Consider the following 142,910-nt stretch of genomic DNA (forward strand, 5'->3'; position numbering starts at 1 on the left):
GTTACTGCGGCACGCGGCACGATGCAAGGGAGAAGATGACGAACAGTATAACAATCCAAATTTTTTAAAATTGAATAATGAGTTGTTTATGATTTATTATTTTATTTAAAAAATTTATTTTTCTAAAAGTAATTAAATTAAATTTTATGATATTTTAAATTTAAAATTTATTATTATTATTATTATTATTATTATTATTATTATTATTATTATTATTTTGTTTAAAAGAAAAAGAAAAAAAGAAGAAGTAGCCGAAAGCCTTAAGGAAGTAAAGATAATGAAAACCAAAGGTTGCTTGCATGTAAACATATGTATAAGCATGACACATGTTATTCTATTTAATAATCATCATCATTTTAACTTCATTTGCTTCTTTATCACCGATCCAATATGAAAGAATAAGAGAAAGGGATTGACCGAGAGAGAAAGGGAGAGAACCGAAGCTCTTTGATTTCTTTGGCTTTGATTTCTTTAAATTCGTAATTCCAATAAAAAGTCTAATTTAATAAAATTGTTTGTATCTTCTTCTTCTATACGTTGGCGTTATTTTTGTTTAGTAGAAGTTGAGAATGACGTAACTCTTCTTTCTTTTGAGTTCGGCCAATTGGAGTTCTAGGAGGCACAGACGACTTCTGACGTTTTCTTCTTCAGCAGTTCGGTCAAAAAGTTTTTCCAAAATTTTTGTTGATTCTGATTTCGTACAAAGGTAGGGGATTTCATGTTAAAATTAACTGTTTTAATTTATGAATGCCATGGAAGTCTAGTGGATATTTACAAATAATTTATGATTGTTTGGAATGACTGAATGATAATTTTGAATTGTATTTGTGACTGAATGTGATGAATATGTATTTGATTTCTTGATTGTTTAGAAATGCTGAGAATTCTGATTGTTGAGTTGGAAAGTCAATTTGATTTGTTGGTATTGAATTGATATTTGAAAATGATTTCTGATTTTGGAAACGTTTGAAAAGAAGTTGAGAATGGTTTGATTGGGACCCGAAAAGGGTGGCAAAGTTCGAGTTTTAGAGGAGATGTTGTCGAAATTTTATTATGAAACTTAAGAATTTGTTTGAAATATTTAGAAAAAGATTGGACTTGAGAAATTGTATTATTTGGCTTTTGATTTATTAAGAAAATATTTACGTTTGGGTTTGATTTATTAAGAAAGACTTTATGTTTTGAGTTTGATTGTTGTCCTCTCTAAAGTCTCGAGATCCTGCGGTGAGAGTTATTTAATAAATGATTCTTTTAAAGAGGTTTAAATCTGAAATTGTTTTGAAGTTGGGTTGGAAAATCATGGTTAAGAAAGAACTGGTTTTTGTATGAAAGAAGAACTTGTTGTAAGTAAAGTGATTTCGGAGGTTTGGAAAGGTTATAAAGAGAGGTGTTAGTTTTAAATAAAAATAACTTGAATCCGGTTTATTAAGTAAAGGGACCTCTGCCATAGAAGAGTAGAGAGCAGTAACTGAAAAGATATTGAGTGTTGTTGGGCCTTAGTGCCAAGTGTTTAGTGAGGATGGCGATACATAACGCTCACTTGACACAATAGAGACGGCTCAGTGAGGACGGCAATACGTAACGCTCACTGGAGGCCGTGGGCTTTATGTGTGAATGATTGTGCAGGGATGCCCGTGTGTATGGAATGACTTTCAGGAGAAAGTGGCACATGCTTCAGCTGGAAAATCAGCGCCTGTAAGTACTTGCAGAGGTCATGTTTGGCATACTTCAACTGGAGAATCAGCGCCTGTAAGAAGTAGAAACTTGCAGAGGTTATGCCGCTACAATGCCTTATCTGACTTGTGAGTCGGATTGCGTCGGGTGCAGGTCGAAACCGATAAATGAGCTCATTACCTGCGATAGGACTAGACATGCATCATCATTATTTGCATATTTGCATTTGATTGTGTTTGCTTATCTTGTCTCTCTGTGATTGTGCTGTTTGTCTTATTGCTATTTGTTTGTGTTGATCTGTTTCCTGTGCTATTAGTTTATGTATTGAGGTGACTGAGAACTAAGGTTGTGATTGAGATTTGTCTTAAGTTCAGAAATTTAAAGAAGGTAATTAATTATATAAAGTAATAGTAAAAATTATTTTCAAAAGGTTTGATAAAAATATAGTTTTACTGAGTAAAGTGAATTATTTGCATTTTATCTCATTACTCTTACGGTATTCCCATTCCCTATTGAGAACGCGTGGTTTGTTCTCACCCCAAAATCTTCCACCCTTTCAGTGACACAGGTTCGAAGACTCAGTTTGAAGTTGCGGGCGATTATTAGTCTTATTTGAGTTAAGTTTATGTGTTGAGTCACTTTCCTAGAATTCCCTCGACTTTGTTAGTTAAGATTTTATTTTATACAGAGGGGTAGGAGTTGTATCTAAGTTTCATTTGAATTCTTTTGTATGATATTTATTATTCTTACTAACTATGTGACTAGTATTGCTTGGAGATCTTTGATATATGATTTTAATTAATAGAAACAAAACTTTTTGGCTTTTTTTTTTTAAATTGAAACGCGAAATCGAACTAAAAGCTCAGTATTAAATATTAAATACGAAAAATAGGTCAGTAATGCCTCACTTTTGGTACGATCATGACGTGCTGAAAGTTAGGGTGTTACAAATGGTGGCTACGCTTACATGGTCGATGGTTGCTGTAGCACACGGGGGAGGAAGCTGCGATGGCGCGTCGGAGGTGGGGGCGGCACAAGTAGGAATCCGTGTGGCGCAATGGAGGATGCTGGGGGCTGTGATGGTGCGACGGCGGTGGGGGTGGCACAAGGGGAAATCCGTGCGACGTGACAGAGGATGCTAGGCGATGGCTAGTGAGAAATGGAAAGTGCGGCTAGGGAGAGAAAGAAAAGTTTTTCTGAGTAAAATTAGAGTTAGTTGGGGTAGTACTTTTTTAAATAGGTTTTTTATATTTTAAAATTAATTTTACCTTCCTTTTTTAATCCGTTGTTCGTATTGTTTACTATATGCATTGTTCTCCTATCGTTTCTCATTAATTTAACACTTTTCAATTAACGCTATAGTGATGATTGTATATAACCAATTTGGTTAAATAGTCAATTTGCTCGTCCATTTGAATAAGTATCGAGAAGTACCAAAAGTTAAAGGTACGTTTGGTTTGCGTTTTCATTTTCTATTTTTATTTTCAGTGTTCTCTATTTTTTGAATTTTGTGAAGGAAAAATTAAAAACAGGAGGTGAAAACAAAAAACAAAATTTTATTGTTTTCATTTTTTTCTTTATAAAATCCAAAAAATAGAAACACCGAAATAAAAACAGAAAATAAAAACGCAAATCAATAAAACACCCTAATTAATATATAAAAAAAATAATAATAATCAACAATATATTTAGATATCTAAACCTTAGAGTATGTTATTTAGTCAAATTTTAAAAAATAAATATAATTAATACATTAAAAATATATTAATTAAATTTTTTTTTTCATTTCAATGTTTTGACAATATTACATAATACGTTTATTATTAATAATACTAGTGTCTTATCAAGCATTTCGTATTTTTTAATTTGTAGCTTATTATTAATTTGTAGCATTTCGTATTTTTAGTAAAATTATGTGGGAGAAACAAAAAAAAAACTTGTGAAAAAACCAAAAATTCAAATCAAATAAGCACCATCTCTTTATAATATAGATAGATAATATCTCTTTTTCAATTAAACAAATATTCAAATAATTTTTTAATATTTAATTACAAAATTAACACTCTATAATATTTATAATAGAAGCTTTTTCAACGAAAACAATTATTATATGTAATATAAAAAATAAATTAAATAAAACAATAAAAAGTAAATAAATTATATATATTATAAAAAAACTATAAAAAATTACTAAATACTAATAATTTTAATTATATTTGAGAAACTATACTTAGTTTTAGATAATTAGCTATTTGTATTATTGTTTGTTTTAAATTTATATAATACAATATTTTTTATCATTGTATTAATATCTAATAACATAATTTTTTTGCACATAATTTTCTTTTAAAATGTGGGGCAAAAAATTATTATAATGGGTCAATTGTCGGACTTAAATTCTGTTCTATATATACAGTAATTTATTAATTTTCTTAAATTGAGTTTAGATCATAACTTTATTTTTGATTTGGCAACTACTTGTAAGATACCATGAAAAAAATTAATAATAGTATATATATGGGCTGATTTTTTTTAATATGATTTAGTGTTTTGAGTAATGCTTCATTATGATCATTTGGGAGAAATTACACTGTTATGACGGCGTTATTTTAAGAAATTAGGGGGGAAGAAATCGGTGGAACCGATTTCAAGGAGAGAGAAGAGGGAACACAAATCGGTCCCACCGATTTGTGGAAGAGAGATGAAGAACACAAATCGGTCCCACCGATTTGTGTAAGATGGAGATACCAAATCGGACCCACCGATTTGTAGGAGTCCTATTTTATAACATAGTAATCGGTCCCACCGATTTCGGGCATGAAAAATGTTTTTTTTAATACGACAGTGCACCAATCGGAGCGAGCGATTTGTGCGGAACGCGGTCGGTGGGTCCGATTTGCCGTAACTGCTTAAATAAAATGAAGAAAACATCACAGAAGCTTCATTTCTTCGTCTCTGGTCTCCGTCTAAGCTGATGTTCTTCCTCCTCTCCTTTTATTCTTCTCCGTCATTCTTTCCGTCATTCTTATAGAAAAAATTTAAATGAGTGTGAAAATAGGCAAGTATGTATACTGATATTGATGATAGAGTTGTGTTGAAGATTTATTGTTATGGGCAGATTTTGTTGCAAACATATGAAGGAGTTCAATTTGTGTGTGAAAATCCAGTAGATGTTGTTATTCTGTTCACGTTGTCGTTTGAGGAATTGAAAGGTGTGATTTGTGAGAAGATAGATTCTCAAAGATCTAGGAGAGTATCATGTATTTTGTACAGGTATCCTTTATCTGTGTTTGGTGGGTTCGTTCAATTTCAGACCAAGTACGTGACGGATGAAGCGAGTATGCATGAAATGTTTTCAATGTATATGGAAAATCGCCACCGAATGTCTTATATCGAGTTGTATGTTGAGTTTGAGCAATCTAAAGCGGACCGTAACATTGTGTTGGAAGATTATAATAGTGAAAGCGAGGATGAATTTGAAAGTAACTATGAGATCGTTGGTCCAGGTGAACACGAAGATGAAGCTGGCGGCGACATGAATGCAGATGTGGCGGTAGTTGCAGATGCACTAGCAAACCCGCATCCGTTTCAGGAGCCTTCTTTCATGCGGTCGTTGGATTTGGAGGCTATGCACGCACCGGAGTTTCCGCAATATATGAATCCAGGTGCGTAAAGCTAGATAGTTGTATGAAACTCTTAAGTAGCAGATCATTATGTCAGATAAGTAATATATGTGATATGTGGATAGTCATTTGTGAGCATAGCATTTGGTTTTTTTATTAATTAATAGTTCTTTGTTATGAGTTATATTTAGATGTTCTTTACGTAGATAGAATAGCGACAAAGAAGACTATTATGATCTTACATGGTAAAGTGTGTTTATTAATTGAGTTGTAATAAATGATTTATTGCTAAGTACACAATAAATCCTATTATTTTTGATGTATGCAGTGCTTCCTGTTGTGGCGGATGGTGAGTTCACAGTGGGGATGGAATTCAGTTCAAGGGAGGCAGTAATCAAGGCAATGAAAGATTATACCATCCGGAAAGGTGTAGACTATCGGGTATATGAGTCGGAACCGACGACATTCTATGCCAAATGTACAGAATATGGTAATGGTTGTGACTGGTTGATCAGGGTTACCAAAATGCAGAAGAAGTACTATTGGGAGATAAGGAGGTACAACGGAAGTCACACGTGTACAAGGTCTACTATTTCTCAAGACCATTCGAAGCTGGAGTCGAAGACAGTTGCAGAAGCAATTAAGCCATTGGTAGAGGCTGACCCGTCTATAAAGGTAAAATCAGTAATTGCTGAAGTCCAGTCAAAGTTTAACTACACCATCAGTTATCGCAAGGCTTGGTTAGCAAAGCAACAGGCGGTGGAATCAATTTTCGGAGGTTGGGAGGCATCGTATGAAGCTTTGCCCATATGGTTTGAGGCCATGTGTCACAAGGAGCCATCAGCAGTGGTTCACTTCGAAACAATGCCTGCTTACCAGGGGGATGATTTGGTTCCTGATATACGTGTACTGCATAGAATCTTCTGGAGTTATTACCCTTGTATAAGGGCCTTCAGACACTGCAAGCCAGTGGTGCAGGTGGACGGGACTCATTTGTATGGAAAATACAAGGGTTGTTTATTGGTTGCAGTCTCACAAGATGGTAATAACAACATCGTGCCTATTGCATTCGCCATAGTGGAGGGAGAGACTTCTGACGCATGGTACTTTTTCCTGAGTAACTTGCATCAACATGTGGTGACACGTGATGGTGTGGGACTCATCTCTGATCGACACGATTCTATTAGGTCAGCTATTGAGAGAAGTAATGGGGCTTGGTCTCCTCCTAGAGCATTCCATATGTTTTGTATCCGACATATTGAATCCAACTTCTTGACACCTTACTTGCAGAAGCTCATAGTCAATATTGGTAAGTTTAAATACAATGAACTTTGAATTTATTGTCAGTACGATCAAATAGAATGGTGTTCATTGTTGACTGAATATTTTTCATAGGATACTAGAGAACAATCAGGGAGTACCAGATGCACTATGAACGATTAAAGGAACGGGGTGAGGCTTACACCAACTGGCTTAATTGGATCCCACGTGAGCAGTATGCTTTGGCATTTGATGGTGGATACCGATGGGGTCATATGACCACCAATCTTGTGGAGTAAATCAACTCCGTCTTAAAGGGTGCACGCAATCTCCCGGTGACTGCGCTTGTTAAGGCTACATTTTACAGACTGAATGAGTTGTTCACTAGGAAAAGAGCTGAAGCTGAAGCCCGAATAAATGCTGGACTTGTGTTCTCTGAGATGGTGACCACCAAGGTGCATGCAAATCAACGGGCATCGGGTAACATATAGGTTAGTTGTTTTGATAGAGAAAATGAAGTATTTGAGGTACGGGAGATGCCAAGTGGGGTTGAGTATGCAGTTGACCTACGCCAGCGTCGTTGCGACTGTGGTGAATTTCAGGTTGACCGAATTCCGTGTCGACATGTGTTTGCTTGTTGTGCAAATCAGTGGTTGGACTAGAAAGTGTACGTTCATGATGTATACAAGATGGACCAAGTTCGAAGAGTATACAGGGCTAGGTTTAGACCACTGAAAAATCCTGCAACGTGGCCTGCTTATCATGGACCTCGATTTGTTGGAAATCCGTTCCTCAGACGTGTGGCCAAAGGTCGTCCGAAGATGACCCACTTCTTGAATGAGATGGACACTCGTATGTTGCGTCGCCCTAGGCGATGCAAGCAATGCGGTGCCGATGGCCATAGTCGTAGTAAATGTCGCCAAAGTGCTGGACCAAGTGCAGGTCCAGCCGAAGAGTAGTAGTTACCTTCTTTTACATTTCATCTGAATGAAGTTTGCTCTGGATACTCAAAATGTGGACCACCCAAATACTGTTGCTGTACCGGGACTGACGCTGAAAAATAATCAGACGGATGCGTCTCAGGAACATATGGTACAAAGTACTCAACCCCCCTGGTGTGGCGGTATTACTGGCGGTGGTGGTGGAGGTACCGGATCCGGTTCCAGTTCCGGCGCTGGTGGTGCTGGAGGACCTTCTGGATTCTATTCGAATACAAGGTTCGACAATTGCAAGTGGTCACCAAATGCAGCTCGGTACCAATGCATGTAAATTTCTAATGGATAATGTAAATGCACTAAGTCATCAGAGAGTGTGTGACTATACCGATTGGTCCACTTCATCACCCAAGAAGAGTGGGTATTGGCCCAATCTTGATTCTTAGGCCCAGTAAGAACTTCGCCGTGTGATGCACCTAGATTCTCTGGTTGATTAGGAACACCCTGTGTCAATCCAAATTGTCTCCTTACTCTATCAGATGCATGCCACTCGATGCATTCAAAAGATATAAGTGGCACTATGTCACTCCAGATAACCGAATTATGATGGATGTCTAAAGGAATCATGTCTGGGTCGATGTTTCCAATGCCATATGCCTGCCAAACAAACTAGACACATCGAACCAGTCAGATGATTACACAACAATTAATTTACTATACAAGTTACATACGGTACTTGTATTTTACAACATACCCGTCCTTCTTGTAGATCATCCAACAATCTCCTGTAGTGCGCAAGAGAATTATATCAGTAGGCATAGTTTTCACGGTCCCAGCTACGCCACCTGCCATCGGACAATTCATTAGTTAACTAATCTTGTAAAAAAACATAAAACAATTTCTATCATACATTTCAATGCATACTTTAATCAAACTTACCTGTTTGCAATTGGAAACACTCGGGGATTGCCGGGAATAGGCGCTAGAAATGGTAGCCGGATCCAAGCCCAAGTGAGCAAGAGTACCAACGGACCATCCATCTTCTTGCAGTCGACACGAGTTGCCCTACACAATGATCTATACAAGTGTGCCAGGCATGCCGAACCCCAACTAAACTGTATGATCTGATGAAAGTTACGGAGCAAAGGTAAAAATTTCCAATGAACAGCTGAACTCGCCTTATCTCCAAACATAACTGTCCCAAATAACAACATTATGTGACACTTTACATACATCTGAATATGCTCAACATTATTCAACACTATACGATCTCTCAAACCCCTAAACCATGTTAATTTTATAAAGCTCCCTCTACATTCCGTCTTCCTCGGTGCAACTCCAAATTGGTGCAAGCACTCGGCTTCCAATGCCTCAAAACAACTCATGGTCGGTTCTGTTACCGGAAGACCATTTGTCGGCAGACCGAGAATCATCGCCACATCCTCCAAGGTCACGGCACACTCACCAACTGGAAAGTGAAACGTGTGAGTTTCAGGCCGCCATCTCTCAATCAGAGCATTAATCATTGCTGACTGACATGGAATAAATCCAATTTGTGAAACATAATAAAATCATGTCTCGCGTAAGTGTGTGACTCAACAATTTGGTTGTATGAATCCTGCGGCTTTAAATGTTCACACAGTAACATCCTTGAACCCTACAATATCACATTTCCACTATAAGTCCCAGTATAATATAACTATATTCTCAAAAACACAATTATCGTTACATGACCATTATAACTAATTTCAGCATAATTGCATTCCAAGCATACGCAATAAATCCGTTATACAAAAATCTTTCAATCATATTCATTACCTTAAAACAGCATACTAATTTATTATTGTTATTATTACTCATAAAATAGCATACTAATTTTTTTTTTTTTTTTATTATTATTATTATTATTATTATTATTATTATTATTATTATTATTATTATTATTATTATTATTATTATTCATAACACAACATTACAATTTTCTAATCTAAGTTTAGTTACTACTAAGTTATTCTCTAAATTTTAATGAATTAAAATTCATTTATTATTGATCATAAATAAAATAATTTATTAAATTTTAATTATTAATCATAATAAATTATTAAACTCAATTACTACTACTAATAATAACTACAATCTACTTTAGGGGAGCATGTACAGGATCTGATTTCATTAGTTCATTAACTAAAAAAAATTATTTACAGCTTACCATACCATACCATACCATACATACATACATATATACATACATACATGATTAATTTCGACTTTAATTTCTATTTCTAACCACCTAATCATACATGCATACATACATACATACATACATGATTAATTTCAATTTTAATTTCTATTTCTAACCACCTAATAATAAAATCATACATACATATATGATTTAATTAATCTCTACTTAATGCTATTACAATATATATTTCTAATTAAATTTAATATTTATCACTATTATTATTATTAAATCAGATTATTAAAAAATAAAAACTTACATAATTTGGATCTCCAAGATAATTAACAATGTGAAGCTCTGGTTGATTTACTTCTTTAATTTTTTGTCTTCTTGGCATTTTCTTTGAATTCTTTGAGGTGGGGTTGAGGGTGTTGAAGAGAGGGAGACGAAAGTGAAAGAGAGTGAAAGAGAGTGAAAGGGATACGGTTGAGGGTGCTGAAGAGAGGAAAACTAAAGTCAAAGAGAGTGAAAGGGATAGGATGAGGGGGTTCTTTTGTGGCAAGGGGGTCACGGGCAACCGAGGGAATTGTATGCGTCACGCGTGGCCAAGGAACACAAATCGGTGCCATCGATTTGTGCACCCTTCGCGACCTGAAATCGGTGCCTCCGATTTCCTTGCAACCAATCGGTGCCACCGATTTCTGCTACCCAACCGTCACAAATCCGTTAAACACCAATAATCACCATATCGCTGCATAACTCCATCAACGACGTCATATCTAAATTAAAAAACTCTATATGAGTATATCCATCTCATTAAATATATATATATATATATATAAACTTCTATCCTTATTTCAATCATTTGTATGCATGGAAGTTTTTTAATTTATTCACAAATTCATAATTAACCAATTACATTATTGTGCTGGCATTATATATATATATATATATATATATATATATATATATATATATATATATAAATAAAAGAGTATAATAATAAATGGATATAGATATTTAAAGGTCATAGAAAAAGACCGTATTCATCACGTAAGACATGAATTTCGTTATGAGAAAGTAGAAGGAGCCAATGAAATATGTGTATAATGTATATAATGGAAGTTTAGAGAAATATTAGAGATATAAGTATTAATGTTATTTTTTTTCATCAGCTAAAGTTGTTGGAATGAGTGGTGTTATGACATGATATCAAAGTAAAAGTTTATTTTTTAACTCATATAGCTCATTGTACATATTGTACAAATATTCTATTGGCTCCCTAACAGAATTCGTTAGTTATTTGACTTGAATATTTTGTATGTTTCTACAAATTTTTATCTTAGTTAATATCAACATTGATCCAAAAGTATATTATGCAGCAAATACATAAGCAGCAAAACTTCTTCCTGTTTTAATTTTTGAATGATTAACAAAAGGTAAACTACTACGTCCTTTATTAAACATTGAATATTTTTTAACATGAGAATGAGCATGCATTTCGAGTATTAGAAAAAAATATAAAAATATTATTTGTATACTAAAATTAACCACTAAAATCAGTCATCAATGTATTTGTATATAAATATATATGTGATTTAATTTATTTTAATGTGTATTTATATTTGAAAATGTATTTTATACTTATAACTTAATAATTGATTTTTTTTACGACTACTTTAATAACTGATTTTAGTATAAATATAACATAATTAAAAAAAAAATCATAGTCAAATGAGTAATTCGAAGACAAGAAATAAAATAATAATAAACAGTAATAACAACAATGTGATGTCCGGTTTTTAATTCTCCGGTGATTCATTTAATTGTGTTAATTAAAGCCGTGTGTGATGGTGGCATTGAAAAAGCAATGGCACTACAGGGATGGCAAAAAATTTTTTATCTGCAGATATTCGTAAGATTATTCTCGGCGAAAAAGTTAATAGGAATTTGTAAAATTTTTATGGAGATGGACCTGTCTCCACGAATAAATAAAAATGGAGACAAAAATTGAGGTACTCATTTTATGAAAATTTGTGAAATTCTCACAAAAAAAATTATTTAAATATTTTTTATATAAGTTATGTAAATAATTTTAATTTATTTTATTTTAATTTATATGTTAAAAATTTTATATATATGTAATTATGTTAAATTTGTGTTTAAATTATATTTAATTGAATATAAAATTTTATTCCGATTGTATTGTTTTTTTTTAAAATTTAAAATTTAATAATATTTAATTATCGATAGATATTTACGAATATCTGCCCTTTTCATAAAAAAATATAAATAGAGATTTATGACAAAAATGAGAGGAGAACGGAACGGGGGATCGGAAAGGTCTCCGCTCTCTGAAGACCCATTCCAACTTTAAGTCTTTAACCAAATAAGAAAAGTTAGTTGTAAAAATTATAAAACAAGAAAAAGTGAAGTGTTGCTGGACATGGGACTCATGATTATATTAATATATTAATACAAGCTTATTATATTAATACTCTTAACAAGTATTTTTACAAGAAAAATATTATGGAACTAATAATATTTTTTATATTTTAACTAATAACTAACTACCATTCTATTTTTTTACTAGAAGAGTTTATCTTTAAGTATTTTCTTTCTTAAATCTCTTATTATTATTATTATTATTATTATTATTATTATTATTATTATTGATATATGACCAGTAAATATTATAATTTTTAATCAGTATTTAATCAGCAATAATTTATACTTATATTTATAAAAATTTATACTTAAAAATATATAATTTATATTTATATTTATCAAAATTTATACATATAAATTAATAAAATATATTTATTCAAATTAATTTAATATTTATATTGATAAAAAATAACAAAAAATATTAAAAATGACTAATTTTTAAACATTTTTTTAATTATTACTTAAAAAAAAAATACAAAAAGAAGTTAGCAAAAGTTGGTTGCATTTTTCTCCAACTTCCACGAATTGCCACTTGGTACAAGTTTGTTGGTCTAGAATCACATTCAACCTGACAATTATTATAATTTAAAAGATAAAAATTCAGATGCAGATAATTTTATACAAAGTTAATAACTAAAAGTCATTAGATGATAATTTAATTAAATTTATCAAATTATTTAATTATTATCAACTATCAACTTCACATAAAGTTAACTGTACTTAAATTTTTACCAATTTAAAAACCTGTAAAAACAATAAATATTTTAATTGCGCGCATGTATTGTTTAATCTTTATCGCCCACTCCCAGTCTCACTCAAACTCCATACAAAAATATTCCATTTCCCTTAAAAGCATATATCATGTGTGTTTCGCCATTCTCTAACTCATAAAAAGCTTAAAACCAGGAGGAACAAACCATAAACAATTAACGATAATATATTGAATCATGAAACTTTAAAGATTTAAATCTGTTGGGAGAAGCCAAAGTGAAAGCTAAGAGCTAAGATGAGACAAGTGAAGAGGGTATGTATTGTAATATATAGTGCTCAGTGTGGGGAATGAGTGTACCACAATGTGTGTTTTGCTCCTAATTAATTAATTATTATTATTCTAACATATATGTCAAACTTTTTTACAGTGATGAAAAGCGTTACTTATTGTGAGGTCTTGTTTATTCATCGTAAGAGAAAAAAGGTTCCAAAGCGAATATACGTTTTGCAGATTGCTACCTTTTTTGCCGTGCTTCACTGCTTTTCTTGCACTATGTATTATAAATTTTCCCAATTATTCAAATATTATAGGGTTGCTTACCTTAAGGATTTGTCATAATTAACTTTAATTTTACTCCTAAGTAATTTTTTCTCCCCCTCTCTCTTTTATTTTCATCTCGTTATTACATTATTATTTTTAGAGAAAATATAGGGAGCCAATGGAATATTTGTACAATGTGTACAATGGAGGTTTAGAGGTATTCGATTCAGTATTAGAGATATAATTATTAGTGTTATCTTTTCTCATCAACTGAAGTTTTTGGGATGAGTGGTATCATGATATGGTATTAGAGCTTTAGATTCGAAAGGTTAGGAGTTCGATTTTTGATAAACCCCAAAATCAACTTAAACTTTTAGGATGAGATGTTTATTATCCCTAGTATTCGGATGATTATTCTGAATAGTCCGAGTCATGTTCATTTTTTAATTCATATAACTCATTGTACATATTGTACAAATATTTTATTAGTTCCTAGCAGAAGTCTTATTTTTATAATTATTTGCTACCTTCAAATTAAATGATGTTTAGGCTATGTCCCAGGCCAGCATCAAACTGATTATGATGATAAAATCTTACCCCAAAGAAAACAACATGAAAAAAAGAGATGACAATGCTGTGGTAGAAGAAAAGGAAAAAAGGGAAAACAATACATAGTATGGAGACCTTATCCTATGGAAGTGGCGTCATGTGACACGTGTCGAGGGAGGGTTTGTTTCCCAAAACAGAGTACATATATAAATAGACCCTTAACTAATAAATAAATAAATAAATTATAAAATATATAAAATTTCAATTTTAATACATTTATTATAATAACTTTAATGCGAAACCCATGTGAGTAGACAGAATTAAATAGTAAATACTATTAAAAGACAAAAAACACTATTCAATAATGAACTAAAAAATTTTAATTCATTGAAAAAATTAAAGGTTAAAATTAGTGATTTTTATTGTTTAATAAAGAAAATTGAAAAAGCAAAGGAGTGAGTCGGAATAATATATGTAGACTGAGAAAGGCAACAACAAAAAAGAGAGAGAGAGAGAGAGGATTGAGGAGTTTTTAGGGATTCAAGTTGGTTGCATTGAACTGAAGTCGCTTCAAAAGGAGAGCTTCCTTCTTCACCTCACACCCTCTATTGTATGTAGCAGCCTTCACACTCAAAAAGTTCTTGAACCTAATACCCACTTTAGTTTGCAGTTTCCACTCCTCTTACCTTCCATATATTAATATTATTATTCTCTTTTTTAATATCAAATTTTGTTATTATTATTTGAATAACGTGGAAACCAATTAATAAGTAATTTGATTTCTACACGAATCTCAATTGTCTCTATTTAGTTTCCAAATTTTACAAATGAAGTGTTGACATGGACAATGACATACTACGCTAGAATCAATAAAATGATACAGTTTTACTTTTTGACGTTTAAATAACCATAAAACGCCGTTGTATTACTTGGTTTGAGAGGAAAAATTTTAATAAACACCACCTATGACGTTTTTAGGTTACGTGAGTGCTAAAACTAAAATAACATCGTTTTACAAAGTACAACGTAGCATCTGATTGTTCACGTTACCGTTTTGGTCTGTGCGTCGAAAATTATTTTAAAAACTAACATGAGTTATATTCGCAAAATTTAAGATTAGATAAAAATTATTAAAATTTTAAAAACCAAATTAAAACTTAAGTATAAATTTTGAGATCAAATTGAATATTATTTCCAAAACTCTTTCTAAGTATCCTTTATATAATAATGTAACCTATTACATTATCCTTAGGTTGTTTGAAAAAATATCCGAAGGGTTTGTTTAATTTAATTTATTCTTTTTCTAGTTTCCAAGTAGCAGGTTGCTTTAATTTCTGAATGAAATAAATAGTAAACTAGTAGTTGCAAAAATTGGAATGGCCACTCTCACTGCATCAAAGTGGAAACCAAATTAAAGGCACCACCACAATAGAGTTAATTAGTGGTGGTTGTCATGCCAACAACATTACTTTATTTACTATATAGTATATGGTATATACAACTATGCCTTTGTGAATTTGGACACACAATCACTATTTTTAACTCATTGTTGTTCAAGGAACAAAATAAAATTTTCAAATTCAATTTCATAGTGCCTGTGCTTGGTTACGTTCACCACAAGTGTGCATTATTCCATACAATTAAGTGATTAAAATTAAGGGTCAAATCAATGAACTGGCTTGCATCACTTTGGGATTGGTTTACATGTATGAATGTGAAGTGGACATTGATCCAAACCCAAACAAACAAATCATTATTTTGAGCTTCCCATGAATCTTTATTATTAGGCTTTGATGTGTATAGAAGAAAAAAGAGACCCACCATGGAGGATAAGGCTTGGTTTAATATTCTATCCGTCTGTTTCATGTAAATGCACTACAAAATGAAAATGTGGGAAACAATTATAAAAGGAAGGAAAAAAAAAAAGGTACGAGGAAGAAAAGTTGCATTGGAAGTGTTAATTTGGAATGTTAATTGATGATTAAGGAATTAGAATATAATAGTAGTATAAAGCTTATGGTTTTGTGTGCCAATTAAATATTCGACTATTAATAATGGATTATGTATTTCTTACCTTTTCTATTTTTAGTGGCGGTTTTTCTTTTTTGGGGTACTAATGTCTTATTACTTTTCTAATTAGGAGAATCAAAATCCTGGCTTTTTTTGGTTAACAATTAGAACACATATTAAGACTGTTAGTATAAATTTGTAAATACTTTAATTTAATAAATATATAACAACTGTATTTGAAAATTTAAACTTTTTATTTCTATAAATTATTTTTCATTAATAATTTTAACATGTTTTTTAAGTTAAACTTTTTTTAGGAAAATAATTAAAATTCTTAGCTTATTAATTAATATTAATAATTAGTAAGTTCGTTGCTTAATTACAGAGATCCATTTTAAAGCACGAATAAACGTCTATAAAAGCATTTAATCTTTTATATTAATGTTGTCCCATACACGAATTTAAACAGCATTTATATCTGATGAGAGAACACGACAACTTGTTGACATGCTCTACATAGTACCACACAGTAATTAACTTTGACATAAAATACCCAACATGCCTGCATTCCATTAATAAAATATGTATCTAAAGTATATGTTAAAGTTATTATTATTATTAGAAAATTTTCATCTTTAAATAAATATACGAAAAATATTAAAAAAATTATATAATAATAAAGATAAACCCTTTTGTCTGTGATTGAACCTACTACTTTTTTTGAAAGGCACTAACATACGTGAAATTATTGGGTGCTAAGTGCTAACAGCTACAAAAGCAATTTAATAAATGATTACAACAAGAGGATAATAGAAAAACAAAAAAAATTTCCCTAATAAAAAAAAAATCATCAAAAAAAGAAAAAGAGAAAGAGAATTAATTAAAGTTGTGAGTATAGGCAGTAAAATTCGAAAGCATGAGTTGTTAAAAATGTGTCGGAAGAGTAGATTTAATTTAAGAGGAGGGGGCAAGTTCCTCCAATGAATGAGCTGGATCCACTCTCTCAGGAATGACACATAACTTGGAATATCGTTATTATTTATTTTTCATAATTCATTCATAATTAATACTAAATGTAAGATTAATAAAAATAATAAATGCGTTATTTTTAAATTAAAATTTCATAAATGGAAGATGTGAAAAATAAGAAGAAACCAGAAAAGAAACAGTAGGAGGATTTTAGAAGGACATAACATAAGGTGGAGTTTAAGGCACAAAACATGTTTATATAAATAATTTTGTGTCCGAAAATTCCATTTCCCCTTTTTGTTTTTTAATTTCTTCTTCTCCGATTCCTGCGTTCTCCTTTCATTTCAGTTGCTTCTCGTTGAATAATTGAACTCGGCTCCCAACTACTACTTCTTTGTTTGTTTCAATTTCAATTATGTGAAACCTCAGAAAACAGAAACCGCTGTTCTGTTTTTGTTTCATGTTTTTGTCTGAGTTTGTTGTGTCGCTGTGGCTGTTTGGATCTCTGAACTCAACTTAACCATGAATCTCAGCAACGGGAGGGGATCCATGTCGACGGTTACTTCAGGTGCTGCTGTGAAATCCGCCGACGCCGTCTCCGACCAGTTTCCGGCGGGTCTGCGGGTCCTTGTTGTGGACGATGATCCCACGTGTCTCATGATTCTCGAGAAGATGCTCCGAACTTGTCTTTACGAAGGTACTACAACTCAATCACCTCTCTCTCTCTCTCTCTGGCTCTCTTCAATTTCGATTTTCCGATTTGTAGGTTCAATTCCTTGAACCAAAAACTAAGTAAAGAAACAGAAAAGATTGTCCCTTTTTTCCCCCAACTATATTACATGCATGTAGATAGTTATTTGGTGATCGCAAAATTTGTTATTGCAATCCTTTTATGAATTGTTCTTGGATTCTTGTATGTATACTTCTCTTCAAGTTTGGTTCCCTTTTACTTCATGTGGTGCTTCTCTAGTTCTCTTGCTCTTCGATTCTTGTGCTTCTCTTGTTCTTGAATTCTAAATTTTGAGGAATTTTGTTGTATCCATTTCAGTTACCAAATGCAATACAGCAGAGAAAGCACTTACACTTCTGCGAAAGAATAAAAATGGGTTTGACATTGTTATCAGTGATGTGCATATGCCAGACATGGATGGATTTAAACTGTTAGAACACATTGGCTTGGAAATGGACCTCCCTGTTATCAGTAAGTGTTCTTATTCATCAGCTTAGATCCGTATGTGCACTGCATTGATGTGTTTGAGACTGACATGGTTTTGTGCTATGGTTGTTACTTGTTACAGTGATGTCTGCAGATGATGGTAAAAACGTTGTTATGAAGGGTGTAACACACGGTGCCTGCGATTACTTAATTAAACCGGTTCGCATAGAGGCTTTGAAGAACATATGGCAGCATGTCGTTCGCAAGAGAAAGAATGAATGGAGAGATACTGAGCAGTCGGGTAGTGCCGAAGAAGGAGATCGACAGCAGAAGGCATCGGATGACGCGGATTACTCGTCGTCGGCAAATGAAAGCAACTGGAGAAACTCGAAGAAGAGGAGGGATGAGGAAGAGGAAGCAGAGGAAAGAGATGACACTTCAACTTTAAAGAAGCCAAGAGTTGTTTGGTCTGTTGAGCTGCATCAACAGTTTGTAGCTGCTGTAGATCAACTGGGAATTGATAGTATGTGAAAAAATTTTCCCTTTTCCCTTTCCATGCAACCTATGCCTAATTCAGCATAACAATGCATAACAGCACTTTGGATGCATCATCCAAAGGGTATGCATGTATTTGTTTAATTGCATACATGAGCTGTGAAATCCTCAAAACAACAATTTCACTGTGTCGATAACACATACAGGCTGCAGATTGTTGCTCATAAAAATCACTTAATCTAGTTGTATCTCACTAAATTGGTAGTTTGTCTCTAAGGAGAGTAGATCAGATAGATGGTTGACTAATAATTAGAAAAATAATAAGCGAAACAATTAAGAAATATTTAGTCTTTAATAGTTTCTCATTAGATATAGTTTATGATAGGACACCATAGCATTGACTAAGCTATATAGTTGCCAACCACACTTAATAGGATAAAGTTTGGCTGTTGTATCTTAGTTGGGAAGAATTATAGTGTTCTCGAACCTTAGCTGATTAATTAGACGTTTCTTAATATATACGACCTCCTCTTATATTTTCAAATTTGATGTTTATACAGAGGCTGTACCCAAAAAGATTCTTGAATTGATGAATGTTCCTGGACTCACCAGAGAAAATGTAGCCAGCCACCTTCAGGTATTATATTGTCATGCAATGTGTACTTTGGGATGAATAGATTCAAGAGTAAAATTTCGTATCCCTACTTCTCCCAGTTGTTGTGGTCACCTTTGCTATTAGATGATTACCTGAAGGAGCTAACACATTTTTCCCTTGTTCATTGCAGAAATACCGTTTGTACCTCCGAAGGTTGAGTGGGGTTTCTCAGCATCAGAATAACATGAACAGTTCCTTCATGAATCCTCAAGATGCAACATTTGGGACAATTTCTTCGATTAATGGAATTGATCTTCAAACTCTTGCAGCTGCTGGCCAACTTCCAGCACAAAGTCTAGCCACACTTCAAGCAGCTGGACTTGGTAGGTCAACTCCGAAAGCGGGTTTACCCATGCCCATCATGGATCAAAGAAACCTTTTTAGTTTTGAAAACCCAAGGTTAAGATTCAGTGAAGGGCAACAACAACAACAACATTTGAGTAACAGTAAACCAGTGAACTTACTTCACGGAATCCCTACAAATATGGAACCAAAGCAGCTTGCCAGTTTGCACCAATCATCCCAACCCCTTGGCAACATGACCGTCCGAGTCAATGCTTCTACACAGAGCAATCCCTTGTTAATGCAGATGGCACAATCCCAACCCAGAGGACACATGCTAAGCGAAAATACTGGTCCTCACCTTCCCAGACTCCCATCATCTTTGGGGCAGCCTAGTGCATCAAATGGAACTTCTAATGCTCTTATGGGCAGGAATGGGATTGCGGGTAGTACTAGAGCACCTGGCTACAATCCTATTTCACAAAGCTCTTCAATGATGAATTTTCCCATCAATCAAACCACTGAAATGCCCATCAGCAGTTTCCCTCTTGGAAGCACTCCTGGTATATCCAGTATCACAACAAAAGGCTCGTTTCAAGAAGAAGTTACTTCTGGAATTAAACGGGCAGGCGGGTTTGTTCCAAATTATGACATTTTTAGTGAACTGAAAAAGCCACTTGATTGGGAGGTATCGAATCCAAGCCTTACGTATAATGCTGCCTCTCAGCATGCAAATCCTTTACATGGTAACATTGATGTCTCGCCTTCAGTTTTAGTGCAGCAGAGCTTTTCTTCTAACCAACAGACGGGACAAAGCAGAGATGCCAATACCATGATTGTAAAGCCTATATTCTCTGCGAGCGAAAGCATGGAGCAAGGCACTCTCCAAAATCAACACCTCAATACACTCGTCACTGACAACTCAATAAGGGTTAAGACCGAAAGAATCCCTGATGCAAGCTCCCAAACTAACTTCTATCCTGAGCATTATGGGCAGGAGGATCTCATGAGTGCACTTCTCAAACAGGTTGGTCCTTTGATCTTTTCCGTGTTCGCTAATTCACTAAATTCTTGTATGCCTGTTTATAGCTTTTCACTTTATACAAATCACATCTGTATGGTTCTGGCAGCAAGAAGGCATTGGACCTGCTGAGAATGATTTCGACTTCGACGGGTATTCCCTGGATAACGTTCCGGTCTAGAACAGACCTTGTATAGTTCCTTCCACTTGCAGTTGCCAGTGTAAATAGTTGCTGTTACATATGCTTTATCATTCTGCAATCAGCTAGTTTGGAACTGAGTGTAAATTGTTCAACAAACAGATATTCAGACTTCTGGAAATAGTGAACGACAGTGGTTTAGTCTCGACACGAAATCTGTTAAAGACGCGATAAAGATGCCTCAACTGCATATATGCAAAGGGCATGGACAATTTTTGACTGCTTTGAATAACAAAATTCCTAGTAAGCTTCTAACTTTAGGGTGTTGATGAAGGTATGTTGGGTTAGGGAGGATTGCAGAAGCAAGGTTTTGATACATCTGCAGACTCGTAGGAGCATTTCTAACACTAATAACAATTGTGAACATTATTTTTCTTTTGTTCCTTTTTCATTTTCTCTTCTAGTGTATGTTGGTCAAAGTAAGCAAATGACTTACCTTAGGCATGTAAATATTTCCATTTGGTTGCTCAAGACATTGGGTCTTGCTATTCTTTTCTGGTTGTTCTTGTACTTAGATACTTTTGTTTGTGCTTTTATATTTGTCATATTATGTTTTGCATTCCCTGTGGCCTGTACAATAACAATAGTAACTTGATTAATAGGCAGTGATTAACTAACTGATCAGTGATTATGGGGTTCTCTGGTGCCATTTCTTTGGGCGGTTTCATTTGTTATTCTGCAAGAAGCCAAAACATTTTTGTTACTATAAAGCACAGTTGTTTAAGAGCTGGTTATCAACATATGCATACTTAACGGTGCTCAGAGAAGAGATTTGCTAGGATTAGATACTCAATAATAAAGCTTTGCTATCTTTATAGAGGTTAATATGGTAATTCAAATATAGTTCTAATATATCGTTTTTAATGTATAATTTAATTTTACTTGTAAGTCAGATTATAGGTTTAACCACATTCAAGTTTGGTCAAGCTAATTAACTCTTGACCTCGCCAATTTTTTTAGGGTCATGTGTATATTTTTATTCTGCACGGATAAATATACTTTGGTAATTGTTTCATTCATATTCTTTCGAAATTAGAGATTCTTTATTATTGTGTAATTTTTGTTGTGCATATTTTTAACACAAAAATTATTCATAAACTAAGTACATCACTAAAAATGATACATAAACTAATTACATAGATTTTAAAATAAAATATACAAAAAAAATTATTTCATGTATTAAATATGTATATAATTAAATTTATTCTCTAATTTTCGAAGAGCATCAAAGTAATTGTCAATTGACCTCCATTTGGATTTTGGGTCTAGAGACTAGGCACACTAATAAGCGATTCCAATCAATGATTCAATGTCATATATGATTAGGAAAAACGAATGCAATATATATGAAGATGATCTTAGAATAAAAAAAACAAAAGAAATATATTTCTGTCATCTAATACAATAAATCTACATTTTCTATACCATAACATTCTCTAAAGAATCATACCAATTGAACAAGGATTGGCAACGCACAGCATCCAAATCAATCATACAGCTTGAATGTTACAACAGAACTAACGTCTCTCACTGAATCTCTGTGATGATATCAACATATGAATGTAATACTGCCTCAGAAACCGACGCAAGCAAGATTCACAATCAAAACATGACCACTGCTACCGCATCAAGATAACCAGCAACAGAGACAGAACGATAGAAGTTTTCCAGGACAAGACCTCCCTGAATCCACTACTCGTTGGATACACCGAAGGAAGTGAACATTCCTCGCCATTGAAGAACACTTTAGTGGGAAACCCATCTCTATGAGCAACATCAATTCCTGGGGTAGTTTTCTTGGTGAATGAGATTACTGATTGTTGTTTACCAGGCACCCTAGGATCGTTAAGAGGGTTGGCACCATCTGCTTCCGCGACAAGGTAGTTCAGTCCTGGCAAACCTTGCATCAATATGGTATTATTGTTTACACCGTCTAGGGCGGTTGCATTGAATGAATACATTTTCTCAAAACCTGCAGCTGCTTTATCCATTTGCACTGCAGCAAACCAATCTGCGAAATTAGTGTCACCCCAGTTGAAAAGAGTGACTCTTGCACTCCACCCTTTAGTGTAGTCTGTGTATACATGCCAGTTAATGCTTACACCACAGTTGTCACTACATGGCATTGGTTTCGGAACCGGTAGATGCTTCAGATCAGCCCAAGCAACAGCTTTCGCAGTTCGGTTATCAAAAGGAACAAGAAGTGCCTCTGGTGGAAGGAACATAGCCTGTGCAGTAGTACTACATGTTCTTGCAGTGTTACTGGGGCATCCACAGGCACATGTTTTGCAAGGTATAACCGAATCATTGTAATATGCTGAAAATGAGACACAGCATTTGCTGGTTGCTCCCTTGGGCTTCGTTATGTTGCACACAACCTGCCAACTTGCCATCACTGTCTTGTTCGACGGCAAGCCCGATGGATCCGGATTTTCACTAGGACTCACTCTCACGGGAGGGCCACACTTGTAAGTTGGGTTGAGGGTGCCATTTATCTTCCAGTTCTGTGGCGGGGAAAGCTGAGAGCGATTGAGAGCGGGCGGCATCTTGAAAACCTGCATCTGAAATTTCGAAACGGATTTGCTGGGGTCCATCGAGGGCGGCAATATAGTACCATTCCTGCAGCAAAAAGGGATCTTACCAAGATCCGTATCGTTGAACTTGGTGGGAGGAAGATCAATGATGGTTGGCCTTCTCTCACAATTCAAGACATTGGCAAAGTCAAGCTCCTTGTAGAATGTCCCTTGCTTACCAAAGACACAATCAGAAGCATCCACAACATAAGGATAAGCCCCTTTCATTGAGTATATGAACTCATCATTCATCCAATCCCAGCTCAATTTCCAATTGTCAAGACGACCTAGAGGGTTATGGTTTGCAATGGTAACCTCAGCCCAGTAATTGGAATCATAAGTTCTAATCACATCATACATGATTGATAGATCACCATCTTGACGGGGAAGGAACTCATCATCTATGGTTATGTTCGTTTTGAACTTCGGATCCTTTGTGCAACACACATTACTCACATTCTTCCCTGAAAAAACCAACATTATTTTCTTTTTCAATGTCAACACTAGTCAAACCACATTCCCCTAACTTAAATTCTAAGATCAAACACCTAACCTAAACACAAATCCAAATCCAAATCACAATCTCAGTTTAGAAGAATTAAATCACGCGAAAACGAGAAATGTTACCTTGACCAGTTGGCTTCTTACAGATGAATCCATCGTTGGCGAGATTGATGGAGGAAGGAAGAGGAACAGTGGGCGGCGCCACTCCAAAAACAGTGCCAACGAGATCGATCTGGACCTGCATCTGCGTCAAGTCGCCGGCGGTTTCCACCGCAGTCTTGAGGTCAGTCATAGGATATCCAGCGAAGATGGTGCCGTTACCGACAGCGGCGGGGAGAGTGGTGCCGTCGGCGAGGACGGCGCCGGAGGCAGAGACGAGGAACTCATTGTGCTGGAACTTGACGAAGACCTTCCATGACTTGAGGTCGTCGAGGCCGTTGTTGAGAACAGTGAGCGTGGACTCGAACCGGTACGGTTGCTTGGCCGCATCGGAGACATTGGGCGGGAGGCGCGTCCCGCCGGTGTAGGCGTAGGAGACGAGTATGCCGTTACAGGATGCTGACTGGGCCGTAGAAAACGGCGTCGTTTGAATCAATATGATGGATAGAACGGCGACGCTGCTGATAAAGCAGCTAAGGAAGTAGTGCGATGCCATTGCTTTTTTCCTTACCAATTCGAAATTTGAAACCAGAAAGAGACGCCACTTAAGCTTGCTCTATTTAAATATAAGCAAACGTTTTATTATTATTTTGAGAAAGAGAGAGGGAGGGGAAAAAAGGAACTACTTAATAAACGCGTAGGAGAAAGAGAAAGGAACGGGAAGGGTCCTACAGCTGTGTTATGTGTGTAATGAAATGTACACGGTACATGGACTACACTTGATATCATTGATAATCACAACATGTTATGAATTTCTAATTTTTAATCAAAGTATGCCTTTTGGGTTATTCCATGTTTCATTTTTGTAATTCAAATGACAGGGCGTTGGCGTTGTAATGCCGTGGCTCGCAATTTTTAAAAATCTATTTAACGTTAATATTTAATTAAGCTTATGAGAAAGTAAAATCATTTTTCTTTTAGAAGAAAAACCTTCGTCTAATTTAAAAGAACCTTGTTATGAAAAAAATTTAATGAGTCAAAACAAATTCATGTTTTAATTATTCCTTTAACTTTTGTGCCTCAAACGTTCCATAACATATATATACATAACAGGTCATGGATTCGTTACTCCTACTTGTTTGTAGGAGTATAATTAACAATTATTAAAATAATTATAAAATATATTCCATTTATTTTAAAAAAAATTATTAATTAGATTTTGATTTCTCAAATTTTTTATTTTTAATTTTTTTTTAATTTCAGATTAGAAGCATTCATAGAAGAGAAGCATGTCTACTAGATTTTTCATCTAATTTCAATTACTGTCATTTTCTCATTCTTTTTTTCTTCTGCAAATCTCGTTTGCATATTCTCGCCGCCGCGCAAGACTCTACCTCAACGCTTGGAGGTTAATTAATCATTATGCCTTTTCAATTCATCATTTCGTATGTTTTTTTCTTTGTTCTTTGCACTGTTACTTCTTCAATCTCTTTGACACTCTCTCTGACTTTGACATCCACACACACGCACTTTCTATGTTATAAATGGTTAACACACGTTGTGGTTGTTGTTGGTGGTGGTAATGATGGTGTTTCTCATGTCAACTCTCTCTAATTGCTACTATATTTATTAGTTTTCGGTGTTTTTATTTGCTTATTCATATGGTAGTTGTAACCTCGGCAGAGTAACATGGAACAAAAACCATGTTTCATTCGGCGAGTGTTCAACAAGAACATAGTCTTGTCCATGATTTTGTATCCCATATTGGTCGATTTGCCTTTGATTCCAGGTTCTTTACCTTTGGCTCTGATAATTGCGCTTTAGCTTTATCAAATTACTTGCACTTCAATGTCACAAAGCAAAGTGTGTGTTCTCCTGCTTCTCTTAGCTTGAAACTTGGAGGCAGAGGGGATTCGAATTTGAATTTCAGGAGGTTTTTTAATTATTTCAACACAGCTATTAGGTTCCACACTCAGAAATTGCCAATTGGATTTGATTCTCCCAGCCTTAATTCTGGGGATAATAGTGATGATATTGTTGTACTACTCAGTAGTTAAGAGGAATGTTATTGCCATGAAAACGAAACAAAATTGAGTGTAAAGACCAATCAAATCTGAACTTTGAGCATGAGGAGATCAAATCCTTGTTGAACCATTCCCTTTTCAACGTCAAAACCTCAACTAGCAAAGGTTGAGGTTTGTACTCTTGTTATGGCTTGATGCTAGTTTATGGCGAATCATTTCATGGTTCTTTTGCCTTCAGGTAGTGATTGTCAAGAAGAGTTCACACAACTGGTAAAGACTCGAAATTCATCCCAAAAAGACATCCAGTGGAGTGAGGGACTCATTTGGTAGTGGTAGTGATTGCTAATTCATAGTAGGGTAAATCAAATTGGGGACTTTGCTTTGCATTCTCTTTGGTGTATCATTGAATTGACTCTTAACTGGACCAAAATCCATATCATTGACACCCATTCTTAGGATAATATTTGTTCCATTACACTTTTTTGGTGGATCCAAAATGTTCTAGAAGTTTAATCCTGTTGTCCATTGAATAGAATCATGTAGATTGCATTATCTGGTTTGCATATATTGGGAGCTGCAGCATTCTTTGGCTATAGCTAGTCTGCCGGTTTGTGGCAGCCAAAGCCTCTATTTGCAGTTCTCTACCGTCCAATTCTCTTATGCTACAGTTACATTAGGTTAACCTTTAACCTTTAGTCACCTCCTTTACAATCAACAAACACCGTTTTGCACAATGGATTGCCATCCTTTGTGTTAACACTTTCCTCGTTCCCTTGTGTTTCAGACCTTTTGGCTTAGCCTAGTGTGCTCCGTGCATCATCCGAGATTGTTATAATGTGAAGCATTTGCTTTTTTATTCCATCATAGAAATGAAAAAAAGAAAAATTCGCTATCCTTCATTCGTTAGTGGATTTGTTGTGTTCTTTGTCACATTGATCTATTCAAATATTATGTTTGTTACATGTTAGACTATTGCTATTTACTATTATGAACCAAAGTTTGAAGTCCTGCTTGCTTGCTTCTATCACCTCTGTTTGATTACTGGTGATTGTCTTTAACATATCACCTCTGTTTGATTACTGGTGATTGTCTTTAACCTATGGTTATTTGTATTTTGAATGATGAATATGCCTTACGTTACCACTAATTTTTGAGTACCGAGAATATGTTTAAATTAAAGGTAGTTGCAAGTATCCATCACCTTTGGTGTGGCACATAATATTGTCATTACTGAAAGTCAATATCTTTACGTAATTATGTATGAAATGATGCAAGTCTAATCCAAAATTCACTAATCAGAAAACATGGGTTCCACAAACTTCTTTTTCCTAAGATTATGGTTAGAGTATGATGCGATTTTGTTGCTGAAATCCTATTAGGAAAAGAAATGTTTACTTTTTGATCCCTCTCTCTAGCTTTGATAGAATTATAGCTTAATCTGTTAAAACTTTACAACCTTTGGAGTTTCAGGTGTTTTGGTTTCATTTGAATCATGCTTAACTGTGGCTAGATGTCTTTGTAAATTAACTGATCCAATTCCATGCTTGCTGATTGCAGTAACATTTCCTCTTAAAATTTGTGCTGAGAACTAGTGAGGATTCTCTTGAAGTGCCTTCAAATCCCAAATAAGAGGACTAGTGACAAAGGTCCTATTGAGACGAAGCATCAAGCTGAAAGAAGTAAGATTGTTGTGTCAAATAAGAGTGAGCCAAAACAGAATTTGCAGCGCAGCTCAGAGACTGAGCAGAGAGTAAAAGCCTAGCCCAGCTAATTCTCTTTTTGCCTTTTTTAACTTTTAACCCTGCTCTCTCATTTTCATATTTATCATAGCAAGTCTTTTTGACAAATTATTCAAACCAACAACTACTAACCACTTGAACAAATTATTCAAATACCAATTTGGGATACAGTATTCAGTAAGCAAATAACAAAACATTAAAAAATCACACAATTTGAACAACCCCCCATGGTTTTGATGGATAATAATGAAAATTTGGTGCTGAATTCCATAGAATTGTCACTTCCTATATGTATATCTTATCAAAATTCATGCTGGAGCATTCATTTTATACAATAAGCACCAAAATAAATTAATGGCATAGATCCAATAAATTACTATGGAAAGCCAGATTACAAGCTTACCACCCAAGGCATCCTTCTATGACCACCTAGCACCTTTACGCAACTTCCAGTTTCACAATCAATTATCTTTACTGTATGGTCACCCCTGTACATGGCGAACAAACAAATTCAATCACCACATAAATCTTAAATTCAATTTGGTAAAGCTTTAATTTAAACAGTCTTAATTTTTTTTTAGAGCAGCAATTGATATAAATTTCAACAGAATCATGAAGGTGCAATTGATATATACAAAACAACACTTAAACACCAAACCTCAATTATAAATTAAAATTAGATGCTGAAAAATTATAAAAGCACTTCAAATATTACTACATACACAGCTCCTTTTAAGTGCAGTTCCTAGGCATTAACAACATTACTCATGAGCTTTTCAAAAATTCCCTGTGAATAGAATTTTGTCATTCCCGAATAGATTAAATCCACGGCATAATTAAGTTAGAGTAAAACACCTATTTGATACCTAAAAGATTAAAACCCTTATAAATTAGCTCCAAAAGATATTATATTCTCATATGCTATCTGAATGATCAATATACTAACAACTTATCATGAGGCGACCAATCAATAGTTGCATACATTTAGTTATCACCTACTGCAGCTTTTGCTTGAGCTTTCATTAGCCAAAAGTGACGAGAACTCAAGAAGCACAGAGAGAACTCAAGAAGAAACAATGCAAAATGGATTTCCATTATTAGATCAAAATTCAAAATTACTAATACTAGCTTCTTTATTTGGATTATATCTAAAAATTCAAAACTACTGATTAATAAGGTCAAAGTAACTCAATTATATCTAAAACTCCTGTATCTTAATTCTTAATTGCTTTTAACACAATCAATCAAGTAATAGTACCATATTGGTTATATTAAAACAATGATTATTTTCTTGATGGAATCTAATGGAAAAAGAAGTAATGAGGTAATAATGTGCATGAAGAAAGTAGAGAAGTGAAAGAAATTGATACCCATCCCTGGTGCACAGAGAGCAACGTCATTGTTCTGCTTTATATACCTCTGCATCAGTAAGAAAATTAAAATTCCATGGAACCAAAACCAAAATTAACAATCAAGTAGTGGCACAATCACAAAATTAACAATCGCAGGAAATGGACCAAAATCAAAATTCGATGGAACCAAAACCAAAATCAAGAAGAGAAAAACCCTAAATTCGGTAATTTGATAACAGCACATCACAAGAATTGAACCGAAATAGAACTTCCATAAAATTACTAAAAAGAAATAAGCAATAAAGAGCATCGAGTCAATTATCAAAGCCTCATGAAAGATGAAATGCTAGAAAAAATAATTAAGAGTGAATACAAAAATCGAAATCGAAAACATTATTGAGAGAGGATGTAATTAGAATAATTAGCATATAATAATCATTGAAGTAATTAGAACAAGAAGATGTGAATTTAGTTACAGATCTAAAAGTCAGAAGTTAGAATGCAAATTGAGAAGCAGATCGAGGAGGCGAAAGAACGTTACTGGATACGGAACGTTATTGTGTGTGTTCTAAACAAGGTTCTGAAAGCTAAACATGTACCACCAAGCACCATTAATCAATAATTTTAAGCTCTTTGGGTTCTTCAATTATTTGCTCCAGTAGTACGATTCCACTTGTTGCTGTTTATCTTCCTAATCATAACAGTTTTTACTTCCTGATCAATGGCAGCCTCACTTTGGTTTATTCTCTTCATTTTATTTCATAAGCTCATTGGTCAAAATCTTGAAATACTATCCGATACACAATGGTTAAGGTTTAGGAAATTGAGTACGTATATCAGAATAAACAATATGCTAATATTTATCTTCTATCATTTTATCTCCTATAAAAAGTAAATGAATTGTGTTAACAAAATAATGGATGTCTGACCATGTACAATATTCACAGTCCAGAATATAAATGAAGGTAGATTCTATGGTGCCTTTTATTGTGGTGCCTAAATTGCCTAACTTACTTTTATAAGTAAAAAATAAAATATATAAAGTAAAACTAAAATATTTAAAAGTTTATTAAATATTATTTTTTTACCTTTTTTAGTAAGTTAGGCATCATGATTTAGGCACCATAGCATTCACCATAAATGAATTGCACTTTGAAGTCAAGCTAAATGGTAGATAGGTTTTCTAGGTTCAAATTGTATTTCTCCCTCAGAACCTGCATACTAGTGCCTAGATGAGAAGCAGTTGAGCTGATCATATCCAGCAAGCACCCCAGCTCCTGCGACACCAAGAAGCATATTTGCGGTAACACCTCGGAATAGAGCTAAAAAACCCTCTTGACGAACAATCTCACGAAATGCATGCCTTGCGTTATAATACTTGTTTGGTTGTCCAGATGTTAGCATCATTCTCCGACGCAGTGTGTCAAACGGGTATGCACAAACCCCTGCTGATGTTGTAATGCTCCAACCTAAGAAGAAACTAGCAAAGAAATTTCCCTGTGGAGAAATAAATGAGAAAGGCTCAGATTAGAAAGAAGGATCATCAAAGAACTGAACTAGTGCTAAGTGACTAGTCATCTGAAATACTGTTATCTGACTTGCTAAATGCCCTGAAGATGAATACTCAAACTCAAGGGTTTGATCATCTCATGGAAACCTGCGTAATCAAGGGTCACTTCAACATTGGGCCCACATATTATTGTGAAACTGAAACAGACTAAACAGATTACTTGTCAAGATACCATAAGAATTTTCAGTTAAAGCATCAAGTATCAACTACAACTTTTCCTATTCATTGTGAAACATTGAGCTCTCCTTCAAAAATATAAGTACTTCTTACCTCGAAAGGCCCAACTAAAATGATAGGCTTCACGGTGTCATAGATCCCGAAGTACATCCCTCGGTACATTGTGATTCCCACTATTGACACCCCAAATCCCCTGTATAAGCCAACAACTCCATCACTTAACAAGGTTTTACGGTACACATCAACTAGCCCCTTAAACTGGCGCTGACCGGTAGCACGACACTCCAATGCATCAGTGCCCAATCGTGTTCGTGCATAATCTAAATGATAAAGAAGCAGTGAAGTAGTTGCTCCCGCGGCACTTCCTGAAGCCACATTTCCAGCAAACCACTTAATGTACCCATCTCTCTCTTTGGATTGCCCAAAAATGCTTTTGAAGTAACCTTTGAATGCAAAATTGAAAGCCTATAGACCAATCAACTGTTTGCTCAAACATTATTTCAAACAAACACAGAAAACCATTATTTGAAAGTTGACACACAATCACATTATTGATGGGAATATACAGCAGTAAAAACAAATAGTCTTCCATATGTATTGGCCATTATTTTATTTTAGTGCCAATACCTTGCTGATGCTATTAGACATGCATTGACAATAAAAGCACATAGAAGGCTTCCAGTGTTAATTGCAAACAAACTAGACACATTTCAGAAAAATGAGATTGGCTATTACAACACATATTTGCATCATCCCACCAAAATGCAATAGAATAACATATTTCCTCTTAGAGCAATGATAGAGTTGTCTCTGTGTGATCTAGGTCACGGGTTCAAGCGTGGAAACAGCTACTAATGTAATTATCATGTTAAACTGCGTACATTACACCCTTTGGATGCGGCCCTTCCCCGGACCCTGTGCTAACGCAGGATGCTTGTGCAGACCGAACTCAATACAAGATGGATACAAATGCAGCACATGCCAGATCCATGCTATGTTTTCTATTTCCACTTCCTTATTTTATCTATATTACTAAGAGATACATGGAAAAGCAATAAAAACTGTGGAAGATTACAATGAGCCATGACCTATTTACTTCACAAACTTGAGAAGGGTCTAGAGTTGTCTAATACCAATCAAGATGTCAATGAAGTGAATAACTCACCTGTGTAGGGAAGTATCGGATGACATTGGCCTGGTTACCTCTCCAAAAGGCAATGACACCCTCTTCTGCAAACACCCTCTTAAATCCATCACACACACCCATGTATGGTTTCTTGAGTTGCCCTCTTTTAATCATTTCAGCTTGGTTTTGCAATAGAAGTTTCACTCTCTCGATTGGTGCCGCGGCACTCTTCGATATGATTGCTGCTACCCCTCCCATTACAAAATCCTTTGAGAATCTTTCATATTGTGATGATTTCACCATTTTTCCCCCTCTTCTGTCTGATCTGAAAGGTGTAAAGAAAATAAAAACAGAATAACAAGAAAGATAAAATCTCAAAGCATTAAACTATTACATACATTCCTAGAGCAAAAACAGGATGAATTTCACAAGAGAAGAATGAGCAAGTAGAATGGAAAGCAAAATGGTTGAAAAATTTAGGATTACCAATAACATAGAAGTTGCATTCATCAAGCACACCAAGGTGGAATGAAGCCTTTAATATCTTACACTCAAGATTGTCAAACTCGCGAGTCTAAATAAACTCGTAAAACTGACCTAGACTCGACTCATAGACTTGTAAGAGTTTACCTATTACACTTTTTTTTTAAAATATGTATATATCATATATAATATATATCAAATATACGCATTCAAAATTAACAATTTCAACCTCAAAATACATAATAAATTAAAATAGTACTACAATTATAACAAGTACTTTAGAACCAAGGTTATGAGAACCGGACCAGTCAATGAACCGGTAGAGTGACTGGTTCACTGGTTCAGAGGTTCAACCGGAGTTCAACTGGAGTTCAACCGGTTTAATTAAATATTAAATAAAATTAATAAAAAACCTATATATAAAACTTTAAATATATAAATTCAATAATTTCTAACTTAATAAAATTCATAATTTTACAATTTTACATAATAAATTATTCATAATTTAGTATTAAAGGTCCACAATTTCACAATTTTAAATATTGTTCTTTAAGGAATATATTATTATGATTATGACCATTAGAGAGTAATACATATTCCTATAAAATATCCATTAGTATATAAAAATTTAAGATATAATAAAATTGAAGACGAAAAATTCATTGATAGTATACTGATCGAGTTAAATTGAAAACTAAATGACTTAATTTTCACTAAATTTATTGATGACTTTAAAACAACTAAACGAGACAAAGAATTTCCACTCAAACTGCTAGAAATTGAAGATCTTGGCAACATTGTCAAGTCAAGGCTAATTATTCAACGTCAATTCTCTTAATATACAATTCAATTATCCCTTTTTGGGTTGCTAATATACAATTCAATTGAAAAACACATTGATGAAATCTCTTATTGTGGAAAAAGCATAACTGGAAGAAAATCTACTGCATGAAGGAAGCATGCGTGGGTCATCAACATGATATGGAAGACCACTGCGTGCTCCTAAATCTCGACACTTGGCAGCTGCCTGAAATCGCCATTAGAATGCAACAAGCCTCTTATAACTAACCAAACCCTAACTAGGTTCAACAAAATCAATGCTTTTCAACAACAAAAACTCATAATACAGACAACTCAACCTCCAAATCCAAAAAATCCAGAAACAGAAAAACTAAGTGAAACAATCCAAACTAAATTCAGAATCACATTAAGCAACAACCTAACGCAGAACACAATCCGAACTCAGAATCTAGTAAAAAAAATCAAGTCAGAAGCCAGAATCTTAAAAATCGAAACTGAAGAAGCAGCGGCTTACTAGAGACACGGTGAGGGAGGAACGGCGGTGACAGTGATCTCAGAAGAGGATCAGTTTGCGACGGCGAGGCCCCGAGCAGAGATTCCAGGCGAGGCTCCGGGCAGAGATTCAGAGAGGAGAGGACGCACTTGAAGAGGATTGAGTAACCGTTCGCGTGATGTAGAGGAGAAGAGGATCGAGGACGACGATGACGATGGCACCCTCTGTCACTGCCGACGACGACGATCACAGCGGCAGGCTGGGGTGACGGTGGCTGGTGGGGCTTCACGACAAGCACAGAGACGGTGATGAAGAGAAGAGTGGTGGCGGCTGGGGGATGACGGTAGTGGCGGTGTTTGCTCTGATAGGGTTAGTTGGGTGAAATTAGGGATTCATTTTGGTGTGAGAGTGAGAGAGAAGAGAGGAGGGCAGGGACTCAAGGTTCTGAAAACCGGATCGGTCATCAAACTGCTCTATTTACTGATTCACTGGTTTATTGATCCAACCGGTCTAGCCGTGGTTCAACCGGAAAAACCGTTTCATGATAAAATAATAAGTAAATTATAAATAAACATCATAAAATATCTTTCAAATTTAAATCCCTACACAAACTATCACCAACTAAATGTAATTAATCATCAAAATATGCAAAATAATTGCAGTGCACAAGTTAAAGATAGACAATATTAACTTAACAATTGAGTCAAAAAGTAAAACAAAACAGGCTCTTTTAATTCTTTTATGCTTGTAGGCTTTAATATAATCATTAATATAATCATTATCATACAGAGGAACTTTCTTGAAGGAATTTATGGCAACCAAAATAGGCCCTACTTTTGTCTGAATGGTACAAGATATGATTAACAAGGTTAAATATTGAAGTTGGTTAATCAGACCAAACAAGAATATTTCCCAGTTGTCTCACTGAGTCCAGCCAAATGGAAAAAACATCACTGTGTACTATCGTAATTCTAGATCATATCTTACTTTCCCATCAGGCAGTGAAACAACAGACTCAGTTCCAGAAGATGTTGTTATCTTCACCACTCACCAGCTCCTAATTCCCATTTGAAAGTTGAAGCCAACACGAAATGACGAACTTCAGAAGTAAGGGAAAGAAATAGAAAATTCTAAACTATCCATGTCTTACTAATAATGAGAACAAAAATACTCAATCTCTTAAACTCAATAATTACATCAGTTATCCAACTAAATAATTGGATCACAGTTATCATAAACTGATTTCAAAGCCTAGAAGCAGAGTGAAATTAAAAACATGAAGCATATAATAAATCAAAAGATCACCAATTGCAATTTTTTTAATAAGAACAGAAGTTAAGAACAATGAAAAATGAAGAAAGATTAACATTTTTCAACCCAATTTTAACAAAGCTCATCACAATGATTAACAACAACAAAAAACACCGAAGGAACAGTGAATCAGTAATATGGGCAGTGCAATTTAAAATTTAGAAGTTATCAATTTAAAATCTATCATCAAATACAATCAGTGAGCAAAGCCAATCAACCAAGCACTGACTTAGCATTCTGTTATGATTCTGTGACTAGGAAGCAACAAATTCAGCAACAAATTCAAGTTACAGCAACAAATTTAACAAATCCTAGTAAAGTCCCGATTTACAGCAACATTTAGACAGCAACAAGGCAAATTTATTGATTAGCAATTTTTTCAGCAAAATGCAAAAATACAGGGAGAAGGGAAATATGGAGAAGAGAGAACAGGGAAGCGATGGTGCAGGGACTCACCAACGGTCGACGGCGAGTCAGCGACCACACCACGGAAGGCGACGAAGCAAGAGACAACCCCACGAGTTGCTTCTGCCGCCGGCGACGAGACAGGCGAACCACGAGATGCCAGTGACACTGGGAGGCAGAATCGAGCAGAGACAACCACGGACGACGAGCAGCAACCAACGCGCACAGCTCGAGCACTCACTGGCGGAGGGAGGCGCGAGCAGCCGAGCCAAGAGGAGAGAGGCGAGATGCGAGCACACGACGTGGAGGATCCGGTGAAAGGCCCGAGAGCATGATGACGGTAGTTCTTGAGTGCGACGGACGGCGGCAGCAATCTCCCACTCCGACAGACGGCGACGACGATTGGTGGAGGCTGCTAGGGTTTGCTTTCTTTGGTGGAGGGTAGGGCATTTGCTGCAGGAAGGAGTGGAGAAGTGGGGGATAAGTGGATAACTCGTGCAATCTTTTCCCTTTCAACAAAAGAAACGACGTCCTTTTTGTAAACCGGCCGGCTTCCGGTCCGGTCTGACCGACCGGTTACCAGCCGGTTTAGCGGTTCTCGAGCAGTTTTAAATTGACCGGTTTTTCATATTGACCGGACCATTTTCTTTGTCGGTTTTCGATTGAATCGGTTCGACTGGTCAGTCCGATCCGGTCCGGTTTTTAAAACATTGGTGTTACGCTGTTTGGGGGTGGGTTTTATTTTTTTCATTTTTCCTTTATCTAAACGACAGTGTTTCGATGCTGAAGGGGGAGAACCGAGACTTTAGAAAACCTTTCCGGTTCATTAATTAACCGTCAGTTCAATCAATTTTTTGTCAAACGGTTTTGGAAATCAATCGAACCGGTCAGATAACCAATTCTCGATTAATCGGTCGAATCGACCGGTCCGATCCCGTTTTCAGAACCTTGTTTAGAACACACACAATAACACTGTAATTTACTAAATTTGCAACTGCAATAGCTTTCAATGACATAAATCAACATCATTCTCCAACAAAACTAAAATAAATTCAACCCTTTTTCCCTTTACAGATTACAATTATGAAAAATGAATTAACAATGATCAGAATTCAGACATTCAAAGCTCAGACTATCACAGAACAACTAAAAAATTGAAGTCAGTAACAATAACAACTAAAGAATGCAGTAATTCGGTAACAAACTCAAGTAACAACAACGAAATTTTTCTTATAAAACATACCTGAATGGAGCAGAGAAGCGGCGCAATCGTGTAGGCAGAGAAGCGGCGTAATCGTGCAGGCAGAGAAGCGGCGCAGTCGTGCAGGGACGTTCGGACGTGTGCGGCTGTGCGCGAACGAACGATGGCAGAGGACACGACGAACGGTGGTAGAGACTTGACGTGCATCAAAGCAGAACAGAGAGCTAGACTGCGAGAGTACGGAGAAGCATAGCAGAAAATAGAGAGCGACGTGCGGCTGTGCGCGTAGCCGAGCAGACGAAGGAGACGCAGGCGATCGGCAGCGAATGGCGGACGGCAGAGGTCAGAACATTGAGAGAGTGAGAGTGAGAAAAGAGTGAGTGACCGAGCCAATTAGGAAAGTGGAGCCCTTTAATCCCCAAGTATGCTTGGCAACGTCCGATACAAAGCGATCGATTAGAACAACGGGTGGCGAATTGGGTAATTTGTAAAGGAAAAGTTCGATTGTAGAATAAAAAAGTTCAAAATTTAGAGAAAAGGAAGAGAGAAAAAGAAAAAGAAGAAGAACGAATTACAGTTCGGGCAGAACAAAAGAAAGTGCGGTTGTTGTGTGACGAACGGAGACAGACAAGTTGGAAATCGAATATCCTTCGCCTTTATCTCTCTTTTTCTATTTCTGTCTTAGAAAATAACAATTATCGTGCGTTCCTCCAGGCTCCACACCATAAAAATCCTATATTTTATCTATGTTCTTTATATATCCTGGCATCCTGCCAAGTTTTCTTGGTTTCGCTGCCATATCCAGTTGCTGTAGAGAAAGTCTTGTACAGCTTAATTTTAATTGTCCTTTTTTTCTGCTAGCACTAGTACAATATTACATACATTTCAATGATATTTGGTAACTAATGGGGGCTATATTCGTACGATTTTTGGTTTTTATTTCTCAATGTATCTCTCAATTTGGTAGATTAATAATTAATTTGTGTGAATCTAAATTTTATTTAAAAATTTACCGTTAATCAGTAAATTATTATGGCCATGAATTCTTTACTCCTACTTTTTTGTAGGAGTATGATTAACCATCATTAAAATAATTACAAAATATATCCCTTTTTTTTTGAAAAAATTACTAATTAGATTGTGATCTCTCAAATTTTTTATTTTTTAACTTTTTTCCTTTTCTTTTTTATTTTAGATTCAGAGAACCCTAGCAGAATGGAAGTTCTAGACCCTGTACCTTACGACTTGCGGAAGAGCTATTCGTTACTATAGATGCATCTGATCTGAGTAGCGGATCATGATGCCAGGGAGTTGTTCACAGTGGAAGAAGTTGGGAAATGCTAGAGTTTTTCTTCCAATTTCAATCACTGTTATTCTCTCATCCTCTTCTCGTTCGCTTATCCTCGCCACCGCAACACACCTCAGACGACGCGAGGACTAATCCGCCGCCGCCGCGCAACCTGCTTCCACCGTCGCTGCGCAAAACCCTATTTTTGCGCCTGTGAGCTTCTCCTCCTTCCTCGAGCTTTTGCTCTGCTAGCTTCTCCTTAGCCAGTAACGTTCCTTCGCCTCCTCGATCTGTTTCTCAATTTGCATTCTAATTAGATCTGTAACTAAATTCACATCCTCTTGTTCTAATTACTTCAATGATTGTTATATGCTAATTATTCTAATTACATCCTCTCTCAATAATGTTATCAATTTTGATTTTGTATTCACTCTTAATTATTTTTTCTAGCATTTCATCTTTCATGAGGCTTTGATAATTGACTCGATGCTCTTTATTGCTTATTTCTTCCTAATAATTTCATGGAAGTTCTATTTCGGTTCATTTCTTGTGATGTGATGTTATCAAATTACCGAATTTAGGGTTTTCCTCTTCTTGATTTTGGTTTTGGTTCCATCGAATTTTGATTTTGGTCCACTCCCTGCAATTGTTAATTTTGTGATTGTGCCACTACTTGATTGTTAATTTTGGTTTTGGTTTCATGGAATTTTAATTTTCTTGCTGATGCAGAGGTACACAAAGTAGAACAATGACTTTGTTCTCTGTGAACCAGGGATGGGTATTAGTTTCTTTCACTTCTCTACTTTCTTCATGCACATTATTACCTCATTACTTCTTTTTCCATTAGGTTCCATCAAGAAAATAATCATTGTTTTAATATAACCAATATGATACTATTACTTGATTGATTGTGTCAAAAGCGATTAAGAATTAAGATACAGGAGTTTTAGATATAATTGAGTTACTTTGACCAGATATAATCCAAATAAAAAAACTAGTATTAGTAATTTTGAATTTTGATCTAATAATGTTAATCCATCTTGCATTGTTTCTTCTTGAGTTCTCTCTGTGCTTCTTGAGTTCTCATCACTTTTGGCTAATGAAACTCAAGCAAAAGCTGAAGTAGGTGATAACTATGTGTATGCAACTATTGATTGGTCGCCTCATGATAAGTTGTTAGTATATTGATCATTCAGATAGCATATGAGAATATAATATCTTTTGGAGCTAATTTATAAGGGTTTTAATCTTTTAGGTATCAAATAGGTGTTTTACTCTAACTTAATTATGCCGTGGATTTAATCTATTCGGGAATGACAAAATTCTATTCATAGGAAATTTTTAAAAAGCTCATGAGTTATGCCGTTAATGCCTAGGAACTGCATTTAAAAGGAGCTGTGTATGTAGCAATATTTGAAGTGCTTTTATAATTTCAGTATCTAATTTATAATTGAGGTTTGGTGTTTAAGTGTTGTTTTGTATATATCAATTGCACCTTCATGATTCTGTTGAAATTTATATCAATTGCTGCTCTAAAAAAAAATAAGACTGTTTAGATTAAAGCTTTACCAAATTGAATTTAAGATTTATGTGGTGATTGAATTTGTTTGTTTGCCATGTACAGGGGTGACCACACAGTAAAGATAATTGATTGTGAAACTGGAAGTTGCGTAAAGGTGCTAGGTGGTCATAGAAGGACGCCTTGGGTGGTAAGCTTGTAATCTGGCTTTCCATAGTAATTTATTGGATCTATGCCATTAATTTCTTTTGGCGCATATTATATAAAATGAATACTCCAGCATGAATTTTGATAAGATATGCATTTAGGAAGTGACAATTCTATGGAATTCAGCACCAAGTTTTCATTATTATCCATCAAAACCATGGGTTGTTGTTGAAATTGTGTGGTTTTTTAATGTTTTGTTATTTGCTTACTGAATACCGTATCCCAAATTGGTATTTGAATAATTTGTTCAAGTGGTTAGTAGTTGTTGGTTTGAATAATTTGTCAAAAAGACTTGCTATGATAAATATGAAAATGAGAGAGTAAGGTTAAAAGTTAAAAAGGCAAAAAGAGAATTAGCTGGGCTAGGCTTTTACTCCCTGCTCAGTCTCTGAGCTGCGCTGCAAAATCAATTAGCTGCAAATTCTGTTTTGGCTCACTCTTATTTGACACAACAATCTTACTTCTTTCAGCTTGATGCTTCGTCTCAATAGGACCTTTGTCACTAGTCCTCTTATTTGGGATTTGAAGGCACTTCAAGAGAATCCTCACTAGTTCTCAGCACACAAATTTTAAGAGAAAATATTACTGCAATCAGCAAGCATGGAATTGGATCAGTTAATTTACAAAGACATCTAGCCACAGTTAAGCATGATTCAAATGAAATCAAAACACCTGAAACTCCAAAGGTTGTAAAGTTTTAACAGATTAAGCTATAATTCTATCAAATCTAGAGAGAGGGATCAAAAAGTAAACATTTCTTTTTCTAATAGGATTTCGGCAACAAAATCGCATCATACTCTAACCATAATCTGAGGAAAAAGAAGTTTGTGGAACCCATGTTTTCTGATCAGTGAATTTTGGATTAGACTTGCATCATTTCATACATAATTACATAAAGATATTGACTTTCAACAATAACAATATTACGTGCCACACCAAAGGTGATGGATACTTACAACTACCTTTAATTTAAACATATTTTCGGCACTCAAAAATTAGTGGTAACATAAGGCATATTCATCATTCAAAATACAAATAACCATAGGTTAAAGACAATCACCAGTAATCAAACAGAGGTGATATGTTAAAGACAATCACCAGTAATCAAACAGAGGTGATAGAAACAGGCAAGCAAGACTTTAAACTTTGGTTCATAATAGTAAATAGCAATAGTCTAACATGTAACAAACATAATATTTGAATAGATCAATGTGACAAAGAACACAACAAATCCACTAACGAATGAAGGATAGCGAATTTTTCTTTTTTTCATTTCTATGATGGAATAAAAAATAAAATGCTTCACATTATAACAATCTCGGATGATGCACGGAGCACACTAGGCTGAGCCGAAAGGTCTGAAACACAAGGGAACAAGGAAAGTGTTAACACAAAGGATGGCAATCCATTGTGCAAAACGGTGTTCGTTGATTGTGAAGGAGGTGTCTAAAAGTTAAAGGTTAACCTAATGTAACTGTAGCATAAGAGAATTGGATAGCAGAGAACTGCAAATAGAGGCTTTGGCTGCCACAAACCGGCAGACTAGCTATAGTCAAAGAATACTGCAGCTCCCAATATATGCAAACCAGATAATGCAATCTGCATGATTATATTCAATGGACAACAAGATTAAACTTCTAGAACATTTTGGATCCACCAAAAAAGTGTAATGCCGCAAATATTATCCTAAGAATGGGTGTCAATGACATGGATCTTGGTCCAGCTCAGAGTCAATTCAATGATACACCAAAGAGAATGCAAAGCAAAGTCCCCAATTCGATTTACCCTACTATGAATTAGCAATCACTACCACTACCAAATGAGTCCCTCACTCCACCCGATGTCTTTTTGGGATGAATTTCAAGTCTTTACCAGCTGTGTGAACTCTTCTTGGCAATCACTACCTGAAGGCAAAAGAACCATGAAATGATTCGCCATAAACTAGCATCAAGCCATAACAAGAGTATAAACCTCAACCTTTGCTAGTTGAGGTTTTGACGTTGAAAAGGGAATGGTTCAACAAGGATTTGATCCCCTCATGCTCAAAGTTCAGATTTGATTGGTCTTTACACTCAATTTTGTTTCGTTTTCATGACAATAACATTCTTCCTAACTACTGAGTAGTACAGCAATATCATCACTATTATCCCCAGAATCAAGGCTGGAAGAATCAAATCCAATTGGTAATTTCTGAGTGTGGAACCTAATAGCTGTGTTGAAATCATTAAAAAATCTTCTGAAATTCAAATTCGAATCCCCTCTGCCTCCAAGTAGAAGCAGCAGAACACACACTTTGCTTTGTGACATTGAAGTGCAAGTAATTTGAAAAAGCTAAAGCGCAATTATCAGAGCCAAAGGTGAAGAACCTGGAATCAAAGGCAAATCGACCAATATGGGATACAAAATCATGGATAAGACCATGTTCTTGTTGAACACTCGCTGAATGAAACATGGTTTTTGCCAAGGTTACAACTACCATATGAATAAGCCAATAAAAACACCAAAAACTAATAAATATAGTAGCAAGTAGAGAGAGTTGACATGAGAAACACCACCATTACCACCACCAACAACAACCACAACGTGTGTTAACCATTTACAACATAGAAAGTGCGTGTGTGAGGAGGTCAAAGTCTAAGAGAGGGTCAAAGAGATTGAAGAAGTAACAGTGCAAAGAACAAAGAAAAAACATATGAAATGATGAATTGAAAAGGCATAATGATTAGGTGAAAACTCAGGTGAAATCGACTTCACGTGAAGTTGATACCTAAGAGCCGTTAGATGATTTGACTGATTTGACTAAATTTTCATCCAACGGCTTTCAGGTATCAACTTCACGTGAAGTCAACTTCACCTGAGTTTTCACTTAATGATTAACTAACCTCCAAGCGTTGAGGCAGAGTCTTGCGCGGCGGCGGCAGCAAGTTGCGGCGACGGCGAGGATATGCGAACGAGATTTGCAGCAGAGGAAGAGGATGAGAGAATGGCAGAAATTGAAATTGGATGAAAAACCTAGCAGACATGCTTCTCTTCTCTGAATGCTTCTAATCTGAAATAAAAAAAAAAAGCTAAAAACTAAAATATTTAAAGAATCAAAATCTAATTAGTAATTTTTCCAAATCTGAAGTAGTTGAGTGGCTTTATCTGGGCCTTCAAGCTAAGCATGCAAAAAAAAAAAAAAAAACACCTTACGTTTATGCTAAGGCCCTAATTGATCTTGAACTATTATTGCAACCACCTTTTATTTTCTGTCTTCTCTCACTAACTTTTCTCTCGAGCCTATCTTCACTGTCTGAATGATGTTACCATTTTCCTGTGAAATTCTACCATCATTATCTCTGTCTTGCTTTCCCCTTCTTTATTCTAAAACCGTCTTCTGTTCTAGGTTGTCCAAACCCAAATCTGAAAGAACTGAAGATGATTTGATAGCTGTTTAAGCAGTATGCGTGCATGCCCTGTTTATATATTTTGATTAGAACCGTAAAAGGTAGTTCAGTGGCTTTGCTTATTAATTATTATTAATGGTTTCTTATCGTTTGACTGTTTGTGTCACAAGGATTTCCAATAGTGTGATGATTTTAATATCGGCCACTGAGTATTGTATATTTCATTGTATCGAATGGAAGATCTCATAGCAAGTGGAATTATTTTAACAGATGGGAGCAGCAGACAAGTTTTTGTTGTTGGTTAAATTGAAACAAATTAAAGAGAGGTTATTTTGTCAAGTTACAGGAAATTCAAAATGAAAATGTATTTTACACTATACGACACATGATTAGAGTTTAGTGAAGGTCATCCAACGGCAAAAGAACCACGTGGACCACGCGTCTCTCTACTCTCTTCCTTATGTCAATGCCATTACGCATTCTACATTTTAAGTACTAAGGGGAACAAGCAAGTTTACATAACCAAAGTATGGAGCAAAGGGTTGCATCATTAATAAAAAATTACATATTGTTCATCTCAAAATATTAACCTATACTATGTATATTAAATAATTTAATTGAATACTGTGTTAACAGTCACCTTAATTAAAAAAAAAAAAAAAAGGATGTGATGTGTTAGCTTAAAAGATAAGGGAGAGGTCCAGCACATTACAAGAAACAGTGTTTGAATTGAGTAGCCACACTTTTAGGCTTTTTCTTCTTATTACTTATTAGTACTACTCCACTCCACTTTACTTGTCTCTTTCTCTTCTTCTTCTTCTTCTTCTTCAGCAATGAGGTGGAGTCTAGTGGCAGTGTTCCTCCTTAACACACTTCTCTTGCGTGTCGCAATGTCAGATCAACACCTAAAAGCTACGTCTCGCGAGCAGATCCAGTGTATGCAGTGCTCCACCTGCAACAACCCATGCAACCAACCTCATTCACCGCCTCCACCCTCGCCGCCGCCACCTGCCTCCACCAACAACTGCCCTCCCCCTCCTTCCTCCGCCGGCACTTATTACTACTACCCTCCTCCGCCACCTGCTCAGTATGTGTACTCATCACCGCCTCCTCCGGCGTCTTCTGGAGGTGGAGGCGGAGGCGGAGGCGGCGGAATCTACTACTATCCTCCGCCCAGCAACAGAAACTACCCGATGCCCCCGCCGCCGAACCCAATTGTACCGTATTTTCCTTTCTACTACTACAACCCTCCGGCGGCGTCAACTTCTACGGCGGCACCTCGGAGGGGATCGTGGTCGGTATTGGCGGGTAGTTTGTGTTGGGGTGTGGTGATGTTATTGGTCTGATAAAAAGGGAAGAAAAATGGTGGAAATAATAATGCAGATATTTGCAAGGTTATGAAAGTTGGCATAAAAATGAGGGATCGGAGTTGAAAATTGCAAGTTGGAAGCAGCTGAAATTCCCAATTTGCCCTTCTCTGAACCCATGACATCATCAGGTGCTCCTCGCTGTAATCATGCTTCTTTCTTTCTTTGCCGAATTTCTAATTGCAATATTATGTATGTACAATATGATTGAGCTGCAATTTGTTCACAATTTTCATGTAGTGAATTAGTAATAGTATCACATGTCTTTGATGTCTCTAGTCTCAAGTAATTAATGATAATAAATCAGAGAAGAGGATAGCGATTTGATTCCAATTCTGCTAAATGTTGCTGCCAACACTGTCCGATACAACATTAATTTAAGATGCAATGGGCATTGGGCAACCTATAACGAGTTAGGGGTGGTGTGTATATGCCTTATGCATGCTACTCTCAAATAAAATCGGTGGATCTTGAACACTTGAACCGTTAAACCGTTTTAATAGACCCTACTATACTATTCCTTAACGTTCCAATTATATTTTTGCTATCGACTCAATAAATGTATGTCTCTTGACACTTTATTTGACTCTACCTTTGAAGATGCAGACTTTAAGTAGCTTCACCAACTCCTTTCTCTTCAAATAATAAGTATCCATATGCAAAATAACATTCTACACATGATGAACATTATTGGTATTGCACTTTTAATATTGCTTCCTTCCAAATTCCAACCGTTTCTCGTTTCTCCACTGGGCAGTCACGGTTGCACTTGCTGTACTATCTTCGTTTTTGCCTTCACAAAAAACATGAAGCATTCAACAGTAGTTTATTGACTCTTAATTATTGCACGGTAAGGGTAATATGATCACCATCACAAAAATTCCTACTTTTGATTATCAAGTCTACTAACAGAGATTATGAATAACGTGAATAATAAATATAAATAAATTTAATTAATTTAAAATTTAAATTTTAAAATTAAAATTAACTTTTTTTTAATTTATTATTTAAATTATTCAGAAAAAACGTTGCACTCTTCTACTTTTTGTTTGATTATAAGAAAGAAATAAAAAAAAAATGTGGATAAACGTTGGTAGGAATTAATTAGCTGGAAGGCATACAAGCTATACATATAAATTGTGACGCAGAACATGGGTCCTGCCAATGGCATCCATATCCAAATTTCTTATTGACACTACTTCCAAATAAGCTAAAGCTTGGTCGGTGGTCCCTTATATACAATAGGTGTTCACTCTTCCCATCTCATGCATGGACATTATTGTCCTCGAACTTGTAATTCATCAACGGAGACCAAACATAAATGTTACTCACAAGCTCACGCTGTATATGTGATCTTCAATAAATAAATTGAATCAAACTACATTAAGACACTTGGAGTTAAAATGTTTCCTGAATTTTAATATATAGTTTCATTGGATTTCAAGTTCTTTTTTTTCCTTTGACATTTCAAGATTTATAATCCAACAGTTGTCGGGTTGTCCTTTTCTCTTCTCTTTACTTCTTTTTATTTTGCTCCAAAACATATTTGTTGGTGGAGAGCAAGTTATCTTCGTATAAAATAATTTCATATAAAATTAATAGTTAAAAGTGATTAGATAATTTAATATATTTAATTAAATTATTATTTAATAATTTTTAATTATTAATTTTTTTTTTGTCTTTCTGCTATCAGTCCATGACAGATCGAAATTCCAGTTAATTATTTGCTGCCAATAACTTACGTCTATGGGCCGGCATTCTTCTCCATTTCGAGAGTTAGAGTTATAAAAAAAATTTAGTAACAGTTACAAGTCAGCTGAGGCCCAACAGAATTGGGTATTTAATGGCCAGCTATGGCCCATATTGGCCAACATTACACAAAATTGAAAATTGAAAAGGTATTTCTATTTGGATCAGCTCAGAAGCCTTATCCACTTCCTTCAAAACATACTTATCAGCCGTACATAGTATACAGGAATACTGTGGACTTAATACTTTTGACAATACACGTCCAAAAAAAAAAAAAAAAACTTTTGACAATAATATACTATAAAAAATGAAGTCTGAAGCTAGTATATGCATTGCAATTTGGAAAGATAAGGGGCTCACAGTCGCGTAATAATGAAAATTAATAGGATTAAATGTCTAAAATAGTCTTTAAATTTTAAATTATTATTCAATTTAATCTTCGATATTTTAAAAATGATCGATTAAATTCTTAAAATTTGAAAAAGTGCATTTTCATTAGTCCCTTCTCACAAAGGTGTCGTTTAAATATTGATAATGTGACATTTCAACTGTATGCTGATGTGTATTAAATTTGAAATTGATTCAAATTGGTATCTTAAATTGCTTAATAATATTTAAAATAGTCCATTTTCAATTATAAAATCCTAATCTTCAAACTATTGTCTTCCCTTCTTCGACTTCTCTGTTGTCTTCCAGTTCATCTTGTTTTCTCGTCTGCGTGAGTGATGATGGGTGGTGGGAAGAGAAGTCAAAATAACTCAAGTAAGAACATCTATGGAGGGAGACCTTATGGCAGTAAAGGAATGTGCAATAGGAGAAGTAAGAACACCATCTTCTGTAATTGCGGGTTTCGGACGGTAATGAAGTACTCAACGACGATAGAGAATCTTGGTAGACTATCTAATGGTTGTCCAAACTATGAGGTAAGGTTATGGCTCTAAAAAAAATGTTAAGATGGTTTCACTTTGAGTTTGAATTCACCTGCGTTTTTTATTTTGTAGTATGAATCCATTGTAATTTTTTCTATTGGGCTGATGGAGGTGAAGAACTAGTTTGTGCAGCACCCATTTCACAAGAAATTTTGCATGAGTTCAATTGGAGGATGACAAACTTGGAGAGTGATGTTAAGACCTTGAAGATGATGACAATGGTTACCTTCTTAAAAGTGAAAAAATATATTTTAGCTTAATGAACGAACCTACAAGAATACATATAATTTAAATATGTGTTGAACTTAAAATTAATCCAACCACATTAACTTGCAATTAAAATAGTTTTTAGGTAAGTGTACTGAGGTTGTAGTTTAGGATGAATATGAACTGAAAGATAGCGGAGAGGTCGAAGAAGAGAAGACAATAATTTGGGGATTAGGGTTTTATAATTGAAAATGGACTAATTTGAGTGTTATTAAGCAATTCCAAGTACCAATTTGAATTAAATTTAAGTTTGGTACACATCAGCATACAGCTGGAATGCCACATCATCAACGTTTAGACTGCGAGGGACTAACGGGGATGCACTTTTTTCGAATTTCAGGGATTTAATTGGTCATTTTTAAAAATCGAGGACTAAATTGAATGGCGATTTGAAATTTAGAGACCATTTTAAGCATTTACTCAAATCAATAATCTCTTTATAAACAAATTTGAAACATGCTTCAGCCTAACAAATTAAATCTAAATCAATAGTCTCATTTTTTGGATATGATCCCCATGATGTATTGTTTATGGTTATGGAGAGTTTGTATATTTTTAATTAATATAGATTCAATTATTATTTTTTTTAATTTCAAAACACAAATAGGAGGTATTCAATTAGAGGATGATGATCCCATTTGAGGAAAATTGAATTTAAATTTTGGGGTTTCACAAATCGGAGGATCAGATTTATATAATTTATAAATTAGAGGGTTAGTTTTGTATTTTAAAAATTTGAAAAAATTAAAGTTCACAAATCGAAGGATCAGATTTGTGTAAGTTCACAAATTGGAGAATCAATTTTGTGTTTAAAAATAAAAAAAAAAAGTTAAATTTCACAAATCAAAAGATCATATTTGTGTTCCAATTCATGTATTCAAGGTATACACAACATTTTTCATACTATATGCTGAACCAAAAATTAGCAACAAGATGGTAGATATGTGCCTGTAGCCGGTGGCTAAAAAGTTGTATTGTACTAAAACCAATGGGTGTTACAAGTTAAAATTACTGATCACTAAAGTTGTTTCATTACATTCCGAAAACTATAATTAAAAATTTAAAAGCATACACATTTGGAGCGGTTTATAAACTTGTCTTCAAGTGTGGTTTACTTTGCGAATTCCAAATTGCAACCGCGATGGGATGAGATGGAGAAAACAGACAGCAGTAAGACAAAAAAACCAAAATCATAATTGCTCGATGTACCCTCACAACAAAAAGTAGTATGAAATATATCTATACATAAGGAGCTGTCCTTATCGATTGCCCATCTTTATCCCAATCCCCAGCACTTACCATTTTAGCAGTAAGGATATAATGACTTTGCATAAAATAATTTTCTTTTTAATTTGTAGTTTTTGTCATAAATACAAGTCTATAGCACTTAGGGTTATTTGGTCTGGATTCATTCTGTGAGTTTTATGTATAGAAGTGTCAGCTGGTGTGTCCAAATTTCGGATGTTGATAGAAGCTAAGGGATTAAAAATTGGAGAAGATTTAGACATTAAAAATTTTCATGAAACAATTGAAATATACGAAGATAAGACATGTCATTCACCAGGGTGATGAAAATCTGCTCATAGTATGAAGGTAAATTATAGATATTATTTCGTTAATTGTGTTTTCTACTAATAGTAATAGTAAATTTTAATGGTTAAAACCTACTAATATGCTGTTGGGGAAAGAAGAGGAAGTAATTTAATTCCAGCCTCCTTTTCAAATTAAACCTATATACGGGAAGACTGCGTTGAATAATGATGTAGTGATACAGTGACGAAAGCTGTGTCTCTTTACGACTACTTTACGTGTAATAATGAATAAATAATAATTTGGCCTTTCTTTTCAACTACTACCATAGCATTTTACCGTTCAATTATATTATTAGCAAGTAAATGAATAACTAACTGAGTGGGAAAAAGGAACACACGAAAGAGTGGCGCGCATTCGATGAATTGAGAAATGGTTTGGCGGGTGATGAGTTGGGTGAGAAGGGCAGGACGGTAATTTTAATAAATGAGCGAAGAGTTAGGGTTTTTTCTTTTCTTTTTATATTTTTTGAGGTGGCGTTTTATAAAGGGAGGAAGCATCTCTTTTTGTTTTGTGATTAGATCTGCTGCGGCCGGTGAGACCTCCCCTTTTCTCACTCTTCACTGCACGCCGCCTTCTTCCGCCGCCGCTCTTCATTTCCAACATTCTGACCTCATTTCGCTTCTCATTCTGACTCTGATTCACCCTAGCTCCATCCTATAGCTCAGATCTTCTCTTCTACCTCCTAACAATGGTGGATTCAACTGGAAAAGTGAGTACTTACTTACTCTTGGCTTCACGATTCAGTGATTCGTGATCCTCTCTCTTTGATTACTAATTAGTCATAGCTGATCACCTTAATTTGTGCTGCGATGCAGGGATCGGACTCCTCCGGCGGCGGTGGTAAGAGTCCAACCACCGAGCTGAAGAAGACGTGCGCCGACTGCGGCACATCCAAGACTCCCCTATGGAGAGGTGGTCCCGCTGGCCCTAAGGTAACGCCGCCTTGTGTTTCGATTCAATTTCATTACGCGATCTACCAGATCAGCTCATGGAATTCCTTGATCTCACGTTTCTTACATTCTATTTCGATCTGTGTAGTCTCTATGCAACGCGTGCGGGATCAGGAGCCGGAAGAAGAAGAGAGCCATTCTCGGAATCACGAGAGGAACCGCCGACGATGTTAAGAAGGGGAAAAGGAGCAACACCGCCGCCAATAATAGCTTGAATTTCAAGCAGCGGTTTATGGCATTGGCGAGGCAAGTCATGACGAAGAAATCGAATAATCTCGCGCACAGCCACAGGAACAAGTTGGGAGAGGAGGAACAAGCAGCTGTTCTTTTAATGTCCCTCTCTTACGGATCCGTTTATGCTTAAATCCCCTTATCAATTCTAGAATTGATTAATTAATTACTAAGAGTTTATTGGAGTTAGATTAGTTAGACTTAGATTAGATTAGATTAGATTTTGTTCTACCATGTACCTGTACTACCGCTTCCCCCCCTAACCCTTTTCTAAGTGTATATGTAATTTGTTTCCTTATGATGAGTGTGTGATCATGAATGAATGTAACGAAATCATCATTCAAGTCCAATTTTGGTAATTTTATTTATCTATGTTTCTCATTGTTACGCCTTGTTTTTTTCTTGCATCGTTTTTTTCATGCCCTAAATTGCGATTTTGTTGGTATAAGTATAACCACCCGAAATTCTTGTGAAGAATTTGACACTGCAATCTAATTTCAGGCACTATCAACTCTTTCTTCCAAGGCTACAACACCGACAATTATAGATCGGGGGATCAGTTGTGTCGCATATACACATGTGAAATTGATGTAAGGACTTGCCCAAGTAAAAAATGGCGGTATAATTTCATGATTAGGTTTGTTGATTCATCTAATCTTTTTTCCCGTTGCGTAATGTGTAATTTCACTAATTTGTATTTCAAAAAAGTCAGAAGGGTGGCAAAAAGGAAAGAATTTTAAAAGAGGAGGGAACGTGAAATTCATAGTTCCCGCTAGTTTGACTCTAGAAAACATTAAACATGTACATTCAAAGGCTATTCAGGTTCAAGAATCAGCAGTCAGACTCACACACTTGTGTCATTGTGTGATTGTGTCCTTGTCCGTCACATTTCAAGGCCACCGTCATTCACTCGTACTCATCATTTGTGCCTATTAAAGTTGGAGCTTTTACAGTATTCATTAATTAAATAAAAAATTACTTATCAAATTAGTTACTATGATTTATATATTATTTTTTCAATATTTTTTAAATAATTTTTTTATTCATTTAAAACCACTTGTTAAAGGTATTTAGTGAAGAAAATTTTAAAATTTTTTAATAGAAGTAATTTTAACAAATGTTCTTAGCACGATCCTAATTTTTAATAATTTTTTTAATGATATTCTTAACTAGTAGTCTAGTACCCACCTCTAAAGCAATTGTTAGTAGATATTGTTTTCTTAAAACTAAAATATAGATACAAATGGCGTTTTAGATCCTTTCCCCTCATTTTCTTTCACATTAGATGATTAGAAGTGAACATTTCTTTTCCAAGTCAGAAGATTTCTTTTATCTATTGATATTTCTTTCAAAAAAATAGTGTCATTTCCTTTTCTTTCCTTGTCTTAACGCCAACAAATAGGTAAGATTACATCTTAACTAAATATGGCTTTACTTCAACAAATCTATTCTCTTACATATGTAGTTCGAATTAGCTTTATTAACTAATATAAATATAACTTTTATTATGTCTAAATTCTGCTTGAAAGCGTATATATCGAAGAGAAGAAATCTGGAAGTAAATAAGAAGTGGCTGAAAACAATGGTGCTGAAACTATATAAAGGAGATTAGCATTTAATCTTTCAATAGAAGTGTTAGGGATTAAATTAAAGATTTATTCTTTAATTCTAGTTCCTTCTTTTTCTTTTTTTCCCCTCATCGTTTAAACAAGAATAGTAAAAGCTAAAACATTTATAAGTTGAATATCATGTATCTTAAATCATATATCTTGTTAATGTGTTAAATATACAAATTATGTATTGAAAAATTTAAATTTTCAAGTTTTCAAAGTGTTTATTGTATAAAAAATATACAATAATTAGAAAATATTTTATAAAAATAAAACCTTAACAGATAAAGGATAGTTGTTGGCAAAGGCACGAGCCAAACAAGCGGCAACTAAGATCCCCTTTTCTTTCGTCTTCAAATTTGTTTTGTTTTTTGCCCCAATTGCGACCTATTCTAGCATTCTCGTTAAATACCTTTTTTCCTAAAATAATAATTCGCACTATTATTGAACAAAAAAATAATCCCATTGGACAATGGCATCAACTAAATCTAATGTGTAAAGCATCCCGCCCTTTCAACTTTGTCAACCAAGCAAATCACACTCGCTTCAATTTCATACAAATTCTAAATGAAGATTACATAGCGCAACATTTGCTTTTCATATTGAACGCCGCAGAAATTGAGCGAATAGAATAGATAATACAGAAAAGAAAAAGGAAAAATTGGACCGCAGCGTCAAATTTTATTACAACATGAGAAACAAGGATGAGTAAATCACCAAAATTGGACTTGAATGATTTTGTTAACAATTCATGATCACACACTCAACAAGATGGATCGATAGAAACAAATTACATATACACTTAGAAAGGGGGTTAGGGGGAGGCGGTACAAGTGCATGGTAGAACAAAATCTAATCATAGCCTAAGCTAGCTGCAATATTCTTAGTAATTGATTGATTAATTAATTAATTAATTGATTAATATAATTCTAGAATTGAAGAGATTCTCTTAGGCATAAACGGATCCATAAGAGAGAGACATGAGCAGGAAAGCAGCTTGTTCTTCCTCTCCCAACTTGTCCCTGTGGCTGTGCGCGGGATTCGATCTCTGCCTCGCCATTGTGATCCACCTCTTCTTGAAACTAAAGCTATCCCCAAACTTGTTATTATTACTATTGGCGACGGTGTTGCTTCTTTTCCCCTTTTTAACATCGTCGGTGGTGGTTCCTCTTGTGATTCCGAGAATGGCTCTTTTCTTCTTGCGGCTCCTGATCCCGCAGGCATTGCATAGAGACTGCAAAAACATCACATTCAAATGTAAGAAACGTAAGATCAAGACCTTCCATGAGCTGATCTGGTAGATCACGAAAGGTGAGGCAGTAGGAGTAGGTGGCGGCGTTACCTTGGGGCCGGCGGGGCCACCTCTCCAGAGAGGAGTCTTGGAGGTACCGCAGTCGGCGCACGTCTTCTTCTGCTCGGTTGTTGGACTTTTACCTGCGGCGGCGGAGTTAGGGCTTGCATCATCGGAGTCCGATCCCTGCAATCAGAGCACAAATTAAGGTGATCAGATATGAGTAGTTGAGAATCAAAGAGAGAGGATCATGAATCGTGAAGCTAGAGTAAGTAGGTACTCACTTTTCCAGTTGAATCCACCATGTTGAGATAGGAGTATCCAAGATCTGAGAGCAAATGGAATGATCGAATTGAGAGAGAGAGAGAGAGATAGAAAGAGAAGAGAAGATAGAAGTGGAATGAGAAATGAAGGAGTGAGTGGAGAGCAAAGAGGCATGCAGTGAGTGAGTGAAGAGTGAAGAGAGTGTGTGGTGTGCGAAGAAGAATCGAAAAGGAAAGAGAAAGAGAGAGTGTGGCAGTGAAAGAAAGAAAGAAAGAAAGAGGGAAGGGTACACACGCGCAACGGCCGCAGCAGATCTAATCAAAAATAAAAAAGAGGAGCCCCCCTTTATAAAACGGCCACCACAAAAACCCTAACTCTCCGTTGCATTCTAAAATTACCATAAAGCCCTTCTCATTCCCCCCCGCCAAATCACACCCCAAATTAATAAATACGCGCCATTTATTCCTACTATTAAACTTTCTCCTTTTTGGAAATGGCGTCTTTTTTCTCCTCCAGGTATCCTTCGTTTCATAAGACAAAGATTAATTTGTTGTGAATTTAATTTTTATTTAAAAAATTATAGTTAATTAATAAATTATTATATATAAAATATGAAATTTGAATTTTTAATGCTTACTTAATTATTCAATTATCACAAATTAATTGGTTTCTTGTTTTTGTTATTCATTTAATTAAATTAAATTAAGAAACTAATAAATTTTATTAAATAGAAAAATGCATTAATATATTTCTTAAATGCTCTCGGACTAAATGAGAGCTTTTGTTCTACTATATTCATATTAGGACAGTGTGAAAAAGAATGCCTTATTCTCACAGTGTGATGTGTCTCATTCAACTTTTGAATGTAAACAAAATTAAAGGAGCTTTCATTAAGACAAATCATTCAACCCAATCACCTTATATTAATTCTCAAGTACCAACACCATATATTGTAATAGATTTAATTAGTAAAGCCAAAATATGTAAAAGGCTAAAAGCTCTGACTCAAACCCTTGACCACAGTCATCTGCACCCCTTGAGTTCTTATTTGATGGTGGTTGTCATTATCTGTCTCTAAACATACAATCCATTTTGAATTTAGGATTCATGAGGAAAGTTGACCGACGGATCATATATATTTTGAAAAGCAATGGCCATTCTCAAGTCTCAACTAGGTCAATTTCTTATTTTATTTCAAATTGATGATTTCATGTAAATGGAAAATGCTAATTTGATAAGAGTAGTATTAGATAGTTAAAGGTGGAAGACTTAGAATTTGGCAAAAAAAAAAAAAAAGAACTTATTTAAGTAATTTTTTTATATGATAATTAGCAACTTGAATAAAAATAACCAACCAAAAAAAAAGTCTAAATAACCAACCAAAAAATAAGAAGAAAAAATGGAAGAATGAGCTCATGAAGAGATTAATTGGCGTCAAATTCTTGAGTCCGGAGGTAAAATAGCTCATTGAATGAGCCATGGAATCGTGCTATATTTTAATGGTCTTTAGTGTTGCCAATTGAGCTCAAATTGGTTCAATTCGAAAGCTTCCACATGGTGCCTCAATTCATCTTCAAAATTCTTTACCAATGGATGGACTTCTTGCAACAAATGAGTTTATGTGTGGTCTAATGATGGGTAGAACATTATTTTTTTTGTGTTGTCTATTTAGAATACCTATAAATTTTCAATCATACAAATGGAAGTATTGATGGACATAATATTCCATCATAGAAATTTTAGAAATATAAGAATGGGACTCATTTTATTCATCTTCTAAAAGTCTTTACCAGTTTATGGAGTTCTTACAATCAAAGTCAACTATCATAAATAAAGGTTTCTTTTTACATACCTAGTTACTTACTAGAACTAAGTCTCATTTTAATCTATCAAATTAGTAAGTTGTACTGATTTAGTCCTTAAAATTTTAATGGTTATCATTTGGGCTTCAAATTCAAAAAAATGTACTTAAGTAATCTCTCCGACTCTCGTATATTTTTCGTCACCGAAACTCAACGCGATTAATGACGTAACCTAACCCTTACCACACTGGACATAGCCAAAAGATGGCACACGTATTTTGACGCTAAACAGAACTTGAAATGAGGTCTTTTGAGATCTTCCCATACTAAAATATTACACTCTTTCTTTTTGAACATTTTGTCTTCTCCTTTTCTATTGAGCTTTAGACACACAAAAACAAAAAATTTTCTTCCATGGGTTAAACGCAATAAAAGTTGTTGGAGATTGAGTGTTTGCGGTGATTTTGTTTATCACGGAGTGTTTATAGACAAGCATGGAGGTTGAGAATGGGTGTAAAAGTTCTTCGTTTACTCAACAAAATTAATGACGAAAAAAGTTTATTTTTTTATGATATTTTGACAATCTATATATGTTATTGGATTAACCTTTGTTTGTTTTGTTCAATTTGATTCTGATTTTTTTGAACCTAAGTCTCTATTAGGATTTGGTTTGGTTCTTCTTTTGCTGAGTATAAAGATTTCTATTTATACTTTATTTTTTTATATTTGATCAATGAGATAATTCTAAAAATTTATGTGTAGTCTAATGATGGGTAAAATATTATTTTTTTTGCGTTGTCTACTTAGGATTTTATTTAGGATATCTATAAATTGTCAATCATGCAGCTGGAGATATTGATTGTCCCTCATAAAAAAAAACTTTTAAAAGGATTAAAATGGGACTACAGTTTATTCATTTTCAAAATTCTTTACCAATGGGTAGACGTGTTGCAATCAAAGTCTAATATCATCACAAATAAAGTTTTTTTTTTTTTTCTAGTTATGGAATCAGATAATGTCAAATTTTTTATGATAGAATAATAGTGTCAATTTAAGCTAGAGATGTCAATAGGGTAAGGGTGTGTGAGAAAGAAAAATGACTAAAAAACATATATGAAAAATAAACTAATAAGGATAATTCAATAAATTTATAAGGGTAAAGGACAAATTCGTTCCTGATCTTTTAAATCGGGAACTTTTAACTCCCTCAAGATTGAAAAATACAAAATGACCCCTCACCAATCAAAACGCCGTACAAATCGGTCCTCCCGTTCAATTTGGTGTCCAACACGTAACGGATTCTGTTTACCTGGCGCTTATGTGGCGTGGATATGCGCACGTGTCTTCAGGATGGTGGTAACGGGGCTGACGTGGTGCTAGTGGAGAAAGTAATGGGACATTGTAGTTCTTGGTCACTCGCACGACGTCGTTTTTGGTGTGTGCCCTATTTCTTCAAATGGAACCCTGTCGCCATAGCCGTTGTGATTTGTGTGAGAGGTTGGGGGTGGTGGTACTGCGGAGGGGTAAATGGCCAGCGATGGAGCTTCATCCAGCGCAAGACGCGTTCCACTGCCGTCGACCATAAAATGCGTGGAAGCTGCAAAGGAGAAAGACGACATTGCTCCTAGGTGTAGATGTGGAGTGTACGCCATATTGTATAAATCGAGGACGACGACGAACCCTAATAGATTGTTCTTTGGATGTCCATTCTTTAAGGTAAGTTGGTGGTTTTATTTTATTGATTTTGATTATACGAGCTTAAGAAGAAGTTATTTTGATTATAAGTTGGTGATTTTTTGTTTTGCCATGATGAACATGCAGATGAAAAATTCCAGTCACTGCAAGTTCTTCTTATGGCTAGATGACCATGTTTCAACAGTAAGAGTTCTGGACAAGTTTATGACTGAGAACGAGGTTGATGATCTGAAACTGTATCTTGGAAAGAAGGTAGTGGAACAGAGACTCACTGATTTGGAGAAGAAGTTGTTGCATCTAGAGAGGAAGAAGAATGTTAATTTGTATTTGCTTATTGTTGTTGTGGTTAGTGTAATTTTAGGTTCTGTTGTTGCCAAACTTGGCTGAAAAGTGGAAAAGCAGTTTAAATTATGCCTTTAGAACACAAGTGTTGTATTAAGTTATCATTTGATGAATGATGATATGCTGTTGCTGTAACATGTTGGAGTTGGGTGGGTATATGTAATATGATGTTGATGAGATTAGAGTGAAAAAGACATTAAATAGTTTGGATCATTTAACATTGAACCAAAGTTTAAGTTTGAAGGATTACAATCCTAACAAAACATGATATGCAGTCTGATAACAGCTGACAACCTTAGCATAATAGTTTTGCCAAAAAGATACCACAATGTATAACAAATAAAAATAAGTGTGATCCAAATTTTACATCAGACTCATAAAATATGAACATCATTTTTTAGAATTGTTGACTCTTGGGGCGGGGATGAACTGAAACACCCTTTTAGTTCCACTGCTTGCTGCAGCCAGAGTCTCATCAGATGGTCCTTGAACTGCTTCCACACTTGGCTGCTGTGATTTCTGAACATGTTGTTTACCATCACTCTTTCTTCTAATTGGTTGTTTCGGTTTAAATGTTTTGTTGGATGGCCTTGCTGAAACTCTGGCTGGAGGTTTGAATGGAACCTGACCTTGTCTAGCAGGGGCTGCAGTAGTGGTTACAGATGCAACTTGTGGAGCAGGTTGTTGCTGGGCCACATCTAGAGTTGTGGAAGTGGTAGAATGGTTCTGGTTGGTTGGAGTAGCTGAGTCATGCTCCTCACCCTAAGATAAAAAAAGACAATAAAGTCATGAGACAAATTTAAAAAATACAAACAGGTCCCTTAACTTCTTTAAAATGGACAACTAAATCCTTAAACATGTTATCGGGGGACATAAAGATCCTTAGTCCAGCGAAGTACCTCTGCCTCAGGTGCTGATTGTGACAGTGGTATAACCACAAGAGAAAGGTTGTCTTGGGTCTTCTTCTTTGGTTTCCTGGTCTTAGGTTTCCAATTTGGGTTGGATGGCGCACCCTTGCAAGTCTTATAGTTGTGCCCTGTTTGACCACACTTGCTGCAGGTCACATAGAAACTTCTCCTCAGTTTTTCACCTTCGATAACAGTTTCTGCTGGGTCCTTCTGCCTGTTATGTACCTTTGGACGACCAATTGGCCGCTTAATGACAGGTGCAGCAGGCCTAGTCTGATCAGACTATATCCAGAACTCTTCACTTGTAACAGGTTGAATGAAGTGCTCATAAGTCTTCTTCAGTGATTCCATGCATAACCATGGATGCACATAATCTTCCATGTTGTCATGTCTTTTTCTGATTGCTGCAACTGCATGAGTGCACGGCATCCTTTTCCCAGCAAATCCAACAAGTTAAGGATAACAATTAGACATATACAACTTAAACATATACAAATTAAGCATCAAAATTGGACATATGCAAGTAAGGAAACAGCAGCAGCACGCAGGCAAATCCAACAACAAACAATTACAGAAATATAATAACAGTAGTAGCAGGCAGGCAAAACCAACAAGAAACAATGTCATAAGTAAAATTACACCAACAGCTTGCAGGCAACTCCAACAAGAAACATTTAGAGAAATAAAATTACACACTGACCAGTTAATTGCCATCTGTTACATGTACATGTATGTTTAATCAGGTCCACATCCAACTTAGATCCCTTGTATGTGACCTCAAATTGCTTGCGCTCGTTATCACCAATCCACCCCGCAGTCCATTTGTTACTTGGCTTAACAAGCCTCTTCAACCTTTTCTTCTGAACCGGTGCAAGCTTTCTATGATGTCAATCTATTAGTCTCTTGTGCTGAACCATACGCCTCATGAGGTAGCAGCGGACTTCTTCGCACATTGTGAGTATAGGCTTGCATCTGTACTAGGTGATCTTGGAGTTGAAAGACTCGCACATACTGTTAGTCAGGTTGTCCACTTTTGGACCATGACTGAAGTAGGCCCTTACCCATGTTGCAGGTTCAAATTTCATCAGGTATGACCAGGCATCCTGATTAACTTCCTTCAGCCTCTTCATTCTTGTCTTGAACTCAGCCACAGTTGTGCATTTTGCACAGTCCCACACAACTTCCCTGATATATAAGTCCTTGAAATGGTTGATGAAATTCTTCCACATGTGCATGACACAATTGCGCACATGTGCATTCGGCATTATCTCTTTCAATGCAGTCATCAGTCCCTGAGACAGAATGGTTCAAGAAGGACTTTCATCATTTTGCATCATATGTACTTAAATTAAATAGAGAAGCTGACTTAAATTAAAGTAGAGAAGCCGACGTAAATTAAGTAGAGAAGCTAACCTTTTGCATGTCGGACATAAAATTTCAACCATATTGTTGCACATCTCCAATGTCCTCTTGTAATAGGGTCAGAAACCACTTCCATGACTCTTTCGATTCAGACCTTGCCACAGCAAATGCAATGACATAAAACTGGTTATTAGCGTCCTGGGTCACAGCAGACAGCAATTGGCCCCATGATAGGTCTTGAGGAATGTTCCATCCAAGTGAATCAACGGCCTGCATCCACTCTTAAATCCCCTCTTGCATGCATTGAAACATATATACATTTTATCGAATGTTGGGGGTGCTTGTGGCTGGGGAATAACGTCCAACAAGGCAGTAGACCTTGGATTGCTTCTATGTATCTCCATTAGATAGTCTCTAAGCTTCCCATACTGTTCTACCTCGTTTCCCATGATCCTTTCTTTGGCTTCCCTCACAGCCCTGTAAACCATTTTAGGGTGTAGTACTAGATCAAACTCTTCTTTTAAAAAATCAATGGCCTCATGTGTGTTCATATGAGGATGGGTGGTCATCTTTCTCTCCACTTTTTTGATGATCCAGTGTTGGTCAGCCGCATTGCTTCCCAGATCTCTTGCGCATGTATGTTCACTCATATAGGTTTTCACTTGGAAACACTGCAGCTGTTTATTGTATGATAGATGAGCAATCCAGGGACAGTTCTCATTCTTGCAGCCAACTCTAACCCTTTTCTTATCATTTTTAATCCAGACCAACTCCCTCTCCTCAGCAATAAACGAATCCTTCACAACTTCATTGAACCTCTCTATTGTAGCAAATCTTGTGCCTAGCTCAAATCTGCCTTCTCCAAAGCCATAGTGCTCATCAAACTCATGCCAGTGTGGTTTGTTCCCTTCATCCTCTGATGAGACAGGGGTATGCAGCTCTTCAGACTCATACTCAAACACAATGTCTTCATTATCAGTGTCTACATCACTGACATAATCTGCAACGGCTGGTCTCATGCTGGGCTCCCTAGCAGGCCTAGATATATTGGGCTGACTTCCAGGCCTACTAGTGCTGGGCTGTTTAGCAGGCCCAGTAGATCTTGAGGAACATTCACTAGCTGAGCCTACCTTCTTGCTTTAAATCTCTGCCTTTTAAACTCATGTGTTGCTTGTTTTTTTGGCTTCTCATTGGGATCAACCCCTTTCCTCGACGATGGAGACACATGTTTCCTCTTCCCTTTGGCAGCTCTAACCCTTCTGCCCTCATCATCTTCACCAGTATCACTCCCGCTTTCATAACCAGCTGGTGATGGTTTATACGACTCATCTTTATCACTGTCAGTGCTATCATCTGACTTCTCCAACTCATTTGGATCGACTTCTTCCTCAGCCTCAGCATTTTTCTTAAAATCATCATCTGCGATCTCAGGTTCGTCAATAGAATGGTAAAAAAAAATGTAAAACTCTTCAGTATCTTTGTTCCTCAACTTAGCCTGTCGCATTTGGTTGATCCATGCGTTCCCCCTCAGTACATGCAACCCTGACTCCATATCTTTACTTTTTGGATCATACCAGTAAGCCTCCTTATAGGATTGATATCCCAGTCCTTTGAACATCGTGACCAGATCGCCGAAATTGACAAAATCCAAGTCCATCGGAAGAAACTTCTCAACTTGACCATTAAGATACACTAACTCACCGCTAGCCCTCCGTGAGAAGTTACCCCCATGATGGAACACGGGAACACCAAAGACATCAACCATCTGCAAAATTTTTCAATCCACAACAAAACACAAAACCACCCCTTATTATCTAAATCTCCAAAATATCTCTAAACAACACATGGCAAATGACTAACCCCACAACTAATCGCCTATGACAATCAGTTACAATCCCTATTAGTCTCATCCTACAACATTGATAGCAAATAACGGCCATAAGCAGAACGATTGAACATCAATGTACTTACCACTCTCTACAGCAGACGTAGGTATAACCACGGAGCTTCAATATGGAACTCCTCCACGGAACTGCAACGACGACAAAGCGGAGATGAAGCGTTGTATTTTTTGGAGGGAAAAGCTTAGTAGTGCTAGGGATTCTTGTAATTCTTTCTCACTGATATGGGCAGCACTGGCATATTTCATAGGTCACACTCACCATTGCAAAACATTAACCCGAAACGACGTCGTGCGAGTGACCAAGGACTACAATGTCCCATTACTTTCTCCACTAGCACCACGTCAGCCCCGTTACCACCATCCTGAAGACACGTGCGCATATTCACGCCACATAGGCGCCAGGTAAATAGAATCTGTTACGTGTTGGACACCAAATTGAACGGGAGGACCGATTTGTACGGCGCTTTGATTGGTGAGGGGTCGTTTTGTATTTTTCAATCTTGAGGGAGTTAAAAATCCCCAATTTAAAAGGTTAGGGACGAATTTGTCCTTTACCCAATTTATAAATTTTAGAGAATAGTGGGTGGTTGTAATTATCTGTCCCTAAACATAAAATCCATTTCGAATTTAGGATTCATGAGGAAAGTTGACCGACGGATCATATATATTTTAAGAAGCAATGGCCATTCTCAAGTCTCAACTAGGTCAATTTCTTATTTTATTTCAAATTGAAGAATTCATGTAAATGGAAAATGCTAATTTGATAAGAGTAGTATTAGATGTATAGTTAAAGATGGAAGACTTGGAATTTGGAAAAAAAAAAAAAGAATTTATTTATGTAATTTTTTATATGATAATTAGCAACTTGAATAACAACAACCAACCATAAAAAAAAGTCTAAATAATCACCCAAAAAACAAGAAGAAAAAAATGGAAGAATGAGCTCATGAAGAGATTGGCGTCAAATTCTTGAGTCTGGAGGTAAAACAGTTCATTGAATGAGCCAAGGAATCGTGCTATATTTTTGTGGTCTTTAGTGTCGCCAATTGAGCTCAAATTAATTTGTTAGAGAAATAATTATTAACTGTTGCATTTTTTTTATGATTTTAAACTTTTGGAATAAGTAATTTTATGATATAGTATTTGAATTTTCTGTCCAAAATGTCAAGAGTTTGATTTTTGATGAATTTTAAAAATAAAAAAATAGCATAAGTCAAATAAAAAAAAATTATGCAAAAATCAAACAAATCTAAAAAAGATTTTATTTTAAAAAAATGTTAAAAATATAACTATTAATATTATCTTCTCCTATCAGTTTAAACTCTTAGAATGTATTATCTATTTAGGATTCTATTATCTATTTAGGATTCTATTTAGGATACTTATAACATTTCATACATACAGTTGGAAATATTGATTGTCCATCATGAAAAAACTTTTAAAAAGTTGAAAATGGGACTATAGTTTATTCATTTTCAAAATTCTTACACTTCTTGCAATCAAAGTCTACTATCACAAATAAAGTGTTTTTTTTTTCTAGTTATAGATGCAAATAGTGTGTCAATTTTTTATGATAGAATAATAGTGTCAATTTAAACATGCAAACATTGAGCCATATCTCACTAACACGGAAAAATAATGGGACTAAGTTGAAGAAAAGTTACATACCTAGTCACCTACTAAATTGGACCTGAATATTAGATAAACTAAAAAGTTCCGTCAAGCTTCATACGCTAGAAACTTGAAATAATTGTATTAAATACTGGAATTCCCCCCTCCAGGGATGAACCAGAGGCCAGTTATGAGTGATGATATGAGGGTTGGCCGGGTTGCTAACCTGCTATCCCTCCAGTTACTGTTTAGCACTTTAGCTTAGGTTTCTGTTTGGGCCTTAGGGCCCCTTTGTAAACCAAAAAACAAATCGAATGCAAACAGTTTATACTTTATACAGCCTCTGAATCATTCTTGATTCTTCAGTTGCTATAATTTTAGGACCAAGCCCAGCCTTGGCATATAAATTGGATTTTACTTGTAGCAGTTTTATCATTTTAATACCGTCCCATTGATTTATTAATTTCAATTAGTTTGAATTATGATATAGTATTAGCCCATTGTTAAAGAAAAAAAAAAATTGGCACTTCTTTTAAATTACTCAATTAAAAAATAACATGAACTTTAAAACCATACCAGCAACCCTGTCCCCCCAAAAAAAAAGTACCAGCAAAGAAATTTCCTACGAGTGGAAGATTTTTTTTTCTTTCTTCCGTAGAAGATTCAAGACTTTCTCAGTATATCAGCAGCTATAATAATGATTACATAGTTAGCATTTTGATCAAAACTCATCAAGTTATCTCATATTTCCTCTCATTTTTTTCTCTCTCCATAAATCACTCTGTGAAACCTACCTCAAATTTCACTATAATTTGTAGACGGAAAATAGTGTAGTGTCTTTCGTTGGTTGAGGTGGAGAAGGAGAAGCATTGGCATGGTCATGGAATACTACAATGGGTTCAGATGAGTGAAGAACTTGGGTTCTAGAATGTTGTTCTAGTTGGCGTGACAACCTTTGGGCACGAACTGCTGTGAGGTATAAGGCAGAAGCTAATGAAACCGTGGTCAAAGCAAAGACAGCAGCACAAGAGAACAAGCCTCTTCTGATGACGTGGCATGTGTGTCTTGGCTTTGACCAATTCTTCAGATGCCCTGATTCTACACTCACTCCTGCTAGCAGCAGAATCTCCCCAATCGCAAAACATATCCTATATCCAACATAACAACATATGCAATCTGACACGTGTTAGGTTTCATGTTGTTTTCACTGATGCAACAATCTAAGTAGAGTGGTTCATTTATATATTTGTATATCATATGTTATTTATTTATTTTCAATTATATCTATATCTTTTATAATTATTTATATAATTAATAACAAAAAAAATTATTTTTATTGATATATATATGATATTTGTATTATAATTATTTTGGAATTAGGTGAATTATATGGTAAAGATATAAGTTTATATATCTTTTTTTTTGTGGGATGAAAGAGAGATTGAAAAAATTAAGACCTATATTTTGAACAACAATAAAATAATAAAAAATAACTATAAAAAAAATTTATATTCTCTTTTTATACAACTTTAATCTGTATAGTAGAGTGTCTTGGAATTATTGTACTATATGCAAAATCATTATCAGCATTTATTCCTTCTTATCTTTTTAGTAAATGTGTTTCCTCCAATAATCCCACCTACTTCCTTCTTTCCGCTTCTACTATTCTAGCTCCATTATTACTTTCAATCATAAATTTAAGGTTCAATTATTTAATTGAAGTCTGGTTTAATTTGAATATGATTTTCTAAATTTCTAAAGTTGACTAGAAATGAACATGAAAGCACGAAATGAAGAAGGAAAGAAGAGGTTATTGTTGTTACCAGGTAGTGATGAAGAAAAATCCAGCATGGGAGGCTAAGGAGTTGGCAGAAGGGGATTCAGGATCCAAGTGAAGTAAGGTTGGCGATGATTTACTAACTGTGATTAAGAGATAAGTATGCTCCATAACCATGGCCATTGCTAGCACAACAAAAGCACAAGCAGCACATACCAATGGCGTTTTCCCGCTACTTCTGTATACACATTCTGTTTTTCTTGTGTTCATCCATGTCACCTGCCATATCATTAATTATATATTAATTAAGAGATTTGAGTAATTAATATATATGATTATTATGTACCTGAGAACGTGTGGCTTCTGCTATGAGGCAGAGAGTGAAGGAGGAGAGTCCCAATAGGATTGTGACAAGTACGAGGAACACACCAGTTTTGCTGCTCATCAAACATGTCTTCCCTGTGTTTGGTTCGAGATCAGCATGTGTAACTGCCATTCTTGAATTGAATTGTGTCTTAAAAGAGATGGATTTGTATGAAGGAAGAAGAATAGCTTGGAGCAAAGGTTACTTGAAGCTTGATGAAGCCCCAAGATTCCCAATATAATGTCATATGTGTGTGGATTTTAATATGAATTAGCATTCACACTCATCACACATGTCAATTTTTTTTTCTTAATTAATAAATAAAGCCAGACTCATGACTCATCATACAACAATCACGTCCTCAACCTCTTATGCCTCTTCTCAATTCATCAGTTAATTCAGTTTTCTCTTTCTCATGGTCAATGAACGATATTCGTTATATATAATACAACATTTTAAGAACAGAATCGGTTATAATTAAAAATTATTAGAGGATAATTTATTTAAACTTGTTAAATTATCTAATTATTTTTAATTAACAAAAATCTAGCTAATAATAAATTAACAAGTATTTTTGAATTACACTCCGTATTAATTAATTATTATTAATTAATAATTAAATAAATTTAAAAAAAAATATTAATTATTAATTATAATTATTTAAAGTTGTTTGGTTAGGAATTGATTATCTATACTTTTCCTATAACATCGTATGTCTGTGAATGCTAATCAGATTAAACACATAATATTCTCCCTATTTAGACAGGAAATGAAAAACAAAGTTGTGAACAGCGTAAGAGAATGTTTGATGAACAAACAGAGGAGAGAAAGAAAGGCAAGGCAAGCGTGGGTCAAAGTTGTACTCCCTTACTATTCAGATTTGAAGCAAATTAAATATAACACCAATTTCCTTATTCTACTTGATCTTACAACCTCAACAATATTCTTTTTTTAAGTGCTGGCTGGGCATAACTATAAGGTCTTTTCTTTATTTCTCTCTTTTGAAGGGAAAAAAATGACTTTTATGAGGTGGAAATTGCTGATAAGCTTCGAAAAGTGATGATAATAGATGCCAAACTATATGGAATTGACAAATAGCAATGTGAAGTCGGTAGCATTGGTGCTACTCAAAGAATAATATATATATAACTTGAATAATAATGTCGCTTTCTCCTGCCAAATCGAATAAAAACAAATTCATATCCACCACTCTAACCACTATGAAATCTTTTATTATGCTTTTTATTATCATCATCATCATCACATTATTATTATGGTAATGTTTGGAGTATTTTTTACTTTGATGATAAATAATGGAAACCCCAATAACTTGTTCAGCTATAAGACTACGTCAGAAAAAAGTATCTACAAAAATAATCTAATTGTTAAGTTAGTTCATGTATCTTGTCACTATAATAACCAAACTTATACCTATAGCATTTTCTTCTCCTTTTGCTAGAATAATGATTTTCTTTTTTAATAAGGTATTATGATTCTTTTTGTTATATCCGTTATATGTATTTTAATCTTTACGGTCTAAAAATAAATTTCATATGCCGATTTCAGGGTATCAATTCAAAACTTCAAAGAATTCGAAATTCTTTGGATCTTGAATCTTTTTTCTCTATAGGCCCGTTTTTTCATAATAGCAATTTTGGATCTTATGTCGTGATCTTATGAACTTTGATTTAATGCAGAATAAGTAATTTAGCAATTCTACCAATATTTTTAACTCAACGGTTATATAAACAAAAATGGTTACCTAACTAAACTTGATTCACGGTTTTCATGTAGCTCCTAGCTACTTAAAAATTAAATCAACCATTTAAGTTTCCTTAATATGTAAAACAGCATTAACATATTCCACAGATAATATGAACATTAATTAATCCTGCTGCTTGATCTTGATCTTAATCTTATAGCATCTTGTTTAGATATATCTAAGAAAACCACTTTAAATATAGACACCTACCATGCTATAAATTACCAAGCATTCTTTGACACTGATCTCAGCATCATATATAGCAATAATCTTGAGCATCTTGGTTCTGCATTTTCAGAAACTGGGAACCATGGCTAGTTCAAGGGAACCTGAGAACTACAACCAAGGAACATCGTTCGAAGAAATAAATAAATCCAATATGGAGATAGAACTGGCAAGGAGAGATTTCTTGAGATCACATCTATGCTGCAATAATGGCAGAAAGAAAACGGCACATAGCAGCAGTGTCAAGTTGCTGCCAAAGTGCCAGGCAGACTAAGTAAGTTTCACTAGCAGAGGATTTTCCACAATAACTCAATCTGTAGGTGATACTTGCTTCAAATGTACGTGATATAAAGAATTTAAGTATTATTTATAAGTGATTAGTTTATATTTTTAGAATGTTCATTTGATATATTTTGATTTTGTTTATTTAGTTATTAAATTGGACTATATGTCTAATTATAAGAGATTAATGGCCGTTGGGTAATGGGTTATTCGGGTAGCATTTTTTTGTTTATTTTTAGATGTGAGTTATTTGCTGTTTGGAGAGAATTTATTCTAGCTTAAAAGTGTGACATTAAATATATTGTCTGTAAAATTGACTGTTTGAATATCTTGCATCTTTTGTATTATAATGTCCATAGTGGCATGTCTGATATTTCTGATCTAGTTGCTAAGATTAAAGAGTTCTTGACTAGACGATGGGTCGTCCATTTTGAATGGGTTGGTTGTGAAGCAAACAAAGTTGCAGATTAGTTAGCGCGTTACGGAGGTCTAGTCAATCAGAGTCATGTCATTTGAAATTCTCTTGATAAAGATCTTGAGCAAATTATTTACTTGGACTCAGTTTAGTTAATTTGCTTTGTTTTCTTATTTTGTTTAGACACTAAATAAATTAGACTTTATGTTTGTCAGTTTAACATTTTTTTTATTTTAACTTAATAAGAGGTTATAAATGTTTCTTAAATTATTATAGTTGGATATAAAGTAATTTAAAAGTTTAAAAAAATTCTTTTTGGTCAATGTGATAGTATAATGCGTTTACACAATAGTACAATCATATCAATTTGTTAGAATGATTATTAACATAATCAACGTAAAAAATACTTATTTTTACTAATATATTATTCCGTAATTAGATGCAGTGGAATATATTTTATTTTGTGGGTGAACCGTGTAAGATTATTTTAATGGAAACCCGAACATAAAGGGCCCAAAGTGTATAACCAATGAAACATAATGGCCCAAAGCAACCCAAGTTATTCTTTCCGGGAAAAAAATAATGGGATGACGTGGCAGTCAACGATAGGCGCGTCAATCAACGAAACACATTGTGGTGCAATCTGGTCTCGTTGGACCACTTTGCCTTGTTTGGCAATTTGAATTTTGAAATGTAATCCCTCTCCACAACCAACCATACAATACAATAGAGACGTTATGAAACTCCTTTCATTCTCTCAATTTAATTAATTATGCCTATGTCAATGCCAATGCCAAATTGCCCTTACATTATTTTTCTTCTCCTAATTCCTACAACAAAACAAAACAAATAATTTATTTATTTATTTATTTTTCAAAAATTATTGTACTTGTACCCTTCCCCAACGTTAAACTACACCTTCTCTGTCTCCCTCTTATTTCGATTTGCTTCCCTTCACAATTCACAATCACATTCACACACTCCCTTCTTCACCTCAAAAATCAATTCATTCATTTTTCTCATGAATGAACTAATTAATTAGTTTTTCCTTTTCACCTTCGAAATCTCTTTGCTGTGGTGGTGGTGGACGCTGCTTCAGGAACCAATGCTTTGCTGATTCATCTCTTGCCTTATTTGTAAGCTCTTGCATCAATGCCACTTTAAAGTTTGATTCTTTCCTTTAATGGGACCTTACTCCTTACACTTTATTTTAGCTCAAATTTAGGTTAGGTTCTTCAGATTTTCCTATTTGATCAGCTGAATTAAGTAACCAATGTGTATCTATATTGATTAGTTGCTTAGTGATAACTTATCATCAGTTCATAAATCAGAAGCACCAGGATTCAGGATCAATGTGAGAATTTTGTTTCTGGTGTTGTGTCAGTTAATCCAAGCCAAGAGGTTGGAGGTTTAGAGAAAAGCAGATTTTGATCTATAAGGTGAATTTGCCTTGACCTTAGTTCGGTCCAATTGTATCCTTATTTAGAGATGCACTGAATAATCTTATGGAAAAGTTGTCGACTGTGTTTTATATGCAATAATGCTGCAATGCAATGTTTTGGTTTAGGTTGCATTAGCTCCTAAATCATAATAAATAGTTATGTTCCTTTGTTTTCTGCTATGAATTAGGATTCAAATTCAAAATTCAAACATGCTTTCTTTGTGCTGCTTTAGATGGATTGTAGATTATTATTCTTCTTGCCTGATCAATGATGTTCAATTGTTCATCTTTGTTGATGTTTGTTTCGCTAATATGTCCTGAAGGTCAATTGGATTTGGCTTTGAAAATGGGAGTTGAAAAAGAGGGGACAAAAAGTGAAGGTGGGTATGTTGGTGGTCTTTTCCGGTTATTCGACTGGACCTCGAAATCACGGAAGAAGTTATTTGCAACCAAGTCAGATTTGCCAGGTACTTGTCTGTTTATATTGAATACGAATACAAATGAGTGTTTATGTCTCTTGTCAATTGTTGTCTAATTCACTTTTATCTTGGTATCCTTTTCTTTTATCATCTGCAGGATCTTTGAAACAGAGAAGAAAAATTGATGGCAACTTGTCAATGATGCAGCCCTATCTGGTGGGGGTATCACTATCACTATCACTTGTTTTCTCAGAAATTGTATTTTGTTATGGAAGAAATTGATAGTTGTTTGCTTGATTCTTCCAGGCTGATGAAGATGAAATTGGAGTAGGAGCAAGTATTAGAAGTAGTGATCACAGTTATGCTTCATCTGTTACAGATGACGACATGTGCGGAACAAGGGCACCTAGTGTGGTTGCTAGGCTTATGGGATTGGATTCCTTGCCCTCTTCCAGTTTTCATGATCCATATTCTTCCCCATATTTTGATAGCCGATCTCTTCAAGATGTGCAGTACTGGAGGACTAATCTCAATCATCAGCATGGCCATCAGAACCTGTATTCCGGGAAGTTGGTTGAAAAGGTTGAGGGCTCTTCTAGAAACTTCATTGAGCCAAAGCCTCAGAACAACCTTAGCAGACCAATTGAGAAGTTTCAAAGTGAAGTAATGCCTCCCAAAGCGGCTAAAACAATTCCTGTCACACACCATAAACTTTTGTCCCCTATTAAGAGTCCTGGCTTTATTCCAACAAATAATGCTGCTTATATAATGGAGGCTGCTGCAAGAATTATTGAACCTAGCCCCCAAGCTACTACAAAGGCTAGAGCACACCTTGCATCATCATCATCAGTATCATTGAGAGTAAGAGATCTTAAAGAAAAAGCAGAGGCTTCACAGAAAGGTCCTCTAGTTGGGTCAACTTCAATGCCCCCTAGAATTAGAGATCTCAAAGAAAAAGGGGAAGTTTCTCATAGAACTAGCAGGATTTCTGAACCTTCTCAGAGGTCAGTTGAATCTAATTCTGTCAAGTATCTAAAGAGACAATCTTTGAACAAAAGCTGGAATGGGTCCGTGGATGCTCCCACCCGATCTTCTACCGAAGCAAAAGAAGATTCGTCTGTGAAGAATGCAGGGAAGTCTATTTCCCTTGCCATCCAAGCAAAAGTGAATGTTCAAAGAAGGGAAGGCTTGAACTCAAGTGGTGGAAGAAGTTTGGTGGATCAGAAAGAAGATTCTGATGCTAAAACTCACCAGCCTCTCAGGGCAAATGTTCAAAAAGGTTTGCATAAGAAGCCCTCTAGTCAGAACGCTTCTGGTGTTCTCAAGCAGAATAATCTGAAACAAAACCATTCAATTGAGAAAGATAAACAACCATCAAAGCAAATAGTTTCAAATTCACACCGTAGAAAATCTCTGATGGGGGACTCCGGGTGTCATAGAAGCTCTAGTAGTAAAACACCTGCAAAATCTAAAGTTGGTTCCAAAAAATCGGCCACACAGCTGACAGATAGTGAAAAGGAAGTTTTGTATACCCACACAAACAATTTCCCAAGAAAGAAGAGGTCCACAGATAGGGACTGGAATGATAGGGTTGTTGATAATTTGTTTATTGATAAAACTCAGAGGCCTGTTCAGTCTAGTCTAGTAAGTAATAAGCGCCATAGTGATGATGAAGTAAAAAAGAAAGACATGGATGTAGTTTCCTTCACCTTCACCACGCCGTTGGCGAGAAACAATTCCAGTTTTGAGACATCTGGAAAATCTGGCATGAAAACTGGTGTACTTCCCTTTGATCATCACATCAAAAGAGTGCTGCTTGACACAGACAATGCAAGGTCTCCCATTGGATACAATGTGATTGGTGGTGATGCATTAGGCATTCTTTTGGAACAGAAGTTGAGGGAATTGACAAATGGACTTGAGTACTCTTGTGATGACTCTTCTAAAGTGAGGCCATCTTCTAGTACAGGACCACAATCAAAAGATGTGGTGACCACGCCCGATTCAGTTAACTTCGTTCCACAGTTGCAACTGAAGAGGGACCAGGACCTGCTCTTAGCTGATAAGTTATGCGGAAGCCTTGATTCTGCAGTTTCCTTCACAGGTCTTCCTGAATTATCATCCAAACATAGACTATGGGTATGTTACAATATTAACTCTTGTTGGCTTGTTTTGTTTCCCCTTTCAAGCATGCATGAAGAATATCAGCAGCATAGTTATGTTTCTAAGCATAGTATTGATTACCTCCGATTTCCCAAAAAGAGAAAGGCTAATACAGGGGTAGTAACGTCTTGCTATGTTGCTTTGCTGTATAGAGTTGTGTTACTTGTTTAAACCAAATCTGTGTGAATGTCATTTGTTAATGTGAAAATGAAACTGGGTAGTTGACATTACAAATGATTACCCTACCGTTGAAATTAGGAAGTACGATTGCAATTCTGCATATATTCCCTGTTATGCTTTCAATATTGAATGGTAACTAACTTAAAATATCAACAGGGTGATAAGATGGAAGAGTGCAAGAGCAATCTTGTAGAACCACAGTCATTCAATTGTCGATTGCCAAGTCCAATCTCTGTTCTTGAGCCTTCATTTTCAGCAGAAACCTTTGAATCTTCATTCAGCACCGATGCTACTAGCACAGAAGGTAACAGCAGCACTATCTATGTTCATCATGCCTAAAAATAGCCAACATATTCCCTCTTTCATAATCTGTTATTTTGCGATTCCAGAGTGCTAATCTTGACTCTATCTATTTCAGGTAGCAAGTTGAGCTTATCTGCTCAAGCACAGGAAGTTCATGGTTTGAATTTCTCAGGGAAGTTCTATTCTGCAGAAGCTGATACAGAGTTGTGTGATTCAGCTTGTTCAACATCAACCAGGACCATGATGGTAAATAAGGAGCACACAAGCACAAGTGCATTATCAACCACATGGGAGTTGGATTATGTAAAAGAGATATTATGCAATGTTGAACAAATGTACATGGACTTCGCTTCCGGCCGTGCTCACAAAATTGTGAACCCTCATCTATTCAACCAGTTGGAAAGCCAGAGAGAAGCAGGGTATGAGAGTGATGGTGGAGAATGTAGGATAAGGAGGAAAGTGATATTTGATTGTGTGAGTGAATATTTGGACTTAAGATGCAGGCGTTCTGTTAATGGTGGATATGAAATGTGGGCCAAAGGGACTGAAATGGTGAGAAGAAATGAATGGTTGGCAAAGGAAGTGTACAAGGAAATTTCAAGCTGGAGAGGGATGGGAGATTCCATGGTGGATGAGCTTGTGGACAAGGATATGAGCCAACAATATGGAAGATGGCTAGATTTTGAACTTGATGCATTTGAACTTGGTGCAGAGGTTGAGGATCAGATACTGAATTCCTTGCTTGATGATGTTGTTGCTGATATCTTGCAATTATAACCCCTGATCTTTTTAGTGGCCATCAAATTATTGTTTTTATTATCTGAAATTCTGAGTTATTATTGGTTCATTCATGGAAATAGCAAGTTCTTCATTTTGTTCAATCTTGCTTGTCTAAAACAATCTTGGTTTCGTTCATGTCACACCACATCATAGCATGGTACAAAAGTTTATTATGGTGAAGTTGAACATTTATTATGTCTTATTAAAACTTGCGGCTTAATAGGTACCTATTTCATCTTTTTGGCTAGTTATTAAAAGATAGTAATAACATTTAAATCATTCTATTTTAAATTAAAGATTGAACCTGTTTTAAAAGTTTGTGTGTAAAGTAGTACTATCACAGGGATATTATGAGCAATAAATATTATGACCAAATGAAAATTAAAGTGGTTCAACTACTTTATATAGGATTATAGGAATATAGATTATGATAATTAATTAATCACAAAGGGAGGGATAGATAAAGAATTTGGGTATGAGACTAAAATGCTACTTGAATTCTTTTCCGTTTTATTGTTTGGTGACTCTTGGATATAACATCAACTAAACTAATAAACTGTAACCGTTTTTGTTTTTGTTGCATTTACACAATTCCAGTTCTTAAATAAATAAAAAGGGATAAAATTAAATTCCAATTCCCTTATACTATTCAGACTTAGACATTGGTCATAGGTCGCTCTCATAAAAACCGAATTCGAGTGCCCATTAAGATTATTGTTATCTAATATCTATGTACATTAATTTATAGGGAATTAATATGGGACTATCATGATTCATGAAGCTGAGGCAGCTTTCATGTACACACAAATTTTTATACGCTCCTTAGCTTTGGTACATTTAATATAGATGTTCTCTACGAAGTCGAAAATGAACTGCTAATTTTTTTTTATATGGATCAAATATGTGTAGTATTTTATTATTAGAAATTTTTTTTTTATATGAAGTTATTTTTTTTTAAATTGATATTAATTAAATCGGATTGTCTGATTTATTTGAGTAAGGAAGACAAATTACTCAAATGACATAGTCTCCTCATACTCAATTAAGAGGTTACGGGTTCGAGTCTCATATCTTTGGTAAAAAAAAAAAAAAAAGACAAATTACAAATCGAAGAGTTCAATTTTAATTTTTTTATTTTGAAAATAAAAACTAGAGTGTCCGATTTCAATGTTAAAGAATTTTTAATTTTCAAAAACACAAATTGAATCTTCTAATTCGTGATCTTTTGTTAAAAAAATTAAACAATATAAAAAAAATGAAGATCTCAAACTCACGATCTTTAAGTGAGTATAGAGAGATTATCTCATTTGAGTTATAACTCGTCAATAATCTCTCTACTCTCACATAGAAGTTTAGGTTCAAGTCTCACTCTTAATTTTAGAAAAAAAAAAAAAAACGCCTGAAATTGCCTAAAAGAAACTAAAACTTTATTATTTTCGAACACAAAATAGTGTATTCCCAAAATCATAAAGAGGACAAAATTTAGACAATTTCCAGCACAAAATAAAAGACAATAGAAAACACCCCTTAATTATGTCTCATATTATAACAGCTTTCTAAACAAGAAACCTTAACATCATTTGTGGAACATATATAACACACTAATACATGCATGCATACATAATACACCTTTATTGACTTCTTGACGACAAAATGATTACATGAATGACCATGAAAGTAATGTTTAGGTAAATACAATTTTTACCTACCCCATAAGGTAGTAGGGATCTGATCTTGTTCAAAAAGGTCCCATTGATTATTATTATAGGATTGAACACTGCCACTTGCCAAATGGATATCATGATGATGATGATGATGCCAATCATACACAGAACTCACAGAAGAAGAAGAACAAGAAGAAGAACTTGGAGGTGTAGTAGCACTAGTAGTGTTCCAATCACTAACACTCTTGTTCTCCTCTTCATCATTTTCATTATTATTATCACCATAGTTTACAAGCATACCACCCTCAAACATGTAACTAAGTTTCATAATTTCATCATCTAACCATTCATATGCTCCCAACTCCTCATCATTAAAAGCTTCATGATCATCATGATCACCATTATTCTTTTGAATGCTTTGTTGTACTTGTTGAAGCATTATCACCTCTTTTGTGTCCCTTAATTCTAAGTTCTTATTAGGTGCAGTAGATCGAGTAGGTGCTCTTCTCTTGGAAGCTTTTAATGCAGCAATGTCAATGGTGGGAGGGAAGGAGGAATAATCATTCAAAGATTTCATGAAGCAATAAATTTTCCTCCTGAGATGAGAGTTCCAATAGTTCTTTATCTCATTGTCTGTTCTTCCTGGTAAATGCCCTGCTATCACTGACCACCTACAATTATTACATACCAAACAAAACATCATCAAAATAGAATTAACTATTTCCCACTCAGATACAAGAAACCACTTTGGTAAATTATGATTTGTTCATTTCTTTACAACTATAAACACATGCTAATTTGCATACCCTCCTGCATTAACATTAGCTTATGGTGGTTGGTTATTAACTTATTATTAGAACTTACAACTGAGAAAATTTTAACTTTGGAAAAATTATCATTTTATTATCAGTTTTGATTAATTTAATGTTTCATATTAGTCTTAGCTAGGAATATAATTGATGCTTCTTTTCCACCATATCAGATTCCTTCTATATGTGTAGTGCTAGCTTCTATGGATTCACTCAAAGCTAGCTAATTAAGCATATCACTATTATATTCGTGTATCATCAGACTAAACTGTTACAATAAACTGTTATGATAGTAATTTTTCATGCATGTTTTGAACAGCAATGATAATATAAAATAATTAAGGAAAGGGAATAGAAAACTAGTAGAAGTAGTATTGTAATTAAAGGGCGAAAATTCACAAACATTTATCTTTAGGTATTAAATAACAATTTAATTAAACATATCAACTTTTGATTAGAGAGAGGCAGCATATATATATATATATATACCTATTACCAAGAACAGCATGCAACTTGACAATGATCTCTTCCTCTTGGGGAGTGATGTTGCCTCTCTTGACATCTGATCTGAGGTAGTTTATCCATCTGAGTCTGCAACTCTTACCACACCTTAAGAGTCCAGCATTCTTGGGCAACGACCTCCATGAACCCTCCCCATGTTCTTCTATGTATTGAGTCAATATCCTATCTTCTTCAGCTGTCCATCTTCCTCTCTTCAACCCCACTTTCTCACAGCATGGAGCTCTTCCCATCGTTGATGATTATATGCTAACAACACCTACCAATAGAGTGATGATAGTAGTTGCTTCATGCAAATGCAATGGAACTATATATATATATATATATGCATAGTGTGAGCTACTAGCTACAATGTTGACGTTTCTACTTTGGTAAGTAGGTAAGTAAGTTACATAATAACTCAGAAGGATGAATAATATAATGCAAGTGCTACAGTAGTACAGTGTCTTAGGTTGAATTTGTCAGAGAGATGCATAACAAATGATGATAGAGTTTGTTCCAAGCAATGTAGTAAGTAAGTAAGTAAGTAAGTAGTGTAAGAGTTAACCAACTTGGGTTGGTCGAGTGGTCAGCTCACTTGTCCGCTTAAGCAAGTGTCGGAGGTTCGAATCCTGCCTTGTGCATGCAGCAATCCATTGGCCAGCGACAGACCCTTAGATGGAGCTCAGATCCGCGACGGATTAGTCCTTGACCTGTCGGATTGGGGGATATCGTGGTCAACTAAAAAAAAAAGTAGTGTAACGGTTTTCATTTTCATGAGAGGATTGGGTTACTAAACTACTTACTACTACTATAGCCACTTTGCCACCACAAGATCAACTTATAAAAACCGTATTTGTTACGGTTATATATTTATTATTACCCCCTAGAGGCCCTCCTCCTTGTCAGAGTAATAAATGGGGTTTCAATATTCAATTCATTCCATGCAGTTATGCACATACATATATCAAACCTACTATATATGTTTATAACTTAAATACTATACAGTATACACACACATACATACACCTTCTTTGTCTGCTTATTTATATACATGTCCAACTTTTCTGGTTTCTCTCAAGTACATTAATATTTGTTATGATCAATACAATTTACAATTTAGAACGAAATAATATAGTGTTCATTTTGAACTTAATTAAAATGCAAGCTATCACTAGTTAAATTAAGAATGTTATTGTATGTACAATGTACTAGTTAATAAATAAAGGTTAGAACTTAGAAGATGCTTGCATGTGTGATTATTCATACACAGATACTACGTATGTGTTTGAAATCACTTATCATGATACCATGTCTTAGTCCAAATTTTATTGGTTAGTCAGGCATGAATATAGTAATATTGATGAAAACTAAGGTGCAGTTAATTTCATGTGAAGTTGATAATTGAGAGTTAGATAAAAATTTAGTCAAATCAATCAAATCATTTAACTGCTCTCAGCTATCAATTTCACGTGAAGTCGACTGCACTTGAATTTTCACCATAAATGTTTAAACATGACATTGTTGTGTTGAATAATGATGATAGAAAATGCTTTATTTTTTTTTTTAACTAGAAAATGATCGCAGTTACATGCTATATTGAATTCTTGTCGAGTCTTTAAACTCTAGGTAATAGTTAGCATCAAACGATTGTTTTTCCCTCTAAGATTTTATTGTTCGTTCCTTGTAAGATTCGCTGCAGAGGAATAGATACATTCTTCTGACATATTTGTCGGAAATAATTAACTACTGAAATGAAGTACCTATAGACAAAGCTGGAAAAAAAAAAAATGAAAATAGGACCCTTCCTTCAATAGGTCCACTTCTTTTAAACTTCCATTCTGATTTATAGTTTACGTTCATAATTTATAGTTATGAATTGATGTTATTAGATCACAAGATAAATTAATTTCTACCTAATATGGTATTTAAAATAAAATAGGATTTGTAGTAAAAGTTATGAATTTACTTCACTCATACTAATCTAATATTTTTCATGAGTACGTATTTTAGATTGAAGGCAGTGCGAAATGTTTAAAGTGAACAAGTTTCTTGGTGAATGTGTCAACATCAATAACATTTTGTTCGTGGCAACTACATTTAATGATATATATGGTGAGGGATATGGTTGTGATATTGCCCTTTTGATTCTCTAAAGAATTTCGGTGTGTATGTTTATCCTTCAGAGTTCAGAGACTCTAGTCAACATTGAGTAACACAAGCGTATACAACTAAGTTAGAAAGGATTTAACATTAATATACTCAAATAGCATAAGAGTTGGATAAAAGAATTAAATGCGTAGAATACGGATGCAACCGTGTGACATGTATTCGGTATTCCATTCCAAATCCAGCAGTGAGTAGTAGTGAGTAGTGACCCTACAACCACTCTGTCGTAGTAATTGCTGTGCCATGAGTTATTTATTTATTTTTATATTAGGTAACACAACAACACAAGTGGAGGAGGAGACAACCGACCACTTGCTATTTACTATTTAGTTGTGGAGTCGTTGCAAGTCGTTCTTTGAATTTTCATCCCTTGCATTGGGTCAGTTTATTTTGTGACAGGTGAAAACGTTTCAGCAAAAAGACAAATGCTGATCTAGTAAGTGGAACAAAATGCAGTGAGCCTAAGCGACCGTAAAATAATTTGTGCTTGGGGTATGTGGTCTTCAGTTTTAATCCACATGCAAGTAGTTGTTTGATGATTAATGATGAGTCAATTCTTCGAGGTGGTTAACAAAATCTTAGCCTTTCTTCTCCTTAGCTGAAAAAGAAATTGTGGGGCACAATTCGTATGAACGCTCTATTTATACTATAAATAGTAAAATGAATGGTTTCTAGTAGTGTCTAGATTCTAAATTTGGGGGAAGTTCATCTGGACCATTAGATATATTAGGGTGCCTTTGTTTCTAAGAACAGGACAGGACAAGACACTGATAGAGAGACACAAAATTTTGTGTTCTTGTATTCTGTTTGGTGATAAACTAAAACAAATTATGAAAATCCAATTTATTTTCATTTTTTTTCATTCAAAAAATTTGAAATGAAAAATATAATAATAAAAAATATAATTATAAAAAATTAACAAAAATAATGAAAGAAAAAATAAAAAATAAATTGTATCTCTTGTTAGTGTCTCCGTGTCCTTCCAATTGACACAAAATATACTAATTCAGTGTCTCTGAACATATTGTCTCTGCCTATATCTCCTCTGCCAAACACAATTTTGTGTCTCTGTATCCCTGTCTCAGTGTCCTGTCTCTATAAACAATCGCAGCCTTATTTCTCTTAAATTTATAAGCATTGATGAGTAATCACCACCTCTTAGGAGTGGGCCCAATCCCATTTGAATATTAGTTGTAGCGAAATTCATGAATCATGATAAACATATCTATCTTGTTAATACACTTCGGTGTTGCCAGTAGCCATGGGGGCATATATCAATAACTAAGCACAGATGAAAATGTTATATTAACAATAACAAATCCATGTTACACTTCTCACTTCTTCACCTGTGTAATACAAAATCACTATCTTCTAACTCGTATAATACAAAATCATGGGGTTGGGAATGGTAAATTTGGTATTCTCTATCTCATAGTTCATAGATACAAAAGAATCTACTAATAATAATACCCATGCAACTTTCAACATGGCGTGCGTGTGTCACTATACTTGTGATCTGTGAAGAGACACTAACTTATCATCTCTCTCTCAGGTCAACAACATCAAACTTCAAATTAGCATTCATATAGACATGAGAACAGTGCTCGTAGATTGGACTTCCATCCGAGGGCTCCTCATGGGGATGAAATCCTCGTTGTTGGCAGTTACGAATTACAGACACACCCCCTGGATCGGATAGATGAAATATGCCATGTGGACTGCAGTGCAACAGTAAATGTTTGATGCTTCAATTAGTGCAAAACGTTAAATAGGACAGTAACATTATTTATCTTAGTTAGTAGTTCAAGGTGGTTATTGTAGATGTTTCCTGGTTTAATTTATGACGAAAATGACATAGATGCAAGAAAAAATAATGTACCTTGTTGTATCTGTAGGGGCCATGACAATTGCAATTGCCTCCGGTAACATTATCTATAAAGAAAAAAAAATATACCGCCATTCAGGTAGGTAAATTTAAAACCTTACATGCCTTTGCTGACTGTACGTTGCAAGTTGTGGTTTTGTTGGAAAAAGAAAAAAGAACAGAAGAGCAGCTTATACTCCATATTTCCACAAATATTGCACTCCAAATTGTTAGCCTTGTGCACAGCATACGTAATTAAACTTTAAAATTTTCATACAAGTTATAATAAAAAGTGAAATGATAGTTGGTATGAAAATACACCCTGACCTTATCATGTTCGCTGATACCAAATACATATTTTTTTTCAATTTTTATTATATTGGGTTTATTTTTAAGTGCCTAGTCCGATTCATGCATCTTCATAATCAATGAATTCACACAACATACCAGTTCTCTATTAATATTCATGATATTTGCTCTTTTATCTTCTTTATCTGAAGTATTACAAACCACAACTAAGAATCTATTATCTAGCATTATTGCAACTATTTCTTTTACTCTTTCATAGCCTGAACAGGAGGGATGTACAGATTGCTCCAGCAAAATCTACAATGTGAATAGTCACAGAATTCGAATAATAATAATGCCATATTACCTGGTATGAGTAATGGGTGTGCAGGTCCACGGATGACATGAAACAAGTTTGTGATGGGTGTGTCTGAAATCAAATATAGAAATAAGATAAACTGGACATTTAAAGCTAGTACAATAAGAGTATGTTCAGGAGAAGGGAGCGCAGGGAAGAGTTTGAAGAGTAATTATGAGTTCATTTTACTCTTCAAATATATCCCTTCTTTCTCTTTCCCTGCAAAACCTCAACTCACAAACACGCCAAAGGATCACTAAAGAAGGATGCAAATAAGTTCTGCTAGCTATCAAAAGGGTTTCTATCTTCAGTTGTATCTAACTATCTATTATTGGGGAAAACATTGATGGTTCAACCCACCATCAGAGCTAAGAATGAATAAGTGACAGTCAAGGATAATGGAGCTTACATGTATCCAGCCTAAAGGAAACAGTGATAAGCTGTCCTGAACTTCAAATATTTCTTCTTCATTCAATGTTGAACACTGAACAAGAAATTAAATTAGACATACATTGCGCAACTGAAAATAATTAAAATTACAACAAACAGTTAAAAAAAATCATTAATGAATCATGAGAGAATTACAATCTTGAGTCTCCTAATTCTAAGGAATACTGTATTTAGCTCTATTCATATATGTTTTGCATTATTCCATTGAGAATCATTTTAACTCGCAACGATAATCCCAAGAGAATTGGCTTAAGAACCAGTTTCCTTTAAAAGTAATTGAGAAAATCCAATCATATGGTTTACAGTTCCAACAGAGGTTTAGTAGCACTTTCACAACAAATGTAGATAAATAATCTCAGATAACAATAAGAACAAATTATGCAACACTCATAAACTCCATGCATCACAACCTCAGATCAGTAGAAGTCTCACTTTGTCTGACAGGATAAACTTGGAAATAGAAAAAATGAAGAAACAGTCTATATAATCATTTGAAACAAAAAACTGAACCGCAAGAGTAAACATGACCATTATCTTACCGAGTCTGAAGTTGACTCCTGCTTTGGGATAATAAGTGTAGTGATATGGAAAACCCTGTTTTTCTGTAAACATGAAATTACAAGCACAAAAATATATTAAAATTAGCAACCAAAATATTTCTAGAACCCAGAAGTAAACAAAATTATGACTTCTTTTACCAGGGACCCTGCAAGAACACCACATGTCTCTAAGTTTTTCTGTGTGTTTTTGGAAGCCAGTCTCAAAAAATCTTCCATCATTTTCACAGGCTGCAACACAAAGTAAAGTGAACTTATAATAATTTATTACCAGGTTTAAGAACCAAACAAACCACACGTAAGAACAAGTCACAATGAATGATCAAGAGAGTCCATGATGTGCTTTGAACAATTCCATTTAAAACGTAAAATAAATCAGGCTTACAATATGTAGGTGTTGGTATGTACTCGGACCAGGTCCAGAATCCTGAGAAGATTTAGCTGGTCCAGGCCTTGGATCTGCAACTTTTGAAGGAGGAATGGGGGAAGACTCAGGATACACCTGAGCAAGAACAGGAGGTGGCAAAGGTTGTTTGAGCAACTGGAAGGAGTCCTCCCTTGATTCAGTTACAACAGGAGAACAGGACTCAACAGCGGGATGCGACCATCTTCCATCATCCAATGAGAGAACCGAGTTCATTGTGGATGCAGCTGGTCCTTGATCCAATTCTTTAATTGCCACAATATCATATTGCCCAGCCTGATTCAAGCTGTCAGCATGAGCGGCAAGAAAAGTGTAAGGCTGTTATATCCCAGGGAAACAAAACTGAACAAACAACTATGACAATATTGACCTTCAGTGTTCAGCATTTGCTTATAATCAGATTCCTTTAAAGTGAAAAATCAAATGTTAATTTCTTTTTTAAAAAAACCAAACTATAATAATGAACGAGCCAAACCTTGAATCTTTGACGTGTGTCAGATCAGTACTGCTTGGATATTGAACCTGCATAAAGACATATATCAATATATCAAAATTATAGATTTTAGATACTTGATGTTGCTAGAACATTGCAAAGTCAAACTGGAGTTTTTACCTTAATTTCTGCACTAGGTCCAAGCCATTGGCCCCGAAGACCACTTGGCCCTAAGAATGAGTGTCTAGACAAAGTCTCCTTCTTTGGAGGAGGTACACTAAGGGATCTGCAGAACTCAAAAAACATTTATTGTATTTCCTCTTTCAACACAGAAGCATTTAAAACAGAAAATGAAAATATCTGGAATGTATGGGACAGAGCTTCCTCAAGTCCCAATTCCCAAGGATAATATGAAACATACATGATGCTTAAAAAGCAAAAGGTGCTTTGCACTAAAGGTCTGCTGAATACAGGATAAGGGACTGCAACAGCATGTAACCACCCAGGACATTGGACAGAAAGATTACAATTTGAAGAGTGAGCTATAAGAAGAAACTCTGCTATAATAATAATAATAATAATACACTCTTATTTGCTTTCCTATAAATTACTGTTAATTTTCCTTTTGAGGTAATCAGGGTAAACATAGACAGGAAGTACTTCCATCTGCTAGATCTGCCACATGTAATCACTAACATATCCAAGTGCACAAAAGAAATTTCAATTGCAGACACAAAAGGAGCAAAAATCAATGAGCATGGGTCATCCAATTTTATAACCTGACCAGCAAAGTAATGGTCTCCAGAATGGCCAGAACACCAAAGCGACCCATAACAACATGTAGCTCATAAAAACAGTCATCATGTAATTGTAACTATAGAAGGACCAAAAGAATAGAATATAATTAGATAGAGAACTCTTACAGTTTCTGAAACTGCTTGTCAATGGGGATGGAATTTGAAAATGAGACATTATTGTTATATTTCCATGAAGAGTGTGAACCCAATCCAGCAGACTGCAGGGTGAAATTAATAACAGTAAAAGATCATAACTATGTGCAAGCACATCAGAGCAAAAAAATTTCAACCCGCACAGAAGAATCATAAAAATTACTCTATCATCTACTACCCACCTGTCGAAAATCCATGGGGGAGTTAGAGCTTTTATTGACAGGAGGCCATTCCAAGGACGAATTTGCTGAACTCGGCAAAGCCATATTAAAGCTGTTTTCTCCAGGCAATGGAGCTTCAAGATGTGAATTATTCAATTTGTTCACAAGGAGTTTAAATTCAGGCCGCAATGCTTCAAGCTCATCTATTACAGCTAGTAATCTCTGTTATTGAAAAATGACATGCAAGACACAACATTACTAAATACTAAATACCAAATACATAAATTACTAAATTAAAACAAACACCTATCTAGTATCTACCCATTACAAAAGTAGCAAAGAAATTTCCGAACCTTCTTATATGCTGCTCTTTCATTATGAAGTGAAGCTTGATAATCTCGATGGTATGGTATAGTCTCAGAAACCAAACTACAAAGGGCAAAAATAAAGTTTACTAAGCAGAAAAAGGAGAAGGTCATGCCCAAGAAAACTGCAAGCTTATCAGTTGGCAACAAAGGAAATCCACATAACATGTTACCTTGAAAATCTGAGAAGTATGATATACAAGTCAACTATATTGTTCTCCTGCCGGTAGATACTTGCCTGATGACAAAAACAGAATGCATAATTGATAGTTCCTATATTCAGAAACCTATTATTCGAACATTTCTTAATGATCCTAAATATCATGTACTTGGCAAAGGCATAAGCAGAAGGTGGATCAGAGGGTGGGGGAAGCAAGTGTGAATTAGCTATTTGTATAGAAGCGCTCCTAAATGAGTTGCTAGAAAGAGAAAGATCCTATTTCTGTGGTTGGAGAAGATTCCAGAATAGATATGGTGGAAAAGCCCTAACAGAATGGATCAGAATCTGGATTAGGGAATAGAGTACCTGCTTGAGGAGGTTATCGGCGATACGATAGTAATAACGAAGGGGAATGCGATTGTCAACTTCGACTCTGCGAGCGATAGAATCCAAGTCGATCCTCATCTTCAATGGAACCAAATTGTCAGTGACAAACAGTTCCTTCTTCCAACTGAATTGATCAGCCTCTTTCTTTCTCTTTCCGTGAGTGAATTGAGAAGTTGGCACGGTTTTTGTCGTGTTGCAAGTTGCAGAAAAGAAGAAGAAGAAGAAGAAGAAGAAGAAGATTGAAAGTGCGTGCGTGTGAACCAAGTCGTTAAAACTCGTCGTTTCGAACAAAAGGTGCAGCTACGCTTTTTTTTTTTATGTTCAATTCATGTCAACATTGTGAGCTAAGGTTGGATTATTCAATAAAATAAATCAATTAAATTAATTTGAGAAAATAAATAATTAAGCCAATGGTTTTTCTGAAAATAGAAACTTAGTAATTAATCATTTATAATTTTAAAATGTAATCCCTTTTAATTATTTAAAAAATAATAAAATTAGCATAAAATAATCTAAAATTACTTTATTTTATATTCTTTAATTTATGTTGGTATAATTGATTAATATTAAAAATAAATAAGTATATAATTTTAAATGCTACATGCATAAGTTTATGTATATTAAGTTAAATTATCTTCCTAAGACTGCAAAAACAATGTGTGCGATAGAAACTCACCACATGACATGGTAATATATATGAATATGTTCAAGTCTAAGACACTAATTTATCACCAAAAATTGTAAATTTACAAAAAAAAACATGCAACCCCAAGATAAAACTAAAAATGAGTGTTGTTATGTGCTATGAGAAGAGTGGCATAAAGAAGTTCATTCCAGGAGTCTGGAATTCCAGGGAGGCACCAATGGCTGCAATCCTGAACCGTTGTTCTTAGCCTCCCTTTATTGTTATTATTGACAGAGGGATGGCCATCTTTTCTGTAATCAGTCATCTTTGTAATGTTGAGGTAAAACACTGGTGTCTTCATCTCTGATATCACACTTTCAAGTATCCTCATTGTCCATGGATATTCTCCAAGGTACCTCTCGTTTGTTATTGGTTCCTTCTCTCCATCACATTTTCCTCCAGAGTTCCATTGCCCTCCTTTGTAGTGAGAAGCTGAGAATCCTGTGAAGAACACCCTTGTGCGCCTCCTGTCCACTCTCGAATCCACCCAAGCCGCCCATGTCTTCAGTGCTTTCCTTAATGCTTCCGAAACTTGTAGTCTGTCATACACATGATTCCCTTCTTGAAAGTAATTTATGCTGAAACAAGAGCGAATAATTATGAATGTTAATGAATTATATATATATGAGTAGAATTATATATAAATTATTCTCCTAACTTAATTAATTACCCGTTTCTGGTTTTGTAGTGATTCCACCAGTGGCCTGTGTTGAAAATGATGATATCAGCATTATTGTATTGAGACTTAGAAGCTTGGATCATGTCAAGCCTCAGAGTCTCTCTTTGACCCGTATTTCGTAACACTTTCCATTCTTGAACTAGAAATGGGGATTTCACAAACTCTATCGAACATGCATAGTCCTATTATTATTATCATCATATCACAATAACATACATTAATTAAACATCAAAGCATACAATAGTACAATACAATTCTATATCCTACTGAGATTGTTATGTATAACTTACTCTGAAATTGAGAGAGAAAAAACCTTGAGTCCTGAATTCACGGCGTCCCGAAACTTCATAGATTCTGGTCTTATCTTTGAGAGAAGCTCTCAGAGAACACGCGAGGGATTGCCACATGTTCCTGTTCAAGGAGTCTCCTACAAACACCACCCTCTTACCTCTTAGCATCCGCAACATTTTCAACCCATCAAACCTATATAATAAGAACAAGGTTAAGAAGCTAAACTATATATTCTTTTGATTTCTTAAGCTACAAGTTACTAATAGAAACAGAGTAGTTAATTAACCTTGGAATGTGGCAACCGTGTGGCTTCCATCGATACTTAAGATAATCAAAATCTGAACGTCCATTCTTGAAGCAGTTGAAAGCGTCATCAAGATAAGGACATGAAGCATGTTGGTAGAGTGGTTCAGCATGTTCATCACGAACCCAAGTGCCATCAAAGATGTCGCAGGAAGCGAGGTCTCTGATAGCTTGTGAATCACTGTTGGTGGTGGAGTTGGCGTGAGTTCTCTCTGCGGCGGTGACGGAAGACAAGGTGCTTCTGCTGCGTGGTTTGGAAAGCATGTGGGAGTTGGAGAAAGGAGAAGATGGAGGGAATAATGGGGTGGCGGCAGGGTAGGGAGTGGGAGAGTTGCTGGTGTAAGATGCAGAGAGGAGGAAGAGGGAGAGAAGGAAGAAAGGAACCGTAAGAATGTGATGAGTTCTTGGACGTTGTTGAAGGTTTCTTGAAAATTCAGATGATGCGAACCATGGCTTCTTGAAGCACGCCATGCCAATATTCATTCACTGATTTCCACACTTTCACTTTCTTTATTTTTCTCTGTAAAAATATTTATATATTTTAGTTTTAACTTTAACCTATGCATTGAAGAGCTTGAAAACAGTTATTATTTGCTCTAGTCTTTTTACTTATAAATACTTATTATGTAGTTATACTTTTGTGCACTTTTGTCTACCTTTTAATCTGAACAATATATAATTCAAAAAAGGTTATTTGTTTATTAAACTTGATTTATAAATTTTTAGATGAATAATTTATAACTATTGATTACATTTTGGTCTTTTTAAGTCATTTATGTTTGTTTAATTTTAAAAAAGTAACTGTAGCTAAGACTAGGTATTTACTAATTAAAATAAGAGTATAGTATTGTTTTTGTTTTCAATGTTTGGGATAAGTCCCAAAATTCTTCCTAACGTTTAAATCGTCCTATTTAAGTTTTTAACGTTTTAAAATTGACTCAATGTTATTTTGCCGTTAGAGATCTCTTAATGAAATTGACGGCGAAACAAAATTGAGACGATTTTAAAACGTTAGAAATTTAAATAGGATGAAAATGTTTGAGATAAAAACGATACATAGAAATAAATTTTAATTTTATCCTTCACTAATATCAATCTTTTACGGTACATAGTTATTCAACTATTTTTTAATTACATCTAAGTAAATTACACTTAATTACGTTACTTTGATTCTAAATAATTTTTTTTTATAATTTTACTTTTAAAGATTTTTACTTATTATGAAATGTTTGTCGAATGACTAGAATCATATTATTTTATTGTATATGTATCATTTTTTCCCTACAAGATTATATATTAGTCATTCTACAAATATTTTATGATGAGTAAAAATTTTTAAGAATAAAATTATAAAAAATAAATTTATTTAGAATAAAAATAGTATGATTAAGTGTAATTTACCTAGATGTGATTAAAAAAAATAATTGAATATATGTACCGTAAAAAGTTGATATTATTGAAGGATAAAATTAAAATTTATTTCTATGTATCGTTTTTGTCCCCAACGTTTTCATCCTATTTAAGTCCCTAATATTTCAAAATTGTCTCAATTTTGTTCTGTCGTCAATTCTGTTACAGATTCCTAACAGCAGGACAACATTGAGTCAATTTTGAAATGTTAGGAACTTAAATAAGACGATTTAAACGTTAGGGGTAACTTTAAAACTTACCCCAAACGTTGGGGCAAAAACGATACTTTACTCTTAAAACAAATTTCTACAACCAAGTGATTTACTTAACAAAATTCAATCAAATCATTTACATACACGTGCTCACATTTTTTATGTTTTAAATTTACGCACACGTTCTTTCTCATCTTAATGTTTCAAATTTCTGCGCACACATTCTTTTTCATCCCTTCTTCTTCTTCACCCCCGACACGCATTTTCTTCTTTTATTTCTTTTTCGTTATTTTTTCTTTCGTTATTATCGTCACCACCACTACCATCTCCTCCTCTTCTTCTTTCTTTTTTTATTGAAATTTCTTCTCCTCCTTTCTTTATCGTCATCGTCACTACCACCACCTCTATCTCCTTCTCCTCTTTCTTTTCTTATTTGAATTTTTCGATCTCCTCTTTCCTTTTTCTCCTCCTCCTACTCGACTGCTCCTCCTCCATCATCATTATATCATCATCGTCGTCGTCTTCTTCTTATATATATAACAAAAAAAAGAAAGAAATAAGAAAAAAATACAACATTAAAGAAGATATTTTTGTACTTTTGTAACAAAATTTTAGTGTAAAAACTAAGAAAATTTATGTGTTATTATAGAAATTTCAGTGTATTTACATTCTGATAAGTTCTGCATAATTCAAAACTCTTCCTCTTCTTTCTCCTCATCTTTTATTACTTCTTCTTCTTCTTCTTTTTTTATCATCGTCATTATCTTTTTTTTTCTTATTCATCTTTTTCTTCTTATTTTACCTTCTCAAGTTTTTTCTTATTTTATTCTCTTAACAAGAATAAAAAAAAATCAAACAAAGAAGAAGAAAAAACATATAATACTACAAAATTATTAGCAAGATGATAAACCTACATTCATCAACTAAAAGAAAGAAAAAAATAAAAAAAAGAAATAACAAGGAAAAAATACAGCATTAAGAAAAATATTATTGTGTATTTATAGCAAAATTTCTGTGTAAAAACTTGTAATACCCTAATTACCCTAAGCCTTACCTTATGTCGTAAAGCAAAGGATAATTAAATGTCATGACAGTTCTAAGGCTTATACGATAATATACATATATAGAAAAGAATAATAGTACGAGAAGCCCGATGAAGGATTACAACTCAAAAACCGAGATACAAAAGCATGAAACGTTCACTCGATAACTAAAAGCGTAAAGGATACGATACCGGTACAAGATAACAAAGTATATGTAGATATATAAGCATAATAGTCATAGAGTACTAGCCGTAACCCGCGGATTTTAGACCGACTAGTTATATATAGACATAACAAAGTTTTATAAAGGTACAACCATAAACAACCTGTCTTTCAAGTTTAGCCTCTAAGGCAACAAAGTAATAAAAATACAAAAGATAGAGTGAACTACAACAAAATAATCAAAATGCAAAAGGTGATAAAAGATCCTCCCCTCTGTCACCATCACGCAACTCACCTGATGAGTTTGGAAAACTCTAATTTGATTTATTGATGAACAAACATGATTAAAATAATTAATTACAAAATTATTAATTTGATTTTCATCTAACATATGTTAATTAATAATTTTGTGTGTGCAGATTTGTTATTGGGCCGAAAAATGAGTTTCTGGCTTAAGCCCAAAAACCAGCCTTGTTGCATAATTATATACTAAGTGGCTGAAATTTTATATTGTTGGGCCAAGCTTAATGTTGCTTACAACCAAGCCCATGGTTAATTTTTGATGAGAGCCTCTTATACTTGATCCGAAACAATTTTCATCAAGAAAGCAAATGTTATTAATTGGGCCAGATTTAATATTTGATGCAACTAAGCCCAATTATATGCAATGCTAATTCCTCATGCATTACCCGAAAACAATAAAGAGGGAACCCAAATTGTTTTCAACAGATCTAAAATTCAAACATGTGTTGGATTTCAAATTACACTCAACTATCATTTATTACATGGGAACTATGAGAGAGAAATTGACAAAGTGATTTGATTGCTAGCACCAAGGCTACACGTTTGTCAGTAAAAAGAAAGGGAAATTGATTCATTTTTATCTTTTGTTCCATTAACTACTATTTCTCTTTCCTCTCTCTCATTCATCTCTTTTCTATTCTCTCTTCGGTCCTTGTCCAGAGAACCATGGAAGCAACATTCATCAACGAAGAAAAGAAAGGAGGTGCATGCATCAAGACCATCAAGCTCATGATGGCAAGAAAACATACTAAAATAAAAATAAGCTGTGGCTAAGATACTTACCAAATATGGTCAGATTTGGTGAGGTTATCTTGAGCTTTGCATGCTCAAAAAGGAAGAAGAAGATCTCGGCCAGCAAGGGAGATTCTTGAAGCATGGCTTGTCTTTGATTCTGCTCAACCACCACAGGGAGTAGCTAGAGTGGCGAAGTGATGGTTGAAGGCAGAGATTGAAGCAGATGAAGTCATCATCATCATGAAGCATCAAGGGCCAGAATTCCATCTTGGAGAGCAAGCCAAGGATGGAGAGCTCGGATTGATGAAGGGTGATGATCAAGAAAGGTCCAGAGGTAATTGCATGTTGGGTTTTACATGGTTATCTCTTCTCTCTCTATGTGGCCGAACCGGTTTGTTGAAGGAGGAAGAAGTTGGTTCGGTTTTGGCTTCAATAAGTGGAGGCTCCCCTCTTCTATAATAAGGGTGGACAGCCACTGTTTGGAGTAAGGAGAAAATTTGAGAGTGTAAGGCACAGAGTTCTCAGAGCTACCTGAGCTAACAGTTTTCTCTTCTCCTTCAATGTATTCAGTTTTTAATTTTTCTGTTTAATTTTGTCATGTCTTGAGTCTCATGGAAAAAGGCAAACAGTGAGGTTTGTATGAAAAAGCCATAGAGCGGAAAAAGGCAGAGAGTGCAAAATTAAAAGAAAAAGCCATAGATGTCTAAGAGTTCCTTTGTTCATCTATGTTGTGTTTCATGATTCTGTGGGAATTCCCTTGTAAGTTGGGTTAGCACTTTACAAGTTGTAATCAAATTGATTATAGTGAAATTCCATCATGTTTGTGATGAAGACTGGATGTAGGCTGCACTGCACTTAGCAGCTGAACCAGGATATATCTTGGTGTAATCTTTCTTCTCTCCAACTCCATTTCTGATCTCTACTGCATAGGAGCAAAAAACTAAAATTGTCTCGTGCCAAGTGACGAGACAAAACAAAAAGTCTCGTGGCAAGTGACGAGCAAAAACAAAAAGTCTCGTGTCTAGAGACGAGCTAAAACAGAAAAGCCTCCTCTGCATTCAGCAAGTGTCAGCAACATAAGAAAAGGGGGCTAAGATTCAACCCCCCCTTCTCTTAGCCACTGAAACCATCAATTGGTATCAGAGCTTGGTCTCAAAGAGATCAAGCTTTGCAGCTTGGAGTAAAGATCCTCATGGCAGAAAACAGTGGCGCAAATGTGGTGTCTTATAATCTAACTGAAGGTCAATCAAGCAACAGACCCCCTCTTTTCAATGGGAAAAATTATACCTATTGGAAGGAGAGGATGAAGATATTCATACAAGCAGTGGATTACAGACTTTGGAAGATTATTCTCGAAGGGCCTCAATTTCCAACTATCACAAGTGTAGAAGGAGTTGTTTCTCTCAAACCAGAAGCAAGATGGTCCGAGGAAGATAGGAAGAAGGTGGAGTTAAATGCCAAGGCAATAAATCTGCTCAATTGTGCTATCAGCTTCGAGGAGTACCGACGGGTATCAAGATGCACAACGGCAAAGGAAATCTGGGACAAATTGCAAATCACCCATGAAGGAACCACCATTGTCAAGAAGACTCGGACAGATATGCTAAATAGAGAATATGAAATGTTTGCAATGAAGAAAGGAGAGTCCATTGATGAACTGTTCGAACGGTTCAATGCTATCATTGTTGGCTTAGATGCTCTGGGAATTACACATTCTGATTCTGTGCTAGTGAGAAGAGTGTTGAGATGTCTCACAAAAGAGTGGGAAACTAAAGCTTTAATTATTTCTGAAAGCAGTAGCCTAGACTCCATGACACTTGATGATTTGAGAGGAAATCTTCTTGCTTTTGAAAATACCTATTTGAAAAAAGATACAAAAAAGAAAGGAATTGCATTTTCTTCTGTGACTAACCCTCTGGATGATGAATCCAGTGATAACTCTTCTGAAAATGAGTTTGTTTTATTTGCAAAAAAATTCTGGAAAATGGCTAAGCTCAGAAGCAAAGGCAGCAGCACAAGGAGAATAAAGAAAGACCTTAGCAAGGTAACTTGCTATAATTGCAAGAAAATGGGGCATTTCAAATCTGATTGTCCCAAGCTGAAAAAGGAGGAAAAGCCGAAAAGAGGAAAGAAGAAAGGACTGATGGCCACATGGGAAGACTTGGAGAATGACTCTGATGATGATGATGAAGAAACCGAGACCAAGTCACAAACATGTCTCATGGCAGACCACATAGATCAGGTGTGCCTAGCATCCAAAAGGAAGGAAAATGTGTGGTATATGGACAGCGGATGCTCTAGGCATATGACCAGAAAGACAACCTTCTTCATAAAGCTTGATGACTATGATGGAGGACTTGTCACTTTCGGTGATGATGCAAAAGGAAAAATTGTGGCTGTTGGGAAAGTTGGTAAAAACTTTTCTTCTTGTATAAATGATGTTCTCCTTGTACATGGCTTGAAACATAATTTGCTTAGTGTTAGTCAACTTTGTGATTTGGGTTTTGAAGTTATCTTTAAGAAATTTGTTTGTTTGGTTGTGTGTGAAAAAACTGGGAATGTTCTTCTTGAAGCTAAAAGATGCAACCATGTGTATGGATTAACTCTTGAGGATTTAAAGGAACAAAATGTAACATGCTTCACATCTTTTGAATCTGAAAAATGGCTTTGGCATAGAAAATTGGGACATGCTAGCATGTATCAAATTTCTAAGCTAGTCAAAAGAAATTTGGTTAGAGGAATCCCAAACATCAAGTTTGATAAGGATCTTACTTGTGACGCTTGTCAATTAGGCAAACAAGTAAAATCCTCTTTTAAATCAAAAGATGGAATCTCAACCAAAAGGCCTTTGGAAATGTTACATATTGATCTTTTTGGTCCTACTAGAACTCAAATTTTAGGAGGTAAACATTATGGTCTTGTGGTGGTAGATGATTACTCTAGATTTGGTTGGGTACTTTTCCTTACTCATAAGAATGATGCCTTTCATGCTTTTTCCACCCTTTGTAAGAAAATTCAAAATGAAAAGGATTTGAAAATTGCCCATTTGAGAAGTGATCATGGAAGAGAATTTGAAAATCAAGATTTTGAAAAATTCTGTGATGACTTAGGGATTTCTCATAACTTTTCATGTCCTAGAACCCCCCAACAAAATGGGGTGGTTGAAAGAAGGAATAGAAGCCTTCAAGAAATGACTAGGGCTATGTTATGTGAGAGTGAAATTCCTAAATTCTTATGGGCTGAGGCTGTGAACACAGCATGTTATATTTTGAATAGAACAATCATTAGAAAAGGGTTAAAGAAAACGCCTTATGAGCTATGGAAAGGAACCCCTCCAAATCTTAAGTACTTTCATGTCTTTGGATGCAAATGTTTTGTGCTTAACAATAAGGAAAATCTTGGAAAATTTGATCCAAAATCATATGAAGGAATGTTTGTTGGATATTCCACCACAAGCAAGGCCTATAGAGTTTATCTCAAGGAGCATAGGACAATAGAGGAATCCATACATGTTACTTTTTGTGATTCTAACTTAATTCCCAACATTGTGAAGGATATTGATTCAGATTGTGAAGAGGATGGAACAAGCAAAGAAAATCCCAAATCTGTCCAGAATGAAGAATCTGTCAGCCCGGTTCTGTCTCGTCAGATTGTAGGAGACACTTCCATTTTGTCTCCTGAACAAGCACGAGCAACTGAAACAGTGAGACCACCAGAAGTTCATCAAAGTTCTACACCTGTCCGAAAGCCTAGAGAATGGAAATCTATGAGAGGTTATCCTCATGATTTCATCATCGGTGATCCTTCTCATGGCGTAACAACAAGATCCTCCACCAAAAGGCAAACCAAACCTAGCAATTTTGCTCTCTTGTCCCAAATGGAGCCTAACAATGTCAAACAAGCTCTTGAAGATCCATCATGGGTCAAGGCCATGCAAGAGGAACTAGCTCAATTTGACAAGAATAAGGTTTGGACATTAGTACCTTATTCGGATGCTAAGAAGGTAACGGGTACTAAGTGGGTCTTTAAAAATAAACTTGGTGAGGATGGACAAGTTGTTCGTAACAAGGCTAGATTAGTGGCCCAAGGTTACGATCAAGAAGAGGGTATAGATTTTGATGAGTCTTTTGCTCCGGTAGCTAGAATGGAAGCAATTCGTTTGCTTCTTGCCTATGCCGCCCATAAAGGTTTCAAAATGTTTCAAATGGATGTTAAATGTGCTTTCCTTAATGGTCTTATTGATAGAGAAGTGTATGTGGCTCAACCCCCCGGTTTTGAACATAAAGAGTTTCCAAATCATGTTTTCAAATTAACTAAGGCTCTTTATGGTCTTAGACAAGCTCCAAGAGCTTGGTATGAAAGGCTTAGTGCCTTCTTGTTGGAAAATAAATTTCAAAGGGGTACCACCGACACTACTTTATTTATTAAAGCATCTAATGATGATATACTTCTTGTTCAAGTTTATGTTGATGATATTGTATTTGGTTCGGCCAACATTTCCTTGTGTGAAGAGTTTGGAAAACTCATGACTAGTGAGTTTGAAATGAGTTTAATGGGAGAGCTTACTTTCTTTCTTGGCCTCCAAATTAAACAAACTCCTAGTGGTACTTTTATTTACCAAGGAAAATATGCAAAAGAACTTATTAAAAAGTTTGGCCTAGAAAACTCCAAAGCAATGGGTACACCAATGCATCCCAACACAAAACTTGAAAAGGATGATGATGGTCAAGATGTGGATGAAACAAAGTATAGAGGAATGATAGGTTCACTCATGTACCTTACCTCCTCTAGACCGGATATTGTTCAAAGTGTGGGTGTATGTTCAAGATTTCAATCTCACCCGAAAGAATCCCATCTTACGGCTGTTAAACGCATCATTAGATACATTAAGGGAACTTGTGATTATGGCTTGTGGTATCCTAAATCTGATGAATTTTGTGCAGTAGGGTTTTGTGATGCAGATTATGCGGGAGATAGAGTGGATAGAAGAAGCACGTCCGGCATGTGTTGCTTCCTTGGAAGCTCACTCAATATGTGGTCAAGCAAGAAACAAGCTACAGTGGCTTTATCCACGGCTGAAGCAGAATACATTTCCGCATCTGCATGTTGCACTCAATTAATTTGGTTAAAAACACAATTGGAAGATTACAAATTAAAAATCAATAGTATACCCCTATTTTGTGATAATATGAGTGCCATAAATATTTCAAAAAATCCTGTTTTGCACTCAAGAACAAAGCACATTGAAATTAAATATCATTTCATTAGAGAACATGTGCAAAAGAGAACTATTGATATTCAATTTGTAAAATCGGAAGACCAAATTGCTGATATTTTTACAAAACCTCTCTGTGAAGACAGATTCTATACCTTGAGAAAAAGTTTGGGAATGTTATATTTAAGTTTTATTGAAAATCTGTGAATTTGTGACTCTGTTCAGTTTTTGCTCATAGGTTTGGACGAGATAAAAATCATGGCATGATGGAAGAGCTGTGGTCAAGGGGGAGGCAACGCAGAATTCAAAATTTTATGGGCCCCACCAAAATTCCTTGACCCCACCTTAACAGTTATGGTAGTTATCTTTCTACAAAAAGGAATCTTCCTCTTGTGTCATCAAATCTCCTTGGAAGTGGTTATTGTCAAATCAAATCCCTATATCCATCTAATCCCTTGATTTAAGGCAACAACTTTTCAGTTTTGGATTTCAAAAGTTAAAAGGGAAATCATTTTTTGGACAATAACCACCCATTATGGTCATTAACCGTCCACTAATGGTCATTACTCTCCATATTCTCTTTCCAAACCCCATTAAATGCGTTCACCCACCTTGTCTCTCTCCCTCTCTCAATTCGGTTATCACCACCACCCTTTCATATTCCATTCCCCATTACCATGAAAAAGAAAACCGCGCCAAGAAAGAGTGAAAGAATTCTTCTTTCTCAAAAACCATCAACACCCCAAACGCACACTCATATCCACATACATTCTACTTCCTCATCCTCTCCCTCACCTCCAACCAAACAAACCGAAGCCATGAGAAGAAAGGTAGTGGCCCAAAAGAGTTCCAGAAGAGGACGAAACAGGAAGAACAAGGACCCCCAAGAGGAAGAAGAGCAAGAATCTTATACTTCTCCCATTCCTTCACCTCCACCCTCATCACCGAAGCGGACTACTCCTGGAAAAGGCTCCCAGAAGAATCAGGGGTTTGCACTCAATGACACTACTGAACCTCCAAACTTGGAATCCATGGAATTTAGAGACAAATATGGCAAGACTCACTCCCACTTTGATCCAAGCAGATTTAACTCTTGCACCTCTTTTGAGTTTCATAAGGAGGTTATGGAGAAGCGTCATTTGTGCACAACTTATCTTGTTAGCCTTGAAAATCTCACCAACAAGGGCATCAACGTCTCTCCTCTGTTTGAACTACTCAACTGGAAACCTTTGCTTCTCATCCAGAAACCAGTCTACCCTGGTCTTGTTCGAGAGTTTTATGCCAATATGCGGCTCATTGACGGCACCCTCCATTCCTATGTCAAAAGGGTTCAAATAGCCCTTGATGCTGAGACTATTGGAGTGGCCCTGGGCTTCAAGGATGAAGGACCGCGAGCATACATGGTGGAAAAATGGGACACACAAGTTGGCGTTCCATACAAGACTGTTCTCAAGCACATTTGTGACATTTTCTGACTGTCTCATCTTATTTGCTTTGGTTACCTCTACTCCTATATCCTTTGGTTATATTATGATTAGACACATGTGGGATTCTGTTAGAAGCACCAGAAAGGCTAACCTGCCTTATGGTATGTTTCTAACTAGAATATTTGAGTACTTTAAAGTTGATTTGTTGAATGAGGCTGTAGAAAATAAGGTGTCTTCAATTAGAGGAGCAGGAGCAACTAAGGAAACCAAAGGGCGACCAACTGCTGCATCGGATAGTGACCATGAAGGCAGACCAGAATCCTCCAAAACAATCAAGTCCATCAAACAGATTTTGGGAGAATTTTCGAACATGGCAGATTTGATGTATCGGTCAGCCAAAGAAACTCGTAAGCAAGCCTTTGACAATGAGAAAGCTTGGAAAAATTGCAAAGACAGGGTCAATCTGATGATGGAACATTTTAAAGAAGATTTGGGAGATGATAGTGTCGGAGATGCTGAAGAACAACTTAATTTTTCTGATGATTAGTGATTGTTTCTTTACTCTGTTTGATATTGGCTCCACTAGGCTCAATCTGTTTTTTGTATGAGCATGACTTGATACTCACTGCTCTAGGATACTCTCTAGGATATTGTGATATACTCTTGCTATTTTGCTTTGAATATTTTGCTATGTTTGATTCTGTTTTGTGCAGGTGCCCCCATGATGACAAAAGGGGGAGGAAATTTAAGTTCCAAAATTGAAATTGGAATGAAACAGGGGCTGAAAAACAGGGGAACAGGGGATGAAATTTTAAAAATTGAAAATTCATGATCACCCTTGTTCAAAGAATGCATGCTGTTATTGCATTCACTATATTGCTTGAACTACATTTGGTTTATGATGATGTTTGATTTTGATGCTTGGCTTTTGATTCATCATTGATAAATTTGTTGGATTGAAAACTTATTTTTGGTAGTTCCTTTAAATTGTGCAATATATTAAAACTGCCTTGTTTTGATCATGTGTACTTCAAATATTTTTCACATCATTTTGTTTTGCTCTGATATACTAACAAGAAATGTTTGGAAAATATTTGGATAAATTTTTGTTTGTATAAAAATGGTTGAGCAGTAAATCAGTTTATGATATCAAATGAGTTTTGATTATCAATTAAAACTGCTCATAAATCAAGCATTTAGCATCATAAAATATGCTAAATAACATTGTTACTTGAAGCTTGATTTAAATGTTACAGGTTAGTGCTTCCCTTGGTAAAATAAGCATACATCAAGGGGGAGCTATGTGACATTTAGAAAGGAGGAGAAATTCAAATTCAAAGGGAGTACTCTTTACTCTATCTCTAAATTTCTTTCCATTTCAATTTTAATAATGTTTGTCATCAAGGGGGAGATTGATGAGTTTGGAAAACTCTAATTTGATTTATTGATGAACAAACATTATTAAAATAATTAATTACAAAATTATTAATTTGATTTTCATCTAACATATGTTAATTAATAATTTTGTGTGTGCAGATTTGTTATTGGGCCGAAAAATGAGTTTCTGGCTTAAGCCCAAAAACCAGCCTTGTTGCATAATTATATACTAAGTGGCTGAAATTTTATATTGTTGGGCCAAGCTTAATGTTGCTTACAACCAAGCCCATGGTTAATTTTTGATGAGAGCCTCTTATGCTTGATCCGAAACAATTTTCATCAAGAAAGCAAATATTATTAATTGGGCCAGATTTAATATTTGATGCAACTAAGCCCAATTATATGCAATGCTAATTCCTCATGCATTACCCGAAAACAATAAAGAGGGAACCCAAATTGTTTTCAACAGATCCAAAATTCAAACATGTGTTGGATTTCAAATTACACTCAACTATCATTTATTACATGGGAACTATGAGAGAGAAATTGACAAAGTGATTTGATTGCTAGCACCAAGGCTACACGTTTGTCAGTAAAAAGAAAGGGAAATTGATTCATTTTTATCTTTTGTTCCATTAACTACTATTTCTCTTTCCTCTCTCTCATTCATCTCTTTTCTATTCTCTCTTCGGTCCTTGTCCAGAGAACCATGGAAGCAACATTCATCAACGAAGAAAAGAAAGGAGGTGCATGCATCAAGACCATCAAGCTCATGATGGCAAGAAAACATACTAAAATAAAAATGAGATGTGGCTAAGATACTTACCAAATATGGTCAGATTTGGTGAGGTTATCTTGAGCTTTGCATGCTCAAAAAGGAAGAAGAAGATCTCGACCAGCAAGGGAGATTCTTGAAGCATGGCTTGTCTTTGATTCTGCTCAACCACCACAGGGAGTAGCTAGAGTGGCGAAGTGATGGTTGAAGGCAGAGATTGAAGCAGATGAAGTCATCATCATCATGAAGCATCAAGGGCCAGAATTCCATCTTGGAGAGCAAGCCAAGGATGGAGAGCTCGGATTGATGAAGGGTGATGATCAAGAAAGGTCCAGAGGTAATTGCATGTTGGGTTTTACATGGTTATCTCTTCTCTCTCTATGTGGCCGAACCGGTTTGTTGAAGGAGGAAGAAGTTGGTTTGGTTTTGGCTTCAATAAGTGAAGGCTCCCCTCTTCTATAATAAGGGTGGACAGCCACTGTTTGGAGTAAGGAGAAAATTTGAGAGTGCAAGGCACAGAGTTCTCAGAGCTACCTGAGCTAACAGTTTTCTCTTCTCCTTCAATGTATTCAGTTTTGTAATTTTTCTGTTTAATTTTGTCATGTCTTGAGTCTCATGGAAAAAGGCAAACAGCGAGGTTTGTATAAAAAAGCCATAGAGCGGAAAAAGGCAGAGAGTGCAAAATTAAAAGAAAAAGCCATAGATGTCTAAGAGTTTCTTTGTTCATCTATGTTGTGTTTCATGATTCTGTGGGAATCCCCTTATAAGTTGGGTTAGCACTTTACATGTTGTAATCAAATTGATTATTGACGAATGGATTTTTGATGGTATAGAATTTCACAAATGAATTCTCGTTGCAAGTATAGTTTCTAAACCAATCACTAATCCTTTCATACAAAAAGTTGTTTGTCACTAGTACAAACCCCTAAAATTTATAAACCGAAGTATTCAAACCTCGGGTCGTTCTCTCTAGGAATTGTAATGAAGTGTCTTGTTATTGGTTATGAGTTATTTTGGGGTTTTAGATAAGAAGCATGAAAAGTAAATGGCAATGAAAATAAACTAACAACTATAAAAGGTTCTTGGCAAGATGTGAGAACTAGAAGTCCTATCCTAGTTATCCTTCTCAATTGTGATGAGAATTGTTCATTGCTACCACTTAGTTAACCCTTACTAATTAAAGGAAAGTCAAGTGGATGAATTGACTTGAGCCACAAGTCCTAGCCAACTTCCAAGGAAAGACTAGCTTTAGTGCACTCCAAACCAATTAGCAATCTCTCCAATTATCAATCAACAAAGGAATTAGATAACTCAAGTGTCACTAATTACTCTACCTAGGCCAAGAGGAACAAAATCTACACTAAAACTAAAAGAGGCATTTCAACAAACACATAGAGTGCGATAGAAGTAAACATTATTAATTGCAAGAATTAAAAGGAATCTACAACTACAAAAACAAGAGATCAACAATAGAAAAGCAAAGAAGACACATTTATTATGAATTACCTCTTATTGAATTGGAAGAATGTAGAAGGAACAATACTAGATCTACAACAAAGTATAAGAACAACATAAAGGAAATTACAATAAAAAAATGGAAGAAGAATCAATGTAACTACAAGGAATTGAGATGTAGAAGTAGAAGAACATGAATCTTAATCTAGATCTAAGAACTAAACCTAATCCTAATCCTAATTCTAGAGAGAAGTGAGAGCTTCTCTCTCTAAAAATCTAAACTAAAAGTGATTAGTGGTTGGGAGTGATTATTAGTCAAAAGTGATGATTATGATTATCATGCATTCCCCTTAATCCTTCATCCTTTTATTCCTTTCCCTTAGCAATTTGGCGCCAAAAATGGGTTCAGAAACCCTCTCAAATCGCCAGGCACGTGTTGCATTAGTGAGGTCATGTGCCCTCATCGACGCGTGCGCGCACGGTACGCGTGCGCGTCCCTGGCTAATTCTGCGATGTGCGTGCGAGTGCCTTGTGCGCGTGCGCGTGCATGGCTGACTTTGCTTCTTTGACTTTTTATGCTTCTCTCCACTTGTATGCTTCCTTCCTTGCTTCCTTTGATCCATGCCTAGCCTATTTCAATCCTGGAATTACTAGCAAACACATCAAGGCATCTTATGGAATCAAAGAAGAACTAGAATTCATCAAAATAAGGCTTAAAAAGCATGTTTTTACACTTAAGTACAAATATGGGAGAGATAACAAAATCATGCTAATTCCTAGGCTAAATGTGACAAAGGTTATCAAAATACTCTAAATTCAATGCAAAACAAACCGTCAAATTGGGGTTTGTCAACCTCCCCACACTTAAGCCTTAGCATGTCCTCATGCTAAAATAAGAAGGAACTAAGGGTTATGACATTTATTGAATGCAACTAAACTATATGAGTCCTATCTAAATGCAATTATCTAAAGCAATTGGAAATGCTTAGTTCAAACAAATCAATTCCCAAGAGAGCATGTGTAAGCACAAGAGCTAGGCAATAAGGACTAAGTCCAAACCACAATTGTATTGAATTGTCAAAAAGAGTTCAAACTTGCAAGAATATAGATAATATGGGTGAACACATGTGATTGAACTTTTGAACCCTCACCGGATGTGTATCCGCTCTATTCACTCAAGTGTTTAAGGGTTAATTCACTCGATTCTCTTCTAATCATGTTTTCCAAAATTTGATTTTCTTCTAACAATCAACACTTATTCAATGCATGCATACATTCATCATGAGGTCTTTCATTTAGGTTGTAATGGGGTTAGGGTCAAGGTAGGATCATTTATGGTCAAGTGGACTAGGATTTGAATCTTTGATTAGCATAGACTTTCCCACCTAACCTATTTAATGACCTATACAAATGCAAGCTATTCTAACTACCCATTCTTCACTTTTTCTTACATACTCATGCATTCTTATTTGATTCATAATACTTATGCATTGATCCCCTTTTTATTGACTTCACTTTGGGGCATTTTGTCCCCTTTATTGCTCTTCTTTTTTTTTTTCTTTCTTTTTCTATATACATTTTTCTCTTTTCTTTTCCCCTTTTTTTTTTCTTTTTTCACTTTTATTTCTTTTTCTTTTCATTTTTTTCTTTTTCTTTCAAACTATACACAAGAACATCAATGCATAAGGTCTATACATTTAATCAATACATGAGTATGTGCCCAATTCCTAAACATAAAAGTGTACTGCCCCTTTTTATCCCATCCAATGTTCCCAAGCCTCACCAACTTTGAATAATAAAACACTCTCACTAGCCTAGGTCAATCAAAGATCCAAACAAGGACTTTTCATTGGTTTTCCGCCTTAGGCTTGTAATGTGCTAAAATAAGAATAAGTTGGTTAAGCATAGGCTCAAAATTGGCTAACAATGGAGAGTAAAAGGTTGGCTATTTGGGTAAGTGGCTAATGAAAGAATGGCCTCAATCATATAAATGCACAAACACAAGAAATAAACGGATATATAGAATCAAACAAATCAAGGATCACAATCATGGAAAGAGAACAATTTCACACAAGAATGGAAAATAAGTGGTTATAAAATGTAACCACATCAATAGGCTCAAGTCTCACAAGCTTGTGTTCTCAATTCAATACATGCTTCACAAGGTATGAAATTCAAGCAAGTTTCAAAATTCTCTTTCAATCAATTGGGTTAATGCCCTATATTTAAACTTCTTGAAAAATCTCAATGTTTGACTAAGCATTGTTGTGATTGAAAAGTTCAAAAATTTTCTTAGTTCACCCTTTCCTTTTTCACTTAGAACCAATATATTATGCAAAAAGGGTGACTAAATATTTGCAATCCAAAGTATGATTTCTAATCACAACTACAAACTAAAAACAAAGATAAACAAAATGTATAAAGAAGAGTCCAACTAAAAGTACGGAATCTATCATCCAAAACATCTAAAAATATCCAAAAGCATCAAAATATCTAAAATCCAAAATAAGCAATAAAAGTATCCAAAGCAAACTAGAAATGCATCAAAATATATACAAAGATGTGCAAAATGAGATAACTAGGCCGAAAAGTTCACCGGTTCCCAAATAATGCTACCGGTGCCCTCCCCACACTTAAAACCAAGCATCGTCCTCGATGCTAAACCGGAGGATCAGTGGGAGGTACAACGATAGGCTCTGGCTCTGACTGTGGCTGTGGCTGTGGGACCGGCTCCTCCTGAGTCTGTGGCGGCTCTGTAGTGTCAGGGGCATCCTGCTGAACCGGTGCCTCCGCGTCCTCCTCCTGATGATCCTGCTCATCGGAGGTCGGAGAGTCTGGAAGCGGAGGTAACTCAGCGCCAAGGGAGATGAGTGCCTGATCCATCCGATCCAGTCGGCGTCTGACATGAAGCCTCTCGCGCTCCAAGAACCGAAACAGACGCTGAACCAGTAGGTAAGTGGGCTCGGGTGCTGAAGGGGGTGGGGCTGCTGGCAAAGAAGATGGTATAGCTGCCTCGACTGCCGCTCTAGCTCGAGAACGGCGGCTGGTCGGGGGCCTCTCGTGCACCCATACACCCCAGGGAATAGTAACTTCCTTGTCGTCGTCATCTGGAGGTGGTGGCGTCACGTCATTGTCCTCCCACGGGACATCAGCTAGCTCAGCTAAGCTAGTAACCAGTGTCGGAAACGGTAACAAGCCGCGAATATGAGATCTCCACATGCTATGCCTAATCAGTTGGGGAAAATATACTTCCTTCCCCTCCATGACACACCCAATCAAGACTAGCATATCCATCGGAATCTCTAAAAAGTGAGTGGTAGGGAAGACATAGTGGGCAAATATTTGTTGCCAAGTCCTAGCCTCCCTAGTCAGATGTGCAAATAGCATGCCCTTGGGCTTTGTGTTGCTCGAATCCATTACCCAAGAAGCATCTGGTGTAGCAATCACGCGCCGAAGTGCCTCATAGTTGAAAGTCATGGAGAGGGGAGCTACCTCTGCCTGCTGGTAGGCACAAGTCTCAGGAGTACCAACTCTGCAGAGCAGTGCATCCCTCAAGGCATCCTCAGTGATCATAATCTCTCTACCCCTCAAGAATACTGAATCCAAGCCCGGTAGAAAGAAATTGCAGTAAAATTCCTTGACCCACGAGATGTTAATCCGTCCCAAGTCCCTATCGACGAAATCCAAGCCCAGCTCAGAAATACGGGCGTTTATGGCACGCCTCACATCATTGGGAAGATTCAGTTTCTTCTCAATATTCAGATTCTTCTTTGCATAACGGGAAAGGCGTAGCTCGCAGTAGAGATTTGGAAATTTGGTTGGATCAGTGGACGGGAGTAACTGATTTTCTTTCTCCTCCTCATTCAGCGGATTCCTCGCATAGTTAGCAGATGGTGGGGGTGTAGAGGTCTTGGAGCGCTTCCTTTTTTTGGAAGCAGAGGCTATAGATTTTCCTTTATCCGACATCCTGAAAGGTATGATAGAATATATAAAACATTTAGCATGTAACAAAGAAGGCATGTTCAGGATACAATTATCAAAGAGCAATCATGATGTTGCACTGAATATGTAAAAGTGAACAAGTAAACATAAGTGAATGAACCAAGACTGTAATCTTCATTAAAGGCAACATCTCATATTCAAAAGGCAATAATATCATCATATTTTTGAAAGAATTGTTAAAGAGGGTTAAAGGTGAGTGGAAGTAAAACGGTTAAAGAAATTAGTAAGTTAGAAAAGTGAATTAGCGATATGATGATATATAGGCTCAATTGAACGAGAAGTTGCGGTTCCTGTTCACAATGATTGTGCAAATCCGGGAAGTCAAAAAGGAAACGGAAATTTTGCCCAAAACTGAAATAAAGATCAAAATGAAACTAATTTCCTTGAAAATCGGGCAGCATTCCGGCTTAAAATTAGACGTTCCCGGATAGCAAAATAGCACAATTAGCACAAAAAATAACATCAATCACGCACAGCAGCAAACAGATATTATTTGGCAACACATACTGCATGGGATATCAACCCAAAACCAACATACCGTACCCAAGGAAGCAAGCAGCAGATATGCACATACGGAGCAATTAGCAGGCCTAGAATCCTCTATCCAGCCCTAGCTACCTAACAGCAATTATATCTATCTAACCTAACATACAAAATTTGAATTTAGCTAACTAACATGCAATTCCAGGAACTAACATAAATGAACAAATAAAAAGGAAAAAATAGAAAAAGAAATAACAGAAATGGAGCAGGAACCTGAGAGCCGGGAAAAACTGAGAATGGAAAGGGGGACTACGATAGGGCAGGGGCAGCAGAGACAGAAACTAGCACCGCCGTGAACGGTGGCGGTGAAGACGGCTGGCGCGGTGGTTTGGCCGGAGGGGTGAGAAACTGAGGGGAGGAGGGGCGGTGATGGTGAGATGGGTGAGAGGAGTGAGAGGGAGAGAGAGGGCGATGAAGGGAGAAGGGCGAGGCAATGATGGCGGCGGCGGTCGCGGTGAGTGGCGCTCGCCGGAGGTTGCTGGGAGTGGTGGGAGAAGAGAAATGGAACGTTAGGGGGGAAGGAGTGTGGTGCGCGAATGCGCTAGGGTTCGCGTCTCTGGGGTAAGTGAAAATTCGAATCCGCGCGTGCGCGTTCGCGTCCATTGAGAGAACGTGGGCCCTACGCGTGCGCGTACAACGCGCTTAAGCGGGGGTGAGCAAAATAGGAAAGGACGCGTGCGCGTACCGTGCGCGCACGCGTGCATGGAGTTGGGCTAGGGGCTTAGAGTTGGCCCAACTCAGGCCTAACTCTCTGGAGACTGGCCTGGGAGTCGCGTGATGAGATATTTTGATGAGAAACGAATCTCTCACAAAACATCACAAAACTAACCGGCAAGTGTACCGGGTCGTATCAAGTAATAAAAACTCACGGGAGTGAGGTCGATCCCACAGGGATTGAAGGATTGAGCAATTTTAGTTTAGTGGTTGATTTAGTCAAGCGAATCAAGTGTTGGTTGGGTGATTTGTGATTTGCAGAATGTAAATTGCATGAAATTAAAGAGAGCGGGAAAGTAAATTGCTGAAAATTAAAGAACAAGAAATTAAATGGCAGAAACTTAAAGTGCAAGAAATGTAAATTGCAGAAACTTAAAGTGCAAGAAATGTAAATTGCTTGGAATGTAAAGGGAATTGGGATGTGGATTTGCAGAATTTAAACAAGGAAAAACTAAATTGCATCAAACAGAAGAAGGATAAGGGAATTGGGATTGAACCGGAAATAAAGCAGAAAAGTAAATGAACATAAGAAGCAGTAAACAGGGAATTGAAATGAGAAATTCAGATCTCAGGACTCAGAGACTAGAAAACCAAGTCTAGATCTCAATGCCTTCCTAGATCCAACAAGAACAATAGCAAGGAAATTGTAAATTGCAAAGAAAAGAGATGAAGATCAAGCAACAGAAACAGAAATGCTAATTCAATTGACAGTAAAGGAAACAGAGAGATCCAAGATTGAGATTGAAACAGAATTTCTTCAATTCTCCAATCCAAGATCCAAGACAAAGGTAAAATGAAATTGCAAGTAAAAGGAAACAAAGAAATTCAAGTTCACTCCGTAACAAAAGCTTCCCGAAAACTCTTCTAAAAATTCTAAAAAGAAAGCTCCTAAAGGAAAACTCTCCAGGAAAAGCTCTCTTAATAACTTGAATTCTATCCTATTTATACACTTTCCAAAAATGATCTTCAAGCCTTGAGTTGGGCCTTTGTTCTTGGTGGAATTGGGTTGAAAGAGGCCTTGGTTGATTGCTCTTGAAGATTGAAGAAGAACCGAAGTGAACCAATTGAACCGGTTTTTGAAGTTGGCCAAAGATGATCTCAATGTTAGGGTCAAAGTTAGGGGTCTAACTTTGCCCCTAACTTTTCATAGCAGCAAGCTTGATTTCCTGGTTTGGACGTTGGTGCCAACGTTAGGGGTCTAACTTTGACCCTAACGTTGGCAATGCTTATTGCTAATGGCGCCAACGTTAGCCTCCAAGTTAGGGGGCTAACGTTGGCGCAAACGTTGGCCTTCCCTCTTTGTATTTTAAGTGCCAACGTTAGCCTCCAAGTTAGGGGGCTAACGTTGGCGCAAACGTTGGCCTTCCTCCTTTGTGATTCAAGTGCCAACGTTAGCCTCCAAGTTAGGGGGCTAACGTTGGCGCAAACGTTGGTGCCCAGGGGAGAAACTCTCAAGTTCCAACGTTAGCCTCCAAGTTAGGGGGCTAACGTTGGGGCTAACTTCATGCAACCCGGTTCAATTTTCACTTATTCCATTGTCCTTTCTTCACTCCTAGCCATTCCTCTTTGCTTCAACCTTTCTCCAAGCCTTCTTCACCTATCATTGATCAACCAAACTAATCAAAGCTTTGCTCAAAATCATGAGGTATTCAATATTCCACAATATGCAACAAATATAGCTCAAAACCTCATGAAATGGCATGAATTCACCTATGGTTGGTTCAATCAAGGGAAACATGAAAATCTACTCAATTAGCTTGCTTGTAGCTCAAGAAAGTGCATAATTCTAATGAAAACTAAAGAAAAAGATTAGCTAAAATGGGCTAGGATGACTTGTCATCACAACACCAAACTTAAAGCTTGCTTGTCCCCAAGCAAGAAATGAATTATTAAGAAGAAAGAATGAAATGGAAGAGGAAGTTCATGCTAGCAGAGTGTTATTGATAGTTCATGGGGTTTTATGTGGATATGCAAATGCTCACTTCTTATTGACTCCTAGGCCTAGAAAGTCTCCTTCAAGCTTCAAGTGACATACTGCTATGACCTCTCATTATTCCTTTATCCTTGGCTTTTACTTTATTCACAAGCTTTATTTGAGTGTCATGTGTAGCAAGTTCATTTTCTTTTCTTTCTACTTGACACATTATTCACCATAGACACTTGGCTCACATTCCTTCTTAAAACATTGATGCCCAGCACCTCTTTGGGCTACTAAATGCTTTGTAGTTAGGTTGCTCTTGATAGTGGATTTTCAGCTGATGATCCCGGATTAGTTAACCCAAGTCATCAAGTGTTGAGGCACTCCTAAGAGCTTACTAATCCAAGCAGATCCTAGTACAAAAACATCACAGGCATATATATCAGAGTTCAAGCTATTGGTGTCCAGCTTTGTTTCTTTTTGTTTTTCTTTTGTTTTGCCACCTTTTAGCTTTCTTTGTTCTTTCTTTCTTTTTGTTTTTCTTTCTAACCAAGGAATTCTATTTAATTGAGATTCATAGACAGTAGGCCACTCTCTACTTAGAAGGAGATATCCTAGCTCTTTATTCACTAAAAGTGAGCTATTATACAATCACACACATACCACCACTTACTTTTATTCCACTTCTAACTAACAGAGACTATTATTCTTCACATTCAAACTGTTCTTTTATTGAATTAAAAGATGTAGGGGACAACATATGCTTCTTGTCAAGTGAAAATGAACACACGAGCCAACATAAAAAAACAGCCTACTTAAAAAAAACAAAAACATAATTGATGCATACTACACTAACAGTTTCTGTTAAAATGGGCATATTCATACTTCCAAATTAGAGCAATTCAATACTGATGGAGTTAAGTGACAATACAACCTCTTGGTGGCTTCTTCTTCTTTCATCTCAGCTAATGGTGAGTAGTCCTCCCAGAAGAGTGATTGATTTTCTGCAGTGTTAATGGAAGTTGCTTGTTTCTCAAGCCCTTATGTGATTTGTTAGTGTGCAAGACTTTCTTGTAGGCGTTTGAACTTACTTTGGTGTGTGAACACCAAACTTAGTCTCTTGCCATGTTTCTTATCCATAACCATATGTGAAAGCCTAAATCTTTGCTAAAGGTAATAAAACTGAAAACTAGAAACAGACAATGCTTAAATGATTTGTCAGATTGCTTGGAGCTGGTAACTCTTTATATAGAAAGTGAGAATGTGCTTTTAAGTAAGATTTTGGTGGAACACCAAACTTAGAATCCTTCATTCTCTCTTAATATGTTTTGGTGTGAAACACCAAACTTAGCTCCTTGCAATACATACCACTCATTTAACCTTTTTATTGAACTAACTATGAAAAGAAAACTACCTCAGGTTGGGTTGCCTCCCAACAAGCGCTCTTTTATTGTCACTAGCTTGACATCTTTCAATTCTTTTTTTAAGAGGGCTGTAGGTGTTGAACCTCTTTTTCCTTAACCCATTGTCCTCCCAAGTACAACTTTGCTCTGTGACCATTTACAGTGAATTGATTCTTTGTTGCCTCATCTAGCAGTTCAATATTCCCATAGGGAAAAATCTTTGTCACCAAGTATGGGCCAGTCCACTTAGACTTCAGTTTGCCAGGGAAGATTTTAAGCCTCGAATTATACAGGAGCACTTGTTGTCCTGGCTTGAATTCCTTCTTTGTGATCTTCTTGTCATGCCACTTCTTAGCTTTCTCCTTGTATATCTTCGCATTTTCATAAGCTTCCAGTCTGAATTCATCCAGTTCATTTAGTTGTAACAACCTTTTTTCTCCTGCAGCTTGGGGATCAAGGTTGAGGAGTTTAGTGGCCCAAAAAGCTCTGTGTTCAAGCTCTACAGGGAGGTGGCAGGATTTGCCATATAATAGCTGAAAGGGTGACTTGCCAATAGGAGTTTTAAAAGCTGTCCTATACGCCCACAATGCATCCTCTAGCTTTCTAGCCCAATCTTTTCTTGTGATTCCCACTGTTTTCTCTAGGATCTTCTTTAATTCTCTATTTGCAAGTTCAGCTTGGCCGTTCGTCTGAGGATGGTAAGGTGTGGCTACTTTGTGAATTACTCCATATTTGTGAAGGAGTTTCTCCATTTGTTTGTTGCAAAAGTGACCACCACCATCACTGATAAGACCTTTGGGCACTCCAAACCTAGTGAAGATGTGCTTTTTGAGGAATTGGAGGACGATCTGTGCATCACAGGTGGTTGTGGCTATGGCTTCTACCCATTTTGAGACATATTCCACTGCTACCAGGATGTATCTAAAAGAATAGGAAGGAGGAAAAGGTCCCATGAAATCAATTCCCCACAGATCGAACAATTCTAATTCCAAAATAAAATTTTGAGGCATCTCATTCCTTCTTGTTAATCCTCCTGCTTTCTGGCATTCATTACATTGGTGTACATATTCTCTGGCATCTTTGAAAATAGTTGGCCAATAGAAGCCACTCTGCAGTATTTTTGCGGCTGTTTTTTCTGGGCCAAAGTGTCCACCATAAGCTGAACCATGACAATGCCACAAGATGTCCCTCACTTCACTTTCAGGAATACACCTCCTAATTACTCCATCAGAGCATCTCTTGAATAAGAAGGGTTCATCCCATGAAAATTTCCTTGCTTCTTTAATCAACTTCTTCACTTGTTGCTTAGATAATTCTTGCGGTATCTTCCTTTCCACTTTGTAATTTGCTATGTCAGCAAACCAAGGTGCTTGATGGATCTGCAGAAGGTGCTCATCTGGGAAGCTTTCATTTATGGGCTGGGATGCTTTTTGATTTGTTTCATGTGGTAGTCTTGACAGATGATCAGCGACCTGATTTTCAGTGCCCTTCTTATCTCTTATTTCAATGTCAAATTCTTGTAGGAGCAGTATCCACCTGATGAGTCTTGGTTTAGCATCCTGTTTTGACATCAAATACTTAAGTGCAGCATGATCAGTGTAAACTACAACCTTCGATCCTATCAGATATGATCTAAACTTATCAAATGCATAGACTACAACTAGCAACTCTTTTTCTGTTGTAGTGTAATTTCTTTGGGCCTCATTCAACACTTTACTTGCATAATATATGACATGATGCAAATTCCCCTTCTTTTGCCCAAGCACAGCACCAATTGCAATGTCACTTGCATCACACATGAGTTCAAAAGGTAATCCCCAATCTGGGGGTGTGATTATTGGTGCTGTTGTGAGTTTATTTTTTAAAGTTTCAAATGCATGCTGACAGTTTTCATCAAAAACAAAAGGGTTATCAAGCATTAACAGATTACTTAAAGGTTTGGCTATTTTTGAAAAGTCCTTGATAAACCTTCTGTAAAATCCGGCATGCCCCAAGAAACTTCTAACAGATTTCACATTAATTGGTGGAGGGAGTTTTTCTATAATCTCAACTTTTGCCTTATCAACCTCTATCCCTTTTCTTGAGACTTTATGGCCAAGAACAATTCCTTCGGGTACCATAAAATGGCATTTCTCCCAGTTTAAAACCAAATTAGTTTCTTGGCACCGTTTCAAGACAAGAGTTAAATGGTTTAGGCAAGCATTGAAATTATCACCAAAAACCGAGAAGTCATCCATGAAGACTTCTAAAAATTTTTCAACCATATCAGAAAAAATGGAGAGCATACACCTTTGAAATGTGGCAGGGGCGTTGCAGAGCCCAAAAGGCATCCTTCTATATGCAAAAACTCCAAATGGACATGTGAAGGCAGTTTTCTCTTGGTCCTTGGGGTCTACCACGATTTGATTATACCCAGAATATCCGTCCAAAAAACAGTAATAGGCATGGCCGGCTAACCTTTCCAGCATCTGATCAATGAATGGGAGAGGGAAATGATCCTTCCTGGTGGCATCATTCAATCTTCTATAATCTATGCACATTCTCCACCCAGTCACTGTTCTAGTAGGGATCAACTCATTCTTCTCATTAGTGATGACTGTCATCCCTCCCTTCTTTGGTACAACTTGAACCGGGCTTACCCATGGGCTGTCAGATATTGGGAATATTATCCCTGCATTCCACAACTTCATTACTTCCTTCTGGACAACTTCCTTCATTGTAGGATTTAGCCTTCTTTGTGGTTGAACCACTGGTTTGGAATTATCTTCCAAGAGGATCTTATGCATACATACTGCAGGGCTGATTCCCTTCAGATCATCAATGGTCCATCCTAAAGCATCTTTGTGAGCTTTGAGTACATCAAGAAGTTCTCCTTCTTCCTTCTTTGACAGGGATGAATTAATGATTACTGGGAAGCTCTCCGATGTGCCAAGGAATGCATATTTGAGATGGGTGGGTAAAGGTTTCAATTCTTGTCTTCGTACATCTTCTTTCTTATCTTGCCTTTCATATTGCTCAGTAAAGGTCTCAGCCACTTGTTCCTCTGTTGTTTCTTGATTTCCTTCTTGCTCTTGAAAATTTTCTTCCAAAGTTTCTTCCACCAAACTATCTATCATATCTACTCTCACATAATCTTCTTGCTCAGGAGCGTTTTGCATTGATTTGAACACATTTATAATCATTTGTTCATTATGGACCCTGAAGGTCATTTCTCCTTTTTCAACATCAATGATGGCCCTTGCTGTGTGTAGAAATGGCCTTCCCAGAATGATTGAGTCGTTTCCTTCTTCTTCAGTATCCAAAATTACAAAATCTGCTGGGAAGATAAACTCCCCAATCTTTACTAACAGATTCTCCACAATTCCATTAGGTGTCTTGATTGATCTGTCAGCCATGACTAGTGACATCCTGGTGGGTTTAAGTTCTTCTATGGCAAGTTTTCTCATCATTGAGAGAGGCATTAAGTTGATGCTGGCACCCAGGTCACAGAGGGCCTTGTTGAGAATTATCTTGCCAATAGTGCATGAGACTACAAAGCTTCCCGGATCCTTAAGTTTTGGTGGAATACCCCGTTGGATCACAGCACTGCATTCCTCTGTGAGTAATATGGTTTCCCTTTCAAGCCAACTTCTTTTCTTGTTGATAAGATCCTTCAGAAACTTGGAATACAGAGGCATTTGCTCAAGTGCTTCGGCCAAGGGAATGTTGATTTCCAGCTTCTTAAAAATCTCAAGGAATTTGTGAAAATGCTTGTCATTAATTTCTTTGTTGAACCTCTGAGGGTAAGGCAGTGGAGGTGTGACACTTTTTCCTCTTTGTTGCTGCCCCTGAGTTACTTCTCTTGAGCTATGTGGCTGGTTGTTCTTCTCCTTGAGTTTCTCAGTGTCTTTGTTTGGCATCACATCTTGCTCCTTATCCTCATCTGCCTTTGTTTGCTTTTCATCCTCCTTTGGTTCTTTGGTGTTCTCCGCTTGCTTCCTTGTAGTGTCACTGTTACTTATCAATGTTCTCCCACTCCTCAATTGTATTGCCTTGCATTCCTCCTTGGGATTCGGGATTGTGTCACTGGGCAGTGAGTTTGAAGGTCTCTCAACAGATACTTGCTTGGAGAGTTGCCCCATCTGTCTCTCTAGGCTCTTTATAGAGGCTTCCTGATTCTTGGCTACCATTTCTTGGTGTTTCAACATTTTGTCTATCATGGCTTCCAAGTGAGTGATTCTTTGGGCTTCAGGTGATATTTGAGGTGGGTTATGAGATGTGGGTGGTGGATGGCAGGCATTTTGGTTGGTGGGTTGGTTATTAGATTGGTATTGGTTAATGTTGGAGTAGTTGTTTTGAGGTTTTCTGTATGGGTTTTGGTTAGTCTGCTGCTGGTTGTGATTTTGGTTGTTTCTTGGGTTGTGTTGGTTTGAGTTCCTCTGCCATGGTTGTTGGTTTTGGATATGGTTATCTCCCCATCTGAGGTTTGGGTGGTTTTTCCAGGATGGATTGTATGTATCAACATACACTTCATTTGGTCCTTGGTTGTGCATATACTGTACTTGCTCTTGTTGTTGTTCTTCTTGAGTTTCTTCACTCTGTCCCCATGTGGTTGATGGTTGGCTAGTGTTGACTGCTGCAACTTGGAGACTATCAATCCTCTTGGCCATTTGCTCAAATTGTTGTTGAATTTGCTGCTGCATCATCTTGTTTTGAGCTAGGATTGAATCCACTCCTTCTAGCTCCATAACTCCTCTCCTTTGTGATGGTTGGCGGCTTCTTTGATGAGCAAAGAAATATTGGTTGTTGGCCACCATATCCACAAGATTCTGAGCTTCCTCAGCAGTTTTCATCAGTTGTAGTGAACCTCCAGCAGAATGATCTAATGCTTCCTGAGATTTCAATGTAAGGCCTTCATAGAAATTTTGCAGTACATCCCATTCATTGAACATCTCTGGGGGGCATTTTCTGATTAAGGCTTTGTACCTCTCCCATGCTTCATACAAGGATTCAGCATCTAATTGAGTGAATGTCTGCACCTCGGTTTTCAGCCTGATGACTCTCTGGGGTGGATAGAATTTGGCTAGAAATTTAGTCACCAAGTCATCCCAACTAGTGATACTTCCTTGGGGAAAAGTTTCAAGCCATTGTGCAGCCTTATCCCTTAATGAGAACGGGAACAGCAGAAGCTTGTAAGTTTCAGGATTCACGCCATTGGATTTGACAGTGTCACAGATCCTTAAGAAGGTAGATAGATGTTGATTTGGATCCTCCAATGGTCCTCCCCCAAATGAGCAATTGTTCTGGACCAATGTGATGAGTTGTGGCTTCAGTTCAAAGTTATTTGCATTGACATTAGGGGTGAGAATGCTGCTTCCACAATGTCTAGCATTTGCAAAAGTATAGGAAGCCAATACTCTCCTCTGTTGTGGTGGATTATTAACTCCTCCTCCTGGATTAGATGTATCTCCTTCCATCTCGTGGAATTCTTCGTCTGATTCTTCTTCTCCAACAATACTTTTCCCTCTTTCGGCTCTTCTTAACCTCCTGAGAGTTCTTTCGTCTTGTTCATGAAAATTGGGTATGGCTCTTCTTGTACCTGACATACAAGCAGAACATAAGAGCGCACAAACCAGTGATACTTCAATCTACTGCTAGAATGAAGTTTTAGTTAGCTTAAGCAAAAATTCAAACAGTTAGTGGGTTAATCAAAGGTTAAAGAAAGATAAAGAAAAAGTGCTTGATCTAGATCACCACCTCACTTAATCATTGTCAATCTAATCAATCCCCGGCAACGGCGCCAAAAACTTGATGAGATATTTTGATGAGAAACGAATCTCTCACAAAACATCACAAAACTAACCGGCAAGTGTACCGGGTCGTATCAAGTAATAAAAACTCACGGGAGTGAGGTCGATCCCACAGGGATTGAAGGATTGAGCAATTTTAGTTTAGTGGTTGATTTAGTCAAGCGAATCAAGTGTTGGTTGGGTGATTTGTGATTTGCAGAATGTAAATTGCATGAAATTAAAGAGAGCGGGAAAGTAAATTGCTGAAAATTAAAGAACAAGAAATTAAATGGCAGAAACTTAAAGTGCAAGAAATGTAAATTGCAGAAACTTAAAGTGCAAGAAATGTAAATTGCTTGGAATGTAAAGGGAATTGGGATGTGGATTTGCAGAATTTAAACAAGGAAAAACTAAATTGCATCAAACAGAAGAAGGATAAGGGAATTGGGATTGAACCGGAAATAAAGCAGAAAAGTAAATGAACATAAGAAGCAGTAAACAGGGAATTGAAATGAGAAATTCAGATCTCAGGACTCAGAGACTAGAAAACCAAGTCTAGATCTCAATGCCTTCCTAGATCCAACAAGAACAATAGCAAGGAAATTGTAAATTGCAAAGAAAAGAGATGAAGATCAAGCAACAGAAACAGAAATGCTAATTCAATTGACAGTAAAGGAAACAGAGAGATCCAAGATTGAGATTGAAACAGAATTTCTTCAATTCTCCAATCCAAGATCCAAGACAAAGGTAAAATGAAATTGCAAGTAAAAGGAAACAAAGAAATTCAAGTTCACTCCGTAACAAAAGCTTCCCGAAAACTCTTCTAAAAATTCTAAAAAGAAAGCTCCTAAAGGAAAACTCTCCAGGAAAAGCTCTCTTAATAACTTGAATTCTATCCTATTTATACACTTTCCAAAAATGATCTTCAAGCCTTGAGTTGGGCCTTTGTTCTTGGTGGAATTGGGTTGAAAGAGGCCTTGGTTGATTGCTCTTGAAGATTGAAGAAGAACCGAAGTGAACCAATTGAACCGGTTTTTGAAGTTGGCCAAAGATGATCTCAATGTTAGGGTCAAAGTTAGGGGTCTAACTTTGCCCCTAACTTTTCATAGCAGCAAGCTTGATTTCCTGGTTTGGACGTTGGTGCCAACGTTAGGGGTCTAACTTTGACCCTAACGTTGGCAATGCTTATTGCTAATGGCGCCAACGTTAGCCTCCAAGTTAGGGGGCTAACGTTGGCGCAAACGTTGGCCTTCCCTCTTTGTATTTTAAGTGCCAACGTTAGCCTCCAAGTTAGGGGGCTAACGTTGGCGCAAACGTTGGCCTTCCTCCTTTGTGATTCAAGTGCCAACGTTAGCCTCCAAGTTAGGGGGCTAACGTTGGCGCAAACGTTGGTGCCCAGGGGAGAAACTCTCAAGTTCCAACGTTAGCCTCCAAGTTAGGGGGCTAACGTTGGAGCTAACGTTGGCCACTTCCAGGGAGTGATTTACATGCCCAACGTTAGCCTCCAAGTTAAGGGGCTAACGTTGGGGCTAACTTCATGCAACCCGGTTCAATTTTCACTTATTCCATTGTCCTTTCTTCACTCCTAGCCATTCCTCTTTGCTTCAACCTTTCTCCAAGCCTTCTTCACCTATCATTGATCAACCAAACTAATCAAAGCTTTGCTCAAAATCATGAGGTATTCAATATTCCACAATATGCAACAAATATAGCTCAAAACCTCATGAAATGGCATGAATTCACCTATGGTTGGTTCAATCAAGGGAAACATGAAAATCTTCTCAATTAGCTTGCTTGTAGCTCAAGAAAGTGCATAATTCTAATGAAAACTAAAGAAAAAGATTAGCTAAAATGGGCTAGGATGACTTGTCATCATCGCGCACCAGACCTGCGCGCACGCGGCATGTACGCGTCCGCGCGCATTGGGGGAAAGGGAGATTCATGCGTGAGCGTGCAGTGCGCGCTAACGTGGGGTGGCATATTAGGCAGGGGCGCGTGCGCGTACGGTGCGCGCACGCGTACATGAGATTGCGCCTGAGGCTTAGAATGGGCTTGAGGCACGCCCGACTCTTGGGTTCGTGGCCTAGATTGGTGGCAACACGCAAGGACGCGCGCGCGGTAAATGCGCGTTCGCGTATATTGACGAATTGTGAAATGGCGCGCTGGCGCAATGCATGCGCTCGCGCAGATCGGGTTGGGCCTGGGGCCTAAAGCTAGCCCAGAAATGGCTTAACTCTCTGGGGTTTGGCTCAATCATTTGCAGCAGCAAATCGGCGCGGACGCGGCAGGTGCGCGTCCGCGCGAACTTCCATGTTCTAATAGTCGGCGCGCCCGCACGTAGTGCGCGTCCGCGTGGGTCAGGTTGGGCTCAAGGCACAATGTTTGCCCAAGAGAGGCCCAACTCTCGGGAGTGTGGCTCGTGGTGCATGCGCACCGGGACGCGTACGCGTACGTTGTGCGCGCGCGTCCACGCCTTTTTTTTTTCAGAAAAAAAAAATTGCTGGGGGCTCCCCTTAGTGTTCACAACTCTTATTTACTCAACCATCATACAATTCACAAAAATGCAATTTTTGATATTATTCATCTACTACTAAACACAACATGCATGTGACTAAGCTAACAATTAAGTTGTACAAACAAATTTGTATGAAACATCTACCTACAATGGTAACTCAAATCACTTATTAAGTAAATTTAAAAGAGTGGAAAGAGTTTACCATGGTGGGGTGTCTCCCACCTAGCACTTTTAGTTTAAGTCCTTAAGTTGGACATTTTGAGAAGCTTATTGTCATGGTGGCTTATGTTTGTACTCGTCCTTGAATCTCCAAGGATCTTTGCTTCTCAATTGGTTGACAGAATTTCCAACCATTTTCGTCAAGCTTGGGCAAAGTTCTACCCAAGATATGAGTCCCCCTAGTTGCTCTTCACCTAGCGAGCCGGGGTCCCATATCTTATCTTCGCACCCGTCTTGAGGTTGATCATCATTATTAGTCCAACCGGGTGGTGAGTAAGGTGAATTCTCTATATAGTGGCCAACAATCCTCCTAGACCTGTCTATTTGAGCACTACTCCAACCTTTATATCTCATGTTTGATGCATCAACCATAATGAGCCTTGATTTGCAACGCCAACCACGAAACATCTTTCGCTTACGCTTTATCCCACAAAGGATCCTAAGTTGACCATCCGTTTCAAGCAAGCCATACTCAAGTGGGACAATAAAGCTAATAGAGATGAATTTTACCCACTCAAGTGAAGGAGTAGATGGCCACCTAGGCAAAGATGCTTCCAAAGATCTTGACAAAGCATAACCAACCCCCGTTCTTCTATTTCTAGGGACTTCCACCTCTTCACAAGATTTCTCTAATTCAATCCTTTGTTCATTAATAATCAAACTATCTAAGCCTTTTCCCTTAATCAAACTATAATTGGGAGGGTGAAAGGAGTTTACCTCCACAACCTTTTCAAATGCACCGGGGGAAGGTTTTTCAAGTTCAAAGGATTCTCCACTACTAGGACTTGATGCTGGCTCTTTATTGCCATGGGAACTCCGTTCTTGCTCTATCTCATCCAAGTCTTCATATGGAATATGCCTTGGAAGGTGTGCACTTTCCTCCCTAGCATCAATTTCAATCATCTTGGAGGGGTTTTCTTCAACTCTATGTTCCCATGGAAGCTCCGCATCTCCTAAGTCTTCTACCACTTCTTCCTTGTCTTCAACAATTAAAGCTTCCTCCAATTGTTCCAATACAAAGCAACTTTCCTTATTTCCCACCAGAGTTTCCAATCTCTCCTTCATGCTATGTTCTTCATTTGATTCTCCACATGTAGCCATGGGAGTTCCTTGAGTGTTCAAGCATTGGGAGGCTAATTGATTTGTTACCGCATCCAAGGCGGCCATGAAATGTTGCACATCCCTTTTCATCTCTTCTTGCCCTTGAACAAGAACACCAAGGGTTTCATCCCTTAGAGATTGGGGTGGGTGGAAGGGTTCATTAAATGGGGAGGAGGGTTCATAGTAGGAAGGTGGTTCTTCTTGGTAGAGTTGTGGTGGTTCTATGTTTGGTTCATATTGCTCATATGGTTGTTGGTAGGATGGATATGGATTAGGGTCATATGAAGATGGTTGGTAAGAAGGGGCTTGTGAGTATGGTTGGGAGTTATGTTGAGGGTATGAATCATAGGCATATGGTGGTGGTTCTTGAAAATCACAAGGTGAGTCACCATAGCCATTGGATTGGTATGCATCATAGAATGGCTCTTCTTCATAGTGCATTGGTGGAGGTTGTTGCCATGAGGATTGATCATATGCATATGGCTCCTCCCATCTTTGGTTGTCCCATCCTTGATACACATCTCCATTATAGTCCTCATCACCTACAACATGTTGATAACCAAACTCATAGCCAAGGTGAGAATTCATGATAGCAAGAGGAGAATGAAAACAAAATCAAATAAGAAACAAGAAAATTAAATCCTAAAACTAGCAAGAGCTAACAAAAGCAAACATATTCACAATATTCACATATATACAATAACCAATAACATAACACCATTGCAAGTCCCCGGCAACGGCGCCATTTTGACGAATGGATTTTTGATGGTATAGAATTTCACAAATGAATTCTCGTTGCAAGTATAGTTTCTAAACCAATCACTAATCCTTTCATACAAAAAGTTGTTTGTCACTAGTACAAACCCCTAAAATTTATAAACCGAAGTATTCAAACCTCGGGTCGTTCTCCCTAGGAATTGTAATGAAGTGTCTTGTTATTGGTTATGAGTTATTTTGGGGTTTTAGATAAGAAGCATGAAAAGTAAATGGCAATGAAAATAAACTAACAACTATAAAAGGTTCTTGGCAAGATGTGAGAACTAGAAGTCCTATCCTAGTTATCCTTCTCAATTGTGATGAGAATTGTTCATTGCTACCACTTAGTTAACCCTTACTAATTAAAGGAAAGTCAAGTGGATGAATTGACTTGAGCCACAAGTCCTAGCCAACTTCCAAGGAAAGACTAGCTTTAGTGCACTCCAAACCAATTAGCAATCTCTCCAATTATCAATCAACAAAGGAATTAGATAACTCAAGTGTCACTAATTACTCTACCTAGGCCAAGAGGAACAAAATCTACACTAAAACTAAAAGAGGCATTTCAACAAACACATAGAGTGCGATAGAAGTAAACATTATTAATTGCAAGAATTAAAAGGAATCTACAACTACAAAAACAAGAGATCAACAATAGAAAAGCAAAGAAGAAACATTTATTATGAATTACCTCTTATTGAATTGGAAGAATGTAGAAGGAACAATACTAGATCTACAACAAAGTATAAGAACAACATAAAGGAAATTACAATAAAAGAATGGAAGAAGAATCAATGTAACTACATGGAATTGAGATGTAGAAGTAGAAGAACATGAATCTTAATCTAGATCTAAGAACTAAACCTAATCCTAATCCTAATTCTAGAGAGAAGTGAGAGCTTCTCTCTCTAAAACTCTAAACTAAAAGTGATTAGTGGTTGGGAGTGATTATTAGTCAAAAGTGATGATTATGATTATCATGCCTTCCCCTTAATCCTTCATCCTTTTATTCCTTTCCCTTAGCAATTTGGCGCCAAAAATGGGTTCAGAAACCCTCTCAAATCGCCAGGCACGTGTTGCATTAGTGAGGTCATGTGCCCTCATCGACGCGTGCGCGCACGGTACGCGTGCGCGTCCCTGGCTAATTCTGCGATGTGCGCACGAGCGCCTTGTACGCGTGCGCGTGCATGGCTGACTTTGCTTCTTTGACTTTTTATGCTTCTCTCCACTTGTATGCTTCCTTCCTTGCTTCCTTTGATCCATGCCTAGCCTATTTCAATCCCAGAATTACTAGCAAACACATCAAGGCATCTTATGGAATCAAAGAAGAACTAGAATTCATCAAAATAAGGCTTAAAAAGCATGTTTTTACACTTAAGCACAAATATGGGAGAGATAACAAAATCATGCTAATTCCTAGGCTAAATGTGACAAAGGTTATCAAAATACTCTAAATTCAATGCGAAACAAACCGTCAAATTGGGGTTTGTCAATTATAGTGAAATTCCATCATGTTTGTGATGGAGACTGGATGTAGGCTGGACTGCACTTAGCAGCTGAACCAGGATATATCTTGGTGTAATCTTTCTTCTCTCCAACTCCATTTCTGATCTCTACTGCACAGGAGCAAAAAACTAAAATTATCTCGTGCCAAGTGACGAGACAAAACAAAAAGTATCGTGGCAAGTGACGAGCAAAAACAAAAAGTCTCGTGTCCAGAGACGAGCTAAAACAGAAAAGCCTCCTCTGCATTCAGCAAGTGTCAGCAACATAAGAAAATGGGGCTAAGATTCAACCCCCCCCCTTCTCTTAGCCACTGAAACCATCATCACCGAAATGGGTTACGACCTGGATTTGAAAAACAACAACAGAATATGGTATGAGAACCGGAGGTTCTCAGTATGGTAACAACGCCCAGTAATATAAGATATAAGACTTTGGGACGCCAGAGAAAATCCTAGATCTTCACATCAAGCATAGATTCAAACTTATAAAACAAATAAATAAATCTTTAAACAGGTCATCTAACTTAGGGGATTTCTAACTATCAGTTCACCGCTGTCCGACAGCCTTCACCAACCTAACCTCCATGCGATCCCATCGCCACCGCCTACCGAACCTCCTCAATCCTAGTAGAAAGTACAAATAGTTGCATACAAGTAATACACAATAAATAATCAAGTATAGCAAGTAAATCAAGAAGCAATTAAGCATGTTATATAATTAGACATAGTCTGCAAATAAACAAAGCAAACAACCACATAAAAAATACAAATGATGAATGTCTGTCCTATTGGCTGTGATATCACATTGTTGGTTCAACTACCAACCCGACACATCCCCATGGAAATGTTGCATTTCAGTCACGAATAAAATGGGAACCCTCAGAGATATCATGCCCGACACATGGTCCAGGGATATAGTGTCCGACACACTCTTGTGATTCCAAAAAGATGCAAGTGGGATTCTCAGTCACAGACTTCACATCTCAACGTAAGCAGGATTAACCATCGCGCTTATGCTGCCGTCGCGACCTTGACAGGCGAAATTAACCTACCGTCCTTGTCAGGCGCATAACATCTCAACAATATCAGCGTACAGCAGTGTATATCAATGGTTCTTAGTGATCATCCTCAGTATTCAATAATGTTTTCATTCATCTCCAAGTCTCGACCCGTCATAACCATCATCAATTTCTTGACTTCACAAACATGTCATCAACTCTTAAGTTTTCATAGTCATCAACAATATAATACCCAGCCGGTCCACTCACAACTTCAAAAATCTAATTCTTCGTCTTCTCAACTTGTTATCAGAAAATATCTAGTGAAACTCACTTTTTGTATTTTCTTATATTTCAAGCCTAAAAACAAGCTAAGAAATATTAAATAAGCGTTATGAAAGTTTACAAGTTTGCTGAGAAGGTAAAACGGTTAAAAACAGAATTTTCTATTGAAAAATAGGGCTTATGCATATGCTTAGAGTTGTGCGTACGCATAGAGGTGTGCATACGCACTAGGGATGTACATGGGCGGGGCCACACTGGGTTTGGCTTTACCCAGACCCGGTCCAAAATGTAAATCGGGCCTAATTTTTAGACCCTAACCCGATGAAACATACGCACCTTTGGGCCGGGTGAAAATCGAGTAAAAACCAGGTCTTTAGCATGTAAAAATCACCTAATCTCTAACCATTATTTCACAATTCACATAGTAAAATTCACTTAAAAAAATATAACAAGAACCAACCCTTCTCTAAAATTAAAGCATAATCATAATCAATACTAATATTGTCTAATAATACCAAATATTTAAATCAATACAAATAACACAATATTATGCATTAGTATAAAGTCTTATGCATTTTAAATATAAAACATTAACTTATAATCTTATAATGACTAATAACACAAAATATTAAGGTTCATAATATTTAAATTCCACATAAGAATAGCCATCATACATCACTAATAACACAAAATATTAATTGTGTATGATGACCGAGCCACCGGGACGAGTTCGAGTGACCCGAGCTATGGCCTGGACCCGACCCGAAATAATGACTGGATCTATTTTTGAGACCCTTATCCGGCCCCAGATCCGATGAAATCACACTAAATCAGCCCCTAAAGTGTTTGGGGCCGGGCCGGGTCTTCGGGTCGGGTCGGGCCATGTACACCCCTAGTACGCACACAAAGTAAAAATTTCATCTTGTGCATAAGCATGAAGACGTGCACACACACTCAACGGAATGCACTTCCCAACTTGTGCGTACGCACATCCCTTGTGCGTACACACGAGTCATAACACTCGTTCTGCTCGGTGCGTAGGCACAGGTGTGTGCGTGGGCACACAAACCAGAACTTACAATTTTCTGCAACATCACAGAATTCAACTTTTTGACACCAACTTCCAATGATCATATCTTTTTCTACAAAATTCTTATTTCCACGAAATCTAAACCGTTTTAAAACTCTTTGAATTATCTTTAATTTGATAAGAAAATCCAATCAATTTCAAAAATCGAGATTCAATATATGATCTGCCAAAGTTGGCCAAAAATTCATTTTTACCAAAAATCTTTAAACCTCAATTTTACCAAAACTCTCAATTCAAAACCACTTATTCCACATCCAAACCAGTCCCAATGTACCTAAATTATATTCATATACCTTCTTATTATTTCACAACTTAGCAATATATAGTATCATCCATTCCATACACCAAATTTCACTTATAAAACTCAAATCTCAATAATTACCATCACAAAATATTATTTTACCATTCTCAATATTTATCAACATCAACAAGTCTCATAATTCATTATCAATCCTCATAATCATCATTATCTAATCCTACAATATAAATCAACATCATCATTCACCGAAATCATCACAATCATCAAAATCATCATACATCACAATTATCAACAACCAATTCAATCCCATCCTAAGGTCTACTAGTCTAAGTGTCCAAAAATATTACATATTACATAGAGAAAACCGAAACCACACCTTAGTCGATTCTCAATACGTGCAAAACATCAAATTTGAGTCCAAATCAAGTCTCTTATCACCAATAAATCATCAACTCACATCTAACGCTCCAATAAATTCCAACAATCGCAAGAACTCATAAATTTTAAGGTGATTATTTGTTACTATTTTTTAATTTATGTTATTGATTGTTCTTGACATTAAAATTTGTGAAGTTGTTGAAGACTTAAAGCTTGACTCTTTGGCAATGGGTAGCAGAGGCTTGGGTGCCATTCAGAGATACTAACTTTATTATTATTTATAGAAAACCTTCATGCTTAACACTGTTTTGTTTTCAATGAGAACAAGTTACTGATAAACATATTGATTGCAAGGTATTGTTGGGGAGTGTTACAAATTATGTAACTACAAATGCAACTTGTCTGTAATAATTGTCAAAGACTCTATCCCTTCTACTGTTTGATCATGTTGTTGCCCTTTGCTGATAATGTTTTTAGTTTTTATAAATAAATTAGCTTTGTGTTGAACTGCAGTATGTCTTGTTAAAATTAGAATTTTGTTGTTAGAATAATGTGCAATATTTTTAGTTTATTATTATAAAGTGGCTACCATTCACATAAATTTAATTATCATCTAAAATTTTTAATTATCTCCTTATTAAAGTTATTATAATTTTTTTGGTTTTAGGACATTCTCTTATCTTGTTTATTATTTAACTTTTGAATTTATATTTTGATAAGATCACGTAATTTTAGTTGATGACATTTTATATAGTATTTTAAATTTAAAAGATATTTAAATTTTATATTAGACTATAATTATATTTTAAGATATTTATTTATAATTTATTTATTATTTTATTCTAAAACAGTCTTTTGTTGAAGTATAATTGGATTGATTAGATCCGTAAATGAATGAATCAGTAATTAAAACAATTCAATGACTGAACTGATTCTCAAAACTTTCACACTAACACATATATCGATATTTAGGTGTAGTATATATAAATGTAATAAAAAAATTTTATTTTTTATTAAAACACAATTAAATTAAATATAAAAAATACGTATTAAATAAATATCAATATTCAATAAATATTGTGTTCAAAATATGTCTAATATATAAATACATTACTTTATAGCTAATTACTAAATTTTTTTTAGGTATTTTGGAGGATCATGGCCACCTTAGCCCCTTAGTTTTGCGGTTGCTTTTATCGATCTCAAAATCTCAATAATATAATTAGTACTATCGAAATAGACTATTTGAATGCACGTTACCAATATTATTATTTTTTCTTTTTAGTAGCTAAAAGCCTAAAACGGGGCTTAAAAGCCCAACAGAAAATTACATATAAAAAATAAAACGGAGTCTGGAAGCCCCTCTACAATCATCATCTAGTATATATTTGATTTTTCTAGGATAGTTATCTATGAAATAAAAACTTAACTCTCTACCGACACTTCTTTTGACTAACCAATCTGCACACACATTTCCCTCCCTGTAAGTGTGCTTAAAAATCAAAATCCAATCTCTTTCCATCATTAGACCAACACTTCCAATCTTATCTTATTATTTAAAAGCCATGTTGTGCTTAACTCCAATAATATATGCTAACAATAGTCGCGGTTCGGTCCAGTTCTCAATTTTGACCACTCTGAGTCTGACCCATTTTGGACGGATTTACCAAATTTTCAATGGGAACCAGCTCATCTACATTCAGTATAAGGCACGGACCAAGTAATAACAATTATTAAAGTCCTAAATTTATTTTTTTTATTTTTTTTATTTTAATTATTATTTAACTTAATTAAATTTAATTCTTATGCTATCACTTTTTTATATATTTAAATTTTATTCTTAATTAAAAAACTAATAAATTATAACTTAAATAGTCAAATAATGTAATCTTCACATCTTTATTTCTATATATTCGAGTTTTATTTCTAACTAAAAAAAATATTTATTAAAAAAATATTAATAAATATCATAACCTTAGAAAGAAAAATTATTTGCTGTAATAATTTAATGGAAAGTATCTTTATCTTTCTCTTATAACTTTAAGAGAAATATTAAGGGGTAAGTAATTTTTGTGATTTTTTTTTTGGTAATTTAGTAATTTTTGTGATTTGTAGCCATTAAATAGTCATCAATAATGATTTTAATGGTAAAATATTGGAAAAAATTTCATCAAATAGTTCACTTTTCTTTGCTAATTATATACTAACCAGAATTTAACAAAGTTGCTGAAGGAGAGAGTGTATTGTGTATATATAGAGAGAGAGTAATTTCAGCATAAAGATTCAGATATACTAATACTAGTAAACAATTAAACATCAATAATTCACTTCCTTTGTATTCATGGAGAACCAACATTATGTAGCGCTTATAGTTGGAGTCACAGGTATGGTTGGGTTTAACATAGCCCAAGCCTTGAAGAAGCCCGACTGCAAGGGAGGCCCATGGAAGGTTTACGGAGCAGCCCGCCGTCCCCCGCCCGCCACCTGGTTTCCTGCTTCCATCGTGGATGATTTCATCAGCTTCGACGCCGTCGATGCCGCCACCACACAAGCCAGCCTCTCCCCCATAGCCCACGAGGTCACACACCTCTTCTGGGTGGCTCTTCAGTTTCAGGAAGACGAAGAAGCCAACATTGCCACCAACAAAGCCATGCTCCACAACGTTCTTACCACACTCAAATCTTCCCCTTCTTCCCGCCTCACCCACGTAACCCTCCAAACCGGGACAAAACACTACATGGGTCCAATCTTTGACCCGGCCCGGTCAACTCAACTCCTGAGCCATGATCCCCCGTTTCACGAGGACATGCCCCGACTACCGTACCCAAACTTCTACTACGCTCAGGAGGATCTCCTTGCGTCCCACGCGCCTTCTCTGACGTACTCCGTTCACCGATCCTCCATCATAATTGGCGCGTCTTCAAGGAGTGCAATCAACACGCTGGTTATGCTTGGGGCTTATGCCGCGGTTTGCCGCCACCTTACGTTGCCGTTTCGTTACCAAGGAACACGGTACACGTGGGAGCATTTTTGCGACATGACAGACTCCGAGGTTTTAGCGGAGCAGCACGTGTGGGCTGCGGTTACGGATAAGGCCAATAATGAAGCGTTCAATTGCACCAACGGCGACTTGTTTACGTGGAAGAGAATGTGGAAAGTGCTGAGTGAGGTTTTTGATGTTGAGTTTGTTGGGTTTGACGAGAATGATGAAGATAGGGTTGATGTGGTGGAGTTTATGAGAGACAAAGACGAGATTTGGGATGAGATTGTGGAAAAGTATGGACTTGTGAAGACTAAGCTAAAGGAGTTTGCATATTATGAAGCCTTGAAAGTCGTCTTACATTTTGACTTTCAACATGTGTCTAGCATGAATAAGAGTAAGGAATATGGTTTCTTTGGCCACGCCAACACCTTCAAAAGGGTCACATTCTGGGTTCGCAAACTGCGTTTCATGAAGATTATACCCTAGCCACAGTAATATAGATAGAAAACTGCGTTACAGGTGGCACTTAGCAGGTAGCCTTATTAGCCTATTGTTATGTTGAAAATAAAACGCAACAAGCTAGGGGATTCCGTTTATTCCAGTAATTAACTACAACTATCTGATGAACTTTGATCAACTACTATTGAAAGCAGATCCATTTGATGTTAGAAACTTCTTATTTTATTTATTTTTTGAGAATTATCCTCTCATTATAGAATGGTGTCTAGCCCGGCCTTTTTGAAAGTTCATATATTATCAGTTGAATGTTATGGTATCTAAAAAGTTGTGTCTATCTACTAAAAATAGTAAAAAATTAATATTTAATTTAAAAAATATAAAAGTAAATTATTTTTAAAAATTTAAAACTTAGCACAAAAAAATAAATTAGATAAAAATTAGACAATAATTAATAGATACCATAAAATTTCCCATATTATCATTAAAATAGGCCAAATAAAGTTAGCTAATATTAGCTGACCAACTAAAAGTTAATTTTTCAGGCATTCTCTTAATTAGTATATTAATAAATAAGAATGTTAGTTATACACTAAAATCAATTAAAATCAGTTATATATATTTATGTGTAAATATAGAGTTTAATTTATTTTAAATATATATATTTTATATTTTAATATATATTTTATATTTATAATTAATTTTAATATATATTTAGTGTGACTAATTAATAAATATTGATAATTGGACAGTTTAGCTAAATATATATTTTATTTACCTATCTCTTAAGCAAAAATTAAGTGAAACGAAATTCATTAATCTTCTAAGATTAAAAATATTTTTCTTTCAAAATGATATAATAAATAATGCTGACGTGTGATTGTGTGAATATTGGGTTAAAAAATTAAAAAATTATTATAATTTATTATTTTTTATTAACATTTAGTTATTAATTTAATTTTTTTAATTTATTTTTTTTGTTTAATAATCTAACAACATATTTTATTTTATATTTTTAAATCTTAAATATTAGAATTATTCTCCGCGTTCAAATAATTTTAATATACAAGTTCATCCAACCAATTTTAGATCATGCGCTTTTTTTTTTGTTTTCTTCTCCTTTTACGCTGCTACTTCTTCTTCTTCTTGTTTTAAATTCACGCATGTCGTTATCGTCATCGTCCTTATTGTAATTGTTATTGCTGAATTTTTGCCATATTGATGATGTTGTCTGATCCAAAATTGATTTTAGATATGTTTCTGTTCACGATTCAGCCTTGTTTGTGTGCTTATTTTCGAATTGAGTTTTTGTGTCGCAATCATTATGACATTATGTAATTTCGGTTTATTTCTGAGTTAATTGTGTCGCAATTTTTATGTAATTTCAGTTCATTTCTGAGTTAATTATATTGCAGTAGTCCATTAAGTAATTTCGGTTCATTTCTGAGTTAATTGTGTCGCAGTCATTATATAATTTCGGTTCATTTTTGAGTGAATTAAGGTACATTTAGACTCATTGTCCTGCACAATTTAAAACTCTTTCTCCTCATCTTCTACTGCTTCTTCTTGATCTTTTTCTTCTTCATTTTCACCCTCTTATTTTATTTTCTCAAAATTCTTTTTGATTTACTCTCTTGAGAGGGATAAAATCAAGAAAAAGAGAAGAAAATATCAAACAAAAAAGAAGAAGAAACATATTAATGACATTGTTTGATCCAAAATTGATTTTGAATGTATTTTTATTCATGATTTAGTCTTGTTTGTGTGCTTATTTTCGAACTAAGTTTGTGTCTCAATCATTATGGTAAATTTTGGTTTATTTTTTAGTTAATTGTGTCGTAATTGTTATGTAATTTCGGTTCATTTCTGAGTTAATTGTGTCGCAATCCATTATATAATTTCGGTTCATTTCTAAGTTAATTGTGTCGCAATTGTTATATAATTTCGGTTCATTTCTAAGTGAATTAAGGTGCATTTGGACTCGTTATCCTGCACAATTCTTAAGAGGAATAAAACAAAAAAGAAGAAGAAAATATCAAACAAAAAAGAAGAAGAAACATATTAATGACGTTGTTTGATCCAAAATTGGTTTTGGATGTATTTTTGTTCATGATTTAGTCTTGTTTGTACACTTGTTTTCAAACTGAGTTTATGTATCGCAATCATTATGGTAAATTTCGGTTCATTTCTGAGTTAATTGTATCGCAATTGCTATGTAATTTCGATTCATTTCTGAGTTAATTATGTCGCAATTATTATATAACTTCGGTTCATTTCTGAGTGAATAATTAAGGTGCATTTAGACTCGTTTTCCTGCACAATTCAAAACTATTTCTCCTCTTCCTCCTTCACTTTCTATTATAATAACAGCAATAACAACATTAACAAAAGAATGACGATGAGAAAAAAATATGCGAATAAGAAGAAGAACGAGAAAGAAAAAGAGCAGGAGGAGAATGAGAAGGAGAATGAAAAGGAACAGAAGGAGGAGAAGAAACGCGAAAAAGAAGAGAGACAACTAACGTAAATGGTGTGCGCGTGTAATCACGCTCTTTGTAATGAGAGTAGTTTTTGTTAGTGTTGGGCCTATTTGGTTGAATTTGGATGACAATATTATTTAGATGTGTAGCAAATATATAAATATTAGAGGAATGCTAGGGGGCCAGTAATTTTGGTATTTTGTAACCATCAATTGGCCATCAATAGTGTTTTTAATAGTGTGAGATTATATTTAATGGTGAGAAATTACTCACTTTTGTTTTGATGGTTAAGTGCTTGCCAGAAAATACAAAAGTTGTTGGCCCCTAGACTTTTCCTAAATATTAATGGTTAAATAATGACCAAAAATAATAAATTCTAATAATTTTCTATTATTTTTATAAAAAAAATATTATCTGAAACCATATTTTTAGGTAGTACCATAATGAGATTAGATTTTTTTATTTTTTTTATTTGAGAGAAATAAACCGTGAGATTCTATTATATATTTTATAAATAGACTAAAAAATTTATTAAAAAATTTAAAAATATATTTTATATTCTCAATTAAAAAAATTTAAAATATATATCTTCATATCACCCTAAATTAAGTCCGGTTAATAATTAAATTTAGATTCCTATGAAAATAATTAAATAAGTAATCCTCTACTTTTACTTTTGTACAACAGACAAAGCCTATAGTTGATAAGTTTATATATCATGGTGGTTTAGGTTAAGAGGTTTTTTTAAGTGTCTCACATATACTAATAATGCGATTAGAAAAGAAAGACAGAAGGTTACTTGAACAAGTATTTTTATACTAAATTTCATTTTTTTAATCTTTAATCTGAAGACTTAATTAAACATCGTTATAAATCTGAAACCACTGTAAATTTATATCCATTTAAAAACCTCACTCATTTGTCATTTGCTATAAATCTTTTCTTTAACAAAATTAATTTTAATATATTTATAGTATAAAAAAGTTTATATTATTATTTGATTATATATTTTTAATAATAAATTTAAAATTTAATTACATTTTTAATTTATAATATGTTACGGATCTGAACCACAGATCCCGGACCAGGGACTGCATCCGACCCCGGCTACCCGGGTCCGACCCACACCTCGCTCAAAAGGCCCAAAAACCGGCCTTCCAAAGAGCTCCTAACCAACTTTCGAATTCACTCGTCCATATTATCTTAACCAGATAAGATAAGATAAGATACTCATCACCACCTATAAATAGGGGACCCAAGCCCCTCTAGGTAATCATCAATTCCACACACCTTATACCTCTCAGATCCATTCTGACTTGAGCGTCGGAGTGTCTTTGCAGGTACCTCCCCCATTGCTCCAGTCAAGCGACCCAGCTTCGGCCTTGACCCGCAGGTTCCCGATCCACCTTTCAAACCCGTACCAGAGACATCACGTACATTGGCGCCGTCTGTGGGGATCTTGCGCCAGCCGAGCCGGACGGGGGACGCCCTGGAGGAAACCCCCTCAAGCCAGGATGACTCCCAACCGCTTCACCCAACCCCAGAACACCGGGAGGTCACGAACCAAGCAAGAATAGCAAGTACTGTCCACCACACGAACGACCACGTCGTCACGGACCAACGACATCCTGAGAAAGCTAGGGACAAAGCGACGCAGATCATCCAGGACCTCTGCCTCCGAGTCCAGGAGCTCGAAGGCAAACTGACCAATAGAGAAAAACACAACAACGAACACGGAAGCTAGGCAACTTCCAGATCAAGATCTCGCCGCGGCAGGTCCCCAACCCGACGGCCCGATAGGAGAGACGGTCGCAGCGCCTCACGCGACCACGGTCACGAGAAATCGCCGGAACGGCAGTACAACAAGAAACACAACCGCAGTGCTTCCCGAGATCTAAGTCGTCAACGCGACTCAGACGAAGATCGGAGGTACCGAAATACCAAGCGCACAAGAAACGACCACACAATAATGGGAGCTACACCTTTCACAGAAAGAATCCTGAGAGCGAAACTCCGCAAAGGTTTCGACAAACCTACCGACATGAAGTACGATGGGACCAAGGACCCCCAGGAACATCTAACGGCCTTCGAGGCCAGGATGAACCTAGAAGGAGCGGCCGACGCGGTCCGATGCAGAGCCTTCCCGGTAACCCTTGCAGGACCGGCAATCAAATGGTTCAACGCCCTCCCAAACGGATCCATAGCCACTTTCCACGATATAACACGAAAGTTCATGGCCCAATTCACAACTAGAATCACCAAAGCCAAGCACCCCATCAGCTTGCTAGGGGTCACGCAAAAACAAGAATAATCCACAAGGAAATACCTCGACCGCTTCAACGACGAATGCCTAACGATCGACGGACTCACGGATTCCATCGCAAGCCTTTGCTTAACCAACGGACTCATAAACGAAGATTTTCGCAAACACCTCACCACCAAACCAGTATGGACCATGCACGAGATCCAGAATGTCGCGAAAGATTACATCAATGACGAAGAAGTCAGCCAGGTTGTCGCCGCCAACAAACGGCAACACGGCAACACCCAACACGGCAACTCGGCTTCTCGCCAAAATGCACCACCCAAAGAGAATCAAAGGGACCACCCCAAACTGACAAATACAAACCGACCACCGAGAATCGGCAAATTCTCTAATTACACGCCCCTGACAGCACCAATTACCGAAATATACCACCAAATAGCAGATCGAGGCATCATTCCGAAAGCCCGACAACTCAAAGAAAGGACGGGAGGCAACAAAACCCTCTACTGCGACTACCACCGAGGTTACGGTCACAGAACACAAGATTGTTTCGACCTTAAAGACACCCTCGAACAAGCCATACGAGACGGCAAACTCCCAGAATTTGCCAAAATCATCAGAGAACCAAGACGTGCAGAAAGAGACAGGTCGCCGGAAAAAGACGGGCGTAACCCGAGAACCCATAAGCAACCCCCCAGGGAAAGCTCAGAAGACGACCCGACCATCATAGTAAACGTCATCACGGGCAAGGACATATCAAGCAAGTCGAAACTAATGATGAAAAAAGATCTCAAAGTAATGGCTGTCAGAAACCAGACTCCAACCATTGCAGCCGACAACACGATAACCTTCTTACCAGAGGATTGCCAGCACGGCACCTCGGCCGAAGATGCCCCCTTCGTCATCTCGGCCAGAATCGGAACAGGACTAGTACGAAGGATACTGGTGGACACCGGGGCGGACTCGAACATCCTCTTCCGAGGAGCCTTCGACAAGCTCGGGCTCCACAACGACAACCTCCAAACACACCGCAACGGCGTCACGGGACTCGGAGACAACTTTCTCAAACCAGACGGCTCAATCACCCTTCCCATCACCATAGGAACAAGCAACCAAAAGAAGACAGTCCTATCTGAATTTGTAGTCCTAAAAGACTCCACAGCCTATAACGTGATTCTCGGAAGAAAAACAATCAACGACTTCTCCGCAGTCATCTTTACCAAATACCTCCTCATGAAGTTTAGAACCGACGACGGCTCCGTCGGTACCATCCACGGGGACCGAGAAGTCGCAGCCGAATGCGACAACACCAGCCTAGCTCTAAGGAAGAAATCCCGAGATGCGGCCGAGGTATTCCTGGCCGACCTGGATGCCCGCCAAGACGACCAACCCAGGCCAGAACCAGAAGGAGACATGGAAAAGCTACAGATAGGGCCAACCAAGGAGGAATACACCTTCATTAATAGGAACCTCCCATACGATCTTAAAGAAGAACTCTCCCAACTCCTGAAGAAAAATAGAGACTTGTTCGCATTTACACCAGCCGACATGCCGGGAATAAACCCCGACCTTATGTCCCACCGGCTAGCCGTGGACCCCAAAGCTAAACCAGTGGCACAAAGGAGACGAAAAATGTCATCAGACCGAGCCGCCGAGGTCAAAAAGCAAGTTAAAGCCCTAATCGAAGCCAACTTCATCAGGGAACTCCCCTACACGACATGGCTAGTCAACGTCGTACTAGTAAAAAAATCTAACGGGAAATGGCGAATGTGCGTCGACTACACGGACCTCAACAAAACCTGCCCGAAGGACGCCTTCCCCTTACCAAACATCGACGGATTGGTAGACGCCGCATCCGGCCACCGATACCTCAGCTTCATGGACGCATATTCCGGCTACAACCAGATCCCGATGCACCAACCAGACGAAGAAAAAACAGCGTTCATCACCCCAGACGGGACATACTGCTACACAGTGATGCCCTTCGGCCTGAAAAACGCTAGAGCCACCTATCAAAGACTTGTCAACAAGATATTTCAAAACCTATCCGGAAGCAAACTAGAAGTCTACATAGACGACATGCTCGTCAAGACCGAATCCGGCGAGCAACTCACCAACGACCTTAAGGTCATAATGAACACTCTACGAAAGCACCAAATGTGACTCAACCCGGCAAAATGTGCCTTCGGGATGGAGGCATGGAAGTTCCTCGGCTTTATGATCACGCAACGCGGAGTCGAAGCAAACCCAGAGAAATGTCGCGCCATCCTCGAAATGACGAGCCCAAAAAACCTTAAAGACATCCAAAAGCTCACCGGCCGATTGACGGTGTTATCACGCTTTCTCGGGGCATCGGCTCAAAAAGCGATCCCTTTCTTCAAACTAATGAAAAAAGGGGCCCCTTTCAAGTGGGAGACGGAATGCGAAGAAGCGTTCCAACATTTCAAGAGAGTCTTAGCGGAACCACCAATCCTCGCCAAACCCCAGACAGAGGAAACACTCTACCTGTACCTCTCCATAACGGAGGAGGCACTCGCAGCAGCGCTCATCCGTGAAAACGAGAAAAAAAGAATAAAAACCCGTATACTTCATAAGCAGAGTCTTACAGGATGCGGAAGCTCGCTACTCACGCTTAGAAAAACTAGCTTTCGCACTCCTCATAGCCTCCCGGCGCCTACGACAATACTTCCAAGCTCATTCCGTGACGGTCCGAACCGACCAAGCGGTCAAACAGGTACTACAAAAACACGACCTAGCGGGCAGAATGCTAGCATGGTCCATCGAACTATCCCAGTTCGATATCAAGTTCGAACCCTGATACGCGATCAAAGCACAAGCCATGACCGACTTTATCGCCGAAATAACACCAGGAGACTCCACCCCCGAATCATGGAAGCTATACGTTGACGGCTCCTCGAACATCACTTCCGGAGGCGCCGGAGTCATTCTCGAAAGCCAAAATGGAGTCGTGATCGAACAGTCAATACGATACAAATTCCCAGTCTCAAACAACCAGGCAGAATACGAGGCCCTCTTGGAGGCCTAGCCCTAGCCCGGGAAGTCGGAGCAAAGGTCCTAGAAGTAAATACCGATTCGCAGGTAGTCAGCTCCCAAATTAACGGAGACTACCAGACACGAGATCCCCTACTCCAACAATACCTCACCAAGGTAAACAAACTAAAAGAAGGATTCGAGCACGTTACCATACAGCACGTTCCTAGGGAACGAAACGCCAGGGCAGACCTACTTTCCAAACTAGCCAGTACCAAACCAGGACACGGCAACAAATCGCTAATCCAGAAAGTCGTTAAATCACCCTCCGTGTCAACGATGACCAACGCTCCTCTGACACTCTCGAACCAGGGATCTTGGACCTACCTTATCCTACAGTACCTCCTTGACGGAACACTGCCGCCGGATCCCAAAGAGGAAAAATGAATAAAAAGGGAAGCCGCCAACTATACAGTTGTCACAGGACAGCTATACAAACGTGGACTCTCGCAACCCCTGCTCAAATGTGTCGAACCTGAGAACACAGAGTACATACTTCACGAAATCCACGAAGGCTGCTGCGGCCACCACGTCGGAGGCAAAACATTAGCCCAAAAAGTCATCAGGGCAGGCTGCTTCTGGCCCACGGTTATCCGGGATTCCATACAAATAGTTAAAATCTGCGACAAATGCCAAAGGCACGCCAATATCCACTAAGCCGCCCCACACCAGCTCAGCATCATATCGGCAGAACGGCCGTTCGGCACCTGGGGGATCGACCTCGTCGGACCCTTCCCTACAGCACCCGGTCAACTCAGGTACCTCATCGTCGCCATAGACTACTATACCAAATGGATCGAAGCCGAACCCCTGGCCTCCATAACGGCAACCCAATGCCGAAAATTTCTCTGGCGACAGATCATCACCCGATTCGGGATCCCCGAGATCATTATCTCGGACAACGGAACCCAATTTGTTGACAAAAAGTTCAGAGAATTTTTGGAAGGGCTACATGTATCTCACCGTTTCAGCTCGGTAGAACACCCCCAAACAAATGGACAGGTGGAATCCGCAAACAAAATAATCGTCAAAGGACTCAAAAAGCGGCTCGACGAAGCCAAAGGACTATGGGCCGACGAACTCGGATCGGTCCTATGGTCATACCGAACCACACCTCAAACGACCACGGGAGAAACACCTTTCCGATTAACATACGGAGTGGAGGCGGTCATCCCGGTAGAAATCGGAGACCCAAGCCCCAGAAAAACGGTCGGCGGTTACGACGAGGAAGCAGAACGAGATCTCATCGACGAAGAAAGAAGCATAGCTCATATCAAAAGAGCTAGCCCTAAAACAGAGAATCAGCTTAAGATACAACCATGGCGTCGTCCGACGAGAATTCGCAACCGACGACCTCGTCCTACGACGAAACGATATCGGTCTCCCGACCCCAGGAGAAGGGAAACTCACTCCCAAATGAGAAGGACCATACAGAATAAAGGCGGTAATCGGAAAGGGAGCATATAAACTCGAACGACTTAACGGCGATGAAGTCCCAAGGACCTGGAACGCCTCCAATTTACGGCGATACTACACTTAGGCCGACCTAACTAGGTCACCCCCTTGTCCTTTATTTATTTATATACCTTCCCATTTTACGACTCTTGAATTTTAATTTTCGCTTAAGTATCAAACCCGGGTACTCTTTCCCCCCAAAAAGTGGAGGGTTTTAACGAGGCCCAACCATTAATAAAAATTCCATTAAAAGCTATTTCTACCTTTCTAAAGTGTCCCAAATACGGAACAAAGTCACGGCCACAACCGGGGGACTGATCACCCCCCAGGCCCAACACACGGATATCCAAGAAAAACCCGACCAAACGGCGGGCCAAGGGAACGAATAAAACACACGGAACAGCTTAAAACGGAACATACCAAAGGCTCGAACGGCCAAAAATACTTTGAAACGGAACATACAAAAGGCCTGAACGGCCGAAAATACCATTAAGCGGAGTCCAATGTTACGAAGTAAACAATTACACGGCCCCTGGCCATCCAAAATATTCAAAACAGTTCAAAATAAAATCCAAAAAACAAAGATAGAAAACTACTCGAGGTCGACAATCTGGCCGTCGCGAACAGTCTTAAAAGCTCCCATCACGGACACATCCACATCCGGAGCCAACACTAAAGCCTGAGCCCTCATAGTCTCCTCAGTAGCTGCAATCGCATCCTTTGCATCAGCCAGTAACTCCGTCTTCTCCTTCTTTAAGGCAACAACCTCGGCCTTCAAAGTCTCCGACTCACTGAGAAGTACGGCAGCCTGAGAACCCGCATCAGAAGCCCACTGCCGCTCCTCTGCCAATTGAGAAAGAAGCGAAGTCTCGACCTCGGAAAGTCGGAGAATCTCCGCCCCGGCTTCCTCAGAGGACTTCACCGCCCTCTCCCTCGCAACTTTGGCAGCCTCAAGCTTCTCCTTCAGCTTAGCCACCTCAGCCTGAGAGTGGCGGAGCTTCTTATCCAACAAACCGACCTGAGCCATCACGGGCTCAGCTTTCCGAACAACAACGGCAGACCGAAGGAGAGCACGATACACCGACTTGGCCTGGAACGAAACATCACAGCCATCAAAAAACGGCTCCGTACCAGGCATCAAGTATTGATCAATGAACCCCGGGGCATCGAAACGTCGATCCATCACGCTAGGCACAAGACCCTCATCCTTAAAAGTCTCGTTGCTCGGCTCCTCAGACCTCTTTCTCTTCCGAGAAGCCTCAGCAGCTGTCACCACGACGACCTCAGGTGAGTTCGCAGGACCAGGAGAAATCTGAGCATCGGTCCGCACACCCGAAGAAACTACCTCTTGAGAAGCAGCCTGAGACCCCACGGCGGGATTGGAAACAGGAGTAGCCGGAGACGACGACCCCTCCTCCCGGCCCATCGCCGCCTTCAGCCGTGCTAAGGAAGTCAAACCACCAGCCATCTCAACTGAAAGAAAACAAAAAAACAATCCCAAGTTACAAAAACGGAAAAACAAAACATAAATACCAAGAAAAGGACAGACACACACCAACATATGACCGACAAGCAACCGGATCTCCCATCACATCCCGAGGATTAAGAGGGCGATCCCCAAACAATTGCCACAATACAAGAGCGACATCCCATTCCTCCGAAGTCAGGAACTCTTGCGTAACCCGAGTAAAAATCGACGGCCCCGCCTTAAAATTCCAATAGGTAGGAAACCGCCGCTCACCCTCCAATGTCAACCAAAAAGGATGATGCCCTCTTGCGAGACGAACCTTAAAATATTCACTCTTAAAACCATGAAAGGAATCTTCATACAAACCGAAGACCCGACGATGAGGCTGAGCTCTAAAAGACACATACCCCTTCTTATGCTTCCCCTCCTTGGTCGGAAGGGTACACAAGAAGAGGAAAAGAAAAACGTTCACCGAAGCAGGAAGCTCCAAAAAATCGCAAACAAGCTCGAAAGACCGTATTGCCGCCCAGCTATTCGGATGTAGCTGGAACGGCGCCACGGAGCACCGGCTCAATAACTGCTGAACAAATGGAGAAAAGGGGAGCCGAACGCCAAGCCGGGTAAACATCGCCTCGTAGACCCACATCTAATCCGGCACACTCGGGGAGTCCAGATTGGTATAGCAAACCCTCTCGTCAACCCCAGGGAGGAAAAGCTCGTAATGGCGTTCGGCGTCACCACCCCCACAAACAGCTCCTTGATCACGGAGCCGTTGGAGGTCCTCCTCCGTCATCCGCGACGGCGTCCCCCACACGTCACTAGTGACCCAAGAGAAAAGGTCGGGGACACCCCCCGCCGGGGCCACCGGATCCCTCACACCTTCAGTCCTTCGACGAGCCCATACCTAAAATAGCGACGAACACCACCGTCAGCCAAACCCCGCGGCAGAAAACGGTGGATCAAACCAAACAGACACCACTAGACACCACCAATTATACGGTGGCGCTCGCCCCCCTTACAAAACCCACTACCCCAACAAGAACTATCTACCATAATACAATGCCATCATACACAAAAAAAAAAAAACAATTCTAACCTACACTAAGCAGAGACAAAACAAAATAAAGGAAGACAAAGCATAAATCACAAGAGGAAACAAAAAGAAGCAGAAGAGCACCAACCTGATAAATGCAAGGAAATAAATCAGAGGAGAAAATGCCACGGCAGAAGATCAACCAAAGCCACAGAATGCGAAAGGAAAAGAAGAAAAAACTCTTTCGGAGAAGAAAAGAGAAATGAAGAGGGAACTAAAGGAAGAAAGAAACGAAGAGGGAACTAAAGGAAGAAAACCAAAACGGTTTCGAAAAAAGCAAAATAACGCAAATACCCCTGAAAAGAAAAGGAAACATAAGGGCAATAGAGGAAAACGTCCCCTCACAATAAATGCCCCCTCGGAAAGAGAAACTAATAAATCGCGCCTCAAAGAACGCAACGGGCGCAGCAGACACGGAAGAGTCATGACAAACCAAAACGGTCAGACGAATCTTCCACGGAACGAAACCGAGGCGCCGACCTCCTCTCAAAAGAACCAAACGACCTTTCGAGAAAGGCCAAAAGCCTAGCCCACGGTAAAAGTAATATCTCCCAGCGACAGACCGACCTCGCTCGCTCTCCCGCTGCGGGGGCAACTGTTACGGATCTGAACCACAGATCCCGGACCAGGGACTGCACCCGACCCCGGCTACCCGGGTCCGACCCATAACTCGCTCAAAAGGCCCAAAAACCGACCTTCCAAAGAGCTCCTAACCAACTTTCGAAATCACCCGTCCATCTTATCTTAACCAGATAAGATAAGATAAGATACTCATCACCACCTATAAATAGGAGACCCAAGCCCCTCCAGGTAATCATTAATTCCACACACCTTATACCTCTCAGATCCATTCTGACTTGAGCGTCGGAGTGTCTTTGCAGGTACCTCCCCCCATTGCTCCAGTCAAACGACCCGGCTTCGGCCTTGATCCGCAGGTTCCCGATCCACCTTTCAAACCCGTACCAGAGACATCACGTACATAATATACAATTGATTATTGTATATTTACATTAAAAATACATTAAAAAATAAATTTTAAAAGAATATATTTAATAAAAAAAATTAAGACTCAGCATTATTAGTGCTAACTTAGGCTTCTGCACTGTAACCATAGTTAAATTATGAGGTGTTCTTTTTGGTATGAAATTAGTTTTTTTCATATATATTTTTTCAATCTCTCCATTGAAATAGTTTCAAAAGCTACAGTTTTGTTATGCTTGTAAGAAAATTATGACCTTCATGTATCTCGAGCTATTATTGCAGTTATTAAAAACAGGTTCATCAGATTCTTAAGTTAAGAGCTTCATCATGTTTTTTCGTGAAATAAATGTTTGTACTGATCATGTAGCGACCAAAAGACATAATTCACTATTTAGTAGTCATTTCTTTTATAATTTATCATCCTGTTTTTCTTTTTGTTTTGTCTGATACCATGGGCACCTTTTTTTTTTAAATAGTTTCTGTGCAGTGTCGTTGGATTTTAGCCCCGTTGATCATAAAAAAAAATATTACAAAGTTAATATTACAGTCAATATTTAACACACACACACAAAATTTAAAACTCTTAAAAATTATAATATTTAAAACTCGGTTAAAAAATTTTTATAATCCAAACTTAATAAATTCATTTTTATTCATTTTTATTAAGACTCTTTTGGCAACCTTTACCGACTACAATATTAGGTCCTTTAGATGATATCATTGTCTTTTAATAATGAGTAATTATCTAAATCATCGGTCTTTTGAAATTTTTAAAATTGGATACTTTAGTTCTCAAATTTTAAAATGTACAAAATAGTTCAATAGGTATTTCAAATGTTTGTGATACAAAGAGTTTAAGTATTATTTAAAATTTATTAGTTTATATTTTTAGAATGTTCAATTTAATTTGATATATTTTAATTTTATTTATTTAGTTATTGAATTAGATTTTATGTTTTTGGGTTTAGAATTTTCTTTGTTTTAACTTAATAAGAAATTATAAATACCTCATAAACTATTGTAGTTATCATACGAAGAGATTAAAAAAGTGACAAATCACTTTTTGGTTTCGTGATGAAATTATAGTATAAACAAGTAAGGTTGAATGAGTCTCTGTTTTGTTACATAAGGAAATTGAGCAGAAGGTAGGTTAAATGAGTCTCTCTGATTCAATTTTCAAATTATAGTGTGGACAAGTTAAGTTGAGGAATCTCTTTTTTGTAAAATGAAGAAATTGGATAGAAAGTAGAGTAATTTTTTTATATTCAATTTCAATCTATCTTTTTGTTTTCTATTTTCTATTTTTAATTTCAATTCATCTTTTTTATTTCAATTTTTATCTTCTTGTTTATTATTAGTTGTCATTTCGTATCACGGTCTCCAACGTTTATTTCCATTAAACAATACAATCTCCTTGCGTTAGTCAACGACGACAACAATGGTTGAAACGTTAACTCACGTACGTGATCATTAAATATCCACATGTGCACTTTAGACAAACCAGTCTCTAAAATAAAATACAAAACAATATCCAAAAAATTTAAATAATTTCAAAATAATTCCCGTAAAATTTTAAAATTTTAAAATAATCATTTTAAAATTATTTATATATAATTATTTTTAAATTAATAAATTTTAATTTCTAAAATTTTTAGTCTATATTTCTTAAATTTGATTATTTATACACAAAATTTTTTTATGTATTTTTAAAATAAATTATAAATTAATTAAAAAAATACTACTTTTCAAAAAAATATAAATAATTTAAAATAAATGAACCCATATATTACTTTTGACTATACAAAATATTACTTTAAATTTTTAAGGAACTACTGTTGCTCACATACATAAACACTTGATGATTATATGTATAAGTTAACGTTTCACGTAACTAATGAAAATGAAGGAAATTGTATTACTATTATCTAACAGAAATAATAATTGAAAATTATTTTATGTATTTAAAATTAATGTCTAAATTTAAAAATTTCGAACTGATTTAGCAATTCCTCCTTGATAATAATATACCAAAAATTTATACTTTTTTGTAGGTACTCGATCCTACCCGCGGATTATAGACAAGATACACTAACAATTTGATGATAATTCAAAATAGAATTGATTTTTATATAAAAAAAATATTAAATTAGTAATTAATGATTTTTTTTAGTGACTAAGGATCTTTTACATTTAGTGAGAGGTCTTTGGTTCAACATTCACTTAAAATATATTTTTATATAAGTATATAATATATACATATATAGAGTGCGGGTTGGTCGGATGAAACTCAACCTGCACCCTACCTACCCACACAAAAATCCTATCCGCATCCTACCCTATCAACAGCAGATCGAATTGACAACCCTACCCAATCGAATAGGATCAGATTAAATACCCGCGAGTAGGTACATATTCCCACCCTTCGTACCGTAAAAGGTTTAAGACATAAGGGGCTCAAAAAATTTACAAAGGTATGCTGTGGCAACAACTAAAAAAGCAAAACGACGTTCACTTCATAACAAATGGAGATATTTTTTTATGGTGGCTACTCCAATGAAGATTTAATGATTATCATCATGTGAAGATACATCATTTTGACCATTGGATGATAGATTGTAGGGCTTGATTTGATTTGAAGTAAAAGTGTTACTTTTATTTAAAATG

General features: G+C 36.6%; 12 protein-coding genes across 18 annotated transcripts; 4 read left to right on the forward strand and 8 right to left on the reverse strand.

Annotated features, from left to right (window-relative positions):
• Nucleotides 1–7,759: 7,759 nt before the first annotated feature.
• Nucleotides 7,760–9,018, reverse strand: LOC140176262 (serine/threonine-protein phosphatase 7 long form homolog). The gene is made up of 3 exons (XM_072206202.1): nt 8,432–9,018; nt 8,247–8,277; nt 7,760–8,149 (listed from the first exon to the last, which is right to left on the reverse strand). The coding sequence occupies exons 1-3, from the start codon at nt 9,016–9,018 to the stop codon at nt 7,760–7,762; spliced, it is 1,008 nt and encodes a 335-aa protein (XP_072062303.1).
• Nucleotides 9,019–16,689: 7,671 nt separating this feature from the next.
• On the forward strand, nt 16,690–21,324 carry LOC112723130 (two-component response regulator ARR1). The gene is made up of 6 exons (XM_025774374.3): nt 16,690–17,596; nt 17,948–18,100; nt 18,198–18,578; nt 19,111–19,187; nt 19,336–20,514; nt 20,618–21,324. Exons 1-6 carry the CDS (start codon nt 17,422–17,424, stop codon nt 20,687–20,689), a joined length of 2,037 nt encoding a protein of 678 aa, XP_025630159.1. The 5' UTR covers nt 16,690–17,421; the 3' UTR covers nt 20,690–21,324.
• Nucleotides 21,325–21,999: 675 nt separating this feature from the next.
• LOC112723131 (COBRA-like protein 7) lies at nt 22,000–24,632 on the reverse strand. The gene is made up of 2 exons (XM_025774375.3): nt 23,908–24,632; nt 22,000–23,744 (listed from the first exon to the last, which is right to left on the reverse strand). Exons 1-2 carry the CDS (start codon nt 24,437–24,439, stop codon nt 22,327–22,329), a joined length of 1,950 nt encoding a protein of 649 aa, XP_025630160.1. The 5' UTR covers nt 24,440–24,632; the 3' UTR covers nt 22,000–22,326.
• A 2,456-nt stretch (nt 24,633–27,088) lies between these two features.
• LOC112723133 (ADP,ATP carrier protein ER-ANT1) lies at nt 27,089–35,883 on the reverse strand. Of its 5 annotated transcripts, XR_003163034.3 has the most exons (7): nt 35,416–35,854; nt 31,911–32,196; nt 30,839–31,210; nt 30,087–30,495; nt 29,017–29,065; nt 28,050–28,134; nt 27,089–27,577 (listed from the first exon to the last, which is right to left on the reverse strand). XR_003163034.3 is itself a non-coding variant. In XM_072207918.1 (5 exons), exons 2-4 carry the CDS (start codon nt 32,172–32,174, stop codon nt 30,641–30,643), a joined length of 651 nt encoding a protein of 216 aa, XP_072064019.1. In that variant the 5' UTR covers nt 32,175–32,196; nt 35,416–35,874; the 3' UTR covers nt 29,835–30,495; nt 30,597–30,640. The 5 variants fall into 5 exon arrangements, 4 of the variants coding, with proteins under 4 accessions (XP_072064019.1, XP_025630161.1, XP_072064017.1 ...); XM_072207918.1 differs by lacking the exons at nt 27,089–27,577; nt 28,050–28,134; nt 29,017–29,065 and adding an exon at nt 30,597–30,655 and having other exon boundaries at nt 29,835–30,495; nt 35,416–35,874; XM_025774376.3 differs by lacking the exons at nt 27,089–27,577; nt 28,050–28,134; nt 29,017–29,065 and adding an exon at nt 33,670–34,158 and having other exon boundaries at nt 29,835–30,495; nt 35,416–35,874.
• A 13,275-nt stretch (nt 35,884–49,158) lies between these two features.
• On the forward strand, nt 49,159–50,432 carry LOC112723135 (GATA transcription factor 15). The gene is made up of 3 exons (XM_025774381.3): nt 49,159–49,579; nt 49,686–49,802; nt 49,909–50,432. The coding sequence occupies exons 1-3, from the start codon at nt 49,559–49,561 to the stop codon at nt 50,182–50,184; spliced, it is 414 nt and encodes a 137-aa protein (XP_025630166.1). The 5' UTR covers nt 49,159–49,558; the 3' UTR covers nt 50,185–50,432.
• A 1,890-nt stretch (nt 50,433–52,322) lies between these two features.
• LOC112723136 (GATA transcription factor 16) lies at nt 52,323–53,662 on the reverse strand. Its single transcript, XM_025774382.3, has 3 exons — nt 53,237–53,662; nt 53,004–53,138; nt 52,323–52,895 (listed from the first exon to the last, which is right to left on the reverse strand). Exons 1-3 carry the CDS (start codon nt 53,255–53,257, stop codon nt 52,611–52,613), a joined length of 441 nt encoding a protein of 146 aa, XP_025630167.1. The 5' UTR covers nt 53,258–53,662; the 3' UTR covers nt 52,323–52,610.
• Nucleotides 53,663–63,457: 9,795 nt separating this feature from the next.
• LOC112723139 (uncharacterized) lies at nt 63,458–66,031 on the reverse strand. Its single transcript, XM_025774388.3, has 3 exons — nt 64,963–66,031; nt 64,663–64,895; nt 63,458–63,987 (listed from the first exon to the last, which is right to left on the reverse strand). Exons 1-3 carry the CDS (start codon nt 65,110–65,112, stop codon nt 63,645–63,647), a joined length of 726 nt encoding a protein of 241 aa, XP_025630173.1. The 5' UTR covers nt 65,113–66,031; the 3' UTR covers nt 63,458–63,644.
• A 2,521-nt stretch (nt 66,032–68,552) lies between these two features.
• Nucleotides 68,553–73,051, forward strand: LOC112723137 (uncharacterized). Of its 3 annotated transcripts, none has more exons than XM_072207919.1 (7): nt 68,553–68,800; nt 68,996–69,103; nt 69,429–69,572; nt 69,682–69,740; nt 69,831–71,663; nt 72,024–72,171; nt 72,286–73,051. In XM_072207919.1, exons 3-7 carry the CDS (start codon nt 69,452–69,454, stop codon nt 72,945–72,947), a joined length of 2,823 nt encoding a protein of 940 aa, XP_072064020.1. In that variant the 5' UTR covers nt 68,553–68,800; nt 68,996–69,103; nt 69,429–69,451; the 3' UTR covers nt 72,948–73,051. The 3 variants fall into 3 exon arrangements, with proteins under 3 accessions (XP_072064020.1, XP_072064021.1, XP_025630170.1); XM_072207920.1 differs by having other exon boundaries at nt 69,049–69,103; XM_025774385.3 differs by lacking the exon at nt 68,996–69,103 and having other exon boundaries at nt 68,554–68,800.
• Nucleotides 73,052–74,651: 1,600 nt separating this feature from the next.
• Nucleotides 74,652–76,175, reverse strand: LOC112723140 (transcription factor MYB111-like). The gene is made up of 2 exons (XM_025774389.3): nt 75,913–76,175; nt 74,652–75,285 (listed from the first exon to the last, which is right to left on the reverse strand). Exons 1-2 carry the CDS (start codon nt 76,173–76,175, stop codon nt 74,652–74,654), a joined length of 897 nt encoding a protein of 298 aa, XP_025630174.1.
• Nucleotides 76,176–79,362: 3,187 nt separating this feature from the next.
• LOC112723141 (AMSH-like ubiquitin thioesterase 3) lies at nt 79,363–84,806 on the reverse strand. The gene is given in 15 exon segments (XM_072207592.1): nt 79,363–79,808; nt 79,970–80,022; nt 80,610–80,672; nt 81,010–81,052; nt 81,055–81,084; nt 81,590–81,652; nt 81,749–81,838; nt 81,993–82,317; nt 82,507–82,553; nt 82,645–82,750; nt 83,388–83,479; nt 83,597–83,797; nt 83,929–84,004; nt 84,114–84,178; nt 84,467–84,806. Coding segments are annotated over 15 exon segments (1,407 nt in total). The 5' UTR covers nt 84,566–84,806; the 3' UTR covers nt 79,363–79,754.
• A 341-nt stretch (nt 84,807–85,147) lies between these two features.
• LOC112724104 (protein trichome birefringence-like 4) lies at nt 85,148–86,935 on the reverse strand. The gene is made up of 4 exons (XM_025775374.3): nt 86,429–86,935; nt 86,142–86,334; nt 85,843–86,033; nt 85,148–85,750 (listed from the first exon to the last, which is right to left on the reverse strand). Exons 1-4 carry the CDS (start codon nt 86,926–86,928, stop codon nt 85,267–85,269), a joined length of 1,368 nt encoding a protein of 455 aa, XP_025631159.1. The 5' UTR covers nt 86,929–86,935; the 3' UTR covers nt 85,148–85,266.
• Nucleotides 86,936–126,241: 39,306 nt separating this feature from the next.
• Nucleotides 126,242–127,668, forward strand: LOC112723142 (3-oxo-Delta(4,5)-steroid 5-beta-reductase). The gene has a single exon (XM_025774391.3). The coding sequence runs from the start codon at nt 126,355–126,357 to the stop codon at nt 127,480–127,482; it is 1,128 nt and encodes a 375-aa protein (XP_025630176.1). The 5' UTR covers nt 126,242–126,354; the 3' UTR covers nt 127,483–127,668.
• Nucleotides 127,669–142,910: the final 15,242 nt, after the last annotated feature.

Source organism: Arachis hypogaea, chromosome 11, assembly GCF_003086295.3.
Source record: "Arachis hypogaea cultivar Tifrunner chromosome 11, arahy.Tifrunner.gnm2.J5K5, whole genome shotgun sequence".
Taxonomy (NCBI): domain Eukaryota; kingdom Viridiplantae; phylum Streptophyta; class Magnoliopsida; order Fabales; family Fabaceae; genus Arachis; species Arachis hypogaea.

Excerpts from the sequence above, each read along its gene's own strand:
- LOC140176262 (XM_072206202.1), bottom strand. The coding sequence starts at position 9,018 with ATGATTAATGCTCTGATTGAGAGATGGCGGCCTGAAACTCACACGTTT. Across the intron at positions 8,278-8,431 it reads GTGTTTCCAATTGCAAACAG|GAGATTGTTGGATGATCTAC; the intron begins GTAAGTTTGATT and ends TGCGCACTACAG. Across the intron at positions 8,150-8,246 it reads ATGATCTACAAGAAGGACGG|GCATATGGCATTGGAAACAT; the intron begins GTATGTTGTAAA and ends TTTGTTTGGCAG.
- LOC112723130 (XM_025774374.3), top strand. The coding sequence starts at position 17,422 with ATGAATCTCAGCAACGGGAGGGGATCCATGTCGACGGTTACTTCAGGT. Across the intron at positions 18,101-18,197 it reads AATGGACCTCCCTGTTATCA|TGATGTCTGCAGATGATGGT; the intron begins GTAAGTGTTCTT and ends TACTTGTTACAG. Across the intron at positions 20,515-20,617 it reads TGAGTGCACTTCTCAAACAG|CAAGAAGGCATTGGACCTGC; the intron begins GTTGGTCCTTTG and ends TGGTTCTGGCAG.
- LOC112723131 (XM_025774375.3), bottom strand. The coding sequence starts at position 24,439 with ATGGCATCGCACTACTTCCTTAGCTGCTTTATCAGCAGCGTCGCCGTT. Across the intron at positions 23,745-23,907 it reads TAAGAAGCCAACTGGTCAAG|GGAAGAATGTGAGTAATGTG; the intron begins GTAACATTTCTC and ends TGGTTTTTTCAG.
- LOC112723133 (XM_072207916.1), bottom strand. The coding sequence starts at position 32,174 with ATGGTGAAATCATCACAATATGAAAGATTCTCAAAGGATTTTGTAATG. Across the intron at positions 31,211-31,910 it reads TCCGATACTTCCCTACACAG|GCTTTCAATTTTGCATTCAA; the intron begins GTGAGTTATTCA and ends ATTGGTCTATAG. Across the intron at positions 30,496-30,838 it reads TTTTAGTTGGGCCTTTCGAG|GGAAATTTCTTTGCTAGTTT; the intron begins GTAAGAAGTACT and ends ATTTCTCCACAG.
- LOC112723135 (XM_025774381.3), top strand. The coding sequence starts at position 49,559 with ATGGTGGATTCAACTGGAAAA. Across the intron at positions 49,580-49,685 it reads TGGTGGATTCAACTGGAAAA|GGATCGGACTCCTCCGGCGG; the intron begins GTGAGTACTTAC and ends GCTGCGATGCAG. Across the intron at positions 49,803-49,908 it reads GTGGTCCCGCTGGCCCTAAG|TCTCTATGCAACGCGTGCGG; the intron begins GTAACGCCGCCT and ends CGATCTGTGTAG.
- LOC112723136 (XM_025774382.3), bottom strand. The coding sequence starts at position 53,257 with ATGGTGGATTCAACTGGAAAA. Across the intron at positions 53,139-53,236 it reads TGGTGGATTCAACTGGAAAA|GGATCGGACTCCGATGATGC; the intron begins GTGAGTACCTAC and ends CTCTGATTGCAG. Across the intron at positions 52,896-53,003 it reads GTGGCCCCGCCGGCCCCAAG|TCTCTATGCAATGCCTGCGG; the intron begins GTAACGCCGCCA and ends ATGTTTTTGCAG.
- LOC112723139 (XM_025774388.3), bottom strand. The coding sequence starts at position 65,112 with ATGGCAGTTACACATGCTGATCTCGAACCAAACACAGGGAAGACATGT. Across the intron at positions 64,896-64,962 it reads CAGAAGCCACACGTTCTCAG|GTGACATGGATGAACACAAG; the intron begins GTACATAATAAT and ends ATGATATGGCAG. Across the intron at positions 63,988-64,662 it reads TTTTTCTTCATCACTACCTG|GATATGTTTTGCGATTGGGG; the intron begins GTAACAACAATA and ends TGTTGGATATAG.
- LOC112723137 (XM_072207919.1), top strand. The coding sequence starts at position 69,452 with ATGGGAGTTGAAAAAGAGGGGACAAAAAGTGAAGGTGGGTATGTTGGT. Across the intron at positions 69,741-69,830 it reads CAATGATGCAGCCCTATCTG|GCTGATGAAGATGAAATTGG; the intron begins GTGGGGGTATCA and ends TGATTCTTCCAG. Across the intron at positions 72,172-72,285 it reads CGATGCTACTAGCACAGAAG|GTAGCAAGTTGAGCTTATCT; the intron begins GTAACAGCAGCA and ends TATCTATTTCAG.
- LOC112723140 (XM_025774389.3), bottom strand. The coding sequence starts at position 76,175 with ATGGGAAGAGCTCCATGCTGTGAGAAAGTGGGGTTGAAGAGAGGAAGA. Across the intron at positions 75,286-75,912 it reads CATGCTGTTCTTGGTAATAG|GTGGTCAGTGATAGCAGGGC; the intron begins GTATATATATAT and ends TAATAATTGTAG.
- LOC112724104 (XM_025775374.3), bottom strand. The coding sequence starts at position 86,928 with ATGAATATTGGCATGGCGTGCTTCAAGAAGCCATGGTTCGCATCATCT. Across the intron at positions 86,335-86,428 it reads CACGGTTGCCACATTCCAAG|GTTTGATGGGTTGAAAATGT; the intron begins GTTAATTAACTA and ends CTTATTATATAG. Across the intron at positions 85,751-85,842 it reads CACTACAAAACCAGAAACGG|CATAAATTACTTTCAAGAAG; the intron begins GTAATTAATTAA and ends CTCTTGTTTCAG.
- LOC112723142 (XM_025774391.3), top strand. The coding sequence starts at position 126,355 with ATGGAGAACCAACATTATGTAGCGCTTATAGTTGGAGTCACAGGTATG.